This window comes from Melanerpes formicivorus, unplaced genomic scaffold, assembly GCF_026170545.1.
Source record: "Melanerpes formicivorus ecotype bairdi unplaced genomic scaffold, bMelFor1.0.p_v2 SCAF_26, whole genome shotgun sequence".
In the NCBI taxonomy this organism is placed as follows: domain Eukaryota; kingdom Metazoa; phylum Chordata; class Aves; order Piciformes; family Picidae; genus Melanerpes; species Melanerpes formicivorus.
The window spans coordinates 8,379,374-8,489,108 of record NW_027142378.1 but is presented as its reverse complement, the minus strand read 5'-3'; the positions used below and the strand labels follow the sequence as shown (position 1 = coordinate 8,489,108).

Below are 109,735 nucleotides of genomic sequence, written 5' to 3'. Positions count from 1 at the left end.
CCAGAGCCTCAGCCAGCCTGGGCTTAAACACCTCCAGGGATGGGGCCTCAACCACCTCCCTGGACAACCCATTCCAGGGCTTCACCACTCTCATGGGGAAGAACCTCCTCCTCACCTCCAGCCTGAATCTCCCCACCTCCAGCTTCATTCCATTCCCCCTAGTCCTATCACTCCCTGAGATCCTGAGAAGTCCTTCCCCAGCCTTCCTGTAGCCCCCTTCAGATACTGGAAGGCCTTTAGGCTTTAAGGGAAGGGGTGTTACTGTTCCTCATGATGGTTGTGTGTCCAAAGGGCAGGAGTTCAGCATGATTGGCTTTCCCATATTGATTAGGATAAAGAGCTACTTTTGAATGTCCTAATCTTCTCACCTTCCCTCTCTTCTGGTGCAACTGGAGATGACATGACCTAGGTGTGACCACATCACTTCCTCAAAATCCACAACCTGTTGGAAGGGGGGGAAAAAGTGCAATTGGATTTTCCTGTTTACGGGTCTTTGACACCCCAGAGGTATCTCCTCTGCCACAGTGAATATCAAGCCCTGAAAAGGTATCACTGTGACTTCTGGAAATACCTTGGAGTGCAGCCTTCTGGGTGCCAGACCAGAGGAGGGACACATACGTTCTTCAATCAATCGTCCTTTGACCTCTGCCAAAGGATGGAGCAAAGCTTTAGTCTACAGCTGCAAATCAATCCAAGCTGGGTTAATGGTTGTGTTTCCTGCCAATGGTCCCCAGTTGGCTCCAGTCTTTCTCTGACCCTCTCAGAATCTGTAGCACCCAGCACCCCTGCAGCAGCTGGTCTTGCTCAGCAGAGGGCAGTCCTGGGGCCCTGTGCCAGCTCTGCCATCCTCCCGTGTCTGATGGTATCAGCAATGGTCCCCCCCGGTGCCACACAGCGCCCCAGCCCTCTGCCCCAGCCCCGTGTGGCTTCAAGTTGTTAAGAGTGGTTGGGGTGGGGAGGGAGGAGACACCAAACATCCCACAGCTTGGTGTGGGGGAAGAACCTGAGCTGGGAGACCTCAAATGTTCATTGCTGTGTATGTCATTGGTCGCTACCCAAATGAACTGCAGCCCCCTTGTGTCAGCTGCGTGACTCCTCCCCAGCCTCTCCACATCTCTCTCAACTCGGCTGAGAGGAAATGTCAACTCCTAAGGATTTCTGGTGACAGCTGCAGGTGGAGCTTTGTGTTGAACAAATGGTGACTTCATGGCTGGGGAGTGTGAAATACTATTTTTCCAGTTGCTTCTTTCCTTTGCAGCTTTATCTGTGAACTGTCTTTCACTGCACTACTCCCCCCCACCAGAAGCTCAATGTATTGTTTTATGCTTCAGTGATGTTCTGTCTCTTGTCTTTCCTCTAAAAAGCTAAAGCTTGATGCTTGTACTGTAAGAATGTAACACCTAGAGGGTGAGTTTCATGGCTGCTTGTCCTCTGGCAGTAAAGCTGTAATGGCATTGCAGGAGGGTTTTTTATTAGTCCTCATTTCCCCCTCTTTCTTTCACTTGTCTACAGAGAGCTTTTGGACAACCTTTGTGTCCAGGTAGGAGGCCTGCTCTGCCAGATGCTCTGTGCTAGCAGTTGCCCTCAGACTTCCCTGAGCACCTACAAGTGGAGGGGCGCTTACAACGCTCCCTGCTGGCTTGTGCCTGCAATTGAAGTTGAAGCAATACTGGTTCCTAGGGAACACACACCCCTCCTCTGCTTAGGGACATGACAAAGGTCACAATGCAGCTTCCTTCTTGCTGAGGAAGCTAGATCAGTCTTCAAGGCCAAGATGAACACTCAGCTCTCAAACCTTATTTCATGTTACAAGCCAGTCTGGGAAGCAGAAACTGATTATGAAATGTCTTAGATTTCAGATTCCAAATGCATTCACCTCCTTTTCTAAGCACTTCTCAAAGGTTGCCTTCTGCTGGGGGCGGGCTACATCCCTCCACATCATCCTCCTGCTGTGAAGCAAGCCCACACTCTGCTGCTCCAGCAGGAAGGTAACCCAGTCACTCTTGCACAGTATCATAGTATCACTAAGGTTGGAAGAGACCTTGAGGATTGAGTCCAACCTGTCACCACAGACCCCATGACTAGACCATGGCACCAAGTGCCACATCCAATCCCCTCTTGAACAGCTCCAGGGACGGTGACTCCACCACCTCCCTGGGCAGCACATTCCAATGACGAACGACTCTCTCAGGGAAGAACTTCCTCCTCACCTCCAGTCTGAACCTCCCCTGGCACAGCTTGAGACTGTGTCCTCTTGTTCTGGCGCTGGTTGCCTGGAAGAAGAGACCAACCCCTTCCTGGCTACAACCACCTTCCAGGTAGTTGTACAGGGCAGTGAGGTCACCCCTGCAGCAGTTACTCAGCCTCAATTCACTTCCTCACCCTGGCCCTGCTCTCTCTCTCTCTCTCTGATTCAGTCACCAAACAAAAAATGGCACTGAAGCAAAGCCTTCATGGTTCAGCAAAAGGAGTTTTGCTTTTTATTGTAGTTCTCCTTTCAGTACAGTGTCCTTTGTGCTTCTGATCTCTGACCAGACATCTTCCTTTAAAAAAACAACCAAACCCAACCCACCCCTACCTCCCAGTCCTCATGTAAACCCCTGGCCTACAGTAACTGCAGCTCAATGATGTGATGGAGAAGGCAGGTAAGATAGCATTTTACTTAAAAATTATTTCCACAGGAAATGATTTGATTTACATTTGTCACAAAAATCAGTTCATTCACCAACCAGTTACAGAGGCTACACTTAATCCAAACTAGCCACACAGGTACTTCCTTGCTATTGCACGTGTAGAGGAGGTTCAAGTCCAGCACAAGGAGGAGGTTCTTGCAGCCCAAGAGGATGGATGAGTTGAAGGTGATCATAAATGCACATGTCTGTAGCAATTGGATAAAAATTGATCCTGCAAAAGCTGAAACAGACTGAAATGAGACAAGTGGCTGCAAGGAGAGAGCCACTTCCTAAACTCCTGACCGCAGGAAGTGCGCTGGGGTCCATTCCCTTGAGCTGCTGACCGGAGGCTGCAGTTAGGGTTTCTGCACTGGTGGTTGTGTGTAGTCCTTTGAGCCTGGCAGCGGTGGTGGAGGGCCTGCAGGGTAGTCTCTAGGTCCTGATGGAGGCAAGTCTCTGTTAGGAGAAGGTGTATAGTCTCTGGAGCCAGGTGGGGGGAGCTGTGGGCCTGGAGGATAATCTCTTGGGCCAGGAGGACCTAGGGGTTGAAAAGGAGGGTGCCCACGTCCATAGCCTCTTGGATCTGGAGGAGGTGGCAGTGGGCCAGGAGGCAGATCTCTCATTCCTAAGGGTGGGCCAGGTAAGAAATCTCTTCCAGCTGGAGGTGGCAGAGGAGCACCACGAACTAGAAGGAAAGGAAAACACAGAGAATTAAATGAAATCTTGCTTCAGAGTAAATGGTGAAGAAGGGCCTGCTGTGTTCTTGATTTTTTTGGAGCAGCTCTGGTGTGGGTCACTGTCACATGCACACCTCTCCAGCCATGAATTATGTTCTAGTGACATGTGGCTGCTGGTTTCCAGTTTCCATGAGGTAAAATGCCTCCTTAATAGCTTGGCACGAAAGAGGCTTGAAAAACCCCACCTGTCCAAGCTCACTGAGCAAGACAGCTCCACCCCAGGAAGCAGGGGGAAGCATCTGCCATGCTAACAGGTGGCACATCTCAGTTCTGCAGCAGGCTGCTGAGAAGCACAGTGGGGCAGGTTCAGCACATGGCAATGCAACTGTACCTAGGGGCACAGGAAGAGGTCGAGGCCCAAAGTGCCCACGGAGAGCAGCCGGCGGCGGACCATAGCGAACCGGTGGTGGAAGCGGAGGGCCCATTGCTGGGGGGGTCATGATAGGTGTCCCAGGGAACGAAGGTGGGCCTTTGGGAACAGCATTAGCCTGTGGGAGATTAGGTTATTTTCAGTGGTACTGCATCACAGAAGCACTGACACTGCTGAACACCACAACCATTTGCCCAAAGACCACGAGGTGGAAAAGTAAGAACCAAACCCACACGACCAAGATGCAACACACCTCAAAACACCTTAACCAGGAGAAAAGAGGGAAAGGTACTGCCCTGTCCCTTCACCCAGAGCACCACTTGCAGTACCTAGGAGTGAATGCTTGGTGCACCTTCTGAGACAACAAATTTCCTTCAGCTAGAGCAGTACTGAAGAAACATTCAACCCCTTTTGAAGTGGCACCTTCAATTACAGGTGGAATCGTGCTGCAACACCACAGGTAAGTCAGCCTCCTGGGATTAGTGGTGTAGTCACTCAAAGCTCTTTGCCTGCAGGCCTTCACCTAAAAGATCTTGTTGCCTTAGTTCCACAACACCCAGAGAGCAACTGTTAGATAACCCTTGTGAGGCAGAGGTACCAGCCCTTGGTTAGCGTTGCAGGTTGTTACGTGGCAGCTCAGAGCACCCAGCCTGTTACTCCTCTCCATCAAAGCAGACTACCACCATATGCAGCCTCTGAATACTCACTGTAGCTGGTTCAACAGAAGGTGAAGCAGCAGTGGTTACACAAGGGGCTTCAGACTCTTGGGGAGAGGGCTGCTTTGTTTGGATTATTTTGGTTTTGGACAGCAAATAAGGGCAGTGACAGAATGTGGACAAGACAGAACATGATACAGTTAAAGAATCAGCAGGAAGTACAGTGAATCATCTACTCAATGATTCCTTGAGGTTGGGGGGTGTCCAGCTTACCACTCCATCCACTGCTGTGGAAGGGGAGGAGGTTCTTGGCACAATCATGGATGCTACAGCAGGCCCAAGGTCTGTAAAGAGAGCCACAAATACCAAGTCTTAGCAGGCTGGGGTAAGGAACATGGCTGGAGCCCCTGCTACAAGAGGGATGTGGAGGTGCTGGAACGTGTCCAGAGAAGGGCCACAAGGATGAGCAGAGGGCTGGAGCACCTCTCCTATGAGGACAGACTGAAGGAGTTGGGGCTGTTCAGTCTGCAGAAGAGAAGGCTCTGAGGTGACCTCATTGTGGTCTTCCAGTGTCTGAAGGGGGCCTACAGGAAGGCTGGGGAAGGACTTCTCAGGATCTCAGGTAGTGATAGGACTAGGGGGAATGGAATGAAGCTGGAGGTGGGGAGATTCAGGCTGGAGGTGAGGAGGAAGTTCTTCCCCATGAGAGTGGTGAAGCCCTGGAATGGGTTGTCCAGGGAGGTGGTCAAGGCCCCATCCCTGGAAGTGTTTAAGCCCAGGCCGGATGAGGCTCTGGCCAGCCTGATCTAGTGTGGGGTGTCCCTGCCCATGGCAGGGGGGTTGGAACTAGATGATCCTTGTGGTCCCTCCCAACCCTGACTGATACTATGATACTATGAAATAGCATTTCTGAACTGAAAGCAAGACTGAGTAAGTTGCAGGAGGCTGCAGCCCACATAACTTACCAGGAAGAGACATCCTTCCAGGTAACTCTGGTGGCCTTCGTGGAGCAGGGGGACCATCTACCACTGAGCCTTGAGGGGAAACAAGAACCCCAGAGACTCCAATCAACGGCTGCCTGAGCTATTTCTTGTTCTCTTACAAAACAATGACTCACCTGTGTATTAATAAAGTGGTTATCAATACTGAACACTCTCCCTAGAACCAAGACCAGACCCTAGTGCTCCTGTGGTGGTAGCAGCATTAGAGATGGTTATGACAGAAAGGAAGCTTCACTGCTTACCAAATTCACCCCTGGAGCCTTCCCTTCGAGGGGCAGAAAGGGGCCGAGCAGGAACTTCTATCATCTGCGTGGGTGATGGATTGCCTCCACTCACAGGTGATGGGCCAAAAGAGCCATCCCTGCTCAAGGGCCCTAGGCCAAGGAGAAGAAAAAAAAACCAAGAATGCTTGATTTACTGTTCTACAATTTATCAGAGCCTTATTGGTTTAGGAGTTACTGCCTCAAAGAGCAAACACTGGGGAGGAACAGCAGCATTTACCTTGGCGTGGGGGGACCTGGCGATTGGGTCTGCCTGGAGTTGGCTTTACAATGAGTGGTCTTTGAAGCATGGTGAGCTTTAGGTTTACATCTATTAGTCTAATTTGAAACAAAAAGACACACATATCTATATTTGGTTTGAATTATTCAAACAATACATGTCACTTATATTTGTTATAAAATGCAACAAGGCAAACTGCAGAAGCTTTCACCGAGAAGTCTTCTTTTTACCATCAACGCTGTTTAATACTGGTTTCAAATTCCTAACTCAGACATGTCCTGCATTACATGAGAGGAAATGCCCCAAAAATGGGCCAGGGGAGGTGGAGGTTGGATATCAGGAAGAATTTCTTTACTGGAAGAGTGGTCAGGCTTTGCAAGGGGCTGCCCAGGGAGGTGGTGGAGTCACCATTCCTGGAGGCGTCCAAGAAATGTGTGGACAGGGCACTTTGGTACATGGTTTGATTAGGCCATGGGGTTGATGGTTGGATTCACTGATCTTTGAGGTCTTTCCCAACCCAAACAATCTATGATTTGAAGCACACACAGTTGCCCTGCTTGAGCTCCTCCTGAGGGGAAGAGAGGGAAGAGAGGGAAGAGAGGGAAGAGAGGGAAGAGAGGGAAGAGAGGGAAGAGAGGGAAGAGAGGGAAGAGAGGGAAGAGAGGGAAGAGAGGGAAGAGAGGGAAGAGAGGGAAGAGAGGGAAGAGAGGGAAGAGAGGGAAGAGAGGGAAGAGAGGGAAGAGAGGGAAGAGAGGGAAGAGAGGGAAGAGAGGGAAGAGAGGGAAGAGAGGGAAGAGAGGGAAGAGAGGGAAGAGAGGGAAGAGAGGGAAGAGAGGGAAGAGAGGGAAGAGAGGGAAGAGAGGGAAGAGAGGGAGAAGACCAGACCAGGTTGGAAGAGACCTTCAAGATCATCGTGTCCAACCTATCATCCAACACCACCTAATCACCTAACCCGTGCAGTCATCATGCAGCATGTTCAAAGAGCAATGCAAGTGGTCTGCTCTGCACTCACTTTTGTCTCAGGCTGGCTGCTTCTCTTTTTTCTTTAGACAGAGCTCTCTCAGCAGCGCGGGCAAGGATCTGTTAGGGAGAATTTTGCCAACTGCATTAGCTGCACCAACCTGAGGTCAAACCCAAATTCTTTGCCTCAGCAAATGGCAAGCATCCTTACCCAATTGTCATGTGCCTTTTTCTCATGAGCAGCAATCTGAGAAGAAAAGAAGGGTTTTAGTATGATCTGTGTCAGCCCTCTCCAGTAACTCCCTACAGGGCACTGGAATGGTGCAGTAAAAGGTGACACAACCACCAGCAAGCAAGAGCTGTACCTGGTTTTTGTAAGACCTCTCTGTTTTTTGTAATTCATCTTCCATTTCTTGGATCCTTTGCCTGTACCAAACAAAAGAAAAAGAGGGGAAAGAGAAGTTTCAATGACTGCTGTTCCAGAGCTGAAACAAAGGAAAACAACAGACTTCAGCAACTGAGCTTACTTGTAAACTTTCACTTCCTCGATGGCCAGCACAGCCTTTTCATCTGCAGCAGACAACTTCTGCTCCTTCTCCTGGCGCTCATATTCCTCCTGGGTTAGTTTCCTGCATCAGGGAAAAAAGCAGCACCATGTATTCCACCCTTCTCCACCTACAACTCAGATACAAGGTGTTCCTCTGCTACCAGCAGTGACATCAAGATCTATGCTACTGTGTAAGAATACAGAGAACAAAGAGATTACTTTTGAAACCAGCCAGACAAATACTGTCTCTTGAAACCAACAAACCATGTATCAAACAGACTCCTCTCTCTATTAAACCTGAAAAATAAGGACTGGGAAGTTCTGAGAGTACCTAAAAGATCTAAACCCACTGATTCTGACTGAGGTCAGCATAACTCAAATCTTAATGGCCACAATCTTCTCCTTGACATTTCTGAACAATAGAATAGAATAAACCAGGTTGGAAGAGACCTTCAAGATTATTGTGTCCAACCTATCATCCAACATCACCTAATCAATGTGGCATAGCAACCACAGAATCTGCAGACAAAGCCATCCATCAGCAGCACTCTGAGCTGGGTTAGGAACTGGCTGGATGGCCGAACCCAGAGAGTGGTGGTGAATGGTGTCACATCCAGCTGGTGGCCAGTCAGTAGTGGAGTCCCCCAGGGATCAGTGCTGGGCCCCATCCTCTTTAACATCTTTATTGATGATCTGGATGAGGGCATTGAGTCCATCATCAGTAAATTTGCTGATGACACCAAGCTGGGGGCAGGAGTTGATCTGCTGGAGGGTAGAGAGGCTCTGCAGAGAGACCTTGACAGGCTGGACAGATGGGCAGAGTCCAACGGCAGGAGATTGAACACATCCAAGTGCCAGGTTCTGCACATCAGCCACAACAACCCCAGGCAGTGCTACAGGCTGGGGGCAGAGTGGCTGGAGAGCAGCCAGGCAGAGAGGGACCTGGGGGTGCTGGTTGATGGTAGGATGAACATGAGCCTGCAGTGTGCCCAGGCAGCCAGGAGGGCCAATGGCATCCTGGCCTGCATCAAGAACAGTGTGGCCAGCAGGAGCAGGGAGGTCATTGTGCCCCTGTACACTGCACTGGTTAGGCCACACCTCGAGTCCTGTGTCCAGTTCTGGGCCCCTCAGTTTAGGAAGGAGGTTGACTTGCTGGAACGAGTCCAGAGAAGGGCAACAAAGTTAGTGAGGGGCTTGGAACACAGCCCTGTGAGGAGAGACTGAGGGAGCTGGGGTTGCTCAGCCTGGAGAGGAGGAGACTCAGGGGTGACCTTATTGCTCTCTACAACTACCTGAAGGGAGGTTGTAGACAGGCAGAGGTTGGTCTCTTCTCCCAGGCAGCCAGCACCAGAACAAGAGGACACAGTCTCAGGCTGCGCCAGGGGAGGTTCAGGCTGGAGGTCAGGAGGAAGTTTTACACAGAGAGAGTGATTGCCCATTGGAATGGGCTGCCCGGGGAGGTGATGGAGTCACCACCACTGGAGGTGTTCAGGAGGAGACTTGACAGGGTGCTTGGTTACATGGGTTAGTTGATTAGGTGGTGTTGGGTGATAAGTTGGACATGATGATCTTGAAGGTCTCTTCCAGTCTGGTCTGGTCTGGTCTATTCTATTCTATTCTCTTTCATCCATCTTCCTCTTCTTGGGGTTTTTACTCTAATGTTGGAAGGCAACATTGTGCATGGTTAAGTGAGAGTCTCTTTAGGGTCACTAAGTGGTGGAAAAACCTCACCAGCTTTCATTCCAAATACACCTTCAAATGATTTGATCCTTCTGAGCAAAGAGCAGGTGGAGAGTAGCTATGATAGAGGATGCTAAGTTGTCAAAAAGCAATGAAAGGAAGGCTTACTTCTGGAGTGCCATCTCCTTCTGCTGGTAAAGTTCACCAAGGATCTCCACTTTCTGCTGCAGGGTTTTGCACTCATTCTCCAGTCGAGCTTTGGCCGACTGCAGCGAGGAGGAGTCGTGCTCTAATTTTTTGATTTGCTCTGTTGGAGGAACAAAGGTAGGTGAGGAAGTTGAAAGAAGCTGCAATGCAAACTGCTATGACCTTTCAAATGCTGTTTTCAAACTGCAAACAGCATTTCATCCTAACCATTCTTCTTTATGGCTAAGCTCACCTTCCAGCTCGTGTCGTGCCGCCACCTCATCGCTCAGTTTGGACTGCAGAAGGTTTCTGTCTTCCTCAACCAAGGATAACATGGTTTTCACCTGAAAAGGCAAGCAGGAAGTTTATGGTCTGAGGCACAGCAGTCATGTGGTGGCATCTATTAGATTATCTTGTGCAGCATACCCTGGAGACATCCATCATCTGCTTAATCTGCGTCTTCATCTTCTCGCTCTCATTGTCTAGAAGAGAAAAAGACATTTTGTTTTCCCTGTCTCCCAACCCCACTGCCCTGAAATGTAGAACTGCTATAAACAATGCTCCCTACACTTCAATCTGGGATAGATCTCTTACACAGTAAAAAAAAGACCCAAACAACAAACCAACAACACACCAAGGATACCCCAAAACAACAACAAAAATACTCCAACCAACCAAAGCCACAAAAAACAAACCCCAGGCCAAAACCAAACCAGACCAACCCCCCCCCCCCCAGCAGACTAATAAAAACAACAACAAACCCTCACACAACAGAATCATAGAATCAGTAAGGTTGGAAAAGACCTCAGGGATTATCAAGTCCAACCTGTCACCCAACACCTCCTGATAACTAAACCATGGCTCCAAGGGCCACAGCCAAGCCTTTTCTGAACACCTGGAAGACCAAGGCTGGGTCACCTGCCAACTGGCAGCAGAGGCAAGGTGCAGAAAGTCACCTGCCCTGTCCACCCCAGGCAGCAGCTTTGGAGGGAGCAGCCCAAAATGAAGCCACAACTGTCCTGAGCTTCAGCTTGACCCAAACCCTCCTCTCATCTCCTCCTTGGCCAAAACCCTCCTGAGCTCCTCCCTGGCCCAAAGCCTCTTCAGCCATCCTCACTGAAGTTGTGTTCTGAAGAAAGCTGGGGCCACTGATGAAGAGGACACCTCCAGGTGAGACAGAGAGGGGCCACAGCAGGCACTCAGTATCACACAGTATCACTTAGGTTGGAAAGGACCTCGAGGATCATCGAGTCCAACCTATCAACACAGACCCCATGACTAGACCATGGCACCAAGTGCCACGTCCAATCTCCCCTTGAACGCCTCCAGGGTCGATGACTCAACCACCTCCCTGGGCAACCCGTTCCAATGCCGAATGACTCGCTCAGTGAAGAACTTCCTCCTCACCTCCTCTAAACCTCCCCTGGTGCAGCTTGAGACTGTGTCCCCTTGTTCTGGTTCTGGTTGCCTGGGAGAAGAGGCCAACCCCTTCCTGGCTACAACCACCTTTCAGGGAGTTGTAGAGGGCAATGAGGTCACCCCTGAGCCTCCTCTTCTCCAGGCTAAACAATCCCAGCTCCCTCAGCCTCTCCTCATAGGGCTTGTGTTCAAGGCCTCTCCCCAGCCTTGTTGCCCTTCTCTGGACACGCTCAAGTGTTTCGATGTCCTTCTTAAACTGAGGGGCCCAGAACTGGACACAGTACTCAAGGTGCAGCCTAACCAAAGCAGAGTACAGGGGCACTATGACCTCCCTGCTCCTGCTGGCCACACCATTCCTAATGCAGGCCAGGATGCCATTGGCCCTCCTGGCCACCTGGGCACACTGTTGACTCATATTCAGGTGGCTGTCAATCAGCACCCCCAGGTCCCTCTCTGTTTGGGAGCTCTCCAGCCACTCCGACCCCAGCCTGTAGCTCTGCATGGGATTGCCGTAGCCAAAGTGCAGCACTCGGCACTTGGACTTGTTGAATGCCATCCCAGCACAGCTGGGGGGCAAAAACCCACCACAGCAATTCCATGACAAGCACAACTATTAGATTGAATCCAAAAGGCATTCAGGAGAGTCTTTCATGTCAGTTCTCCTAGCCACCACACTAACATCAACGTGAGCACTACCTAGTATTAATGTGAATAGAGCTGGACATAGCATCTGACAAACCAAAAGGTGGAAGCTTCCAGCCCACACATACCATATGGCTGGAAAAAAGGGGGGAAAAAATACATGAAGGAAAATAAAAGCTACAAGAGGACTTCCAAAAGCAGAGATGTAGCAAAGCCCTGTGCAACAGCAGGCATGGCAAACTGCCTGAGTGCTTTTGAAAAGGTCCATTTCAGTCTCTCAGATTTAAACTATGTGATCACCTGAACTAGTTACCTGCCTAGAGGTAAGCACAATGCTCACTAAGGATTCATACTAAACATAAATGTGGCATAAGAACAAAGCAGATTCTCAGCTTTCAGAACATGCTTAGTTACCAACCTTTATAGCCCCCAGCTTTAAAACTGTGTCATTGCACTTAGAGCATTCCTAAAAGCAAAGCTACAAGCAGTTATTGGGCTTTTTAATGGTTCCTCCCTTCAGTCAGGAGCTATTTTTGGTCTCACAGGGAGCTACATGCAAGGCCTCCCCCTGTGCCCCATCGCACCACACACGCCTCAGCCACTGGCCGAGCAGCAGGAGGTGGCATCACTGTACCTGGCAACTCTCCATTGGCCAGATCTTCTCCTGTGCTCCACTCACGCCCTTCCTCATCCTTCCTGGCCTCAGCTGCTGAATCCATGTCAAGCTGTTTCAGCTGCATAATGCAGTTAGTTAAAACCTGGGGATAAAAGAAAAGGTTCACTGAGGAAGAATGGCTCTGCATTTTTCAAGCCTTTCTAAGTACTTTCTGATGTGTAACATTTAAAAGCAAGCTTGTAGTAGTGTGAACCTACTTCAATTTCATTCTCCTTGTAGGCAAGGGCTTCTTCTATGTCCTTCTGAGATTTCTGATACAGTTTGATCTGCTCACTGAGCTCAGCATGCCTCTCACTCCAACCTTCAGCTTCTTTCAGCAGCTGTACAAAACACCAAAGGCAAGATGAGAATTTGTTGTTAGTACAGGGTAAATGGAATGAAAATCTGCTTCACTGCCAGCTCTGGTGATCACCAATCACCACAGGCTCCAGACACAGAGGGCAAGCTTCACAGTCACCACACTCAGCCCTGGTCCATTGGTAGAACTGGATGCTGGGAATCTTTCTGTACTATTAAAGGGGTTTACTAATTTGGTATTTTCTCAGCCAATATCCCAACATTTGCCCAGGGAGGTGGTGGGGTCACCATCCCTGGAGGCGTTCAAGAGGAGACTGGACGTGGCACTTGGTGCCGTGGTCTAGTCATGGGGTCTGTGTTGATAGGTTGGACTCGATGATCCTTGAGGTCTCTTCCAGCCTTAGCTATACTGTGATACTGTAACATCACAACCTAACTGCTCATACACTTCAAAATATGAGGAATTAATTGCAGTCCAGGGGTCATCAAGCCCCATTCCTTTAAAGGCCATCTAGGAAGGAAATCACACAGATATTTACAATCATTTGTAAAATAACTTGTCCTTTCAGGGCTGAAGGCCCTCCCCATTCAGCCTAGCTTCAGAATGGCTTTGTGGCAACTCTTCCCTCAGTGCTGATTATGCAATGACTGCCACATCTGCACAGACTTGCTGTGAAGTTCTTCACCATGAGAGTGGTGAAGCACTGGAATGTGTTGTCCAGGGAGGTGGTCGAGGCCCCGTCCCTGGAGGTGTTTAAGCCCAGGCTGGATGAGGCTCTGGCCAGCCTGATCTAGTGTAATAGGGTGTCCAGTTACAAGAGGGATGTGGAAGTGCTGGAACGTGTCCAGAGAAGGGCCACAAGGATGATCAGAGGGCTGGAGCACCTCTCCTGTGAGGACAGACTGAAGGAGTTGGGGCTGTTCAGTCTGCAGAAGAGAAGGCTCCGAGGTGACCTCATTGTGGTCTTCCAGTATCTGAAGGGGGCCTACAGGAAGGCTGGGGAAGGACTTCTCAGGATCTCAGGTAGTGATAGGACTAGGGGGAATGGAATGAAGCTGGAGGTGGGGAGATTCTGGCTAGATGTGAGGAGGAGGTTCTTCACCATGAGAGTGGTGAGGCCCTGGAATGGGTTGTCCAGGGAGGTGGTCTAGGTCCCATCCCTGGGGGTGTTCAAGCCCAGGCTGGATGAGGCTCTGGGCAGCCTGATCTAGTGTGGGGTGTCCCTGCCCATGGCAGGGGGGTTGGAACTAGATGATCCTTGTGGTCCTTTCCAACCCTGACTGATACTATGATACTAAGTTGCTGACAACACACTCGAATCACTGGAAGTGGCAAAGCCTTCCTGCTGCAAAGATGTGGCTCAAAAAAGCCTGTGCAGGCAGGTGCAAGGGGGTTAAATTCTATCTTGATAACATGAAATGTGAAATTCTGACATGTTAACAAAACAGAGACATGCTGAAGTTATACTCAAGAAAACTAGGAATAGAGCCATCATGTTCCCTTCACCTGAGAACCAGAGTCGCACAGCCTGGGCATCACTTACTTGCTCCTTGCTCTTTTTCAGCCGGGCATTCTCTTCCTGCACATGCTGGAGCTCAGACTTCACCTTTTTCTCACTTAGTTTAGCTTCATTAAGGGCTATCTGCACCTACACAGGAAGCAAAAAGGAACAAAAAGACATCAAGTCAAACGGTAATGGAGTAAGAGCTACAGATTACCTCATAAAATGGCAAAGAAAAAGGTCTATGTGCACAAGCTGCTGTCTTCTATTACATCCTAGGTACAAGAAGTGTGACTGTTGAGAGGGTGTAGGTAATGCTTTACCTCTGAAAGCTCTGCAGAATGCATACTGATAGCCTCTTGGAGTTTCTCCAAGGACTTCTGGGTTTCAGAGATCTGTGTAAGGAAAAAAGATGAGCTGTGACTTGGCAGTAGCCTGGTACATGGCTCAGGCTGATGAATCATTTTACCTGTGTGACTGAACTTCCCCTTTATGCTTTCAAAACACCAGCAAGCTTCCCCTTAAAGCAGCCATTGAACTAGGAGCAACACAGTGCTGCCTTATCAGCAAGGTGAGAAATGGAAACACACAGCACACTGGAATCAGCATCTCCCATGGCTGCCCATTTGTGGCTAAGAAGTTTCCCCTGTACACCTGCAACAGTCTAGAAGGAAAGCAACACGTGCTGCTGCCCTTAGCAACAACCTTTGACCAAAACTACACCAAAGGCCTTGCTGGAGCTTACCATTAATAAAGAACCATCAGGTTTTTAAAAGAAAGGGAAAAAAAAAAGGGGGGGGGGGGAAGAAAACCCTTAAGTATCTCAAGAATTAAAGATCCTCACACTTAATCCAGAACTAAATGCTTCCTTCAAGTACAAGGAAACAACTCTTGTTAACCCAAAACCTTCAGCTCATACTGTTAAGGAGCTTCCTGGCTCCATCTAGGACACAGTAGACCAGTCCTTGACTTGGATACATTGGTTTGTGTGTGAAAGCACATAACCATGCAAGTCCATCAAAACAACCTACCATCAACAACAAAAAAAAACCCACAAACAACAGATCCTCCCTCTTCAAGCCTGGGATGAACCTGGAATTTCATTTCAGTTCTCTTTTGGAGGAGGCTCATCTCATTTGTTCTGCCCCTATCTGGTTACCCAGCAGGTCATGGCCAGCTTTCAGGGTGATGTTAAGAACATGACAGCACACAAGTGTGGCTGCTCTTACCTTGTTCTGCTTCTTCTCGTTCTTTTTTCTCTCTGTTTCAAGCATTTTCTGCAGATTTTTCACTTTGTCATCCAGCTGATGATTTGCTTCTTCCAATTCTTTGACAGTGTCCTTGAAAACAAAACCAAAACAGAACACCAAATATGAAAGATGCACAGAATGGCTTAGGTTGGAAGGGACCTTGAAGATCATCTAGCTCCAAGCCCCTTGCCACGGGCAGGGATGCCACCCACTAGACCAGGCTGCTCAAAAGCCTCATCATGAGCTGGCCAAGCTGCTCTCCATCATTTCCCTCCAGTCCTGGCTCACTGGAGAGGTCCCAGGTGACTGGAAGCTGGCCAACGTGGTCCCCATCCACAAGAAGGGTCGGATGGAGGAACCTGGAAACTCCAGGCCAGTCAGCCTGACCTCAGTGCCAGGGAAAGTGATGGAGCAGATTATCCTGGTGGCAATAACTGCACCTGAAGGATGGCCAAGGGCTCAGGTCCAGCCAGCATGGATTTAGGAGGGGCAGGTCCTGCCTCTCCAACCTGATCTCCTTCTATGATCAGGTGACCCGTCTGGTGGACGTGGAGGCCTGTGGATGTGGTCTACCTGGACTTCAGCAAGGCCTTTGACACCGTCCCCCACAGCAAACTGCTATCTAAGCTGTCAGCTCGTGGCTTGGAGCACAACACTCTGTGCTGGGTTAGAAACTGGCTGGAGGCTGAGCCCAGAGAGTGGTGGTGAATGGTGCCACAGCCAGCTGGCAGCCAGTCACCAGTGGCGTCCCCCAGGGATCAGTGCTGGGCCCCATCCTCTTAAACATCTTCACTGATGATCTGGATGAGGGGGGCGAGACAGTCATCAGCAAGTTTGCAGATGACACAAAGTTAGGGGCAGATGTTAGTCAGTTAGAGGGTAGAAAGCTCTGCAGAGGGACCTCGACTGACTGGACAGATGGGCAGAGTCCAATGGGATGGCTTTCAACAAGTCCAAGTGCCGAGTGCTGCACTTTGGCCACAGCAATCCCGTGCAGAGCTATAGGCTGGGGTCACAGTGGCTGAGAGCTGCCAAACAGAGAGGGACCTGGGGGTGCTGATCGACAGCCACCTGAATATGAGCCAGCAGTGTGCCCAGGTGGCCAAGAAGGCAAATGGCATCCTGGCCTGCATTAGGAATAGTGTGGCCAGCAGGAGCAGAGAAGTCATTGTGCCCCTGTACACTGCACTGGTTAGGCCACACCTTGAGTACTGTGTCCAGTTCTGGGCCCCTCAGTTTAAGAAGGACATTGAGACACTTGAACGTGTCCAGAGAAGGGCAACAAGGCTGGGGAGAGGCCTTGAGCGCAGCCCTGTGAGGAGAGGCTGAGGGAGCTGGGATTGTTTAGCCTGGAGAAGAGGAGGCTCAGGGGTGACCTCATTGCCCTCTACAACTACCTGAAGGGAGGTTGTAGCCAGGAAGGGGCTGGCCTCTTCTCCCAGGCAACCAGCACCAGAACAAGGGGACACAGTCTCAAGCTGCGCCAGGGGAGGTTTAGACTGGAGGTGAGGAGAAAGTTCTTCCCAGAGAGAGTCATTTGTCATTGGAATGTGCTGCCCAGGGAGGTGGTGGAGTCCCCATCCCTGGAGGCGTTCAAGAGGGGATTGGATGTGGCACTAGGTGCCGTGGTTTAGTCATGAGGTCTGTGGTGACAGGTTGGACTCGATGATCCTCGAGGTCTCTTCCAACCTTAGTTATACTGTGATCTAGGCCAGAAGGCTCAAGGCCTCAAGATCAGCTCAAGCAAATGAGTTTGTTGATGGTTTTGCTTTCATTAGAGACAACTAACTGTTTCTTACCTTAAGCCCTGCAGTTTCATCAGAGAGAATGTCTTTTTGTTCTTGGGCCACTTTCACAGATTCCTTTGCTTCCTTTATCTAAGCACAGAAACAACCAAACAGAACTGAGGAAAAAACAAAAACCTGTCCCCATGATATTCAGTAAGAGTAGAAAACACAAATAGCAGCTGAGGAAAAAAAAATCTGTCCCCATGATACTCAGTAAGAGTAGAAGACACAAATAGCAGCTGCTGCAGTGACTGTGCCATTAAATGAGAACCAGGAAATCAGGAAGCAAAAGCTACAACGATACCTTGTGATCATACTCTGAGATCTTCTCTAAGATTTCTGTTTTTTCTTGCAGGAGGTTTTTAATCTTCTCAGCAAGCTGCTTTTCAGTCACTAGGGGGTAAAAAAAAAGCAAAATCAAAAAGGCAAGCTTCCAGTAACTGTAGTTCATATCCAGGGGGGTGGTGGGGAGTCAGAGCTATGGTTACTACAGCTCCAGGGAACATTTTCCAGGACTAAAGCATAAATCAGGACAGTGCCAATTCCATGGCAGCCAGCCCTTCTTGCAGGAGTCTAAGTATCTCCAGGTTTCATTGAAAGCTGGACACTGACACAAGGCATACAGCTCTTGCATCCATGGCACAGAAGCTCATCACACAATGCACAGTGGAGCAGAGTAAGCTGCTGGCTACACACAGATTAAGATGCATTCAAGGGAAGAAGTGGCAGCAAGGATGTCAGAGCAGACTGACTGCTGCTTTAACAACTGGGGGGAAATGCAACACCTTCCTTAACCACCATTTTCTACTGTGTTGAAACCACATGTTTAGTTAGCAAAGGTAAGAGGATGAAAGCTCTGGAAGACCTACTGGGAACAGAAAGGAGACTGGCAGCTAGCAGACAGCATCAGAAAGCCTCAGGGAGCTGCACTGCTTTCTAACAGACCTCCAAAGGGCTGTGACCAAGCAACAGTTCTTTAGGCATGCATTTGTTTCTCAACCTGAACAGGTTGCCAACCAACTCCTAGGATTCCACCAAGATCATTAACATACTTCCTCTATTGCAAATGAAAGAATGTCCAACTGCCCTTCTTTTTCAAATCCCAAACCACCTCAAGTCCCATTTGCCCCACAGCAAATCCTGAGGCACAAACAGGAAGCACTGGTTGTTCCATCTGCATCCCACAGGGTGCAATGGCAACTGCTGCTCCTCCTTCCCCACCCACACGCAGGATTCCGGGCCAGAGGGCCCTGCTCTGTTGAGCACCAACACGGACTGCTGAGGCATAAGACAACTCTCAGCAGTCTAAGGAGGGCAAGAATCCCTGCATTAGCTGGCTCTCCCAATTTTACCACTGCCATGAAGAGGAGGGATTCCAAATTCCTTTGGGATTCCAAATGTAATCTATCTTTAAACCATCTTGGTCACTCTTATTGTTCCTCTATTTTGGATAAAGAGTTTAAGATCAGCATGACCTTTATCATGCTTGAAGAATCTCTCTTGCTCTCAGCTTTACTAGTTTCTATACACTGCCACCCAAAACCATATATTTGGGGTGGGGAGGAGGAGAAAGGAAGATTAGATCTACAGTCCTGTTTGTTTTTAGAGTGGGAGGATATTCCTACCCCTCCAATTACTGTAATTGTTTGGCAGTATAAAAATCACCTTACAGGTCTAAGATAGATTTTTACTCAGCTCACCAATTCTGCATTAATTCTATAGAAGGAAACTGCAGTGCAACTACAAAGAAACTAAGAGAGGAATGATTGGAAAGTGGTAGTTTGAGAAAGAAAGAGGTAGAGAGCTCGTGTGAAGCCAGTTACTTTTTGTGTTGTATTCAATTATTCATCTCATCTATCACCTCTATTCCTTTTATTTCATATACTTGAAGCTGGAGAAATGCTCTTGTGAAAAAGCAAGGTGCTGGCCACAGGAGTTTCTTTTCTGCATGATTAGCTCTACATATAGAAAGTCTCTCTGAGACTCCTCAGGAGATTCAGGCTCCCCTCAATCCAAACAGGCAAGAGGAACTAGCTGCTGCTTGTTGTGAGACGTGACAAGCCAAAGAAGGTTCACTGCTAGTAAGAAGACAAAACCACACTGCCCCACCACCATCTCACCAGCAAGCCAATGGATCACATTTATGCTGAACAAAGTGAACCTTTTCTTTACCCTTTCATTTGCAGGTGCCAACTGCAGTGTTTCTCCTGATCAAATCACCACAAGGAAACCCCAAATCCTCAGGTTCAAGTAAACATCACCTACTGGCCAAGCTTACACCATAACCTCTGTGTTCTCATTCAAAAGAAGTGAAGATGAGTAACAAACACTTGGCCCTCTGAAGAAATCTTCCAAACTTTTAAATGCCTAAGTCTTAAGTACACTGAAAAGCACAGAGAAGCTTACCTTGATATATTCTACTCTTTACCTATAGGAGAGGGGGGGAAAAAAAAAAGCCATTAAAAAAGTGTGAAGTGAAAAATGTCATTCATTTCCCCTTAAGAAAAAAAGCCACCACTTAGATGCAGATTAAAGAAGCATATGGAAAGTACATCTATCACTGCCAAGAAGAGTGTTGAATAACACTACAAACAAGCTTAAGCTGTTTTCTAATAAAAGCTTCTAGGCTAATGCCCTGGTCCTAGAGCCTTAGTAAATGCCTGTTTACTCAGGCACTAGGATCCATCCTAGGGTGCTGAGAGAGCTGTCAGAGGAGCTGGCCAAGCTGCTCTCCATCATTTTTCAGCAGTCCTGGCTCACTGGAGATGTCCCAGAGGACTGGAAGCTGGCCAGCGTGGTGCCCATCCACAAGAAGGGCTGGTTGGATGAGCCAGGGAATTATAGGCCTGTCAGCCTGACCTCAGTGCCAGGCAAGATCATGGAACAGGTCATCCTGAGTGCAATCACACAGCACTTAGAAGATCATAGTATCATAGTATCATTCAGGGTTGGAAGGGACCACAAGGATCATCTAGTTCCAACCCCCCTGCCAGGGGCACACTAGATCAGGCTGGCCAGAGCCTCATCCAGCCTGGTCTTGAACACCTCCAGGGACGGGGCCTCGACCACCTCCCTGGACAAGCCATTCCAGGGCTTCACCACACTCATGGTGAAGAACCTCCTCCTCACATCCAGAGATGGCCAAGGGATCAGGCCCAGCCACCATGGATTTAGGAAGGGCAGGTCTTGAAGGTCTCTTCCAACCTGGTCTGGTCTATTCTATTCTATTCAGAGAGCAGAAGCTGCCCACATCCAATTGGCAACAAAGAAACGAAGCCAGTTTGCATCTAAGGACTGTCATGAACTTGCAAACACACAGGAAATATTTACATCCCAGACCCTGAGCCTTATGTTTAGGTGACAGTTGCTGACTTCAAAATCAGCACCATTAAAGAAGAATTCCAGAAGCTTTCTTCTCATGCTGCTAAGACAATTTTATAGTTGAAACTGACTTAAGAGTATTCAGTACCAAAACTAAGCAAGGGGGAAAAAATACCAATATTGTTACTAATCATATGTTTAGTTGCTTTTGTCAAGGAAAGGATTCCACAGACTTCCAGAGTCTTTCATCACTGAACTAGACAGCTTTAAACAAACTGCCCTCTTTGATTTTCATCTCTCTATTCCCAAGGAGCTGCACTGGGATACTTGAGAGCACTTTTCTTGCACGGACAACTGTCCACGCAGAAAAAGGGGAGGACAAATGAGAAGAAAAGTGAGGAAAGGGCTCTCCAGTGAGAATTAAGATCAGGTGTTTAGGTTTCTAAATGCAGTGCCTGCAAGCCACTGGACAACATGAAGGGGAAGGGATTAACTGCTTGCTTTGGAAATAGCCAGCAACAGGCTCAAGCACATGGAAAGCTTCTCACTTCAAAGATATGCTGACCCTTTCCTCAGCCTTCTTGATTTACATAATTCTCCCCCTATTTTGGTTTTGAAACTGCCAGCTGCTAAAAAAACAACCCCAACCACCTCAATTAACAGCTTAAAAGAAACACTTCTTAGCTTGAAGAACAGTACAACTTACTTTGATTTATTCTAAATAAATCTTTGGCTCAAATAATTCTTTGATTTATTCTAAATAAAGGTTTATCTTAAATAAAGGTTTATCCTAAATAAAGGTTTATTCTAAATAAAGGTTTATTCTACTTTAGCTACCAAGCCTTCATGTTAATGCTCTAAATGGAAAAAGTAAGGACACAAAAGACTACATATTAGGAAGAAATTCTTCCCCATGAGGGTGGTGAGACACTGGAACAGGTCGTCCAGGGAGGTGGTGGAAGCCTCATCCCTGGAGGTTTTTAAGGCCAGGCTGGATGTGACTCTGAGCAACCTGATCTAGTGTGAGGTGTCCCTGCCCATACCAGGGGAGTTGGAACTGAATGATCCTTGAGATCCCTTCCAACCCTAACAATTCTATGATTCTCTGACAAAGCTTTATGGTCTCCCACTGGTGAGGACTCCTTGCACCAGGCAGTGCCCACCAGCATGAGTAAAACTGGTAAGGCATTCAAAAATTAATGGGAGGACAGAGTCTGGCAGGCTGGATTCAGTGTTCAGTATTCAGTATGTGGCTCTGTGCAACCTGATCTAGTGTGAGGTGTCCCTGCCCATGACAGCAGAGTTGGAACTAAATGATCCTTGAGGTCCCTTCCAGCTCCTGACAGTTCTATGATGTTGCTTCGATCTCAGTTACCGCTGAAAGTGTTTCACCATACAAGAGACTGAGCAGTAAGTGCAACAGCAGCAGGCTTGCAAGCATGAAGTATACTCACTGAAAGGCAGGTTCTCCAGAAAATTATAGTAAGTGTGGCAATTCCCACTAAGGCAGTGATAATAACAGGCTCCCATGGAAGTCCATGGAAATCAGGCCCAGGACGAATCTCCTCAGGCAGCGTAGCAACCAGCTGAAAACCGACAGCATTGACAATAATGAATATGTCACCATTAAACACTTGGGCAAAACAAGCAATCTGCCAAATGCTTTTTACTCCTCTCATAAAGCCAGAGAACCATCTAGAGCTTTCTTGCAGTTTTTTTCTGCCAACTGAAAAGCGAAACCCAAGAAAACCACAAAGCAGTTTGATGGTTGCATTTCAGCTCAGAAGTCCAAGTATCTGGAAGGCACCTGACATGACAACCGGCTGGCAAAAAGCAGCTACTCCAGAATAAGCTGACAGGCATACTTTGCATTACACAGTGCTGGTAGCTATTCGATGCGTTTCCAAAGTGCTGTAAGGATGGAAAAATGTAGGAAACCCCCTAGCTGTACATCTGGATGTTTGTCACAATCCAACCGCAGCAGCTCAGACCTCTTCCCTACTATCACCCCGGTCACAGGGTCATGTGTCTCGTCATACGACTATCTCGAAGGCCAGAGAGCACCAGCTGCCTGGGAAAGGTGTGAGTACCTGGCACAGCTCTGTACGGGGCTGGCACAGCCATGGCGCTCGGAACATAACCCGTCCCAGCCACAGGGAAATCGCTGCCACCTCCCTGTCCCCAGCTGACACAAGTGTGGGATTCAGAAGCAGCTACACACTTGGCCCTGCCCAGCCCAACCTGGGGGCGAGCTGGCCTCTTCGCAGGCACCCTCTCCCCCCCCACAAGCGTCGGAGTGCGGCGGGAGGCAGGCAGCGGTCCCTGCTCGTCTTGACGCCGGCAGCGATCCCTGCTCGTCTTGACGCCGGCAGACGCCTCCGCTCCCTCCCGCAGGCTTGCCCCGCATGGCAAGGCAGGGGCGAGGGAAAACAGCTCCTTCACGCAGGGAGCGGGGCAGGTGTACACAGAGGTGACCCCCTTGGGGACGCAGAACATCTCCCTCAGCCCATCTCCCCCGGCAGGGCAGGCGATCCCTCGAAGCGCCGAGCCCCCGCCCCTCCCGGCGGTTTGGACCGGCAGAGCCCCTCCGCCGCTGGGCGCGCGCCCGCCCGCCGCCCGCCAACGGCTCCCGCCGCCCGGAGCGGCTTGCACGGGGCGGCCATGGCCGGCGCGCGCCACACCACCACCCCTCCGTCCTCCTCCTCCAACCTCGCGCACCTGCAGCAGCGGCCGCGCGGGGGGCTCCGCGAGGCGCGCACCGGCGCCGCCGCCCGCGGGATCCATGGCGGCGCGAGCCCAATTTCCCGGCACACGTCAGCCCTCCGTGACCCCGCCCCGCCCCCCGGCGCGCGCCCGCCCGTCCGTTGACGTCATCGCCGAGCGCCGCCGCGCTCCGCCCGCCCGTCGCCCCGCCCGCGCAGGCGCCATCTCCGCCACTCACCTGCCGCAGGAACTCCCGGGCTGCGGGCACCGCTTCCCTGAGGGTTCCCTGTGGGGAGGCGGCAGTGCCTGCCTCAGGCCGGCGTCCTTCGGGCCACCTGGCGCCTTCATCGGGGTCTGGAGGAAGCAGAGAGAGCCGTTACCTCACGGAGCGGCCGTGCCGTCCTCAGCCGTCGCCAGCAGACACGGAAGGGCTGCTACGGAGAACACCCCCACCCCCCGGGTTCTGCAGTACCTCAATGCTTTAAGAGGCAGAAGTCCTTTAAAAGGACGCTGATGCTTCAGAAAGCGAGAAGAGTCCTTAGACAAGATGCTGATACTTTAGGAAGAGGCTAAAGTCCTTAAGAAAGGCCACTGATGTTAGAGAAAGGCCTGTAGATACACCAAGCCACCTTGCCAAGCCTGCCTCAGCCAGCCCGCAGGGAACTGCAGCAGCAAATCAACAACACAGCACGCTCCCTTCGATTCCTAATCAATAAATCTGCATCTTACAACAATTGTACAGCAGTAGCACCAAGGGGGCATAAGCTTTAAACCATCTTTACCCTATCTGAAGCCTGCCACCTCCTCTCACTGCTACTGTCTACATGAATTCAAGGTCAGCATATTCACATAACCTCCTGCCCAGCCTGTTGTTAACACCCCAGAACAGCTCTTGGGACTAGTGGTTCTACAAGCATCTCCCCTGCTTCTTCTCAGCACTTCTAGCAGTCCTCATAGGAATTCCTGGCAGACAGTATCAATCCATCATTAAGGAAGGAATGGGAGATGGTCTAAAGCACAACTGAACTGCTTAACCATGTAAGTAATCCACCAGCCATTTAAAATCCATTAGATGTCTGCATTCAACTTAAAAGAGTTTTCCTCAAAGCCTAGAAGCTACTCATAAGTGCTTGGCTATGGGGACAGTAAGCAAGATTTATTAAGTAGTATCAGAGGTGGAAAAAAAGCTAAGCTTAGCTCTGAGAATGGAGTCAAAGGCAGTTCTGGGCAAAACCAAAGCTGGTGAACATGATGGTAACAGGATTGCTCCTTGGCACAACCAGCAGTCAGCGTAGCTCAGCACGCTTGCCCTGGAGGGAGAAGGGCTCTGCAGAGCCCAGTCATACATTTTTCCTACCCCAACACACACCTTAGGCAGAAATTAGTGAACTGCTCGAGAGAAACTATGCTCCATCTTTTCTGGGAAGTAATACAGCCCCAAGTCACAGGTTAAAAAGGGCAAGAAGAGAGAGCTCATGATTCTTATTTCTATAGAGTGCAAAGAGGTAGTGGAAAAACCACTCTGCTGAGGCGAGTGGTAGTGAGACAATGCTGCCACTAGAGGGACTGCCGCGGATGAGTGAAAGCCATTAGGACTACAGCAACATAACAATGGACATGTTAGTGAAAAACCTTGACATTCAAGCCTGCTCCCCTGTAAGAGAGCAAAACAACCCAATTTCAGAAGGTTACCTGCAGCAGTAGTGTCGCTGGCACTCTGTCCTGAATTAAGTGTCCCAGGGGCAGTGTCTCCCAGCAGCGATCCTCTGTCACTATCATGCTGTTCTTCAGCTTCTCTGTTGTCTGAGAAGTTGGCCTTTTCATGTTCAGGTGAAACGTTATCAGCCCTTTCCTCCTCTTCCTCCTCCTCAATGGGCTGTTCTGTCCTCTTATCTTCAAGCTGCTGAAGTTCCTGATTGCTTTCACCAATGGCACTTGGATTTCTGATGGATACTCTGTCATGCTCAGCTCCTTTTGCACCATCTGTGACAGACAGGGATGTGTGAATTAAACCCTGAGCTAAGGTGTGTTTCTTACTCACAGCTGTTCACTGGTGAGATACTGCATGTGATGCAACTTCCTTGATACTCTTTTAAACACTTCTGTATTGCTTTCCAATATATATTCTCACATCAACTTGTAGTAACATCTAATGAAGTGTTTATGCAGAATTCATGCAAAGTAGCAACAGCTGACCCTGCAGTGAAATATTGTGAAGTATTTTCATCTCTCACAACCATCCAAAAAAGTCACATATTTAACATTTCCTGCTGTAAAAGGAGCCTTGGCAAGACTGCATCTTACCACCCTGCACATTAATTAGGGGAAAAAAACTAGGAAGCTTTTAGCAGACTCTACCACTGGTTGTTCCCCCACCAAAAGATCTGTCAGTTCAGTATTTCTACTCATGCACTGCTGTGAATGTGGGCAAAAATATGACAGGGGCATCTGAGGCTTTAGGTATCTGGATTTAGTGCCTGAATTCTGCATTTATCGTTGGATCTCTCATAGCTAGTTCAGAAAAGACCACTCTGAACCCTCCAGGAAATTCAGCACATCAGTGTACCTGAATCCCCATTTCTTGAGAGAAAGAAGTATGACATGACCTGAATATGGCTCTTTCTAGGCACATCCATGCACAGATCCCACTTAGCTTACACACAGCATGGCCTGTGAGAACACACGTGCCGAGCTCAACATTTTCTCTCAGGATTTGTCCCAGGGCCACCCATCACACTGCCCCAAACATGCCTTGAAGCTAGGTAAACCCCCCCCCCCCCAACAGATTCCACAGGACCTCTTTCAATACAGCTTCTCTGGGTTACATGGTATTGTATCATAGTATCATTTAGGGTTGGAAGGGACCACAAGGATCATCTAGTTCCAACACCCCTGCCATGGGCAGGGACACCCCACACTAGATCAGCCTGCCCAGAGCCTCATCCAGCCTGGGCTTAAACACCTCCAGGGATGGGGCCTCAACCACCTCCCTGGACAACCCATTCCAGGGTCTCACCACTCTCATGGTGAAGAACCTCCTCCTCACATCTAGCCTGAATCTCCCCACCTCCAGCTTCATTCCATTCCCCCTAGTCCTGTCACTACCTGAGATCCTGAGAAGTCCTTCCCCAGTCCTCCTGTAGGCCCCCTTCAGATACTGGAAGGCCACAATGAGGTCACCTCGGAGCCTTCTCTTCTCCAGACCGAACAGCCCCAACTCCTTCAGTCTGTCCTCACAGGAGAGGTGCTCCAGCCCTCTGATCATCCTTGTGGCCCTTCTCTGGACACCTTCCAGCACCTCCACATCCCTCTTGTAATAGGGGCTGCAGAACTGGACACAGTACTCCAGGTGGGGTCTCACCAGGGCTGAGTAGAGGGGGAGAATCACCTCCCTCGACCTGCTGGCCACACTTCTCCTGATGCAGCCCAGGATCTGATTGGCTTTGCGGGCTGCAAGTGCACATTGAGAGCTCATGTTGAGCTTTTTGTCCACCAGCACCCCCAAGTCTCTCTCCTCAGGGCTACAATCCAGCCAGTCGCTGCCCAGCCTGTATTTGTCCCTGGGATTGCCTCGACCCAGATGCAGGACCCTGCACTTGCTGTTATTGAACTTCATGAGGTTGGCTTGTGCCCACCTCTCCAGCCTGTCAAGGTCCCTCTGGATGGCCTCCCTTCCCTCCAGCATGTCTGCTGTCCCACACAGCTTGGTGTCATCAGCATTACTTCCACTTCATCTTTTTATTAATGGGTTTAATGTCCTACCTTGAACATGCAGCTCATCATCTTCCTCTTCTGGAAGAGATGCCAGTGGGACACTCTCACTTGCAGCTAAATATTTACTCCTTAGAGAATACATCAATTCTTGAATGTCATCCATCAGGGCACTCTCCTCATCATACAAATCCATTTCTTTCACCACCTCCTCTTTGTTTTCTGCCACTCTGGAATCCAGCACTTTCCCTACCACATCCAGAATGCTGGATTCGGAGAATTCAAGTATCTGGTCCAAAGATTTTTCTACGTCTTCGTTGTCGTGGCTTGCCTTCCGAGCAAGCTCCATCTCTACCTTCATGTCATGAAACATGGCTTCTATCCTCTGTGCCTGCTGAAGCCCAAGGTACTTCTGCAGGCGCATCACACGCTTCTCATCCAGGAAATCTCTCATGATTGTGAGCCGCTTCACAGACTCGCTGAAGTCTGTCACAGTCTCACCGGTGGCTGCCGAGCTGTCTGCAGGACCTGGGGAATGGGCAGATTGCTGGTGGTCATTTCTTGTGTGCCCCAATTGTTGCACCTCTTTTAAGTCTTTCTGTGAAATCCCCTCTAGATGGTCCTTCCTTTGGTTAAAGTCACTGTCTTCTCTGTCAGGAGACTGGGAATCACGGTCTTCCACAGCTGGTGGTTCCTCAGCTTCAGAAGGCTCATCATCATCATCATCATCATCATCATCTTCCATGACATCTTCCATCTCATCCACTTCAGCATCTTCACTCACTGGTACCTCTGCTTCTTCGCTCTCAGTTTCATCTGCATCTTGCACGCTGATGTTTTGTTTAGCCTCCCTGGGAAATGAGTTTGTTTCCTCTCTTGTTCCAGAAGTAGGATTCGCAGCTCCCGAAACAGCTTCACGTAGTACTTCTAATTCAGGGTTAGATCTTTTATCATTTAGTGTGTCACCTTCTACATTTGCAGCCCCTGCTTGTGACAGCTTTGCACTAGCAGCATTCTCATCTTCCAGGAGCTCTTCCTCTGCTTGTTTCAGGCCAGGCTCATCTTCAGCATCTGGCTCTTCAGCTGGCAATTCCGTTCTTAATGTTCTTCCTTTCGGTAAATCTGTGCCAAGGTTTCTGTCTGGATCTACATCCTCAGTGGGATCAGTTCCTTGCTGAGTAAGATTCTCTGTGTTAGTATTCTGTGCAGTGCTTTTTGGTTTTTCTGCTGGGGAACTTTTCTCCATGCTTTCTTCAAATGCTGTCACCTTGCCAAGAGTTCCTGAAAGCTCTTCTTTCACATCTGCCTCTGAATACTCAGTCTCATTTTCCCATGGCCCAGGTTGCTGAACAGCTCCTCTAGGGCTTGAGTCTCCATCCCCTGTGGGGGTTTCTTTCATGTTTTTCATTTCAGGTTCTTTGCTGAGAGAGGTAGGGTTTGGATTTTCATGATCGGTCTCCTCTGTTTGTTTCAAATCTTCTTCATGCCTTACAAGTTCAGCAGGCATTCCATGCTCCAGTTTCTCTTTCAAGAGGTCATGATCTCCTAAGCCACTCTGAGATGCATTTTTGACCTCTTGCACTGGTTTGGCTGTAACATCAACAGAAGGCTTGTTCTCAGCTCTTCCTTTCTCCTTTGTTTTCTCCCATAATTTTTCGTGCCTTAAACCATCTTGTGAGACCTCTTCCGAGGTGTCATCCTCCAGCTTCTTCTCCTCTTTCTCTGTTTGAGAAGGTGGCACTTTTTCTGGACTCTTGTTGATATCACCAGCAGACGGTCTTAAAGCACCTTGCTTGCTGTGAACAAATGATTTGGACTCCAGATCATCTCCTGGACTAGGCAAAGTGTGAGGATCAGGCACAGCTGTGTTCTGCTCTTCAGTAGGGGATTCAGTTCCATCAGCTGTGAGCTGCTCTTCAAACTGTTCAGTTTTGTTTGTTTTCACTTTTGAACCCAGATCTCCTGTACCTACAGGTTCCTTTCCAAGGAGTTCTTTGGAGAGATCCTCAGGTTGAGTTGTTGCTATTGCTTCTCTTTTGCTAATTAGCTTCACATCATCCTGTATCTCTTTTGTTTGTTTAGGTTCTGACCTGTCCATACTTAAACTGTCAGTGGACTTCTTGCTCTTACTGAAGGCATCCTTAAGAATGAATGCATCTGAGTCATGTTCTTCCTCGTTGTCTCTTTGGTTAGTTAGCTCTGTAGCACCCTTTGCATATTCATCAGGTTCATAATTTTGTGACTCAGGGTCATCGTTCTTGTCAACATCTAAACCCACTGGGGATGTAACATCTTCCTCTGCTGTAAAAGACAGCAAAGGAATTTCTGCAGACTGATCTGCAAAGTCTGGCTCCTCCTCTGCATCATGAGCATCAGTGCTCAAATCTTCATTCAGATCATCTTCCAGAGATGTAACAAGGCGAGTCACTTCATCATCTGATACAACAGCATCAGCAGTTGAGCCAAATTGTGTTTTCAAGTTCACAGAGAGCTCTCTGTTCAAAAGTGTATAGGCATTGACTTCTTCATTCTCTTGGTCAAGTTGACTGGTTTCACCCTGAGGAACACTAGTGTTTTTGGTATTTTCACTTTCTAGCCCTTTTAGTTTCCCATGTAGCATTCCTTTCAAGTGCTCATGTGCAATTTGATCTCCCTGAGTGTGTTCTTCGTGGCTATTAACACTGGAGCCTCTCCCAGTATTTTCAGTCCCTTTTTGAAGGGAACTGTCTGCTTCCTCTGTCATGGTGAGGGCATCCTTGTCCTCTGTGCTTAGCTCAAGACTGTCTGTCTCCAAAGCATCAAAGGACTTTACTGTGTCAGCCTGTTCAATCTCCTCATTCCTTTCCATTCCTCCAGCTGGTTTTGTCCCTGGATCACTTGACTCAGTTTCCCCTTCGTTTGCTGTTGTCTCTTGCAATGGTTTCAAAAGGTCATCCACATTGTAGTTATCAAAATCATCCCTTCCACCATCAAAGCAAACAAAGTCTGTTTCCTGAAATAAAAAACAGCATGCAGTCACAAATACTGTTCTCTTGATTGTAGTGATGAGACCAAATCCATTGAGCTGGTCAGAGAGGGATGGAGCAGCAAAATAAATGATGTTAATTGTGCAGCATTAAACCTCTGGAGTCCCCAACCAAAACTCTTTAAGTGGAAGTTTTGCCCAATGCCTCTTAGAAACCCAAATAAAAAGGTAATGACTTAGCCCTATCAAAGACCTCCTAGTGGGGAACAAACTGGAAGTCAGCACCGTTGGAGTTGACAGTATTACACTTCACTCATCACATATATCCTGAGTTAAGAGCAAGTCTATTGCTTAATGCCAGTGAGAAGGAAACCATCGTTAAGCTTCTCTGTCACAATCTCTTGTGGCTGTCTCTCCTCAAATGACCAAGTCTGCCAAGCAGGAGGTGCCTGTCAAAAAATTCCCAAAGAATAAACAGCAGTGCAAGCCATTTCAGTGTCCTCATGACTCAATAGTGGGGCCAGTTCTCTTCAGTATCTTTATCTGATATTGATATCATCTCATATGATCTGGACTAGAAGATTGAATGCACACTGAGTTTGCAGGTGACATTAAGCTGGGAGGAAGTGTTGAGGGTAAGAAGGCTCTAGAGAGGGACTTGGACAGGATGGATCAATAGGCCGAGGCCAGTTGTATGAGGTTTAACAAGGCCAAGTGCTGGGTGATATGCTTGGGTCACAACAACCCCATGCAATGCTCCAGGCCTGGGGCAGAGTAGCTGGAAAACTGCCCAGCAGAAAAGGACCTGGGGGTGCTGGTTGACAGCCACCTGAACACAAGCCAGCAGTGTGCTCAGGTGGCCAAGAAAGCCAGCAGCACCCTGGCTTGTATCAGTGTGGCCAGCAGGTGGAGGGAAGTGATTGTCCCCCTGTACTCAGCACTGGTGAGGCCACACCTTGAGTACTGTGTTCACTTTTGGGCCCCTCACTACAAGAAAGACACTGAGGTCCTTGAGCAGGTCTGGAGAAAGGTAATGAAGCTGGGGTGAAGGGTTCATTAGTCTAGAGAAAAAGAAGCTGAGAGGAGACCTTCTCAGCCTCTGTGAGGTTGTAGCAAGACGGGTGTTGGTCTCTTCTCCTTAGTAACAAATGATACAACAAGAGGAAATGGCCTCAGGTTGCACAAGAGGAGATACAGGTTGGCTATTAGAAGAAATTTTTCACTGAAAGGGTTCTCAAACACTGCAATAGGCTCCTCAGAGAGGTAGCTGAATTCCTTGGAGGTGTTTTAAAGTCACAGAGGTGCTGATGGGCATGGTATAGCACCAGACTTGGTTGTTAGGGAATGGTTGGACTCAATGATCTTAAAGGTCTTTCCCAATTGAAAATTCTATAGGGTTCTGAAGCTGTGTCCACAAAGAGGCCTCACTCACACTGCTGAGGTTACCAGCTACTAGTGCATGTTAAAGCCATGTATGTGTGTAAGGGCTGAAGGGCTAGTTCTATAATCAAAGGGCTGAATGTATCAGGTTTTGTTTGCTTCTGACAGTACTTGAAACCTCTGAAGTTTGGGAAAAGAACCAATTCTGAATGCATACCAAACAGTTCATGTGCAAACCAGCCAGCAGCATTTCTAGAGCTCAATCCAAACAGGATTTGTTAGGAGAAAACCAGAATGGTCAAGAAAAGGAAAAAACAGATGCTCCCACTTTGGGCTGACGCTTGCACACCCATCAAGATACACAGCTGTACAAACACTCCACTCCCCAACATACACATGGATCTCTGCACATAGGTAGCTGCTTACTAACAAAAGGTAACTCAGGATCCATGACAAAGGGTAACTAAGGATCCATGACAAAGGGTAACTAAGGATCCCTGACAGTCCCATTCTCCCCCTCAGGGATTTCTCTGAATGCTGAGGTAAGAGTCACTAAGGAGCCCAATTAAAAAACAACAAGTGAGACTTACATCTGTTGGTAATTCTAGCTCCTCGTTGGAGTAATTATGATTTATTTCAAGTAAATCCTTTGGAAAATATCCAAAATCACTTCCAACCTGCCAGAAAACAAAGAAAAAGACAGTAAATAAGCTTTCAAAATCCTGTGGCTGTTAAAATCCTAACTACAGACGCCAGAAACAAAGAATTTCTTAATTAACAATGTGGGGGGGGAAAAAAAAGAGAAGGATTAGCAGTGCCTCGTTTATGCAGGAGTTTTCATGGAGGTTTTATACTGAAGACTTCACAACACTCCTGTGAAGTTCCTAAGCTCTACTCTTCATGTTTTAAAGCCTGGCTTACAAGGAATTATCAGGAAAGTTGGGAGTGAAGCCCAGGTATTCTGGCTCATCTGCTTAACTATTGTGCACTCTCACTGGCACCACTTAGGCTTCAAGTATTTTCTCAAGGAGTAAGCAGAAGAGGATCTTTGATTAATAAGATTTACATAGTATCATAGTATCAGTCAGGGTTGGAAGGGACCACAAGGATCATCTAGTTCCAACTCCCCTGCCATGGGGGGGCAGGAAGGCTGGGGAGGGACTGCTCAGGATCTCAGGTAGTGATAGGACAAGGGGGAATGGAATGAAGCTGGAGGTGGGGAGATTCAGGCTGGTTGTGAGGAGGAAGTTCTTCACCATGAGTGGTGAAGCCCTGGCATGGGATATTATGATACTTTGTTATTTACTGCATACAACTTTCATCTTTTTTACTGTGCCATTGTAAATCCAGAAGACTTCTGCCCAAGTTAACCTGTTGCAGTGGTATCAGTACAGCAACACATATTTATATGTCATAGTATCAGTCAGGGTTGGAAGGGACCACAAGGATCATCTAGTTCCAACCCCCCTGCCATGGGCAGGGACACCCCACACTAGATCAGGCTGGACAGAGCCTCATACAGCCTGGGCTTAAACACCTCCAGGGACGGGGCCCGAACCACCTCCCTGGACAGCCCATTCCAGGGTTTCACCACTCTCATGGTGAAGAACCTCCTCCTCACATCCAGCCTGAATCTCCCCACCTCCAGCTTCATTCCATTCCCCCTAGTCCTATCACTACCTGAGATCCTGAGAAGCCCTTCCCCAGCCGTCTTGTAGCCCCCTTCAGATACTGGAAGGCCACAATGAGGTCACCTCGGAGCCTTCTCTTCTCCAGCCTGAACAGCCCCAACTCCTTCAGTCCCCACCCAAGGTTTGTAGCCTGAAATGTGCACACTTTGTACTTGAGGGGAAATAAAAGAAAATATATATTCTTCAAGCAGATTTTAGGAAAGAGCAAAATTGTACCTGAGGTAATCATCTATTTTAAAACCTGTGTGGAAAATATACCCCCTTTGCAAATGCACTGCTGCTCTTCAGCAACTGGTACCAGCAAAGAAATCAGTTGCAGATGGCTGTTTTCAAGCAAGTCAATGTGCTAAGCCAAGCCAAGGAGCAGAAGACAAGAATCTCCTCTCACTCACCAGATAAGATCTACATAGTAGTGCTCTCTCTCAAGAATTCTGACAGCAGCTGCCAAAAAGCCAATATTAATAGCATGCTATCACTATGCAGATTAGATATTCCAGGCAATTAGACCTGGTGGACACACCTAGAAAGGTACAGGCTTCCTAGACAACCAAAACAACAACAAAAGGTATCTGTCATTTCCTCAATGTTTTGCTAACAGGAGGAAGATGACAGTTGCCAATTTCCTTGAAGAGTTTGTTTGGGAAGAGCACTCAAAGAACAAACTAAAAAGGAAACCAGTTATGTCAAAACAATTAAGGACATCAAGGCAGGTGATCCTCCCCCTCTACTCAGCTCTGGTGAGACCCCACCTGGATTACCGTGTCCAGTTCTGGAGCCCCTGTTACAAGAGGGATGTGGAGGTGCTGGAAGGTGTCCAGAGAAGGGCCACAAGGATGAGCAGAGGGCTGGAGCACCTCTCCTGTGAGGACAGACTGAAGGAGTTGGGGCTGTTCAGTCTGCAGAAGAGAAGGCTCTGAGGTGACCTCTTTGTGGCCTTCCAGTATCTGAAGGGGGCTACAGGAAGGCTGGGGAGGGACTGCTCAGGATCTCAGGTAGTGATAGGACTAGGGGGAATGGAATGAAGCTGGAGGTGGGGAGATTCAGGCTGGATGCGAGGAGGAGGTTCTTCACCATGAGAGTGGTGAAACCCTGGAATGTGTTGTCCAGGGAGGTGGTCGAGGCCCTGTCCTTGGAGGTGTTTAAGCCCAGGCCAGATGAGGCTCTGGCCAGGCTGATCTAGTGTGGGGTGTCCCTGCCCATGGCAGGGGGGTTGGAACTAGATGATCCTTGTGGTCCCTTCCAACCCTGACTGATACTGTGATACCATGACATATAAATGTGTGTTGCTGTACTGATACCACTGCAATAGGTTAACTTGGGCAGAAGTCTTCTGGATTTACAATGGTACAGTAAAAAAGAAGAAAGTTGTATGCAGTAAATAACAAAATATCATAGTATCAGTCAGGGTTGGAAGGGACCACAAGGATCATCTAGTTCCAACCCCCCCCTGCCATAGGCAGGGACACCCCACACTAGATCAGGCTGGCCAGAGCCTCATCCAGCCTGGGCTTAAACACCTCCAGGGATGGTGCCTCGACCACCTCCCTGGACAACCCATTCCAGGGCTTCACCACTCTCATGGTGAAGAACTTCCTCCTCACATCCAGCCTCCTCACCTCCAGCTTCATTCCATTCCCCCTAGTCCTATCACTACCTGAGATCCTGAGCAGTCCCTCCCCAGCCTTCCTGTAGCCCCCTTCAGATACTGGAAGGCCACAATGAGGTCACCTCAGAGCCTTCTCTTCTGCAGACTGAACAGCCCCAACTCCTTCAGTCTGTCCTCATAGGAGAGGTGCTCCAGCCCTCTGTACTAGTACTTTTTTGGAGGGTCTATTTTTGTAATGCAAGTGAATTAAGCACTGATCCATCATAGGCTTTCCTTTTTAAACCATTTCTTGTTCAAATCTTACCTCCCATAGTTGACATTTCTGAAGTTCATTGCACATAAAAAAAAATCATCCATTACCTCCTCACCTTTTGTAAACACAGAGTCATAAGGAGAGGAGATATGTATGCAGCTGTATTGTTAGGAATCACTGGGAATGGAAAAATCAACTAGACAAGTCAAATTCACAGCTTGACCTTGTGCTGTACACCACAGTTTTATTCTAAACCAGCCTGTTTCTCTCTACAAACTTCAGTCTCAGTTTTAAATGATCTTCCTGAAAGCAACAGCCAAAGTTTCCATGTAGCATCCTTCCAGGCTGATCTCTGTGACTCCTATTATAATTAGACATCACAACTTGAAATTCACTCAGTGCAATGCAGGCTGCTGACCACACAAGTCCTCTGCAGTGACCCAGTTTGCCACTTCTGGGGTTTATGAGCCATATGGGAGCTGCAGGCCCAAAATTTCATCTACTCCTCTTCCTACAATTCCTCTCTTGTAAGGGACAAAAAATGCCTCATTGTGCAAATAAAGGAAACATTCTTCATTCTCTACAGACAGGACAGAGGAAAGGCACTACAAATGCCAAGTAAATAAGAGAGAAAAAAGTGCATCCTTCATTTTCCCTCCCTCCCTAGCTAAAATGCCGTGGGTGGATGAAACATGTAGCCATGTGTACAGCATCTCTCCCCACCAGTGCCACAGCCAGCTGAGGCAGACTCACCAACCACCACTGACTATACAACCTAGTTCAGTGACAGAAAACTGACAGCTGGGAAAGACATTCAAATGTTTTGGATCTTAAAGACCACATCCACAGGTACCTAAAACTGCAGAACAAAGAATGCAGCCTGTGTCCTGAGCTGTACCAAAGCATGACCAACAGAAGGAGACAGGCTATTCTGCCCCTCTACTGTGCTCTCCTGAGACCCCACCTGGAGTACTGTGTCCAGTCCTGGGGCCCCAAGCACAAGAAGGACATGGAACTGCCACAGCAGGTCCAGAGGAGGACCACAAAGATGATCAGAGGGCTGGAGCACCTCCCCTGTTGGGACAGACTGAGAGAGTTGGGGCTGTTCAGCCTGGAGAAGAGAAAACAGCCTTCCAGTACTTGAAGGAGGCCTACAGGAAAGCTGGGGAAGGAGGGCTTGGAGTGATAGCATGAGGGGGAATGGATTTAAGTTTGAGAAGGGGAGATTTAGACTGGATCTTAGGAAGAAATTCTTTCCAGTGAGGGTGGTAAGACTCTGAACAGGTTGCAGGATGCTCCCTCCCTGGAGGTGTTCAATGCCAGGTTGAATGAGGCCTTGATCAACCTAGTTTAGTGGAGAGTGTCTCTGCTCATGGCAGGGGTATTGGAACTAGGTGATCTTTACAGTCCCTTCCAACCTAACCCATTCTATGAATCTATGATCAAAGAAGAGTTGGTTTGGTCTGTCTTTGCTGAAAGCACTGCTAAGACAAACCAGGAAAAAATTCCTTGATCTTCTGGGTCTTCCAGACAGACTCTATCTTACTCCTTAAATTTACCCTTCATATCCTCTCTGTTATTACCTTATGTGCAAGATCATTTGTTTTAAAACACCCCAGAACAAAACAACAAACACAGCCCAAACAGCCATGATCAGCAGCCAAGTCCATCTCTTGTAATGTGAGGCCGGGAAGAGAGGGAAGAGAGGGAAGAGAGGGAAGAGAGGGAAGAGAGGGAAGAGAGGGAAGAGAGGGAAGAGAGGGAAGAGAGGGAAGAGAGGGAAGAGAGGGAAGAGAGGGAAGAGAGGGAAGAGAGGGAAGAGAGGGAAGAGAGGGAAGAGAGGGAAGAGAGGGAAGAGAGGGAAGAGAGGGAAGAGAGGGAAGAGAGGGAAGAGAGGGAAGGAGTTTTCTCAACCTCAAATCAAAGGAATTAAGTTCAGCTCTTTGCCATACAATAAAGCAGCAGTTTTCTGCAGCAGTAATTTAAACAGACTTTGCTGAAACATTATGTTAAAACACAGTGGGTTTTCTCCTGAATTATCTGAAGCAGTTTTAAGAGTTCTGGATCCTGCTAAAGATGAAGGCAGGAGAAGTGCACAGCAAGTCTACAGAACACAGCTTGATGGTGTAACGTTTCAGGCGGATGCTGAAGAAGAGGCTGAAGTACAGGACACAGTGCAGTGGACAATGATAGTACCAGGTCTGCTGCACTTTTTGGTTTGTGGGGAAAACAAAGAATGATCCAGTACTTTCCTGAAACTGATGTATTTGTGAAATTCACACAACAGAAAATCCCTACTAAATAATCATCACAGCGTTTGGCTTTGCTTTATTACTGAGGTTTAGACAGCTCTGCTAAAAATTGCATGCCAGGTTAATATATAAGATATATATTATCACTCAATCCTAGGATTTTTTTCCCCATGCAAAACACCCACTGAGCTCCATGGGAATTCTGCAAGCAATGAAGTATACAAGACTGGGATCATAAAAAACCCAATCTGTTTTTTTTTCCTTTAATACAGCATGTTTGCTGGCACAGGGCAATAAAAATCAACAATAGCTTGGAAAGGGTGGAGTGAATTAGAAAAGCAAAGGCAAATAGAAAGAGGACCCAACTGCTCTAGACTTCTCTAAGCTCCTTTCCTATCAGATCATCTCCCTTCAGGTCAGAAATACTATTGTATTTCTCCTGGCTCCTCAAAATTGATTTCTGGATTAGAGCCTGTATTTACAACTCGTTTGCAAAAAGCCCCAGGCTGCCATATTTGAAGCTTCTCGTAGACAGAACCACATAGCATGGTAGGGGCTGGAAGGGACCTCTGCAGATCATCAAGTCCAAACCTTCTGCCAAAGCAGGTTCATCTAAAGGTCACATGGGAACACATCCAGGTGGGTTTTGAATGTCTCCAGAGATGAGACTGTACCACCTCTTTGGGCAGCCTGTCTGTCACCCTTAAATTAGAGATGTCCTCCTCAAGTTTGAATGGAGCTTCTTATGTTTGAGTTTGTGCCCATTACCCTTTGTCCTGTCACTGGGCACCACTGATAAAAGGCTGGTCCCATCCTCCTGACATCCATCCTTTAAGTATCCATGAGATCCACACCCTCCCCCCAGCCAGTCTTCTTATTCCCCTAACCTCTGCCCCTGCCTGTTGAATAGAAGAATGGAGTGGAAGGGAATGGAGTGGAGTGGAAGGGAATGGAGTGGAGTGGAAGGGAATGGAGTGGAGTGGAAGGGAATGGAGTGGAGTGGAAGGGAATGGAATAGAACCAGACCAGACCAGGTTGGAAGAGACCTTTGAAATCATCACATCCAACCCATTATCCAACGCCACCTAATCAACTAAACCATGGCACCAAGCACCCTATCAAGTCTCTTCCTAAACACCTCCAGTGATGGTGACTCCACCACCTCCCTGGGCAGCACATTCCAATCAAGTTGTTAGTTTTCATTCCCCCAAAACTTTGGGGAATGTAAGTAAAAAGCCTGTTGGGTAGATGCACAGGATCAAATGCTACACGTGAGCATACCAACCACGCAGTGAGGTCCCCAAAGGGCTGGGGCAGAAGGTACCATGCCTTCCACTGGAATCTGCTTGCTCGCAGCCCTCACTAGGTAGCCTGTTTTTAATTAGCAAGCAGCAGCCTCCCGCTAGCTCCACGGCTGCACGCAGCAGGCACGGCTGCTCTGCATAAATCAAGTCACTGGCATGGGAAGTTATGCTGCAGGAGAGACCCCAGCACAGACAGGGTCAGACGTGCCGGTGCCCTACTCGACACACAAGGGTGGGCACCTCTGACCCTGCTTCCGCATTGGCATGCTAGCTGTTGGAGTGTTGTCATTTACTGCAGAAGCAGTAGATCAAACTGGGGGGGAAAAAAGGAAACATAGGCACCAATCAGTGTGTCATCACTGCCTTAAAAAGGAGACAGAAACCAGTGTCACACAGTTTTAAAATGACAACAAATAGAATGGGAGTTTTGCAGTTCTTTTTAGACCTGCCAACTTCAGCTCTTACTTGTTAAACTCATCCTTTTAACTTGGAGACACACCTCTCTGTTGCATGAGCTTCCTATTAAAAGGATATACTGAATATTAACTCAGCAATTATCTCAGACCTGCTGTCTGATCTTGCAGCCTGCAATACACCTTGTTAGAAGATGCAGAATTGGCCCCACGTTGCTACTCCGTGTCCCAACAACTCACAGCCCTGGAAACCTGTACTGGCTAGCTAACCAGATTATTTCTGGCACAGCACATGTCAGAAGGGAATTACCAGCATGACATAATTATAAACTGCTCTTTAACCACGTGCCACAATTTTCTGCTCTGTTCTGTATCATTCTAATTGGATTCAGCTCCTGCTGAGAGCTTGGCTGTCCACACCCAGGCTGAACAGGTTAGAGAAAGTGATGCATCCTGCTTTTCATTTAAACCACTAGTCCCACAGTCAACACCCAGGTGTTGCTTCAAAGCAGCCTAGAGCACTGGGGAAGGCAAGAGTCAGAAATTCTGTTCAAATAGATTATTTGGACATAAAAAGGTAGGCAGGAGAAGCATGGGCCACAGGGATGGGATCTAAGCAATCTTCATCCTGCCAGCACTTTCCAGGGAAGTCCACAAAACCTGCTCATCCTCCAGGGTACCTGAGTTCTGCTACTGTCAGGCAAACAAGGGGTTTGTCATGAAAACCAAGAGGAGTCTTCTGTGAAACAACTGCACATATGGGAACCCTCTTTTCTCATTAACCCTCTCTTGATTGCCCAAAGTGGACAACCACTTGGATGAGGCCACAGCTACAGCAAGTTACTAAAGCTCAAAGAGAGCTTTTTTTCACTTGTTTTCCCCCCCTTCAAGTCTGCATGCAGCTTAGATCAAAAGGGGAAGACAGCAACTGAATATTAGGCAAAGAAATGCACTTAAAATGTGTACACCCATCAACCTTCAGCAGGATTACACGGAGTGCAGGAGGAGACCATGTCAGCGGTAAACCTAAGGGCACATAAAGGGTAAACTTAAGCCTGCCTAGATGGGAAAGGAGGCTCAGCTTCCAGGCAGGCTCACGGGCCAGCCCTCCCGGTGCTGCAACGGGAGGTTGCCAAGACAAAGGCAGTTTTCTAACAGTTTCAGCCCACATTAGCATTGCCGGTTTTGCACAGCACTTAATAATGCCTTCGGTTTGATCGAACCACATCCCATTTCACGCTGATCTCAGGAGGACAAAATGGCATTCAGCACGTTACTTAGCTATGTTCAAACGCTTAAGCGTTCTCCTAGGAGGCAAAAGGGAGGAGAACAGCTTACCAACAGAAAGCACTAAGGAGAGCAAGCAGAAGAAATGCTTCGCAGTACTTACACTTCCAGCCCAGAGCTCAGTCGATTTTCCTATTAGTTTGTAATATACGTACACCGCTTCTCCCTTCTTAAAATTCACAAAGCGACAGTCAGGACCCTTAAAATCCTGCATCGCCTTCCCCCGGCACATCAACACTGTCCAAACAAAACAAAAATATTATTGCTATTTTAAAAATATATATATATATGATAATAAAACTGCTTCATGGAAGGCGTCCTTGCTGACTGGCTGCAAAATAACCACCTTCACCCCCGCTGCGCACCAGCTTATTTTCCAGATTGAGTCAAGAGATAGGAACTTAAGTGAAAGTATAACTAAGAAATCATTAAAAACAAACAAACAAACAAACAAACCAACAAAACCAACCCCCAAGCTCACCGAGCACACCAAGCGTTTGACAAAGCCCTGGCGGAATTACATTTCAGAAGTATGCTACGAAGCTAATTATCAGTATTAAGCGAGCCGGGGAGATGACACCGTGTCCTAACGAATAAACAGCGCCCGGAGAGCGGGTGGATTACGGGGAAGGTTTTTGGAGGACAGAAAATTCCGAAGGAGCTGTGGGAAGCTCTGAAAACTTGGTGGAGGTAGCTGGGAGCGAGGCGCGCCGGCGCCGCGTTCCCATTTTCCCGATTCGCCCCCGGTTTCCGTGCCAGAGCACGGGGTGCGGGGAGGACTTTGGGAAATGCACCCGGGAGACATGCGACGGCTGCATCTCTTCCAGCGGCAACTTCCAGCAGCAGCCAGGCGGCCTGCCGGCTCTGCCGAGCGCCAGAGAACGGGCAGGATTCCCCCGTCACCCCGACGAAGTCCCCGGGCAGGGGTCTCCCGCCACCCCCAGCTCCCCGGGCGGGGCTCGGCACGTCCCCGCCGCCCCCCACTCACTGCTGCACTCGGGGTCGGCGCAGCGCTTGCGCTCGGCGAAGCGGCGGCCCAGGTCGGGCCCGGCGGCGGCGGCGGCTAGGAGGGAGGGCGGCGGGGGCAAAAGCAGCATCAGGGCAAGGAGCAGCCGGGGGTCCGGCGGCGGGGCTGCGGCCATGTTGGCGGGCGCCGGCGGCGGGGAGGGAGCAGACACGTCAGCAGCGCCGGCGGGAGGGCGATGTGGCGGGGGAGGGACCGGCCCGGCCCGGCCCCGCCGCTACGGCGGGAGGAGAGCAGCGCACAGACCCTCCCTCTCTCCCGGCGGCATCCCGGTCCTGAACCTGATTCCCCATCCCGACCCCGCGCAGTGGAGACCCCCGGCCGGCTGCGGATCCGGCTCTTTTCAGGCTCCCTCTTACAAAAGGGCTCTCTCTGTCCTGGAGGAGTGAGAGGGGAGGTCTCTGTCCCTTATTTCATAGAATCATAGAACGTCTTTGGTTGGAAGGGAGCTATAAAGGTCATCTAGTCCAATTCCCCTGCATTGTGCAGGGACATCTTCAACTAAATCGGATTGCTCAAAGCCCTGTCCCGTCTGACCTTGAATGTTTCCAAGGATGGGGCCTCCACCACCTCTCTGGGCAACCCGTCCCAGTGTTTCACCACCCTCACTGTAAACAAACAAACAAACAATATATCTAAATCTGCCTTCTTTTAGTTTAAAACCTTTACCCCTTGTCTTGTTGCAACAGGCCCTGCCTGAAAGTCTGTCCCCATCTTTCTTAGAGGCCCCTTTAAGTACTGAAAAGTCACAATAAGGTCTCCCCAGAGTCTTCTTTTCTCTAGGCTAAACCTCAACACTATCAGCCCATCTCCATATTCCAGCCTTCTAATGATTTTTGTGGCCTTCTGTACCAGCTCCAACAGGTTAATGTCTTTCTTGTGCTGATAACTCCAGAGCTGGACACACTACTCAGTGATTATGAATTGTGTTTTTCCCTAGCAAAGGATCATTACCACAGCGCATAAAAGGTGTAATACCAACCCCCCCAACCTGGGTAAGGATGTACCAAATCCAAGCATCCACCTTGCTGCTCCTGCCTCACTAAGTTCACATCTGTGCTTGGGAGAAGTGAATGTTACCATCTCTCCCCGTGACCTCCTGAGAGTCTGAGGTTACACCTGTGGTAAGCTCGCTTACCCGTGGTCTCGCTGAGGAAAGCATAGGCAAATGAAGGCTTTCACACCAAACTACTGAAAATCCAGGGCTCACAACAAGGCCATTCTTGCCCTTCACTAGCTTCAGCTTTCACTTGCTGCTACGTTTTAACTACAGATGCTTGTGAAACAAAGTATGTCCGGCTCAGAAGTGTGCCTTGCACTTAGGATTGCCCCTTCTTTGCATCCATCATGGTTATAGTTTTGGAGACCTAACATGGCAAAATAACAACAGAAGTCAAAATGGTCACGTACAGGAGAAACACAAACAGAACTTTTCTCTCTTCTGCTTTTCACACCCATGTTTTTTCTTCAGCACAGCTTCTCAGTGGATAAAGAGAACAAAAAATGCAGCCAAGAAGAGAGAGGTAATAGTATCATAGTATCAGTCAGGGTTGGGAGGGACCACAAGGATCATCTAGTTCCAACCCCCCTGCCATGGGCAGGAACACCCCACACTAGATCAGCCTGGCCAGAGCCTCGTCCAGCCTGGGCTTAAACACCTCCAGGGACGGGGCCTCGACCACCTCCCTGGACAACCCATTCCAGGGTTTCACCACTTTCATGGTGAAGAACCTCCTCCTCACCTCTAGCCTGAATCTCCTCACCTCCAGCTTCATTCCATCCCCCCTAGTCCTATCACTACCTGAGATCCTGAGCAGTCCTTCCCCAGCCTTCTTGTAGGCCCCCTTCAGATACTGGAAGGCCACAATGAGGTCACCTCGGGTCCTTCTCTTCTCCAGACTGAACAGCCCCAACTCCTTCAGTCTGTTCTCATAGGAGAGGTGCTCCAGCCCTGTGATCATCCTTGTGGCCCTTCTCTGGACACGTTCCAGCACCTCCCCATCCCTCTTGTAATAGGGGCTCCAGAACTGGACACAGTACTCCAGGTGGGGTCTCACCAGAGCCTTCTTGCTGGTTTATCAAATGGCCACAATTTTTTACTTTTGAGTTTCTAAAGAGGAAAATACTGAAGCTGCTTCCAAAATGAATAGGTGCTCTCCAGAAGCAACAATCAAAGTGAAGGATTCAGCTTTTTTGTGCATGTCAAAGCACAACTCTGGACAGCTTTTTAAGACCTCTTTTAAATACAAGAGTTAGCAATCATCACTGCTAGCTCCATTAGAGGCACTGCTTATATTATCCTCATGATTACTGATTTTTGCTCTCCATACTCTCATTTCCACATAGTATCATAGTATCAGTCAGGGTTGGAAGGGACCACAAGGATCATCTAGTTCCAACCCCCCTGCCATGGGCAGGGACACCCCACACTAGATCAGGATGGCCACAGCCTCATCCAGCCTGGCCTTAAACACCTCCAGGGATGGGGTCTCAACCACCTCCATGGACAACCCATTCCAGGGCTTCACCACTCTCATGGTGAAGAACCTCCTCCTCACCTCCAGCCTGAATCTCCCCACCTCCAGCTTCATTCCATTTCCCCTAGTCCTATCACTACCTAAGATCCTGAGAAGTCCCTCCCCAGCTTTCTTTTAGGCCCCCTTCAGATACTGGAAGGCCACAATGAGGTCACCTTGGAGCCTTCTCTTCTGCAGACTGAACAGCCCCAACTCCTTCAGTCTGGAGAAGAGAAGGCTCTGAGGTGATCTAATTGTGGCACAGTCTTCATCATACAGGGCCTGAGATCCAAGCTACTGCTTGGATTACTGCTGAGTAATCTCTGGAAAATATGCAAGCCTTTCACTTTCAGCCCCCATCTAGAGCAGTCCAATATTCTCATCACATTGTGAAAGGACACGAAGGCAGAAACAGGTTTCTTCCAGAGTACTGCGATGAATAACATTGGCGCCTCTTTGCCCAACATACCTTGGACATCCTGCCACTTCTTATGGTCCAGTCCATCCTGAGGTTGAGGAAACATTCACACACTAGGGCAATGCACTGAATCATCCCACCAGTGCCACACACATTCTCCAGGCCCAGTGTAGTGGCTGTAGCATGCAGCATCGCATTGACGTTTTTGTATTTCACATCCTATAAAATGAGGCCATACCCATTTGCCACTGCTGATGTTGGCTGATAAAAAGCTCTAAGAAAGCCCAAGTCATACAGTTGAGAGGTGAATTTGATCTCAATTTGCAATGTGGAAGTAAATACATTCAAGCATGCTTTATGATGACTGTAGGAATGACAGACAACTGATTTTCCCTTTGACATTAATATTTCATATGGCTTAATGCCCAGCCTGATTTTTTGGTCCAATTGCTTGTGAAGACAGAGCTGCTTGGTAATTTACCATCACTACAAGGTTATCAAGCTTATTTTCACTAAAAGGACAATATAAAAAGTAACAGTGACTGTGGTCATAAAGACAAAGGCAAGAGAGGGAGATGTGAAGAGAAATAAGATCACATCCTTCTTGCATGACATTGCCTTTATTGGTCCATAACGAGTAGCCTGCAGTCAATATGTATACACGTTTATCACTGCCACTGCCCAGCATTCCCTACAGTTTCAAGTATTTCATAGTTGATAATCTACCCACTTAGTAACATACACAGCTTTCCCCAGTGTTTGACATAAAAGAGAACTATTTCACCTAGCTGGGGTTAAAGACTGGGGGATATTTTGGAGGTATTAAAAAGAGTAGAGGTGGCACTTTGGAGCGTAGTCTAGTGGTCATGAAAATGTTTGGTAGAAGGTTGGGCTTGATCTTGAGAGGTCTTTTCCATTCTAAATACCTAAACTGAACTGTAAGAGTAGTCCTGTACATGAAGAATCTTAACTGTGTGTCTACAGTTGATCTTGAGAGGTCTTTTCCATTCTAAATACCTAAACTGAACTGTGAGAGTAGTCCTGTACATGAAGAATCTTAACTGTGTGTCTACAGTTACAAAGCAATTCTCCCACCTCTCCTGCACTGAAGTACTACTGAAAGAACTAATACCAATTAACAGGATCAGTTGGTTAAGTTTACATAAGAATCAGCAAAGACTCTTACTCATGTGTAACACAGGAAGTTAAAAGTAACAAGCAAAATGTGAACATGCTGTTAACATAAGAACTTAAAGTGGAGGTTTGTAACAAAAATAAAGTGGAGCAAGCGGGACAGGGAAATTAAGGCACTGACATAATAGAAGATCAGAAGTGTTGCAGAAAGTGACACACTTGGGGAACACAAATGATCAGAGATGTTCACACAAGGTACATATAAAAGATGGACAAAGAAGTAGACACTGTTAAAGACATGGTGCTAAGTAACAGTTTATTGTCAAGCTCGTCAAGCGAGTTAACTCTTAGCAACACAGAATACTTAGGAACTGAAATGCTGCTCCTACACGGGATTCAAAAAGAAGGGGAGAATTCTGATATCCTCACATAGGTTTATTAAATGCCATATTAAGGTATGATAATGAGGTTTAATGTTCAAATGCTACAAACAACTGTTCTGCCTTGTACTATCACCTTGACACTTTGTTACTGACCACACTTGAACCAGGGTACTGGAGGACAGGAATCTGAACCAGTTTATTATTTACTCACCCTCACATGGCAGAGCCCTTCTGAAAAAGGCCTGTAAATTCTTACTCAGAAAACTGGACTTTACACACATCAAAACACTCCATGGCAATGCCAGTTGCCAAAAGTGATATGAAGAAACAAGGTCCAGTACAAATTCGTACAAAGGAGATTCTGTGGTTGAGGCAGGAAGGTTTCTAGAATCCAGGTACTCTGGCAGGAGCACAGACAATATTATTGCTCTACAATACAAAAGATTTTGAACTGGAATCCTTTTCTTCTGCACAACATGGCATTTCAAATTGCAAACTAACAGAAAAGTATCAATCCAGCTAATGGACAAAGTGACACAGCATCTAGTCAATTACAATGTTTAGAGTAAGCGCTGAGTTAGTTGCAGCTGCAGTAATGATCTGATTGTACTAACTGTAGATTTAAACATCTCTGTGCTACACCACTGAACACATCCGGGCAGCTTCTGATGCTCCTGCTCCACTCTTTGCTAGCAGGTTTCATTTCCTCTCTGCCCCAAGCACAAGGAAGGCAGCATGCTCTGCTTGGGCTGCTGCACAGCCTGCGGAGCCGGCTGCCAGCCTGCCTGCTGCCCTTTCTTGGCAGGCCCTTGGGAGGCAGAATAGAATAGGAATAGAATAGGAATAGAATAGAATTAACCAGGTTGGAAAAGACCTTGGAGATCATCAAGTCCAACCTATCACCCAGCACCATCTTATCAACTAAACCCTGGCACCAAGTGCCTCAGCCAGGCTCTTCCTAAACACCTCCAGGGATGGGGACTCCACCACCTCCCTGGGCAGCACATTCCCATGGCCAATCTCTCTTGCTGGGAAGAACTTCTTCCTCTCTGCAGGGATGGGGATGCCAACACACCCTTGGGCAGCCTGAGCCAGGCCTTGCCAACCCCTTCAGGGAAGAAACTGTTCCTCATGTCCACCTTGAGCCTCCCCTGGTATAACTGCAGGTCATTTCCTCTTGTCCTAGCACTTGTTCCTCAGGAGAAGAGACCAACTCCCACCTGGCTCCAACCTCCTTTCAGGGAGTTGTAGAGAGCAATGAGGTCTCCCCTCAGCCTCCTCTTCTGCAGATGAAGCAATCTCCCCTGCTCCATGCTGTCACTCATTCTTGCTACCCTCGCAGAGCTGTGATCGCTGTATCTCCACGCTTTACATCATCCGTACACCCCCCTGCTCCAGCCGATGGACCCGTATTCTCTATCTATTTCGGGTGGAAGCAAACCCCAGCCTTGCCAGCCGCTCGGCCCACCGACGAACCTGGCAGCACCCGACCAGCCAGTCGGTTTGGGCGCCAGGGCCTCCCCCGAGGCCTGCACCGCTTTGTAGCCAGCCCCCCTAACCGAGGGAAGCACCGAGGAAAAAGGACACTTTTTACAAGCCAAAGTCAAAGCAAAGAAGTGGAGGCACCGCCTGGCCGGGCGTGACCAACACGCCCGCCGCCAAGCCAGCCACCTGGCTCACTGCGCAGGCGCACGAAGAACGTTGCCTTAGCCATGATGGCGAGCCGGCGGCGTCCAACCTCCCTCACTCCGCATGCGCACAGGGGTCCTCCCTCCCGCGCCAACCCGCGCATGACGGCGGCGGCGCCACGGTTGCCAGGACGCATGCGCCCCCTGGCACGCTGCAGGAGGCGGTCCTTGTTGAACGCGTCTCCCGCCAAGCCGTCTGGAGACCGTCTGGCGGCCGTGCTTCGCGGTTTGGCTGGGTTAGCTAGGAGCGGCCGGAGGGTTGTGAGGTCTCCTTACAGCGGAGTCGTCTCCCAGGGCCGAAGATGGGCGCTGCTCGCTGCAGCCGGGCGGTGAGGCACCATTAGTGCGGGCGTGGGGGTCTGCCTGCGGAGCCATGGACAGCTTTCTGGAGGAGGAGGAGGAGGAACTGGTGGCAGCTGCGGCGGCGAAGAGTTTCGCTGCGCAGAAGACGAGCGCCCTGCTGCCTGCCCTGCACCTGCCGTTCCTCCCGCCGCACTACTACCAGCCGGGTAAGCGCGGATCTGCCCGGCCGCGGCTCGGGCTCTTCCTGCTTGTTCGCGCCCGACGACGCGGCTCCCTGGGCTACGCCGTGCCTCTGTTCCTGGCCTCTGCGTGCCCGGCCTCCTCTCTCCGCGTTTCGCCGCCGAGCTGGGCCAGTTGGGGTTCCTGATGCCCCTCCCCTGTAGCGTAGGGGCTGCCCGGCAGCATGCGAGGGGCCTGGAGGTGGCTGCTGCGCATCAAGTAACGGTCGGTGAGGGACTGACAATGAAGGTGGTGTGGGGGCAGGTGACTGGAAAGCCTCGGGAGATGTTGTTTGAAAACAGCTTTGTAGCGAAACGCCTTGTCCATGTCAGATGACTTCTCAGTAACTTGCTTTTAACTACAGTAGCCATGCCCCTTGTGTATCACAGTATCAGTCAGGGTTGGAAGGGACCACAAGGATCATCTAGTTGCAACCCCCCTGCCATGGCCAGGGACACCCCACACTAGATCAGCCTGGCCAGAGCCTCATCCAGCCTGGGCTTAAAGGAGAATAGTTCCTTACGTTTATCCTTGTTCATAGTACGAACTGCTTTGATACTTGAGTAGTCTCTCTGTGCAGCTCTTCAACACAGCAGTCCCAAAAAGTTGGGTAATGATTAGTAAGGCAAAAGAGTTGTCCCCAGAATGTACACTGAAGTGATCAAAGCACTGTGGCCTAGTTCTGGTAGAGCAATAGTGTGTACTGTGATTACTGTGATTATATTGTAACTCGATGATCTTTGAGGTCCCTTCCAGCCTTAGGAATACTGCATCTAATGTTTGGCTTTTCACTCTTTCAGATGTCTGCAGCTGTATGCTTCTTGTGGAAAATGCTACTTCATGTTGTATTTCCAACTGTTGACATACCCTTGCCTCCCTGCAGGCTATTAGGGTGTGTTTAACTTCAGACCCATGTAGCTTGAAATCTCTTTATTGCCTGAGGAAGAGCCATGTGAGAGAGGGACTGAAATGGTGCCTGCCTAGGGGCTGTGATAGTTGTGGCCTTTGTTGATTTGTTTGTTTTGTTTCTATTGTTTAGTGTCTTGGCATGAACATAAATCAGACTTCAGGAAGAGCAAGGAAGCGTGTTTAAGATACATTCAGGATGCCATGCTACGACAGCAGTGGAAGAGGGCTGCCGAGTTTCTGACCTACTACATTGAGGCACTAGAGAAAGACTTTTCTAGAGAATCTGTGGGTCCATCAGAGGTAAGCCAGTGTCCCTTAACAGAATTATTTTGTAGTTGAAAAAGTTGCTTCTAAAAAGGTATAATGCTTCATGTGGTTGCATGGAGTGTGTGAAGTTCCAAAAGGGATTGGATGTGGCACTTGGAGCCATGGTTTAGTAGTCAGGAGGTGTTGGGTGACAGGTTGGACTTGATGATCTCTGAGGTCTTTTCCAACCTTATTGATTCTATGATTCTATTTAGAATAAACCTTTAGAATAAACCAAACCAGGTTGGAAGAGACCTTCAAGATATCGTGCCCAACCCACCTAATGAACTAACCCATGGCACCAAGCACCCCATCAAGTCTCCTCCTGAACACCTCCAATGACGGTGACTCCACCACCTCCTTGGGCAGCCCATTCCAATGGACAATCACTCTCTCTGTATAGAACTTCTTCTTAATATCCAACCTGAACCTCCCCTGGTGCAGCCTGAGACTGTGTCCTCTTGTTCTGGTGCTGGCTGCCTGGGAGAAGAGACCAACCTCTGTCTGTCTACAACCTCCCTTCAGGTAGTTGTAGAGAGTGATAAGGTCACCCCTGAGTCTCCTCTTCTCCAGGCTGAGCAACCCCAGCTCCCTCAGTCTTTCCTCATAGGGCTTGTGCTCCAAACCCCTCACCAACTTTGTTGCCCTTCTCTGGACTTGTTCCAGCAAGTCAACCTCCTTCCTAAACTGAGGGGCCCAGAACTGGACACAGGACTTGAGGTGTGGCCTAACCAGTGCAGTGTACAGGGGCACAATGACCTCCCTGCTCCTGCTGGCCACACTGTTCCTGATGCAGGCCAGGATGCCATTGGCCCTCCTGGCTGCCTGGGCACACTGCAGGCTCATGTTCAGCCTACCATCAACCAGTACCCCCAGGTCCCTCTCTGCCTGGCTGCTCTCCAGCCACTCTGACCCCAGCCTGTAGCACTGCATGGGGTTGTTGTGGCCAATGTGCAGAACCTGGCACTTGGATGTGTTCAATCTCCTGCCCTTGGACTCTGCCCATCTGTCCAGCCTGTCGAAGTCCCTCTGCAGAGCCTCTCTACCCTCTATGACCAACATTCATCCTAGATAATTACAGGCTTGACTTACTACTTTTCCCCAGTTATAGAAAAAAAAATCAGAGGTAAGACCTGAAAGGTTAAGTTAGTTTCATAAACTGTTTTCATTAAAAACAAAAGAGATTGATGCTTCCAAAAGCAAATAAGCAGCCACTCAGATTCTGATGTAAAAACCCTGGATTGGCAGGCTGCAGAAAATACACCAGACCTCACAACTGGTAATGCTTAAGGCAGCACGCTGTCCAATTGCTCAACAAAAGTCTGCCTCTCCTAACCAGTCCTCACAGAGCTTGGATTCTGCTGAGATCTTGCTTTCAGGGGTGCTGAGAAACTGCACTGTTGCCTGCTGTTTCTCCTGACAGAGTGTTCAGTGCTCCTGAAAGGTTCTCTGGGCTTGCAGGCTGTCCCTTTTTTGGCAGGGGGTTGTTTTGCTTGATTGTCTTCTTTGGTTTTTGTTTTGTTTTGTGTTTTTTTACCTAGGCTCTTGTCACAGCAGAGGGACACTTGGCTTAGTGTAAAGGTTGTATCTATGAAAAGCCATGGTAAAGTAATTTACTAACAATGGAAAAGCAGTCATAGTTTGCTGGTGGTCTCACATCAGTCAGAACCCAGTTGAAAGTCAGAGGCCTATTTGATCTTTTTTATCAGCTCCTTTAGTACTTGCAAGAACTCCTGGCAGAAGCAGGAGGAAAGAATCAGAGCTGTTAAATCATCATAGTATCAGTCAGGGTTGGAAGGGACCACAAGGATCATCTAGTTCCTACCCCCCTGCCATGGGCAGGGACACCCCACACTAGATTAGGCTGGCCAGAGCCTCATCCAGCCTGGGCTTAAACACCTCCAGGGACGGGGCCTCGACCACCTCCCTGGACAACCCATTCCAGGGCTTCACCACTCTCATGGGGAAGAACCTCCTCCTCACCTCCAGCCTGAATCTCCCCACCTCCAGCTTCATTCCATTCCCCCTAGTCCTATCATACCTGAGATCCTGAGAAGTCCTTCCCCAGCCTTCCTGTAGGCCCCCTTCAGATACTGGAAGGCCACAATGGAGTGTTTGAATACAGATTAACCTGCTGGAATGTTTATTTAGGTTGTGTAGGCAGATCTTGTGGATCTAATTGGAAACAATCTTCATTACCAGTTAATTCTTCAAAGAGAATTGCGTCCCTTATGTCTCAGCAAGGTTATATCAAAGGGGAACATCATTTTTTCAGCAGCAGGAGGAGGGACCTTTTGACAAATGCAGTTCTTACAAGCTTTGCTGGAGTACTGCATTCATAATGAGCAGCTCTGAAGCACCCACTGACCGTACAAGTCTTGATGCTTATGTTGATTACCATAGCAGTAGGTAACACTTAGTGTTCATTTTTAATTTGCACTTCAAATGTAAAACTTTTTTCATATCTTAAAGTGAGTTTGATAGGACTGTATGTGTGGTGACTTGCCCCTTCTGTACTGAGGTGGCTTTTGAATGTTTCTCCCCTTCAATAGATGATTTGGAGAATGGGAGCTGAGATTTTGTGGCACCACTCTGACAGCAACGTTAAAGAATTCAACTCTTTCATAGAACAGATGAAAACTACAGGATTAAAGAGGTATTTGAAGGTAAGTGTGCTTTAGAATTAGAATAAACCAGGTTGGAAGAGACCTTCAAGTTCATTGTGTCCAACCTATCATCCAACACCACCTAATCAACTAAACCATGCAGCCAAGCACCCCATCAAGTCTCCTCCTGAACACATCCAGTGATGGTGACTCCACCACCTCCCTGGGCAGCACATTCCAATGGGCAATCTCTCTCTCACTGTAGAACTTCCTCCTAACCTCCAGCCTAAACCTCCCCTGGTGCAGCTTGAGACTGTGTCCTCTTGTTCTGGTGCTGGTTGCCTGGGAGAAGAGACCAACCTCTGCCTGTCTATGACCTCCCTTAAGATAGTTGTAGAGAGCAATAAGGTCACCCCTGAGTCTCCTCCAGGCTAAGCAGCCCCAGCTCCCTCAGCCTCTCCTCATAGGACTGTGTTCCAAACCCCTCACCAACTTCATTGCCCTTCTCTGGACTTGTTCCAGCAAGTCAACATCCTTCCTAAACTGAGGGGCCCAGAACTGGACACAGTACTCGAGGTGTGGCCTAACCAGTGCAGTGTACAGGGGCAGAATGACCTCCCTGCTCCTGCTTAGTGCAGTCTTGATGATTTCCCATGTTTACCTAAATGCTTGCTTAAAGGTTAGCTTCTGATTCTCTCCTGAAATGTTTTACTGACAGGAGTGTCAAAACCAATACACCTGAGTTAGCCATTGCATGATATTTTAAAGGTTTTTCTCTGCCTAACTGTAGCTGTGGCTGTTCAGGCTGGGTGCCTCCTGTTACTGCCACATAAGCTGCACCTCTGGTGTCCTGAGCATCCAACCCAGTAGGTGGACACAGGAAACAGCTTATTTCTACCCATAACTCCTGCACCTTATCCATCTGCAAAGTCATTCTCTTCCTCTGTCTTCCCTCTCTGCTCCTGTGGGAGATGCTCCCTATTGGGTAATGCTGGGGGAGTATCTCAAGGCCTCTTAGGCCTGGCTAGGCCTAATGCCAGGAGGAGAAAGGGGTGGTGACACTCTCAGACCTGGCCAGCTGCTAGGCCTAATGCCAGGAGGAGAAAGGGACACTCTCAAACCTGGCCAGCTGAGACTAGCCCAGCAGTGGGCAGGGAAGAAAGAGCCCTGGGAGTTTTTGGGTAGACCCTCAGGTGGGGAGAAGGGAAGTGTTGGGGAGCCCTTAGGGTGTGCTGTAAGGGACTCTGTACAGCTTGGGATTCTTTTGTCACTATGCTTTGTAGCTTCTGTATAACACTAATTGCTTTTCCATTTAATCTTCCCATCACTTGGCAATCCATTTGTGTGTCATTCTTTTGCCCCTTCTTGGGGCAACAGAGGATCTGTCTGGCCTCAAACCAGGACAATATCACATTTGGTCTGTGTATTGGATCACAGATGCAGGTTGTCAGTCCTTGGAAGAGCTTAGGTCCTTTAATCTTCTAATTTGAAGCAGTTGAATTATTTTCATGCATGCTCCAGGAACACCTTATTATACATGAACATCTGCCAAGTTTTTTCTTGCCAGTCCTTAATTTGGCCACTGTGCAGAGTCCTGTTTAAATATTGTCATCATTATCTGCTCACTTTTCCAGTAGCTAACCTGTATATGCAGGGGAGGGTCTTATACTGTGGCCCTCTTTGTCACCCAGCTGTAGTTATTTGCTGTGGTGGCTTGGTCAAACCTTTTTTGTTTGTTTCTTTGGCTGTTTCTCACTTGTGATGATGCTTTTGTCTTGAATTCTGTTGTCCTTATTCAAAGCCTTTGACAGAAGCTCTGTGAGAGTTTACCAGAGCTAACTGAAGGTTTAGTCTTTCATCCAACGCCAAACTGACAGGATAAGCTGGTAGGACATCCCTCCAAGTGTTCTGCAGCTGGGTGGTGAAATGAAAAAGCAGCAGATGTGCCCCAACTGGATTTCATCAGCTCACTCCTTCATCTTCTTAAATAGATACACCTGTTACTGACAAGCAGGTTTCTGAGACAGCTGCTTTCTGTTGCCTGGATAAATGCCACTGAGAGTCTACCACCTGATGTGTGACTTTCTGCTCCATGTATTCCAAGGGCCCCTTTTCTTTCCCAGGGATACATCTTTGTGTATGTCTCCAAGATCTTCACACAGGAAAAATTATTAGGTTCTTGGCTCATCTCCCTGCCACCAGTGACACTTGTATTCTCCCAGTCATAGAATCATTTCAATTGTAAGAGGCCTTCAAGATTGTTGGGTCCAATCTTCAACCTAAGACTACCATGTCCCAAAGTCCATGCATTTCTTGAACACTTCCAGGGATGGTGACTCCACCACCTCCCTGGACATTCCTCCCATTTTTCTCCAAAATTCCTTGTAAAGATAACTGTTTGGACAAAAAAAACCCTTCTAATTAAAATACTTTAACTGTTTGCTACATTTCATGTGCCTGTGAGTAGTGAATCTCTTCACTGCTGTATTGATGAGAATCTCTCCATTTGTGATCTGAAACATTGTGGTCTGGACTATCTGAATTGCAGATTTGCCTAGAGCACACCTTTTACCTCCTGTGTAATGGACTAGTAGATGAAGCTTACCAAGTCCTGTCCCTGGCAGAAAGTTGGAGGTTTGGAGACCAAACAGCCATTCAGGATAAGGAAAAGAAACTGATTACGGCCTACAGGGGACTGTTGGACTACTACAGGTGGTGTAAGCAGAAGAACATCCTTTTAGAGCATGGTAAGTGATTTGTGTTGAGCTGTGAACTCCCAGCTTGCCCCTGCAGGCACCACTGTTTGCAGAGACACATTTCCTTTCAGAATTTGATGTGGATGCAGCAGTGGTGGTGCCAAAAGAGCACACTGCTCAGCAGCTCTCCAAAGTGTCCTGAGATGCTCTTCTGAAGCATTTCTTAAACCCAGTATGCAACACCTAAAATAATGGTCACTGCTGCAAGTGAACACATTCCTTTGGCACAGTAGGTGTACAAGTGCTTGACTGCTGCCAGAATTTGGGGGGCTGGCAAAAGCCCCCCCCCCTCCCCCCAGCTTGTTTCAGCTTCTTGAAAGATAGTGCCTTGGATTCAGTTAAACCTGCTGCTGTCCTTTGTACACCCAATAGTGATTGGTTTACATTTTACTGCTTTTCTGCTCAAGATCTGTGAAACATTGTAAAGGCACAGCCTAAAACTCTGCCACATTACCCCACACACAAAAGGAAGGAACTTCCTGGGGACTTTAGGAATATATCAAATACTCACAATCCTGTTTGCTGATGGTGCACATTCCTCTTTTCATCCCTTTTTATTGGAGAACCCTCCTGAGCTGCTGCAGCTGCTTAGTCCACATGTGTGGTGGGGGAAGACCCAAGAGAAAGGGCTCTGTCAGTCTGCAACTGACCCATTTTCATGGGAACCACCTGATTATTGTCAGATGTCACCATGGAGAGCATGTCCAAAGCCAGGCAAAAGAAGTAGGCATCAGGAGCAGCTAAAGATCTGTTCCTTTGCCCACACTTGTCCCAGCATGGGGTCTGTCTTCCTGTGCCTGTCAGGGCATGTGGCCTGGGAGAAGGGCTTATGTGAGTCTTGTTGACCCACAACCCTGGGCTGGAGGGAGGTGTCTTCCCCTGGCTCCCTCTGTCCCAGCTTCTCTGCTTCCCCCATCCTGTTTTCACGAGGGGGACAGGAGGGGCTTTGGATGTACTGCCACACTGAGATAAGAATTCAATGAACAAATGAGTTAACATCTGTTCATTAAACCCCAATGCACACTTACATGAGCCTGTTTGCAGAAAAAGCACAGCAGAAAGCAGCAGCAAGAGAGCTAAAAACCCAAGCCAGGGAGGCCTTCCAGTATCTGAAGGGGGCCTACAGGAAGGTTGGGGAGGGACTGCTCAGGATCTCAGGTAGTGATAGGACTAGGGGGAATGGAATGAAGCTGGAGGTGGGGAGATTCAGGCTGGAGGTGAGGAGGAGGTTCTTCACCATGAGAGTGGTGAAGCCCTGGAATGGGTTGTCCAGGGAGGAGGTCAAGGCCCTGTCCCTGGAGGTGTTTAAGCCCAGGCTGGATGAGGCTCTGGCCAGGCTGATCTAGTGTGGGGTGTCCCTGCCCATGGCAGGGGGGTTGGAACTAGATGATCCTTGTGGTCCCTTCCAACCCTGACTGATGCTATGATACATCCCTCCCTGTCCTGCTGCCATCTCAGCAGAAGAGAGCCAACAGCCAAAATCCCAGAACCCAAAAGCAGGAACAGGAAGCCTCCCGTGTTAGAATCTCACCTTCAAGCCTCCTGGTGTTTTGCTCCAGCCAGCATTTTCATTCTGAAGCTGGCATGAGGCTGAATGGTGTGAATAGCAGCAGATTAAAACTCAGCCTTGTGCTGGTAGCATCTTCTGTTGGAGTGCTGCCCATCATGCCCTGTAAGTTGGAACTGGGTGGCGATAAATTTGAACAGGAGTGGTACAAACTTGTTTCAATACTGAGGAAACCAAGGCCTCTCTTCTTACAGGCTTGCCCTCTGAGGTCCTGGTGTAGTAAAATGTGATCATCTCTTGGGTGCACCACTTTGAACTGATTTTTGTGTCTTTTCTTCCATGTTTTGGTAGGGCAGGATGGCTTTGAAGACTTGGCTGTTGAACAGGAAATGCACGATTGCTTTCGGAAGGCAGCAGTGAGCTTACAGGAGATCATTAAAATACCTGGAGTCTGGGATCTCTTTGTGAAGTGCTATGTGGATGTAAGGGCATGGTTTACAGACACCTTCTTCTTCTGTTTACCTGTCTGACTCTCATTCAAATGTCTGTCTGCAGGGTTGTTTTTCTTGCCTGTGTGGGTGACAGCAAAGCATTGTTAAAGCACACATCTGTACGTGTGTCTCACAGGCTGTGATTTAGAGCACACTTTACTCCTGCTAGAGCCTGCACAGAGTACAAAAAAAGACTTCTCTGTGCATTGCCAAGAAAAAGAAATAGACAAACAGCCTGCATGTTTGGTTTGCATGGAGATAGGGCAGAAATTGGAGCACAGCTGCTTTGTTTGAATTCCTGGAAACTATTTCTCTCTTTTTTTGGCAGGGCACTGGTTTTCTGGGTACATGAAATGTGAAAGACACCAAATGTGCAGCCCCCTCTGTTCTGATAGAGGCTTTTGTTCTGTTGTTTGTATTATTTTGGGTTAATTTTTTTCATTTTATTTTACTTCTCATAGTACCAGTCAGGGTTGGAAGGGACCACAAGGATCATCTAGTTCCAACCCCCCTGCCATGGGCAGGGACACCCCACACTAGATCAGGCTGCCCAGAGCCTCATCCAGCCTGGGCTTAAACACCTCCAGGGTCGGGGCCTCGACCACCTCCCTGGACAACCCATTCCAGGGCCTCACCACTCTCATGGTGAAGAACCTCCTCCTCACCTCCAGCCTGAATCTCCCCACCTCCAGCTTCATTCCATTCCCCCTAGTCCTATCACTGCCTGATATCCTAAGAAGTCCTTCCCCAGCCTTCTGTAGGCCCCCTAACCTGCTTAGAATGTGCAATTAACTTCAGGCTAAGAAATGGGTATTTCTTAATCTTAAGATATTTAAGAAATGCTTTACTTTCTGCCAGTGACTGACTTCCCTAAGCACCCTTTATGGAGTTGTGGTGCTAACAGCTGCCAAGCTCTTTCATTGAGCTTTTCTCTGTAAAGAGCTGATGGTGTCTCTTTCCAGTGAGCAGGCACTGGTAGCTCTTTGCCAATTACTTGTTAAAGGAATCTTCTCCTGTAGCAGCTTCTGTGTGTGAATTTTGTCCATCTGTGATGAGAGTAACCACTCACATGAAAATATGCTGGACTTAGTCTTGCCCAATATGCTGCACTCTAAGATACAGCCTGTGCTCTTGGGTAGTTCTGTGGCAGCCCAAAATTGATTTAGGATTTAGGAAGGGCAGGTCCTGCCTGACCAACCTGATCTCCTTCTACGAGCAGGTGACCCGCCTGCTGGATGTGGGGAGGCCTGTGGATGTAGTCTGCCTGGACCTCAGCAAGGCCTTTGACACTGTCCCCCATGGCAAACTCCTGGCCAAGCTGTCAGCCCATGGCTTGGACAGGAGCACACTGTGATGGGTTAGGAACTGGCTGGAGGCTGAGCCCAGAGAGTGGTGGTGAATGGTGCCACAGCCAGCTGGCAGCCAGGCACCAGTGGTGTGCCCCAAGGATCAGTGCTGGGCCCTGTGCTCTTTAACATCTTTATTGATGATCTGGATGAGGGCATTGAGTCCATCATCAGTAAATTTGCAGATGACACCAAGCTGGGGGCAGGAGTTGATCTGCTGGAGGGTAGAGAAGCTCTGCAGAGGGACCTCGACAGGCTGGGCAGATGGGCAGAGTCCAAGGGCAGGAGATTGAACACATCCAAGTGCCAGGTTCTGCACATTGGCCACAACAACCCCATGCAGAGCTACAGGCTGGGGTCAGAGTGGCTGGAGAGCAGCCAGGCAGAGAGGGACCTGGGGGTGCTGGTTGATGGTAGGATGAACATGAGCCTGCAGTGTGCCCAGGTGGCCAGGAGGGCCAATGGCATCCTGGCCTGCATCAGGAGCAGTGTGGCCAGCAGGAGCAGGGAGGTCATTGTGCCCCTGTACACTGCACTGGTTAGGCCACACCTCGAGTCCTGTGTCCAGTTCTGGGCCCCTCAGTTTAGGAAGGATGTTGACTTGCTGGAACGAGTCCAGAGAAGGGCAACAAAGTTGGTGAGGGGCTTGGAACACAGCCCTGTGAGGAGAGACTGAGGGAGCTGGGGCTGCTTAGCCTGGAGAGGAGGAGACTCAGGTGTGACCTTATTGCTCTCTACAACTACCTGAAGGGAGGTTGTAGACAGGCAGAGGTTGGTCTCTTCTCCCAGGCAGCCAGTACCAGAACAAGAGGACACAGTCTCAGGCTGCACCAGGGGAGGTTCAGGCTGGAGGTCAGGAGGAAGTTTTACACAGAGAGAGTGATTGCCCATTGGAATGGGCTGCCCGGGGAGGTGGTGGAGTCACCATCACTGGAGGTGTTCAGGAGGAGCCTTGACAGGGTGCTTGGTGCCATGGGTTAGTTGATTAGGTGGTGTTGGATGATAGGTTGGACAGGATGATCTTGAAGGTCTCTTCCAACCTGGTTTATTCTATTCTAATTGTGAGACACTGTTGCTGATATGTGACAATCTAATGGCAGACTTGACTTCTTTCTTTTAGTTGTTGGAATTCTATGGAGACTACAGTGAAGCTCACCAAGTGCTAAATGAATATGCCTACAACTCCAAGTTTCCTGCTAACCCCAACGCTCACGTTTACCTCTATCAGTTCCTGAAGAGACATGGTGAATCAAAGAAATCACTCATATCTGCACTGAAGGTACACACTGTGTAGTAGGTACAATCTGTGGTCATTCATGTTGTATTCTGCTCTGATAATTTGGCTCAATTGAGCTCTTTAATATTATTCACCCTGTTGTATTCCTTGTGGAAAGCAGAGGGTTAGAGGAAAGTTAATGGGAGGGACACAGATGGGGGGCAAATAGTATCCTTTTCTGTCACAGAACAATAGGGCTTGGAAGGGATCTTTGATCATTATGTGGCCAGCAGCAGCAGGGAAGTCATTGTGCCCCTGTATTCAGCACTGGTTAGGCTACACCTTGAGTCCTGTGTCCAGTTCTGGGCCCCTCAGTTTAAGAAGGACATTGAGACTCTTGAACGTGTCCAGAGAAGGGCAGTGAGGCTGGGGAGAGGCCTCGAGCACAAGCCCTACGAAGAGAGGCTGAGGGAGCTGGGGTTGTTTAGCCTGGAGAAGAGGAGGCTCAGGGGTGACCTCATTGCCCTCTACAACTACCTGAAGGGAGGTTGTAGCCAGGAAGGGATTGGTCTCCCAGGCAAGCAGCACCAGAACAAGGGGACACAGTCTCAAGCTGTGCCAGGGGAAGTTTAGGCTGGAGGTGAGGAGAAAGTTCTTCCCAGAGAGAGTTGTTAGTCATTGGAATGTGCTGCCCAGGGAGGTGGTGGAGTCACCATCCCTGGAGGTGTTCAAGAGGGGATTGGATGTAGCACTTGGTGCCATGGTCTAGCCATGAGGTCTGTGGTGCCAGGTTGGACTCGATGATCCTCGAGGTCTCTTCCAACCTTGGCGATACTGTGATACTGTGAAAGGCCTTGCTGAAGCACCTTAGTACCAGATTGCTTCATCTTCCAAACTAAAGCTCCAAATCCTCTGGAGCCTGTGCTGCTCTTGATCAGGTAGAAGTCTTCAAAAAGTTTTCAAATCCAACTGCTGTATCTGGGGTTTGTTTTTATCTCTATTGCTTTTCAGATCTTGCATGATATTGTTCCTTCTCACGAGCTGATGATAGATTTCAATACTATGCTTCAAAAATCAAGTAAGTCCTTGAGTACCTTTGCTCTTCATATTATTCTAGAACAGTAGTCTCAAATTAGTCTTCAGGAGAGTTCATGCTTTTAAAAGTAATTTGGTTAAGGAAAAAGCCCAACAACCCCCCATCACAGGAGCCTTTAAATTGGATGTGTGAGCAGGGATTTACAAACTGCTGTACACAAATCCCTTTTGCATTTTAAAGGCTGATCAAACCACACTGGCCCAAGGCACAGTCAGGATCTCAGAAATAATATAGAATAGAATAGACCAGATTGGAAGAGACCTTCAAGATCATTGCGTCCAACACCAAGCTGGGGGCAGGAGTTGATCTGCTGGTGGGTAGAGAGGCTCTGCAGAGGGACCTCGACAGGCTGGACAGATGGGCAGAGTCCAACGGCATGAGATTGAACACATCCAAGTGCCAGGTTCTGCACATTGGCCACAACAACCCCATGCAGTGCTACAGGCTGGGGTCAGAGTGGCTGGAGAGCAGCCAGGCAGAGAGAGACCTGGGGGTGCTGGTTGATGGTAGGATGAACATGAGCCTGCAGTGTGCCCAGGCAGACAGGAGGGCCAATGGCATCCTGGCCTGCATCAAGAACAGTGTGGCCAGCAGGAGCAGGGAGGTCATTCTGCCCCTGTACACTGCACTGGTTAGGCCACACCTCGAGTCCTGTGTCCAGTTCTGTGCCCCTCAGTTTAGGAAGGAGGTTGACTTGCTGGAAGGAGTCCAGAGAAGGGCAACAAAGTTGGTGAGGGGTTTGGAACACAGCCCTATGAGGAGAGACTGAGGGAGCTGGGGCTGCTTAGCCTGGAGAAGAGGTGGCTCAGGGGTGACCTTATCACTCTCTACAACTACCTGAAGGGAGGTTGTAGACAGGCGGATGGTGGTCTCTTCTCCCAGGCAGCCAGCACCAGAACAAGAGGACACAGTTTGAGGCTGCGCCAGGGGAAGTTCAGGCTGGAGGTCAGGAGGAAGTTTTACACAGAGAGATTGCCCGCCCACTGGAATGGGCTGCCTGGGGAGGTGGTGGAGTCACCATCATTGGAGGTGTTCAGAAGGAGACTTGATGGGGTGCTTGGTGCCATGGGTTAGCTGTTTGGGTGGGTTGGATTGGTTGATGGGTTGGATGTGATGATCTGGAAGGTCTCTTCCAACCTGGTTTGGTTTATTCTATTCTAAATGGTTTATTCTATTTTTATGTGCCTCTTGAGCTAGCAGTTATTGAGCAGAATGGGAGCAGGGACAATGTTTCTTGTATGAGTTCTGCTCTAGAGCCAGGAAACCTTATCTCTTTGGAAGAGGCAGGAGGCAACGAGGGGAACCCTCAGCAACAGGGAAAAGAGCAGTGTTTAGGGAAGCAGGATGGAAACTCTCTTGTTGCTTACTCCTGAGTTCAGCCCCATCTAAGGAATTTATTCAGCTGCCTCATCTTCTTCTAGAGAAAAGGAAAAAACGTCAGCTGGGACTGGAAGTTATTTTTGCAGCCTTGGATTATGCTGGCTGGAAGGAAAACCTGAAAGCCTGGAGCTGTTTGGCAAGGCAGATGAAACAAATCGTCATGTAAGTATCTCTGATGCACTGTGCTACAAACAAATGTGTCAAGTCTCCCCCTTTAGGCAATTGACAAGAGACACTCCATAGCCTTTTCCTTCCTGCTGGGCAAAGGAAGAATGGCCTGACCTATCCTGTGGCTGTGCTTGTCTGGGGTGTGCTTTCATTGGGGGGAAAGGAGAAACTGAGGAGAACTCCAATTTTCCATTGTTGTAGTAGTCTGAAAAAGTTGTTTATTGTTTTGAGGAGGATGTGTTTGGGTTGTCTTGGGGGATTTGTTGTGGTGTGGATGTTGTGGGGGTTTTGTTTGTTTCATTGGGGTTTTTTTGTGTGTGTGTGTGTGTGTGTTTGGTTTTTATTAACTAAGTTTATGTACTTGTGCAGGAAGAGTTACTCAGATGTTTGAATAGCATGTACTGCCTATCACTAATCCAACTCTTGGAGGGGAGGCAGAGGAAACAAAAGTTGTTGGGTCTTCTGCTCTGTCACTAGGCATGCATTACCTGAATTGCTGGGCTGTGCTAGAGGCATAGTTGGTACTCTATGGACTGGTGTGTTGTGCAATGTTGGAGAATGCAGCAAGTGTATTCTTAAAAGCTTGAGCCAAAACACCTGGGGATTGTGTCCTCACCAGCACTGACAGACATGGCCTCTGATTTCACAAGTAGTAATCCCAGGCAATCTGTGCCCAGGAGGTCTAATGTCTAGACTTGCCTTCACCCAACAAACAGGGTGCTGTTTAAGCCCTCTATGTTTACAGTAAGTTAGCTCAGTACTTAGTGTGACCCACTTTGCTGTTGTATTGCCACCTTCACAGCATCTGCTGTTAAGGACTAGAAGTTAGTGGGTTAAACCTGGGAGTGTGGTTGCATAGTTAGTAAAAATGGTATGATACTCCTAAGGTCTAGAGAGGTTCTCCTCCCCCCTCTACTCTACCACACCTGTAATACTGTGCCCAGATTAGGGCTCCCCAATTCAAGAGGCAGGGATCTGCTGGAGGGAGTCCAACAGAGAGCTGTGAGGGTGATTGTAGGACTTGAACATCTCTCCTGTGAAGAGAAGTTGAGAGACCTGGGGCTGTTCAGTCTCAAAGAGAAGGCTGAGAGGGGATCTTAATGTCTATAAATACCTAAGGGATGGGTGTCAAGATGAAGGGGCCAGTCTCTTTCCAGTGGTACCCAGTGATAGGACAAGGAACAGTGGGTACAAGGCAGAACACAGGAAGTTCCACCTCAGCATGAGGAGATGCTTCTTTACAGTGAGGGTGACAGAGCACTGGAACAGGCTGCCCAGAGAGGTGGTGGAGTTTGTTTCTCTGGGGACTTTCAAAACCCCCTGGGATGTGATCCTGTGTGACCTGCCCCAGCTTTGGCTGGGGAGTTGGACTCAATTTCTGGAGGTCCCTTCCAACCCCTACCATTCTGTTTCTCATCTGCATTTCTGTATTGGAAGACCACTCCAGAATAGCTTGGAAAAACACTGGGCATCTTGGTGGTGTTATGGGAATATCACTTCCTAGTGTGAGATAGTTTGGGTGTCTGAAGTGCTTGCTTTGAGGTCTCTATCACATAACAGTGTTTGAGTATGCACAAAGGAACACAAACCTTCTCTAAAACCAAACCAATCCTTTCATGCTACTAATTTATTGAGAAGCTTGATGAAACTTTCTTATTACTGTTAACAAACTGGCACAAGTCAAAGGCTTGCTTCATTTCACAGCATAATTCCAAGTCTAAGTAAGACTGCTGGAGTTCACCTCTGCTTTACTAGTGTTGCCAGGGATTAAAAATAGAGGTTATTTCTATTTAGTGTGTCAGTCTGCAGTGTAAGGTCAGTCTGCAGTGTAGGGTCAGCCTGCCCATGCTAGCAATATGAGACCTGTAGCAAGATCATAGTATCAGACAGGGTTGGAAGGGACCACAAGGATCATCTAGTTCCAACCCCCCTGCCATGGGCAGGGACACCCCACACTAGATCAGGCTGGCCAGAGCTTCATCCAGCCTGGGCTTAAACACCTCCAGGGATGGGGCCTCTACCACCTCCCTGGACAACCCATTCCAGGGCTTCACCACTCTCATGGTGAAGAACTTCCTCCTCACATCCAGCCTGAATCTCCCCACCTCCAGCTTCATTCCATTCCCCCTAGTCCTATCACTACCTGAGATCCTGAGAAGTCCTTCCCCAGCCTTCCTGTAGGCCCCCTTCAGATGCTGGAAGGCCACAATGAGGTCACCTCGGAGCCTTCTCTTCTCCAGACTGAGCAGCCCCAACTCCCTCAGTCTGTCCTCATAGGAGAGATGAAAAGATGACTTCAAAATCGTCTCCTGATCCTCTTTTTGTGGTAACTTAAGCTTTTCTGTAACTTCTTTTGCAGCTCTGAGAAGCATCTTGACTGGATCAAACAAGAGTGGAGCTCCAGAAAGGACTGGTGGCCAGCCTTCCACTTCAGCCGTTACTTAGCGAAGAGGAATTGGCAGGACAATGAAAGCCTTTCCTATGAAAAAGCTGTGGTGGCTGGCATCTTGCTGGGAAAGGGTAATACTAAATGTTCTTTCCTTTTCACTGTATAGAACAGAAATTATGCCTAGTTCTAGCCTGAACTAAACAGGATCCAGCTGATCTACACTTTGGAACAAGAGCAGTTTCTTTCTTCTGTGAAGGATTGTCTTTGAAGCTGAACAGCAGGAAAATGCTTACATTTGTTTGCTCTTTGACAGAGGAGAGTATTTTTCATAGCTTGTCTTATCCTGGTTTAGAATTCTGTTTTATCCTGCCTGGTTGAGCAGTCACAGTACTGTTTCCCTTGTGTGAAGGTTAAAGTCTTAGCTCCAAAAACACACAGCGTGCTCCTGAGTGAATGTTGTGAGGACTACAGGGAATTTGCTTGCTGGATGCCAGCCTAGGCAGTGCTGCTGCAAATAACTGGGGAGCAGCTGGTCCTTAAAGTTGTAATGCAAGGCTCTGGGCAACTTCTCACAGTATCTCACAGTATAACTAAGGTTGGAAATGACCTCGAGGATCATCGAGTCCAACCGATCAACACAGACCCCATGACTAGACCAAGTGCCACGTCCAATCCCCTCTTGAACAGGATGCCCCTTCTTAGTGCAGAGAGGTTTGGACTAGATGACCTTTGGAGGTCCCTTACAACCCAGACTGTGCTGTGATTCTGTGTGAAAAGAGGAGGAGGGGAGTGGGTCTTGAGTGGAAACCACCAGTTTTGTAAGGATATGAAGGTTGTGACCTCTTTAGTAGCATTCTTTGAAATGCTACCAAAGCTAAGGGCAATATCAGGCCAAGGAGCAGCTGCTAAATTGAGAATGGGAATATAGAATAGAATAGACCAGGGTGGAAGAGACCTTCAAGATCATTGTGTCCAACCTATCATCCAACACCACCTAATCAACTAAACCATGATGTGGAGGTCATGGTTTGGGCTACTAGTTGCTAGGCAGCTTGTCTGTCCTCAGCTTTTCTTGGAAGTTTATCTTCTGGGCTTCATAAAACAATTGATCTTTTTCTCTTTCAGTCAGATGTTGTCAGATGTCTTCCAGCTCTTATTTCCACATGGCTAATACAATTGTTCCAGCTCTGTTTTTCTTTAATGATGTTTGTATGATTGTTGCTGTCAGCATCACAGAAACATTCAGGTTAGAAAAGACCCTCAGGGTAATGAAGTCCACCTGATAACCCTGCTCTACAAGGTTCACCCCTAAACCATATCCCCAAGCACCACATCAGAACATGAGCATCTCTTTCTCTGCTTTATGCTCTAAAAGTTTTACTTCCTGGTGGTCTATTTGAAGAGTGAAAACAATAGAGAAAAGTGTTTTGCAAGACACAGCATGATAGAATAGAATAGACCAGGTTGGAAGAGACCTTCAAGATCGTGTCCAGCCTATCATCCAGCACCACCTAATCAACTAACCCATGCAACCAAGCACCCTGTCAAGTCTCCTCCTGAACACCTCCAGTGATGGTGACTCCACCACCTCCCCAGGCAGCCCATTCCAATGGGCAATCACTCTCTCTGTGTAAAACTTCCTCCTGACCTCCAGCCTGAACCTCCCCTGGCACAGCCTGAGACTGTGTCCTCTTGTTCTGGTGCTGGCTGCCTGGGAGAAGAGACCAACCTCTGCCTGTCTACAACCCCCCTTAAGGTGGTTGTAGAGAGCAATAGGGTCACGCCTCAGTCTCCTCCTCTCCAGGCTAAGCAGCCCCAGCTCCCTCAGCCTCTCCTCATAGGGCTGTGTTCCAAGCCCCTCACCAACTTTGTTGCCCTCCTCTGGACTCATTCCAGCAAGCCAACGTCCTTCCTAAACTGAGGGGCCCAGAACTGGACACAGGACTCGAGGTGTGGCCTAACCAGTGCAGTGCCCAGGGGCAGAATGACCTCCCTGCTCCTGCTGGCCATAATATCATGCAGAATGTTTGCTGGGTCAGATGAAGGTCGATTTAATGCTGAAGTCAGTCTCTAATGTGTGTGTGTCTTGAATGAGTTTATTACCTTTCCTCACTGAATGCTTTCTTAGATGTTGCATGTTCCTTAAAGCTTTTTGTATTTGCTGCTTTCATTGCCTGACTCAATGTTTTGTGTTTGTTTTCCCTTGTTTCTTTGCTTAGATTGCAAGTACTTCAAGCATGTGTCACGCCAAGGCTGCAAAGCTCAGGTGAAAAGGTTTCGGATGCTGAAGAGATTTGTGAGTAAACACAGTTCTGTCTGCCTGAGAATATCTGGCCTTGCAGATTCCTCTGTACAGCCTTGCTAGAGAAGACATCCTTAAGGTCCTTGCTGTACTTCCTCTCTGTGAAATTGACTCCTGTGTTGGTCCTATCCTAAAGCTTCCAGGCAGACCCAGTCAACTCAGAACTACACATTTCTGTGAGGATGCTTTGGTTTGTATATATTTTCTAATAAAATGAATAAAAATCAACTGATGAGGCTGAAGAATTTCTTTACTGCTCTACCAGTCCTACATTTCTGTGTGACATGCCAACAGCTTTCAGGTACCTCTTGAAAAATACTCAGTGTTACAGTGTGGAAGTTCTGTATCGATGGTGGTGTAGGCTTGACTCTCCTCATGTTTAGATGTGTAAGTAGTGATAGAAATGACTAGTGGGAGTTGGTTGAGGACTAGCAGTGGCATTCATGATAGGTGTTGTCTCTTAACAGGCCTAGCCAGCATGGATTTAGGAGGGGCAGGTCCTGCCTGACCAACCTGATCTCCTTCTATGATCAGGTGACCCGCCTGGTGGATGTGGGGAGGCCTGTGGATGTAGTCTACCTGGACCTCAGCAAGGCCTTTGACACTGTCCCCCATAGCAAATTCCTGGCCAGGCTGTCAGCCCCTGGCTTGGACGGGAGCACACTGCGATGGGTTAGGAACTGGCTGGAGGGCCGAGCCCAGAGAGTGGTGGTGAATGGTGCCACATCCAGCTGGCAGCCAGTCACTAGTGGTGTGCCCCAAGGATCAGTGCTGGGCCCTGTGCTCTTTAACATCTTTATTGATGATCTGGATGAGGGCATTGAGTCCATCATCAGTAAATTTGCAGATGACACCAAGCTGGGGGCAGGAGTTGATCTGCTAGAGGGTAGAGAGGCTCTGCAGAGAGACCTCGACAGGCTGGACAGATGGGCAGAGTCCAAGGGCATGAGATTGAACACATCCAAGTGCCAGGTTCTGCACATTGGCCACAACAACCCCATGCAGTGCTACAGGCTGGGGTCAGAGTGGCTGGAGAGCAGCCAGGCAGAGAGGGACCTGGGGGTACTGGTCGATGGTAGGCTGAACATGAGCCTGCAGTGTGCCCAGGCGGCCAAGAGGGCCAATGGCATCCTGGCCTGGATCAGGAACAGTGTGGCCAGCAGGAGCAGGGAGGTCATTCTGCCCCTGTACACTGCACTGGTTAGGCCACACCTCGAGTCCTGTGTCCAGTTCTGGGCCCCTCAGTTTAGGAAGGAGGTTGAGTTGCTGGAACGAGTCCAGAGAAGGGCAACAAAGTTAGTGAGGGATTTGGAACACAGCCCTGTGAGGAGAGGCTGAGGGAGCTGGGGTTGCTTAGCCTGGAGAAGAGGAGGCTCAGGGGTGACCTTATCACTCTCCACAACTACCTGAAGGGAGATTGTAGACAGGCAGAGGTTGGTCTCTTCTCCCAGGCACCCAGTACCAGAACAAGAGGACACAGTCTCAGGCTGTGCCAGGGGAGGTTCAGGTTGGATGTTAGGAAGAAGTTCTACACAGAGAGAGTGATTGCCCATTGGAATGGGCTGCCCAGGGAGGTGGTGGAGTCACCATCATTGGAGGTGTTCAGGAGGAGACTTGATGGGGTGCTTGGTGCCATGGGTTAGCTGTTTGGGTGGGTTGGATTGGTTGGTGGGTTGGACACGATGATCTTGAAGGTCTCTTCCAACCTGGTTTGGTTTTATTCTAATAAAGGTTTAACCTAGGAACAGTTGTGGTGCATTGTGAAGGTGCATTCTCAACCTGTAAAGGGTACACAGCTTGCTGCTTGTAACTGGAAGATGTAAGAGGGAGAGGTATGTGCCATGGTTTTATGTTGTGTGTTGAGAAGAGTTATAAGCTGTGAAGATCTACTGCAGCTTGTTCAAATAGGTGATGCACTTCAATGTAATCCAAAGGCAATTTTCTCCCACATGTCATACTTGGTGGTTGTCCCCCCCATTCAGGGGTTGTTTTCACATTGCTGGTAGGGGAGCTAGTGGAAGGTTGCTGTAGCTGTGTGGTTGCAGAAGGAAACCAATACTGCAGGGCTTTGAAAGAGCAGAAGCACACAACTACCAAGAACTTCTGTCTGGTGGAAGAGACTTTCTAGGATCATTTTGCAGTCTTGCCTGAGAGTTGAAATCTGCTTCTAGGGACATGAGAAATGTCTGGAGGTTCAGCTATACTATGTGTGAAATGCTGAAGAGGCAACCCAGAGGGCTTCTCTCCTGCCAAGCATTAAACAGCAGAGAGAAAAAAGGAGAGAGAATGTAAGCAAAGCTGAGTGAAGGGTGAGCTCTGTGGCTGGCAAGTAATAAAACAGGGAGGATGAATGAACCACACTATGAAGTGGTCCAGGATTTCTGTACATCTGGCCTCAAGAATCTTCCACTGAAGGAAGTGAACATTTGGCCATGTGCTGGAAGGAGCAGCAGCAGCAACTACAGAATTTCCTTGCCCTCATGCTTCTTTGCCTCTCTTTGTTGTGCCTGAGGGACAGTCTGCTGGGACATCTTTCCAGCCCCCTTTTCACTTGGAGTCCTGCTCTGCCTGTGAAAGTTAAACCCAAATAAAATCAAAACAACACAAACCAGCCCTCAAAAAATCCTAGTTACAGCTGAGAACTGGCTTGAACCATCACCTGGCTTCTCAGTGCCCAGAGGCTGGATTCTGTCCAGCTGGTGAGCACCTCTTGACCTGCAGGTAAAGGCTGAGTGTTGCAAATTTCCCTGGCTGAGCTTCTTTCCCCATGGCACAGAATTGAACTGTAGAGAGTTGTTGGTGCCCCGCCAGCCCAGCTGGAGAACAGCTCCTGTGACATTCAGGTGGGGAAATTCATGTTGGGACAGTGAGGACTTTGGGGCTGCGTTTTCCGCGGTGGAAGCGGGGCAGTAACAAACGTCGAAGGTTCCTTTCGAGAGGAGCCTATTTAGTTGCATCCCTGATGTGAGTGTGAAGCGACGGCAAATAAAGACGTCATTTGGCAGTCGTTCCACCCCACCCCCGCCCCCGTAATCTGTCCCCTACCGCCATCTTGTGGGGGCAATGCAAAAAGCGGCAGCTGAACAGGGACCTCCATGATCTCCCTTTCTACCCTCCTTGTGCTGGTCAGGGGAGGGGGGAAGCAAAGAAAAAAAAACGCGGGGGGGAGTGGGGAAGAAAGAACAAGGGAAAATAGACAAAAATATAGAATGACCACAGAAAAACGAAAAAGCAGAGGAGGCCCCAGCGAGGATCGAACTCGCGACCCCTGGTTTACAAGACCAGTGCTCTAACCACTGAGCTATGGAGCCACCTATCAGTTCCATTCCTGCCGACGCCTCCTGTGCCCCTCTCCGCAGCGGCACCTGCTGAGGCCTCTGACAGTGTTAGTGGAAGAAGAGGCAAAGATGTGGAAGATCCTCACGGATTTCATAGAATCACAGAATCGTTTCGGTTGGAAAATACCTTTAGGATCATCAAATCCCACCCTTCTTTAGCTCTGCAAAGCCTGGTGCTAAACCATACCCCTCAGCGCTACATCTCTGCATCTTTTAAACACCTCCAGGGAGAGGGATTCAGTCACCTCCCTAGGGAGCCTGTTTCAAGTGTTTGAGGACACCTTCAGCGAAAGAAGTGTTCCTAATACCCAACCCCAGCCTTCCCCTGCAGCTTGAAGACCATTTCCTCTCATCCTATCACTTACTACTAGGGAGAAGGGACCAACCCCTGTCACACAACAACCTCCTGTCAGGGAGGTGTAGAGAGCAATGAACTCTCTCTTCAGCCTCCTCTTCTCCAGACTAAATTACCCCAGTTCCCTCAGCCACCCCTCATAAGGCTTGTTCTCCAGACCCTTCACCAGCTTTTTTTGCCTTTCTCTGGACACACTCCAGCACCTCCATCACTTTCTTACAGTGAGGGCCTCAAAAATCAGCTCAGTACTCAAGGTGTGGCCCCACCAGTGCTGAGCGCAGGGGTACAAGCCCTGCCCTGACCTTGCTGGTCTCCCTGTTGCTGATACAGGCCAGAATACTGTTGGTCTTCTCGGTCACCTGGGCACGCTGCTGCCTATCTCTCACCATCCTCCAGGGGGCAGCACCACTGGGCCTCTTGCCCATTGTCCACATGTGTTTCACCTGTGACAAGCTCACGACATTTCCCTTGCACCTGTTTCATAGCATCAGCTGGGTTGGAAAAGACCTCAGAGATCACCAAGCTGAACCTATTCCCTGCCTCACAACAGAAGCTCATAAAGAGCTGCCCAAAGCCCTCCCCTCCCCAGGATTAGATTCTACTTTCATCTATATTCTCTATATGAAAATAATTAACTCCACTCAGCTAGCACATAACAGCTTTTTTATGAATTAAACTTCTACTCTTTCTGGTTTTGCTAGCAGCCATGCACTCATCTGCTCAGGATGGCTCTCCAATTATCACACCTGTCCTTCCTGGCAGAGCTGTGTGCAAATGCAAACCACGCTTCACCTGTGTGGCGTCTGCTGAGGGTAACAAGGGGGTGGGTGGGTGGGTATTCCCCTCCCTTCATCAACAGGTGGACACACCTGCTGCCAGTTTAGAGTGAAATTGTCCTTGCTCTGGAGAGTATTTCAGTGGCAAACCAAAGCTTGTAAGGCTTCCACGTCGTCTAGGAGTATTTTCTCTGTTGTGAAGGAGGAAGCAGTTCCCTGTGGTGGAAGCTGAGAGGAGATTTTGGAGGTAAGGCTTTACTCCATTTGGTCTTGTTCAAAGTGTGTGTGTGTGAGTTTAACTGGAGAAATTGTAATCAGCTTGGCCTTGTAGATCCTCCTGGGTTTTGTGAAGCAACTACTAGAGGGGGGGGAAAATAGGTTTAATTATTTTGCAAGTAAGACACAAGGGTAGGTTGACTATGACACAAACCTAAAGCAAGATAGGGGTTGTGTGAGTGCAGTTTCTCTTGTTTTTACAGGTCAGGGAAGTTTGAAACAATGAAAGGTTTTTGTCTTTTGCATAGTATCAGTCAGGGTTGGAAGGGACCACAAGGATCATCTAGTTCCAACCCCCCTGCCATGGGCAGGGACACCCCACACTAGATCAGGCTGGTCAGAGCCTCATCCAGCCTGATTTTTACCTTTTGCATAAAAGAGCCAGTCTGCCATAGGCAGGCCTCCCCCATGAAAGTTTAGGTGAAGGTGAAAAGTTAAGCTGTGGAGAGGAAGTTGAGAGACACTGCCATGGAGTAATAAATCCAAGCAGCTCCGCTGCGTGCTGGGGTCACAGGCTAGAAAGCAGACATGATTTGCTGGGTGCCAGCCTCAAACTGCTTGTGACCAGAAGTAAAGCTCCTTGAAATGGGAATAGACAGAAAAAGCTGCATCAAGGACTTAAAGACCTTTCATCTTGTCCCACACTCCACAAATCATGAACTGGCAAAACTTCCTTCTTAATTTTCTTCTTTTCACTTCACTTTCTCTTTGAATGGATATGATCTCTGTGGACAAGCTACACCAGCTCTGGTGAGCTCTGTCTTTGCCTTTTATGTGAGATACCAAAATTACTTTACAATATCTGCTCTCCACCTCTAATGTGGCAGCTGATAAATTTGTGAAGCTTCACATTTCTTTGATGGTTGCTTTTTTCCCCCCCCCTTTCCCTTTGAAGATAGTGATTGATTTTTTTTAGAGTTGGTAAAGCTCTGCTAATGCCTCAGGGAACAGAAATATAAGCATAGCTTGAAGTAGGTAGGAGCAGAACTGTTAGCTGCTTGTCCTGTTCCAAGACAAACCTGTTGTAAGACAGGAATCAGTGGTTGAGAGGCAGGGTGAGTTGTACTCTGAGAACTCAACAGTGCTGAAGTTGAGTTTTCTGTGCTGTCACTACTGGGTTTTTTCAGCTTAAGAGCAAAGTCTCTGTGGATGGCCTGCTTCCAGAGTCCTTTTGTTTCCTGCTTAGAGCTCACTGCAAAGAGGGCTACACTTCAGATGCTGTGCAGCAATCTTGGTATCACAGTATAACTAAGGTTGGAAGAGACCTTGAGGATCATCGAGTCCAACCTATAAACACAGACCCCATGACTAGACCATGGCACCAAGTGCCACGTCCAGTCTCCTCTTGAACGCCTCCAGGAACGGTGACCCCACCACAGTACCACAACACCCTGGGTGGGATTCAAGATGTGTAATGGAGCAGACCAGCAAACTCCACACTTGAGCCCCTTAATTTCTCTTTGTAATGGGAATGAGGCATTTCTAGGATTCAATTCATCTCACCTGGAGGTACACCTCTGAAATAAGTAATCTGAGCCATGGTCTGGAAATGCTTTCTTCTCAGTTGACTGTGAAAGGAGTCCCTGCTGCAAATGTGAACAGTTAAATGAGACACATCTCACTGGGTGTGACAGCTTTGCACCAGCTCAGCTCTGCTAGTGAGGAGACACTGTGCTGAGACCTGGCTCAGGGGGAGGGACACGGCAACAAGGCATAGCTCTTGTCTGCAAGCTGCTAATGCTTTCAGCCAGCCCACCCACAGTCCTTTCTGCACAGGAATAAGCCTTCATTTAACACCCTTTTGCTGTTGATGTTTGAACCTGAGTAACTGTAGCTGGAAAATTCCTGACAGAGAACCGAGGTCATTTTTAGGAAGATGGCAAGGTAAATTGTATTCCTAGAGAAGGCTTTGAATATTTCTGCAACCAGTCACAGAGGTACCTGGAGGGGACCTACAAGAAAGAGGGAGAGAGACTGTTTGCAAAGGCCTGTAGTATTAGGACAAGGGGCAATGGTTTCAAACTAGAGAAAAGTAGATTTAGATTGGATGTTAGGAACAAGTTCTTCACCATGAAGGTAGTGGAACACTGAAACAGGTTGCCCAGGGGGGTAGTTGAGGCTCTACTCTTAGAGATATTCAAATTGAGGCTCAAAAGGGGCTCTGGGCAGCCTGATCTAGTTGAAGATGTCCCTGCTTACCGCAGAGGGGGTTGGTCTAGATGACCTTTGGAGGTCCCTTCCAACTCAAACATGATTTTTGACAGGTAAGCATTTGGGCAATAAAACGCCTGTCCAGTCTTCTGCTTAGTGCCGCTGAAAGCCACTAGGTGGAACCTAAGTACTGTGTGAAAGGATGCAGGGAATGTTTTGACGGGCTTCAAGTGTCGAAGAGTGAGTTTTTACCACTTTGTTTTGTAAAGAAAAACACAAGCACAATAAAACCACAACCAAACTAACCACACCTAACAACACTCCCCCAAACCCAAACAAAACCCCAACGCTGTATGACAATTTACCTTCAAAGATGTACCAAACATGTGGAGACCCACGTTTATACCTATCCTGTAAAAAGTCTGCTGATTTGCAGGTTAAAGACCACACTTGTGTCCCCCTCTTGGGAAATCAGTGCCTTCCCCAGCATCCTTTCTCTTCTGGTTCAGTGAATTAATGCTGGTGAAAGTAAGTGGAGGGTTAACAACGGCTATGGGGTACAGAGCCTATGAAAGCAAGCAGTCAGGCCCTTTGCAAGCTGCCTTGCTGGTGTGACACATTTCGTAGTATCATAGTAGTATCAGTCAGGGTTGGAAGGGACCACAAGGATCATCTAGTTGCAACCCCCCTGCCATGGGCAGGGACACCCCACACTAGATCAGGCTGGCCAGAGCCTCAGCCAGCCTGGGCTTAAAGACCTCCAGGGATGGGGCTTCAACCACCTCCCTGGACAACCCATTCCAGGACTTCACCACTCTCATGGGGAAGAACTTCCTCCTCACATCCAGCCTGAATCTCCCCACCTCCAGCTTCATTTGGCTGCTTCTTTCTTGTTCTGGATGTTTTAATTGTTCAACAGGATTGGTGCTGTTGATTTTGTTTCTTGAACTCTGTAATTAACCTAAAGGTTCTCAAGTGAAATGTTTAATTGATACATGCTGATCAATTGCTTTGTCTTTTACCCCTTTGCAAGGGGTATTTCAAGTGAAATGATTCTGCCCCTTTGGTCTGCTGAGGCTCCACCTGGAGTTCTGTTTCCAGGTCTGCAGCTCCCAACACAATAAGGACATGGAATGGTTAGAGCAGGTCCAGAGGAGGCCATGAAGATGATCTTAGGGCTAGAGCACTTCTGTTTGAGAGAGTTGGGGTTGTTCACCCTGGAGAAGAGTAGGCTCCAGGGAGGCCTTAGAACAGCCTTCCAGGATTTGAACTGGGCCCTCAGGAGAGCTACTTCTGACAAAGGACAAGGGGTAATGTCTTGAAACTGGAAGAAGCTTGATCAAAGTTAAGACATTAGGAAGAAATTAATTCCTCTGACAGTGCTGGAACAGGTTGCACAGAGAAGCTGTGGAGGCTCCAAGCCTGGAAGTGTTCAAAGGCAGGTTGGCAGGGCTTTGAGGCAGCTGGTCTGGTAGGAAGTGTCCCACCCCAAGGCAGGGAGTTGGAACTAGATGGTATTTAAGGTCCCTTCCAAGCCATATCATTCTATAAGTAAAATCAGGGGAACACTTTCTGCTGAGTTTGGGTGGCTATTCTATTCTATTCTATTCTATTCTATTCTATTCTATTCTATTCTATTCTATTCTATTCTATTCTATTCTATTCTATTCTATTCTATTCTATTCTATTCTATTCTATTCTATTCTATTCCTCTCTTTGCTCATAGTCCTGCTCATGCAATGGGTTTTGTGGTGCTCTTTGCTCATATCTGAGCATCACAGAAAAGACCTCAGAGATCATCAAGCCCAACCATACTGTCTTGTGGAGAAGCCATCACCATTCTCAAGCCATATTCCAGAGTAAGGGCTCTGTCTCTTCCTCATTGTGCTCTCCTGATGTGGAAGATGAAAACAATACACAACAGTAACTGTATCTTGAAGTTAACATCTACCTTATGCATTCTTCCTAATGTGGGGGATCCAAGCAGAAGAGATGTTGTCTTCAAATGCTTTCTGATTTTCATCCTGATACGAGAGAGAATTAATCTGATTTTGTGTTCTTCACAATTATTTCAGCAATCCAAACCAAGTTTGAGGATACTTTACTATAATGAAACGATTTCTGATTGTGATAATAAGGTAGCTGGTGATCCTCAGCCTCTTTGGAAAAACCAAGCTCTTCAAGCTAACCTGCTTGCAAATGAGTAATGCTTTCATGACAGTTACATAATTTGAGAAAGAACTGGAATGCTTCTCTTTTCCTGCCCTGGATTAAGAAGAAGTTGTGTCTATTTATGTTACTATCAGAAAGATCTCCTCCTTGTCAAAAATATTCGGGAGGCCTGCATCTTAGCCAAAGGACACAGCGTTCTTCAAAGTGCAGAAAAGGACTTGACCATGCCTGACCTTTGTCTTTTAAGACAGAAGCGCTCCTGGAGCCCAGCCAGGGAGGGGACAGAGATCATGCAGTATGTCACCTCTGGGAGAGCATGAGGGCTGCCCCTCCTGGAGCTACCAAAGGGATTGGGGGACAAACATGTCTTACTTGGCTCTGACCAGTGAAGCTGTGTGTGGTGTCCTTTGGCTGCTTCTGCTTTTCACCCCCTGAACCATACTGAACCTGCCCAGAGCCCCCTGCAGAGGAAACGCAGCCACATGGTGCCCCTCAGCTGCGGTCCACGTGCCAGCTCTGCCAGCTGCCCGAAGGAGACAGCACATTGGAAGCTGTATGCCACCGCTGCTCAGCTTCTTGTCCTCAAGTGTCCCTTTGCAGAAGTCCACAAGGCAGGAAATAGCTGAGCTACAGCAGTGCATGTGCTGATCAGTCTGTCACTGAAGACACACGTTGGTGTATGTGTATGCACATGTATGTATCTGTGCTGCCAAGCACAAGAGGGTCATGCAGCTGTGTGCTCGCTCTCTGGAGAGACACTAACCTGAAGCCATCTGCTCAGCTGTTGGTTGCCAAAAACTGCAGGAATGTAGGACCACCTGCAAGGCCTTTAATCCCCTCACATTTGATTGAAACCAGTTAGCAGATTTGGAAGCTGCTTGGGAGTGGGCCTTGGCAACTAGTGGGGTTACGTGAACCATTTTCCAAGGAAAACCAAGCTAAAAATGTACCAATTGCATTTTCCAAGAAAGCTTTTAAAGTTCTTTGGAAAACAGGCAATTTAGGAATGAGTTTGAGGCAGCTGAACCAGGAGAGCCAGTCTCTATCCTTACTCCAATATGGACATTGCTGCTTAACCCTGTGCCCTGTTTCCCCAGCTGTCCAGCGCTTCTCTCCTGGGGGATTCTGAATGCGTGTGTTTGTGGCATGCTTTATAAAGGCAAACTCTTAGTAATATCAGCATAAAAATAGAAGCTTTCAAGGAGGCTGTCATGGAATAAAAATGTAGTAACAGGATAGTCCAGAACTCCCTGCCTCTCAAAAGAAAATGATTAAAAAGAACAGATTAATTTTTCCTGTTGCTGTTTTTAGATGCAGGGAATAAAGATGCTCAATAGGCATCAGAATCCCTGCTTTAAATAGGCTTCTGGTGATGATTTCTTCCAAGCAGCTGTAGAGCTATAGGTACTTTTTGCCACTCAGTGGGAGGTAGGAAAATGGGAATGTGTCCCAGTGTGGTCAGCACTGCTGCAGATGGGAGGCTGTTGTCTCAGCCATGGTCTTTGTTTTTTTTTTTGCAAGGCTTTGAATATTTGGCTCAACAGAGGATGCAGCTACCCAAGTGAGAGACAAACGTGTGGCTCTGCTCTGGGTTTCAATTACTGGGAAAGGGGAAATAGAAGACCTGCCACAACCATCAGGCACCTTCCTCAAGTGATCACATTCCCTTTCCTGTGAAACACATCTGAGGCCAAAAAGGCAGAGAGTCTCTATGCTAATCAAGGAATAAATTGTTCTTTGTTCTGGAGCTCTCTTAAGGTAGATGGAAGAAAGCTTTTGAAATTTATTGTGCATGAATCTAAATTTTGCTTAAGTGCTGGACATGATACCTGGAGCTAGGTCATTTCCCACCTCCCAACCCTGGAGAAAAGTAATTGAAGTGAAAGTACTGTTGTTCTCAGCTCAGATTTTGCTATGTGTTTGCTGCTGGAGACAGGAGTTTGTGGGTTGGAATCCCAAAGCTGCACGTGGTTCTTCTGTGCAACACAGAAGGTCTTTTCCAACCCAAGGCATTCTACGACCCTGTTTCAGAGTATCTTGCCCCCATTTCCTTGTGTGCCTGGGGAGAGTCATGTTCTGAGCTCCAGATGTTTGTAGGCCTATCCTCACTGACCTAGGGTGGCCAGCCTAGGACATTCCTGCTGGAGAAGAAACGTGTTCTGGAGGAGTGACTGAGACAAGGTGTGTCCACCCACGCGTAGGGCTGATTGTCACAAGACACCAAAGGAGGATGGGAATTTACTGATTAGGAAGGATGGGGGCATACTTGAATAGTGTTGCTTGTGAACAGGCTTATCACTTGTTCTTTGGATGAGATGTATACATCAGAAGCTCTGTTCTTCTGTCCCAGGAGAGTATGTTCATCTTCCCTGGACTGGACCATCACTTCCCTGGACTGGACATCACAGAACAAACTGAAATGAAAAGGTGTTGAAGGTTTCTGTATGATTATAGAATCATAGAATTGTTTTGGTTGGAAAAGACTTCCAGGATCATAGAGTCCAACCTTCAACCTAAGACCTCCATGGCCGTTAAACCGTGTCCTGAAGTGCCACATTCACATGTTTCTTGAACACCTCCAGAGATGGTGGCTCCATCACCTCCCTAGGCAGCCTGTTCCAATGCCTGACCACTCTTTCAGTGAGGAAATGTTTCCTAATATCCAATCTAAACCTCCCCTGGCACAGTTTCAGGCCACAGTAAATAGTACACAGGTCTGCTCCAGGCTTACTGCACAAAATCTAACAACAGAGTTGTTTTAAGCTAGTAAACCGACTGAGTTATCCTTTCCTCATAAGCCTGTGTGCTAAGTGTGGCAAATCTCACCCTCTTCACTTTTTATGCCAGTGCTACTGGTTCAGAGTATGCTTCTGATGCTGAGGTGTTGTCAGGTTTTCAAAGTGGGGAAGAAAACATCATTTCTTAGAATGGTTTGAACTGGAGAGGACCTTAAAAATCATCCAGCTCCAACCCCCCTGCCATGGGTAGAGACACCTTCCACTAGAGCAGGTTGCTCAAGACCTTGCCCAGCCTGGCCTTGAACCCCTCCAGGAAGGGGGCATCTGCAGCTTCCTTGGGCAGCCTGTTCCAGTGTCCCACCACCCTGCCTTGTAATTTTGTTTTTCCCTAATATCCAGTCTAAATTTGCTCTCCTCATCTTTAAATCCATTCTCTCTCATCCTATCACAACAAGCCCTTGTACAAAGTGCCTCCCCACTGTTTGGCTGTTTCCAAGTCCCTCCTCTGCTTTTGGAGGACTGAAGTGTCTGCAGCCCCCCGAACCTCTCTTCAGTAACCTTGGGCCCACAGTTGAGGTTTGTGGTTGGGTTTTGCCTCCTTTGCCATTTTTTCCTACTTTCAGGTGGTCTTGAAATACTGAGAGTATAGCCTTCCTCAGGGTTACTAAGCTGTTTTCTTTGCCTTTTCCAAGTGCAGTGCATCATGCAGAGCTCAAAATGACCAGGACAAGCGTGAATGGAAATGTTTTGAATCTTGAGGATTTGGATTAAGCTTTCTGTAAAGCTTTTGGTTTGAGGCTTGCCTCTCTTAAATTAGCTCACTCTATAATAGTGTAGATATATCTACCACAGAGGTCCTGGCTAGCTAATGAAGGCTAATGCAGGTGATTCCACATCCTTCAGACACTGGCAGCCAATCTGCACTGTAATGGCTTTGACAAATCCCCTCAAGCAGCATTGTCAAGCTGACTTCATGATCAAATGTGCCCAAAAGCTTTAAAAGCATCACTGAGAATGTCAAACAGGACTGATGAGGTTAGATCTCATCTGCAGAAGGGGATTAAATTGTTCTTGAGTGTAATTCAGAAATCAGAACATGAGACCATTGTAATCAAACTCCAAGTGAGCCTCTCTGTAGGGCATAAATACCAGCAGCTGCTCTTCATACATGACAGATCTCTTTCCAAGCTTATCCATGTCTGGTAGTTCTGCTGAATAAAACTTGTTTCAAATAGGTCTCAACCTGCCACAGGGTAGAGAGGATGACTTAAGCAACTTCATTCACTTAGCTAACAGATGTAGAATAGAATAGAATAAACCAGGTTGGAAGAGACCTTCAAGATCATGTAGTAATGCTTTTGGTGTGTTGGGAAATGCTTGACCCAAGTTACTTTTGCTCTTCTGTGAGTAAACCTAGAGGTGACTCCTTTGTAGCCTCCAGCCAGGACCAGCTGAAGGCAGTGGATTCATCAAGCCCACAGTTTGTAGCATGTGGAATGGAATTGATTCAACTCCCATGGAAAGAGTGGGGGTCAGTATTTGTGGGCAGTCAGAAGCTGGATGTGATAAGGGTCAGAATGCAGAGATACTTCTGCCAAATAAACGAAAGTCACCTTGGTCTGCAAGTCATATTGGTACATACAAGACTCACTGGGACTGAAAGGAGGTGATGAGGAGTTTGTAGATGTGAATCTGAGCATATTTATATCTGAGGCCAACAAAATGTTTGTGGGGTCAATTTTGATGGTATTCAGAAGTGTGCTGCCTTGTACCAGCCTGTAGTCCTCTTCTGTGCCTTCTAGGATGTCTTCACTTGACAAGTGTAATGTCTTGCTGCTCTTCAGGAAGCTTTGTTTATTGTACTGGTTGGTTGGTGGTGCTTGGTTTCATTTTTTTCCCCCTTTTCTTTTCAAACCTCCAGTTATTCCTATTGAGAATGTGGGGAGGAACAGGGTCTCATTCTGTCCACTCAAATACAGGCTGGGTCATCTGCTGCAATCCAGAACATGCGATCCAGTGTGTTAAGACCCCATTCCTTAGCAGGACAATTCAAATACAGATTGCATGGAAGATCTCCTGCTTAGTATTTCTTAGGTCTTGTAGTGGCTTTATACTTTCTGGCCTATCAAGCCTGTCTCACCTTACAAAGCAGGGAGTAATTTAGCACTCTGTCTATGAAATGCTCTTAGTCTTCCAGTTAAGACATTACTGGGCTGTCTGATTGTATTGTGGGGGTGTTTATGGGGCACTCCTCTTTTTCTGCTGGCACTTCCCCTGTATGGAAGAAAAAAATTTGTATCATTGTTCCAGGGGGGAGAAAAAAATCCCTGCTAAAAGAAAGGATGGGATGAGTCTTACCTACAGCTGACCCAGCTCTGGTGACCTTTCTACTAGGGCAACCCTAGGCAATATCTTACTGAATATGGCACTTACCTTTAGATTAATTTGCTCTTCTGGTGGAAGCAATTCTGGCAGTGGGATAAATCTGACCAGTGGTGGACTGTTGCTTTGCTGTAAAACACCACCCTTCATTACCTTTTTATTTAGTCCTACAGTTGGAGCAGAATTGCTTTGAGGTTGAAAGCACTGGTGCCTATTAACATGGTAGAAGAGACTGTGGTGGGGAAATGTTCCTTTCAAACAGTTCTGTAAATAAAGATTGATTTGTTCCTATTCATGTTAAATAAGTACTGTAAGAAGGTAACAGCAGTAAAAAAAGAGGAAGAACTCTTCATATCTGACTCACCTATTGGGATTTTAGAGGCCAAGCAAATGAAACTTGTTTGGATTCTTCCCAGAATAAATCTACACAGTTTTGAAGTCCCCTGGAGAATAGGAAAAGAATCAGCAGTGATGCAGGAGCACTGCTTTCATCTCCAGAATCCACCAGATGCTTTGATGTTAGTGTGGAGTGTGCCTGATCAATCCTAAACCATTCTTTTATATCTCATGTTCATGTTCAGGATCTCAGGTAGAGATAAGACTAGGGCGAATGGAATGAAGCTGGAGGTGAGGAGGAGGTTCTTCACCATGAGAGTGGTGAAGCCCTGGAATGGGTTGGCCAGGAAAGTGGTTGGGGCTCTGTCCCTGGAGGTGTTTAAGCCCAGGCTGGATGAGGCTCTGGCCAGCCTGGTCTAGTGTGGGGTGTCCCTGCCCATGGCATGGGGGCTGGAACTAGATGATCCTTGTGGTCCCTTCCAACCCTGACTGATACTATGATATCCCTCCCTGTCCTGCTGCCATCTCAGCAGAAGAGAGCCAACAGCCAAAATCCCAGAACCCAAAAGCAGGAACAGGAATCCTCCCGTGTTAGAATCTCACCTTCAAGCCCCCTGGTGTTTTGCTCCAGCCAGCACTTTCATTCTGAAGCTATATTTACTATGTTTAACATTTGGAGTCCTTGCACATGTCTATGAAGCAAGGGTAGAGAGACTCAAGTTTTTCTCTCAGTGCACTAAGCTGAGAAAGAAAGGCAAAGAAGTGTGGATGTGCTTGCACCCTTAAACATGTCCTTGGACTGAGAGTTCTCTCTAAGAAGAATCCTTGGTATATATTGTGGGATGTCTGTAAAATACATAGTAATAAATACATCACCTTACATGGAAGATGGATAGCTCAGTGCCTAAGAATGTGAGCTGGAGAATAAATCAACGCAGAGGTTTTCTCTTCTTTGGTGTTCATTTCTCCATTTTCTTTCCCCAGTGAATGTTCCTCAGCAGTCCCAGCAGAGGGATGTTTTTACAGACACCTTGCTGAAAATCTTGGATCCTCTGTCTTTCCTCGTGGGAACTGAGTACTGCAGACCAGAAGATGGATTGTCACAGCTCACGTTCAAAGCAGCACCTCAAGGTAAATTTCAAGACTGAGTTGTTGTTTCTAGCTGTACTGGTGGCCACTTGTTCTAAATCACTCTGATGTGCTCAGTGAGAAGTAACAGCACATTGCTGCCTCCTCTGAGCTCTTGAATTTACAGTGATAATTGTGCAGCATGCATCTAGATTTAAGCTAATCTCCAGTTACCTCTTCAGTTTTCATTTTATGCCTGCTTGCTCTCCAATGATCCCCTTCAGACTGCTGATTCAATAGATCTTTATCATAGAAAGTCACTGGGTTGGAGGGGAAGGAGAAGAAACTGTGGGAAAAGGAAACCTCTTCTATACAGCATGCCAGAGGTGGTTGTGCTTGCTCCACTCTGATTTAGCTGGTGGAGATGCCACTGCTAAATATGTGAACTAAGTATGGTCTGGTGGGGGTTTGTTCAGTTATTCTGGTTGCAGAGACACTTACAGAAACAATTTGGTTCAGCAAGAGCTGAGCCATCAAACTTCACCTGAAGAAACCCCAGAGTGACACTTTCTTCCTGATCTGCTGGGGGGGCAGGTTTTAAACTATTGGTAAGAGCAGCTATTGGCTGCTGCAGTGCACATTTAGTGTCATCTCTGTGTGTTTGGGGGAAGCAGGGAGGGACTTTTTTTCCACCTCAGCTGCAACATTTCTCCTTTTGCCTTTGCCAGAAGGGGTGGAAAAAAAACCTCTGAAAACTTGCCAGTCTGTAATAAACTCGAAGGTCATGTAGATGAAAATCCCAAAGCTCCTGGACCCTGACCACAGCATTGTTTAGAGGAATTGGCAGAGACTGAAAACCTTTATCTCATCCCCCTGACCTAAGGTTATTCCTTTAAATGCTTTTTTCAGGCTCATTCTCCCAGTTCCCATTTTAACATCTCTCTTGTGGTGCAACAGAAGGAAGCTCAAAGCTCATGTTCCCTAAAAGGGCTGCTTGCAACAGGTGCATCAGTGAGGCTGACACTCTGAGGATCAGTGTGTTGAGGCCCAGGCTGGGTGCAGAGGTAGATGTTGTTCTGATGTGTGGTACCCAAATGGAAGCTGGAAGAATGTTTGCCAGACTCTGTCCTCCCATTCATTTTTGAATGCCTTACCAGTTTTACTCATGCTGGTGGGCACTGCCTGGTGCAAGGAGTCCTCACCAGTGGGAGACCATAAAGCTTTGTCAGAGAATCATAGAATTGTTAGGGTTGGAAGGGATCTCAAGGATCATTCAGTTCCAACTCCCCTGGTATGGGCAGGGACACCTCACACTATATCAGATTGCTCAGAGCCACATCCAGCCTGGCCTTAAAAACCTCCAAGGATGAGGCTTCTAGCACCTCCCTGGGCAACCTGTGCCAGGCTCTCACCACCCTCATGGGGAAGAACTTCTCCTTAACACCCAATCTGAATCTACCCATTTCTAGTTCTGTTCCATTCCCCCTAGTCCTATCACTCCCTGACACCCTAAAACATCCCTCCCCAGCTTTCTTGTAGCCCCCTTAAGATACTGGAAAGCCACAAGAAGGTCTCCTTGGAGCCTTCTCTTCTCCAGACTGAACAGCCCCAACTCCCTAGCCTCAGGGAGCATCCTTGAGGAAACATCTTTCTTAAGAGCTCCTTGTGCTCAGAGGTAGGTATGAGACTTTAGATGCTCACCTCATCTCAGTGTGACTACCCTGCAGGTCCCTGTGGATGTACCCAAGATTCTGGGTGCTCTTGTGCCAGGCACAGGACTTTGTACTTATGGCAGCATGAGTTATGTGATGCCATGTGGAATCACTTATTCAATTAACATGACAGATTGAGCTTCACACAGCTCTTCTGGCTGATGATGAGTCCCACTAGTCTCTGTGTTAGAGGCAGACCTATGGTACATCCAATTGAAGGGGAGGATGAACAATTTACAGAGGAGGCATAGCAGGGCAGAGTAGAGGTGAGGGACAGAGTTGCTTTCTTCTAGGAATGAACCAGAGCAAACTGTGTAGCATGTTTACATTGTAAAGCCCAGATCCTTCCTTATACCATGATGTTCTAATCTATGCTAGATGGCATTCTGAGCCAATGACCATCTGAGATAACAATCCTAGCCATGTGATTCAGGATCTGGGCATCCTTGTGAGGTGGTTGCATTTCAAACTGGGTTGTGTATGTTTAATTCCATCTAAACATGAGAAGGAGCTTCTTACTTTGAGGGTTGCAGAGCACCAGAACAGGCTGCCCAGAGAAGTGGTGGAGTCTCAGTCTCTGGAGACTTCCAAAGCCCACCTGGATGTGTTCATGTGTGATGTGTTTTGGGTGATGCTTCTCTGGCAGGGGGTTTGGACTGAATGATCAATGATCTTCTGAGGTCTCTTCCAACCCTTGCCATTCTGTGAAACTGAGATTTGAATCACAGGCTGAGGCTGGAAATGTCCCTGCTGTGCAGGAAAGGACATAATCTGAAGCTGCCAGGGTTGGAATATATAAAACTGTAGATGAGATAATTCATCCAAAGTTAACTATCAGAAATCAAATAAGGTAGATGCCTTTGTTGGCCAAAATGTCACATCTCACAGATTTAGAGCAGGAGGAAGGGATTTATTGATCTCCATACTACCCACAGGGGCCAAATAAGTCTCCTCCCTCTCTAATCCCACCTGCCTTTTTCTGACAGTCCAGCCAGGGCCAGCCAGTTGATAATGTATGGTGTCACTAATCCACTGGGTAGCATACAGTACGAGGCTCAGCATTTTACCAGTTGCTAGCTGTGTTTGAAAGAGAGACCATGACACAATGCATGAAGACTTAATTTGCCTTTTGCTATTTCTCTTTGTCATCCCATGGACTTTCATCATAGTTCTGTTGAATAATGGCAATAAGAAAGCATTAAATAAGTGTATCAAGGGACCCTATCTCAGAATTACCTTTCCTACTACCTAGTAGAGACATCCTTCTGGGAACACAGGCTGTTTATCAAAGCATCTGCAGCCATGAATTTCTTTGGAGCAGCTGCCTAGGGAAGGTGATTTTCATTTTCTTGGGGGGAGAGAAAGTATATGGGGTTGAGAAATAGACCTAGAGCTGTCTGTAGGGTTTTTTTGGCAGATGTTATATGCAGGATGAGATCTTGGGAGGTGAGAATGTGGAGCACAGGGAGCTGGTGAGCAACATGTGAGAAGATTACATGCATGTGTTGGAAAAACTTACCTCAGGTTCTGCCAAGCTTTATGCAACTGCCTATGCAACACAAAAGGAAGCTTCAGAATCTATTGATCTTCTGAAGGTCAAATCTGATGGGGCCCTGAGCAAGCTGATGGAGTTGAAGATCTCACTGCTGGGGATTTGGACAAGATGACCTTCGAGGGTCCCTTCCAACCCAAATCGTTCTATGATTCTGTGAGCAGGTTTGCTTCTGAAAGCTTTAGAGAAATCTGCAGACAAATTGTCTGAGTCCAGGGCATTTCCAGATTGCATATTCTTAATTGTATTGAATGCTTCAGAGCCATCTGACTGATTGTCTCTCAGTTCAGCCATCTGGCCTGCAAATTTAGGCAAGCCTGAAGTTGTGGAGAAACTCTGAGTCACACACGCTGGAGTGTCGTTAGATGGCCCCTGGGCTGCTCTTGTGTGGAGAAAAGCTACTAGAGTGTCACTGCTGAGAGTGTGCTGATTGAGAGAAACATAAGGTTTCAGGGGCTCATTAGTTTTGATTAATAGGGCTGAAAATAGAGATTTCTTTCCCTGACAAAAAGACTACTTACCAAGCCCCAGCCCAAACCATGAGAAATGGTGCTGTTGCTTTCGTTGCTTTGTATTTGTTGTTAGAGATCTACAAAGCCTACTCTGTCCAACCTAATATCTAGCACCTCATGACTAACTAAACCATGGCTTCAAGTGCCACATCCAATCCTTTTTTGAACACCTACAGGGATGGTGACTCCATCACCTCCCTGGGCAGCATATTGCAATGGCCAATTACTCTTTCTGGGAAGAACTTTCACCTCACCTCAAGCCTGAACTTCCCCTGGCACAGTTTGAGGAAGTTTAGGCTTGAGGTGATGATGTTCATCACAGCTCTAGCACTGAACAGTGTCATTGCCCTTCCACAGCCTACTCTGTACTCAAAACAGGTTGTTTGTCTTCTAAGGTAGTTAGGACTTGTTTACTTGATTGCCACAGGGCTTAGAATTGTTGGTTAGCTTCCTCTTGTAACACCTGTGTGAGGTAAGCAATCTGGTTACCCTCATAGTTACAATGAGAGGATGTACAGAGAAATAAAGTCAGGTATGAGAAGGTGACTTTCACTGAGGTATTAGGTAATAGGTTGGACTTGATGATCTCTTTCCAGTCATGCTGATTCTGTGATTCAACATGTGCCTATAGAAGCTGACCCATTTCCTTCTTCCTCATCCTATCATCCTCCCTCCTCATCGATGTTAGCTTGCAGCAGGGCTGTGGTTTTTGGGTGTCATTGGTGCTTGGGTAAAAGAGACTTTGTTCTGCCCAGCTTCATTCCTGTCTCTCTTGCAAGCTGCTGTTATTTTCTGCTGTACTTCAGAAGGAGGTGCAGTTTCAGGAAGAGAGTACAGCAGTGGCTTGAGGCCATCTCTGCTTCTATTCCTCAGCTTCTCAGCTGCACAGGGGCTGGTTTAAATTGGAACAGCCCCCCTGGGTGCTCTTGCAGACACTTTACCCAGCTGCTTCAGTTTCTGGAGCGCAGCATGCCTCAACCACATCCCCATCCCTGACGTTGCCCCCGTGCCAAGGACAGATATGGTGGCACTGTACAAATACATGCAGGCTCTGTGCTGCTCTGTATTGATAGGGCAGCATGTGAAGGCCAAAACGGGTCTCAACTCTGTAATATGCTTATCTTGCTTTGGAATGTGTCAAACTACAAACTCTGCTGTTACAGAACCCAAATCTTCCTATACTGCAGGCAAGTTTTGTTGTCTGGCTGGTGGTGGCAAAAATCAGAGTGGAGATATTCCAGCTGCACTTGAATTTTCTGTGAGGTTGTCTAGCTAAGCATGCAACTAAGGTTTTGCTCTGTGTCTCAGTACAGCAACACCAGTAGTGAGCAGCTGGAGAGAGGAAGCAATAGATCCATTGCTGAGCTACTGACCTGTTCTGTAAGTGAATGAGCTGGAGAGCAAACAGGTTCTTCACATGTCCAGCCAGAAGTTGTTTATATGGACAAATGAATTCAAAACATGGAGTGTTTTCCCTGATTAAGAAAACTTGGCTGTCAGTAGTTTTTCAGGAGGTCTTTTGACCCAGTGTGGCATTGCTTTGGAATAAAGAAAAGGCAGTTGCAAAGAAAAAAGGAGATCTTTTTCATGACAGAACTGCACATGATGTGTTCTACTCTGGTTTCAGGATTGCTTCACATTATTTGGGTGAATTATGTATAACTGGGCTTTCCTTCACTCAAGCCTGTATAGTTTTGTGTAGTAGAAGGACTTTTCCACTGTGGAGGCTTGTCACAAGGGTTTTTTCACTTAATATTCATGCAGTGTGGTGTGGGTCTCTGAGTAAAACATCTTGTCTGAACATGAAGTATCAGCCCTGACCTGGTGAAGCTGTGCCTTGAGCCACTCTCATTGTATAAGTCAAGCTGCCTGCTGTGTGTCACAGGCATGAGGGAGTGGCAACAAATCTGTTCAAAGTCCCACAGTGAAGGGGTACCATTTAAAAGGCACAAGGAGGAGCTGATGCTTCAGACTACTTTTTGGTTTAGTAGCCTCATTGCCTCAGTGAGGCAGTTATCTGCCATACCCAAAGGCTGGTTTCCCCTCCTAATGAAGATTGAGATAGCTGTGTCTTCCCTTTGCCCCACGTAATTAAGACAGATTTTACCAGCAAGCTAAGGACTGAGGTCTTTCCTGTGGCCTGCAACTGTATTGCTTGTGTTCTCCTCCATGGTAAAGCTGCTTTTCCAAGGTGGAAATTCAACAGCAAAGGTTTCCAGTGAAACAGCTTTCCAGCAGCTACTGTGCTACTCCAGTAGCCTCTCTACACAAAGTTATACAAAGCAAGTGAAAAATACAGTAAGCAGATGGATATATTGCTGGACTGGAAGGATAAAAACCTCTCTCTTTCCACTTAGACTCACAAACAATTTTATTTTTAGCCTTTTCCTGTCTTCCCCCCTCCCCCAGTACTGAATTTTGTAGTTTAGTTTATTTTCTCTTATCCTGAAAGATGGAGGAAATGGCTTGCTGACCTAAATATCAAGGGTCTAATTGTTTTCTCCCCCAGAAATGACATGCAAGGGACTGAGGAGGGGTTCATTTAGAAATATTCCTCCCCCTGCTCTTTGTCCAGCATGAGGAGAGTATGTTCCTTCAAACTGAAAGGGGGAATTTCCTTCCAAAACTCTAATGCACCTCCCCCAGGACTCTCAGCTGGCTTGATGTGAGCTTTGGATGTATTGCTGGATTCTTTGCTCAGGTTCTGCTGAAGCCAGTGGCAATGCCTTACAGAGGTGTGCCTTTACAGCATCACAGAATCAACCAGGTTGGAAAAGACCTCAAAGATCCTCAAGTCCAACCTGTTACCTAATACCTAGCATCTCCTGACGACTAAATCGTGGCTCCAAGTGCCACATCCAATCCTTTTCTGAACACCTCCAGGGACAGTGACTCCAGCACCCCCCTGGGCAGCACATTCCAATGGCAAATTTCTCAGAAAGAGAAGAACTTTCTCCTCACCTTGAGCCTAAACTTCCCCTGGCACAGCCTGAAACTGTCCTCTTGCTCTGCCACTGGTTGCCTGTGAGATTAGATAATGGTTGGGGATGAACCAGCCAGGTCTTCTCTATTGCCGTCTGCAGATGTGTGTTTTCTATGAACCCATGGAAGTCCAGGGAAGACAATTCTAGTTTCTTTCAAGATAATCACAGGCTCACAAAATCACAGAATGGTAGGGGTTGCAAATGACCTCTGGGTAGAAAGGGAGATTGTGATATCCAACCCCCATGCCAAGGCAGGGTCACCTAGAGAATGTCACAGGGCCATGTCCAAGTGGGTTTTGAGTGTCTCCAGAGATGAAGGCTCCCTCACTTCTGGGCAGTCTGTTCCAGTGTGTCACCACCTTTAAATTAAAGTAGTTCCTCCTCATGTTTACATGAAACTTCTTATGTTTGAGTTTGTGTCTGTTACCCCTTGTCCTGTCACTGAAAAAAGAGTGGCCTCATCCTTCTGCCAATCCACCCTTTAAAGGTTCATGAGCATTTATGAGCTCTCGTCTCAGTCTTTTCTCTTCCAGACTGAACAACAGAATTGTCAGGGTTGGAAGGGACCCCAAGGATCATCTACTTCCAGCCCCACTGCTGTGAGCAGGGACACCCTCCACTAGATCAGGCTGCCCAATTCTCCCAGTCTTTCCTCATAAGAGAGATGTTCTACTCCCCTAATCATCTTTGTAGCCCTTTTTTATATCCTCACCAGTGAGTCCTTGTTCTTCTTGAACTAGGGAGTCCAGAACTGGACACAGTATCACAGACATGGCCTCATCAGGGCAGAGAACCTTCCTCAACCTGCTGGCCACACTCTTCTTCATAGTTTCATAGTTTCATTCAGGGTTGGAAGGGACCACAAGGATCATCCAGTTCCAACCCCCCTGCCATGGGCAGGGACACCCCACACTAGATCAGCCTGCCCAGAGCCTCATCCAGCCTGGGCTTAAACACCCCCAGGGACGGGGCCTCGACCACCTCCCTGGACAACCCATTCCAGGGTTTCACCACTCTCATGGTGAAGAACCTCCTCCTCACATCCAGCCTGAATCTCTCCACCTCCAGCTTCATTCCATTCCCCCTAGTCCTATCACTACCTGAGATCCTGAGAAGTCCTTCCCCAGCCTTCCTGTAGGCCCCCTTCAGATACTGGAAGGCCACAATGAGGTCATCTCGGAGCCTTCTCTTCTGCAGACTGAACAGCCCTCCAGGGTGCCATTGACCTTGGCCACAAGAGCACATTCCTGGCTCATAGTCATTCTAGCACACAACCACACATAAGATGTGCTCTGGACTTTAAGAATCCCATGAATACTTTGTAAAGCCAATATTTGTCCTGTCCTGACTCCCTCTGCCTTTTGCTCCTCTCTGGTGCAATGCAGAAGTTGGTGTGCTGTTTACCTGGCTGGGTTTTAGTGTTGTACACTTAGTATAAATCCCTGGATTGGGCATTGTTAGAGAAGGAATTAAAAGTAGTGATAGACACAGCTCTCAGTCCTGGCAGCCTACTCCGTAGGGCAGGCATCCATGAGAGGTTTACTCTCAAGGAGGAGTGGATAGCTTGAAGTACAGATAGTTATAGGAAACCAGCTCTTTCTTTCTCCATTAAAGCAGAACCAATGAGCAGAAAGCTCTGTCCCAGAGGAAGCCTGGGTGTTCACCATGCTGCCAGAGCACTCCTGAGCTCTAGGTCCATATCCAACTGCAAATGGGGTGTAAACAGGCATCTTGTCACCTAACCAGTGCATGTGCAACTTCAGGATGTGGTCTAGTGGTCATAGAGGCATTGAGCAGAAGGCTGGACTTGATCATAGAGGCCTTTTCCAACCTTTATGATTCTATGTCTGTCTAAAAAAAACCCACTGAGAAGTCTGATAGAGATCAATGTGGATATCTCTTTAACCATGGAGTTGTTTGTACTTGCTTGAAGCACCAAAGCTCTTATTTTGCTTAGCAAGCCTGAAGAATTTATCAGCAAGGAAGTAAGGGCTTAAGACAGACATAATTCAGCTCATTGTGGAGGGACTCAAACAGTTTATAAGCCAAAAATTGAAAAGGTTGATCAAGAGCAGGCTGTAAAACCAGCTCAGTCTTGAGCTGTGGTGCTAGAAGGATTAGTTTTCTTCTGGTTGCCTAGGTAACAATCTTTGGGGCCAACTTTCAACCAGTATTAGGCAGCAGAGCTTTTATGCTGACTTGTATCAGTGTTTATGTTTTCCTGCAGCTTGTGTAGCACCATGAACACTGCCAGCTCCTGACAAATAAGCTGGGTATTAAGTCTTGTGCTCTGCACCAATCCTAGTTGTCAGACCATTCTTTCCTCTCCAGATCCTTCTAGCCAGGTGGGGCTTGGTCTCTTCTCCCAGGCAACCAGCACCAGAACAAGAGGACACAGCCTCAAGCTGTGCCAGGAGAGGTTTACACTGGATGTTAGGATGAAGTTCTTCCTTGAAAGAGAGATTGGCCATTGGAATGTGCTGCCCAGGGAGGTGGTGGAGTCACCACGCCTGGAGGTGTTCAAGAAAGGCTTGGATGTGGCACTTGGAGCCATGGTTTAGTTGTCAGGTGTTAGGTATTAGGTAACAGGTTGGACTTAATGATCTCTGAGGTCTTTTCCAACCTGGTTGATTCTATGGTGGTTCTTAGTCCTTGCCAGCTAGACACCATTCTGGTGGATGTGAAGGATCTCAGTGAGAAGAGATGAGTGGCTGCTGCATATCATGAGACACATGGTTGCTTTAGCCTCTAAGCTGTTCATGCCTCCAGTGCAGGTAGGGGTCTAGTGAGAGAGAGAACTTTGAAAAGTGAGAGATTTTCCTCTTCTGTTTTGTACAGTGTGTCCTCCTGGTTCCTTAAAATGGATGCTAATGGGCTACTGATGTCACCTTGCTCTAAAACTGCTCATCTGTTATGAAAATGAGATGTGAAAATGATGTGCTTGAGGTTTGGGTTTTGTTTGTTGCTTTTTAGTCCTTAAAGCATAGAGTTGTCTTAATGCCACCAGGGAAATGGCAGAAGTCTGGGATGTTCTTACTGAATGTCTTTGTCAGCTGTGCTTATGGCTCTCTAAGGTACTCAGTTGTTAAGAGAACCTATTAAGCACTATTCTAGACAGCAATGGAGAGATTTTCCAGCTCTAGATCTCAGTCCAGTGGTAATTTAGGTGAATACAGGGTCTGACATCTTAATTTCCAATAGCTGTAGTCTTCCTTCTTTGCCATTATGTGGAGAGAGAGTGAATCCCTGGGAAAATAATGGATGAAAAGAAGACTGAGCTATACTGCTGTTATGGTGAGATCCTGTCAGACTTGGCATGTTGTATGGGATTAGCTGGAGTTACAGCTCTGGTGGAAAGCCATGAGGCTACCATGCAGGCCCATGAGCAATGCCAGTGAGCAGCAGGGGCAGAGGAGGCATGCCTACAAGGCTGGGTGATGCAAAGATCCTAAGCAGCAAGAATGTAGCCCTGAAATGCTGGGGTGGTGCAAGGTGAGAGGCAAGCAAGGTCAGGCAAGAGCCCAGTCTGGTGGATGTATGCATTCATCAGGGAAGTCTGTGTGTCAAGCTGAGGAGTGAACCAGTGAGTGAGGGTCAGGTCAGGACAGTGACTGTGGTCAGACACAGTGCAGTGACAGCTGGGCAAGCCTCTAGTGGCAAGGCATGTCCAAGGTCAACCTGGGAAACAGAGTCTGCAGGGTAGCTTCAGAGTTCAGATTGATGGGGTATGTGGCCAGACATGGGCATGGCTGTGATGCTGCTGTGGCACAGCTCTGGCAGGGATAATGGTGAAACCCCTAAATGAAAAGGGGCTCCTATATGAGGGATATTTTTTACTTCATGAGGAAGTACACAAAACTCCTGAGGAGGGGGGGGGGGGGGGGGGAAAAGGGCCTGGTTCTAAAGAACCTTTTGGTTTTCTAACCAAAACTAAAGAAAGGGTGGAAGAGAGGGAAAAGGAAAGGAGAGAAAGAACCTTTCCTGGAAGTATTTATCAAACTACAAGAAAAACTTGAAGCCTATTTTCCTTACCCTCTCATCTGTCTTCTCCATTTGGCAGTGCGTGGATTCTCCCCGTGTCAGGCACCTCGTACTTAGTTGCCCACGAAACAAATAGGGGTGGGCAGAAGTGGCAAGGCTACAGGAAGGCTTTTGTTCCCTTGTCCAGCTTCTGAAAATAGATCTGTGTTTGAGCACTGAGTGCTTGTTTTATATTAGAAGTGCAAAATCTCCTGACAGCTCAGTGTTAAGCCTGCATGCCTAAAATAGCTCTGGGTCCGGAAGTACAAAATTTGGGTTCCAGTTGCAGCTCTGACTCACAGCCCTGCTGCACATTGCAGAGAGGAGTGTTTTCCCTTCCTGTTGAAGTGTATAAATGGATGGTGCAGGGTATGCCTGTCTCAGGATTTCTTCTCCCAGTTCCCAGCAGAAGCAGAACAGAAGTTAGAAATAATTGTATTAAAATTAGAATGGAGATGGAGGGGGGAAAAAAAGTCACCCTGATGATGTCTAACCTTTGGCATGTTTGGAGCCCAAATCTGCAGCTGAGTTTGGCAAAAATACAAGGAGAGTGTGGTGGAGTCATTGTCCCTTCAGGTGTTCAAGAAATGTGTGGATGTGGCACTTTGGGACATGGTTTAATGACCATGGTTGTCTTAGGTTGAAGGTTGGACTCATTGATCTTAAAGGTCTCTTCCAACCCAAACAATTCCATGAAGAAAATACAGGAAGAAGCATAGCACAGGGCAGCTTCACAGCCAGTTTTGACACTATTTGTATTGCAGTTGGATGTGGCCTTCCCACCTGCACTGGGACTCCTTTGAAAGTTGCTGTGTAAAGGAGGAGGAAAGCTTTGATTTCAAAGAGCAGTGAGAACTACTTTGTTTCAAACTATGTTTTGTCTACCTCCTACCGAAGAAATGGTTTGCAACATTAGAAGGTTTGTCATGTTTATATTACCTTGAGTAGCTTGTTTCAAAACAAACATGGGATTTAGGGTCTGTCTTTCTGACAGATTGCAGGCAACAAGCAAGCCTTGTAGTGGATCAGAGAGGATCCACCCAGACTCTTTGCCTACCTGCACATTTGCTTATGGGAGGTTCTTGAGAGCTGCCTGTTGTGTAGTCATCATGCCTGCACATGCCTGCTGGGTTCCTGGGACTTCAGCCTATCTTTGACTGCAGACCTCTGTTGAGAGCAGTTCAGCCATTGTCTATTTGAAAGGAGCAAACCACAAAATATGTCCTCCTCCTCCTCAAGCTGCAGCTCCCACTGTCGTGGGATGTCTCAAAAGGATGAATATGAGCTTTAGACTGAGTTTGACTGGATTTACAAGTGCTAACCCAGCCGAGTGCAGAGGTGATGGCCCTGTGTAACATCAGGTTGTGCTCCAGACAAGTGCTGTTCCCTGTCCTTTTTCATCTCAGTGCTGTATCAGAGCAGTGGGGCTGCAATTATTGGCCCAATTTTTTAAAATGCTAATAAGAGCTGCCTACTCTGTGGAAGAATTGGGCAGGATCTGGAAAATGTCTCACAAAGAGCCATTACAGATCCCAGGGCATGCATAGGGTATTAGCAAGCACTTAACTGCACTCAGCTGCTCACATGGCTGCACCATCTGAGCTGTGCTTAGCTCGGTGGAGTAGGAGCATGTGTCTGCACTAGCACTTGGGTATTCATCTATCATCATGGCTTGTCCAAGTTCTCCACAGGAAAGACAGTGCTCAGAGTGAACTCTGAGTGTGTAGTGTACCTCATACTGTCTGGCTGGCCTTGCCCTGCATTTCACAGGTCTGTCCTAACTGTGCAGCTGATGATAGCTCTGATCTTCTGCATAACTCTTATAAATCAGCCTGCTTCCTACTCCAACATAAATTCCTTGACTTATAAATATCCATGGCAAGGGGCACATAAAAAAAAAATCCAAGGCCATTAGCTCTGATGACTGATTGTTTAAAAGTGAGCCTGACATTGCTTACCTTAGGATAAGATGTCTCAGAATGAGGAATGGATGAAGTTATGCTAATACTGTCTACCTTAAGATAACCCTGAGACAACTGGTTCCAGGGGAATCTTATCTGTGATGAAAGGCTGGGCATTCCCAAAACACTGAACCTGTATCCTTGAGGATTAACATTGCTTGGTAAAGTCAAAGTTCCCCAAACTGGTGCCCTGATGTTGAGCTTGCCTCATTATAATATCACTTTAACAGGAGAAACAACGCCTCCTAGCTGGGGAAGCCCCTCACCCTCTGAGCATGTGCAATGAATTTAAAAGGAACTGTATCATTAAGATGGAGCAAGGAAGAAACTAACCAGGAGCTAGTTAGTAGGTGTTGGTATTGGGTGTAGCTGCCTCATCTTACTGTAGAAATACCTGCCTTGAATTTGAACTGGGGTGCTAGCTCTGCAGCCTTTGCCCACCACCCTTTTCTGTGCAGAACTGCAGTAAAGTATCTTGACCCTTGTCTGTCAGTTGGCATTTGCACACCAGGTAAGGAATGCAGATTGGAGGTCACAGGGGAGGGACTTCTCAGAATGTCAGGGAGCGATAAGACTAGGGGGAATGGAATGAAGCTGGAGGTGGGGAGATTCAGGCTGGATGTGAGGAGGAGGTTCTTCCCCATGAGAGTGGTGAAACCTTGGAATGGGTTGTCCAGGGAGGTGGTCAAGGCCCTGTCCCTGGAGGTGTTTAAGCCCAGGCTGGACGAGGCTCTGGCCAGCCTGATCTAGTGTGGGGTGTTCCTGCCTGTGGCAGGGGGGTTGGAACTAGATGATCCTTGTGGTCCCTTCCAACCCTGAATGATTCTATGATACAAAAGCAAAGCCACCTCCTGTATTGTGATTCTTCCTGGGACAGGATGGAAGAACAAACCACAGGAGGGAGAAGTGACTAGTGAGAAGGGGCTGAGACACTGCAGTGGTGACAGTAGCCTTAACAGAACTTCTATGCTCTTGCCCTTCTGTAACCAAGTTCTGCCATGGGGTAGTTAAACCAGTGGAGCCAGCAGACTGAGAGTGCTGTGAGTGTCTCAGTAAACCTGTGGGAAAGGTATCTTGAATTCTTTAGGTACAGTTTTTTGGTAACTCTTAGGCCAGTCCACTGGTGTTTTAGGAAGGACTCAAGAAGCTGAGAGCATCTTTTTCTTTAGCTGAAGCATAAGCATAGAGCAGGTGGGAGGGAAGATTCTTGTGGGGAAGGCTTTTGAGAGGCAGGCACTGATTGTGTCCCTCAGTATCTGGCATCAATGATTCTTCTGGGACTTAGAGGAGTCTACTCCCCTTTCATTACAAGGTTCTCAGAAGGCAGAATAATTCATGGTGTTTAGAGACTGACAACCTGGAGGCTATCTTTCTACCTGTGGTAGCTTCTTACAGAGCTTCCTCCAGGGTAGTTACACCCTGTCTCGGCTTGGAGAGCACATAATTTGTCACAACAGTGAAAGACTGAAATGGCCCAAATACATTAACAGCAGAAATGAGCCATGTGGTGCATTAGTAATACAAATGTAATGCTCAGAAGGCTTAGAATTGCATCCAACAACTCCTCATTGAAAAAGAGTGGTGTTTAGGAGTAATGGAATCAGAGAAAGGAAAGGAGAACTTGGGCAGAGCAAGTAGGAAATTTGCATAGCTGTGAGATTCATTACATCAACAGATGCTTTCCCAGGACATGAGGTAGAAGAATTCATTGCTTGAGTAATCAGAAACTGATGGCTGGTTAAGCCCAGAGGAATGATCCTTCTTGTTAGAGTGGGAGATGCACTTGGACTCCCCCATCTCTCATTTCAAGGACTGTGTGCTTGAGTTGAGAAGAGCAACAGGGCTCCCTTTCTCGGTGCCAAAGGGACTGGGCTGTCTTCTGTGGTTCTCTCATGCACAGAACACCAGGCTCTTGCATGTGGCTGCTTTTACCTTTTTTCCTCCCCAACTTTGAGGACAGTGTCACAGTATCACTTAGGTTGGAAAGGACCTTGAGGATCATCGAGTCCAACCTATCAACACAGACCCCATGACTAGACCATGGCACCAAGTGCCACGTCCAATCTTCTCTTGAACGCCTCCAGGGACGGTGACTCAACCACAGTATAAATCACCTGTGTGGGTCACTGCATGGGGTATTTAAAGCAAGTTTAGGGGTTGCTCTGAGCACCCATGCTACTGAAGATAAGACTTTCATGCACAGTGAGAAGCTTTACCTCAGGTGGTTGGTTGAAGGGGAGGGATTCAGCATTCTGAGCAGCTTTCCTTGTGTGAGCTATGGCATGTTTTCTACAGGGGAGAGAGATGGAACATTTTATGTGTGTGTGTATATATATGGGATTTATCTATCTATATTTGCAAGCCTGTTTAATCTGGGATGAGTAACAGAGGAGCCTGGGCTCGGTTACTGTCTCAGACGCTGCCTTATGGATGTAATCAGGGCAGAACACGGTGGCTTCTGATCATTTTGTTTTGGGGAGGGCAAAGGGGGCAGAGGAAGAGGGTTTTAGCCTCAGCCAGTCTGTGACTGGTGATTTCAGATCAGGATGGACCTTTTGAGATGTCTCAAACAACACACATGGTCTCTAGTGTAGATTCTCAGGAAACATAGAAAGGAAAAAAAACTTTAGAGGAAGAATGAAAACAGATTAGGGGAGATGGTGAGGAAAGTGTCTATTAACATGTGCTTACCCCTGTGAAAATGCTACTATGGGTTCATCTGTTTCTTCTCCTGAAGTCTAGAATCAGAAATTTGGGCTCTAGAGTGAATTCTGTTTTAGCTAGGATTTCTTATGCAGGAGAGCAGCTCAGACAACTTGAGAGGCAAAAACAAGAGAGGGATTGCCACCAAGCCAGGCTTCTAGATTTCGCATCTGAACAGAAAATTGGTAATCCCTTTGGAAGTGATAGTTTTGTGCTTTGCTTTTTGTAAAGTACTGTGTAAAAGGTAAAGGGTCTGTGGGCTGGCTTGCAGGGGCAAAGTTGTATTCCAGTCTGTGAAGGCTGTTTGACATGCCTGTGTGATGGGCATGAGTGATGCCAAAGATGTCTACCTAGACTTCTTTACCTATCTCTTCACAAAGCAAACACCTATTCAACAAGTTGAGCGTTCCCCCAGCATGATAAAAACATTAAACTATTGGAGCAGGTCATGGGCCAAGAAAATATCAGAGGGCTGGAGCACACAAGCTAGGGCGGCAGGCTGTGAGAGTTGGGGCTGTTCAGCCTGGGGAAGAGAAGGCTCTGGGGAGACCTTTTAGTGCCCTTGCAGTACCTAAAGGGGGCCTGCAGAAAAGCTGGGGAGGGACTTTTTACAAGGCCTTGTAGTGATAGGATGAGGGAGAATGGCTTTGAGCTGGAAAAGTAGAGACTTTGGCTGTATATTGGAAAGACATTGTTGACAGTAAAGCTGGTGAGATACTGGAACAGGTTGCCCAGCAAAGTTGCGGATGCCCCCTCCCTGGAAGTGTTCAGGGCCAGATTGGACAGGGCCTTGAGGAGCCTGGTCTAGTGGGAGGTGTCCCTGCCAATGGTGTGGGGGAGCTGGAACTGGATGATTTTTGAGATCCCTTCCAACCCCCATAGTTCTATGAATCTATGGGTTTGTGGTTTTGTGGAAGCAAGGCATTCATCTGCACGCCTTGACGCACTTTCTTCTGCAGTTTTACCTACTTGAATTTGTCATGCGTGCCTCTAAGTTTTCCTGACAAGAGGCAACATTCCATACTTGCATTTAGGGTACCATTAGCTTGAGCCATCTCTGTCTGGGCAGGAGTGTACAAGTGGAGTCATTTTCAGAGCTTAGCTGCAGAATGGGGAGAGCTGCTATAAACTTCAGCCGTCTGGCTTTTGCCGCAGATCAAGCTGAGCGCCGGAACTGCGCAGGCATGGCAGTTATATTTCAGTGGAGATATATTATTTATGAATTCCCAGTTGTCACCATATTCAAAAACATCTGAAATCTGTTGGTGTGCAGAAAATAAGCCTGGGAGAGGTCAGCCAAGATAGCAAAGTGTGCGAAAATCATGGCAGACATCCACTTAGTGCTGTAAATCAAGTGCTTTCCCTAGGTTGCAGGCAGATACTTGGTTCTGCTGGATTTGTCTCATGATGGTCTCTTAATCAGATAGGAATTTGAGGGCCATCTTATTTGGTTCATTCTTATCAGAACCACATGTGCTGTCTTTTAATAATAGTAATAATTATTGTTGTTGCTTGAGGGCAACAAATACTTCTTAACAAGCTGCTGAGGCAGTTTGGATTGCTGTGCGCAGTGGAGGAATCTTGGATCCCTGTAAATGAGCGGAGGTTGAGAGTTCATTCTGCTGAACAAGCAGGCAGGTTTGTCTGAGGCTATTAAATTGAAATCACAGTTTATTACATGTCTTCATGTAATAAATTGATCATGAACTGAACTTTTGGTATGTGGTCATGCACTCACTGGAGGGTAGCAATCAGTTGGCCAAATACAGGTTCAGATGGAAACAAATTCCAGAGTTCAGAGGTGCTCAGATGAAGGGGATGGATTTGGCTCATCATATTAGCAGTTGTATAGCTGCCTGTAGTTTTGGTGAAGGAATGTGGCTCCCAGCTAAATGCAATGTTTTGCATGTGCTTATTTTTAACACTCTGAGGAGCTCTGATGCAACTTTCAAAGTATTTCAGTAAATATTAGTTTTTAATGTGGAACATCTGTGCATGATTATGACAAGGAATGTGACAGCCTTTATCTTGCTTAGTTCTCTTTCACCTCATGCAAAACTGTTGTCTAAGCTGAGCAGCGTGGTTTCTTTTCAGTCCATGCATGCATGAGAGGGGAAAAAATGAGGGTGATCTGGATTCACCTTCTCTGATTGTAAGCAGTAAATGAACACTGGGGTTTCAGGAATGCTTTAACCAGGGAGGAAGTCAGCACACTTACTGAAAGAAATGGCTGGATGTCTCCACATCATTCCTGCCCATACTGCCTGCCTTGTGAAAGTGCAAACATGATGCTCAGGTTTGTTTTAACCTAGCTGCTTCCTCTGGCTCCCCACATTCAGACACAGTCTCTTCTGTCAGCCCAAAGGAAGGGACATCAGGGCAGTGAGGATGGGTAGCTGAGGCAAGGGAGCACAGAGCTGTAAATATTGCCAGCTGAAAGCTTGAAGATTGCTTTGGAGCTTTCTCCATAATCAACAGGCTGTCTCATGCCTGGTGTCTTCCACATTGCTTTTTAACTGGGGCTGGTCCTCAGAAGCTGAGAAACCAGCATGCACTAACCAGGTATCAGCTAAGCTGAATCCTGTTGCACATCTAATTGCTGATAAGACCACGGGGCAGTTTAAGATAAACATGCTCAAAACCAGCACTATCGATCCAGTACCTTTCACCAGTCCTGAACTTCCCTGAAAATGAAATGCAAACACAACCCAAACCTAAACCATTAATGCATTTAGCTAGTATATTATCCTCTGAAGTGTTAGCAGCCTGAGCTAAAACTGTCAAGTAAGCCTGTTTCTCGCTGTGGAGGCCACAGATTACTTTAACAGGCATTTATTTATGCTTCTTTTTGTTACATTAGGCTTTGTGAGACGGAATTGATTAATAAACTGTCACATTAATGTTTCCACTTAGCCCACTGCTGGCAACAGCTGCCTTTCATCAGCAGTGTTAATGTTATAATGACATTAAACAGGCAGACAAAACACCCCCTGCGTGTGTAAATTGGGCTCTTTATAACTTACTGCTGATGTAGGATGGACTGGAGGTGAGCATGTTGTGCCAAGGCAGAACTTTAAACCTTGGTCTGCCTTGGAGCTGAATCACATGGAATTAAAGCTCTTTAAAAGGCAGGACTTTGAAGATCCCAAGGAAAAGTTTCTGGCAGTATGACACATGCTAGGAATAACGCCTAGAAAAATGGGCTCTTAGGTGAAGACTGCAGTGAAGTGAGGCAATAAGTGAAAGGAACTGGAAGTTTTTATAAGTGATAAGCAACATGACCTACCTGAGACCTTCTGGGAGAACTCTCTGTGAATGGGCATAAAAGGGAACATCACTTGCTCAGAGAAGTGAGGTGTGATAGAAGAGGAGGATTTTCCTCTCTTATCAGCAGTGTGTATACTTGCTTTGAAATCTGAAGTATGAAAGGAGTTAGGCTCATGGATGTGCAAGGGGGAAGAACATGAACTTTGTGATGACCTACTCCAGTTTACCACCATAGGTGGATCAGACAGAGGAAGATTTGTAGGGGGAGTTTAAATAGTGAGGAGAACACCATCCAAAGCACAAGGTTGGATGGTAAGAGAATTTGAGCTATTTAGACATCTGTTGAGAAAGGGATAAAGAGTGTGAGCCATCCATGTCATGAGGAAATAACAACACTCTTGGAAAAGAATAATCTCTTTAAACCACTGAGGTTCATCTATAAAAAGAAAGACTTAGACCAGGTACTAGATAACCAAGAAAAGGGAGCAAACAGAGCTGTTGCATGAAGAGGCACTTGGGACCACTGGAAAAGAACAATAAAGGTTTATTAGACAAACATTTGTCAGAAAGGATAAAGGTACAGCTAATTCTTCTTTGGGGCCCAATGCGGATTAGGTGACCTCTTGAGGTTGCTCTTAGCTGCATTTTTTTGGGGGTGATTTTGTTACTACTGTAGGAATCTGCTGTAAAATGAATGCCTGTTTGCAAATACTGCCTTCCTTCTATGCTTTAAAGGTTGCTTTCCCAAGCAGTGCATTTTGCTCTGGATGGTTCTTTCTCTGGGAAGTGGAGGAGGGTAAAAGCCAGCACATGATAACCATCATACTAACACTCAGTGGTACTCTGGGGCACTTGGGCATTGGCTGTTAGGTATAAGAACCCCCACATGAGTACCAAAAAGAGTCAAGATATCATCCTGCTGGAATAGGTAATTCTTTGTAACAGTGAAAGAAACTAAATCAGACAATTCAGTTCAGCAGTGAATCCGTGTCTGAAGCTTTTCACAGGTGTTTTGGGTCCATCTGCCATGGAGGGAAAAAAGAGGAGTCTTGACATTTACAGGAATAATATTTTGATGCATAAATATAGATAGCTTCAAGGCTCTCAATGTAGACAGCTTCAGGGCTCTCATGCCTCTGTGAATTCCTTTCAGGAGCTGGATCTTGAAGTCTCTTCACTGTGGCCATCTAGTGAAGAAAACAACAAGCCTGTTGGCCCTGCAGGATACTAGATAAGAAGATAAAGACAGCTCTGTAGAAAACCTATTCACTGCTTGAGTGGTGAGCAGAATTAGCTGAGAAAATTGAGTAACATATTGTTTGTCCACTTCCAGCTAGGTCTCGTGTATCGCCCTGAGAGCAGTCAGCTTACCCATGTAGAACACATTTATTTTCATGTGCAGTCTGCTTGGACAACATAGTGTGGTGGTTTTTTCTTTTCTCCCATTAGTATTGTTAGACAAATAGTTCTTTTCTGCTGAGGTGGTTCCTGGTATGCTTTATGGTCTGCAATATATATATATGTATGTGTGTGTGTATATATATATGTGTGTGTGTGTGTGTAAAAAGATTGTAGATATGTATTCCTTGAGATGATTGGGAGAATTTGGTGACTCAGGATTCTGAGTAAGAAATAGGCTGGATGTTAGGAAGAAGCTCCTCATAGAAAGAGTGCTGCCTGAAGGGTGGTTGTAGCCAGGAGGGAGTTGGTCTCTTCTCTCAAGCAACCAGAGGACACAGGCTCAAGCTGCACCAGGGGAAGTTTAGGCTGGAGGTGAGGAGAAAGTTCTTCACTGAGAGAGTCATTGGTCATTGGAATGTGCTGCCTGGGGAGGTGGTGGAGTCACCATCCCTGGAGGTGTTCAAGAGTGGATTGGATGTGGCACTTGGTGCCATGGTCTAGTCATGAGGTCTGTGGTGCCAGGTTGGACTCGATGATCCTCGAGGTCTCTTCCAACCTTGGCGATACTGTGAAAAGATGTGGCAGGAACAGACACAGATGTGATGAGAGATGAACTGCAAGATCAAGTCTGCTTTTCTAGAGCCATTCCTACACAGTTCTGGAGAGGCTGTCAGGAGGCACCTTCATGTAGCACTGGATTTTTGGAGTATTTGTTTTCTGGAGGAGGAGCTGGAGATGGTTTTGCAGCAATCACCAGTTGATGTGTTGTATGACATCAGCCCTGGAAGCAGAGACTGGTGAAGTGCTTGTGGAAGCTAGAAATGTTCCTGACAGCAGGAGCTGCTGGGCACATAGGATTGGTTATTACAGAAATTGAATTCACATGTTCTCTGTGTATCACTGAAAACCTGCACAGATTTTGTTTCCTTTGGAGGCAGTTGCAGAGCCTCATAACTGAGATGTCTGTAAGCAGTACATAAATCCATAGGCTTTATCTAGAGACCTGCAGGCTGGGTATCACTGTAGCTGTATCTTGCTCTTTTATCTTTCATGATTTGAGTAATTTTGGGCTGTGATGAACTGCACACAAAAATTCCTCATTTACTGATCCTGGAGTATTTTGTTTTAAGTCCAGACAAGATGTCAATGAACGCTGACATTTTTGTTCTCAGCCCAAAACGATGATGAAACCGAGTACAGGGTTGTCAGCTGAGGGCATTTGTGTCTTCAACAGCTGTGGTCAACGAGCCAAGCTTGTGCAAACCCAGTGGTTAATCAGTTGGGGAATGTGCACATCTTGTTTGCCTGAGTCAGCTACCTAAAGGATTTGCTAATAGCTAAACGTTTGCCTGAATCATTGGGCTGCTGGGTGCAGTAAGCATCTGTTCACGTCCTGCCTGCTGCAATTAGAGGCAAAGATGTGCCATTTGAAACAAAGAAAAGAGGAGACAATAGTGCATTGCTGGAGCGAGAATTGTTGCTTCCCTCCTCCCTTCCCCCCAACATTATGAACACCGTCTCATCTCTCCCCGTGTCAAGGCCACTAGTTGTGGCTGTCCACGATGTACACAGCTGTTTGGGGGATTTTCAGCACTGAAGAGCTGAGGACTGCTTCTGCTGCTCTTAGTGAACAGAGCACTAACAGGGTGATGAAAAATAGCTCTGTCAGCAGCGCAGGAAAAGGGCTTGCTAAAGTGAACTGCAGAGCATAATGGCCATCCCCCAGGAGGTACAGTTCAATACTGAGCACCATCAGCTTGGGGTACAGGTAAATGAAATTCCAATCACAGCAGTTCTGTAGAGCTGGTGGTTGGGGTTTTTTTTTTAGGTTGATCTGTTATCTTTCTCTGCCTGAATGCCTTACCTACAAACCAGGGCTGATGGTGTATCCCCAACATCAGGGAGGTGAGCTACACTCTCAGCAGCTTGGATGTTGCAGTGCTGGCAGTGTGGGTTGACAGATGGGAGCTGCAGGGTAAAGTGACCTCTTTTCTGAATACATATAATATGCAGTTGATAGTTAACTAAAACTTCTGCCACTGATAAACTCAACAGATAGTCCCTTAATCTACTGGGGAAAAAGCAGTTAAACCAGCTATAATATCCATCTGAAAACTTGGTAAATGCCCTTAGAATCAGGGAATGATGGGGGTTGGAAAGGATCTCTAGAGGTCATCTAAATCCAATCCCAGCTGCCAATGGAGGATCACCTAGGGAAGGCCACATGGGAATGCATTCAGACAGGCTTTAAAGTCTCCAGAGGAGGAGACTCCACAGCCTCTCTGAGCAGCCTGTTCCAGTGCTCCAGCACTCTCACAGCAAAGAATTTTTAATGCCTGTTGAGGTGGAACCTCCTGTGTTCCATCTTGTGCCCTCTGTTCCTTGTCTTATTACTGGGCACCACTGAAAAGAGACTGGCACCTTCATCTTGACCCCCACACCCCTCAGATATTTATAGTAAGATCCCCTCTTAGCCTTCTCAAGACTAAACAGCCCCAAGTCTCTCAGTCTTTTTTCATAGGAGAGATGTTCAAGTCCTTTAATCATCCTCGTTGCCTTCCATTGTGCTCTCTGCAGTAGATCTCTCCCATTTAACTCATAAACTTAATAGAGTTGGATAGCTCCGAGTTCCCAGGTAAAGCAAGTACTTTTCCTTGAAGTATAAATGGCACCTTAAGCCTTAAAGAGTGTGGTTTCTTCTGTTTGTGTCCTTTTCTAAAAGGAGGCATGGTCCTGAAGTCAGATCCTCAGTGTTGTTGGGATGCTAAGATATTCAGAAGATGGTGTTCCTGTAGCTTTGACAGCCTCAGGCTGCGCCAGGGGAGGTTTAGGCTGGAGGTTAGGAGGAAGTTTTACACAGAGAGGGTGATTGCCCATTGGAATGTGCTGCCTGGGGAGGTGGTGGAGTCACCATCACTGGAGGTGTTCAGGAAGAGACTTGATGGGGTGCTTGGTGCCATGGGTTAGTTGATTAGGTGGTGTTGGGTGATAGGTTGGATGTGATGATCTTGAAGGTCTCTTCCAACCTGCTCTGGTCTATTCTATAGAGTAGAGGCAGGTAAATTTTTATTAGGTCCACTGCTCTAACTAGAACAAAACAGATCCTGTGGAAGGCTTAAAGCTTGTCTGGCTTTACTGATTGCCATTTGGCCTCATGTAAGCTGTTAAATCTTCCTCACCTGAGCTGGCAAGAATAACCACTGTCAGCTTTGGGGAAAAAAGGCATTTAAGCAGCCTCAAGACTTTAAAACATCCACTCTGGAATCTTCTTACAGTATCTTTAATTGCTTCTTTCCTATTGAGATATGAAAAATTAAAGCACATGGAAGCTCCTGGTGCTGTGCTGCTTTGCCAATGTTTTGCTGCAGCTACATGTCCAGGAGGCTAGACAAAAGCAGGAGCAGTGTGGCAGAGTGAGACTGGGGCCTGATCCAGTTGTTCTCAGTAGAGAAATCCATCCCCAGACTTCAGTGCATTCTGGATGAAGGCAATTTGCTTTCTTTTGAACTGATTCCAGAGCACGTGTGGGGAGTTAACTGAGACTAGGGGATGACACATAAGCTAATCCAGTTTCCATGTTGGTCTCTTGGGAGAAATGGCTCTTGTGTGGAAATGATCTGCAGATTTCAGTGTGTCTCAACATGACTAACACATCTGTCTGTGTCTTAGGTGAAAAAAAATAGCTTCAACTGTGAGCACATACAGCTGGCAGAGAGTTGGGGGGTGTGTGTGTGATAATGTCTGAAACTGAACTTCTGAACTCTCAGGCAGAAGCCTGCTACTTGCTAGCTGCTATTGGTATGGGCCCATTGTAAATGTTGGTAACGTAGGAGCTAAAGCCAAACCAGGCCTGCGATAGAACTAACAGTGAGGAGGGTGATCATAGGCTGTGCTTCTGCTTTAGTCTGTTTAGATGGGGAAAATCAGAGGCTTGGGGTGCTGTAAAGGAGAGAAAGCCAAAAATGTCTTCCCCAGATGAAGTGGTCTTGAAAAGAAGGGGACATAGACAGCAAGTGGTGAAGGTCCTGGCTAGAGTACAGCTCATGAAGACAATTGCTTGGGGGTGCACAGGGACCCTAGCCAGCTGTGCCTGAGACTGGTGACTGCAAACAGCTGTGCAGCAGGAGCTAAAAGAATTTCTTGCCTAACTTTCTCAGCCTAGCATCTTCCTCTGGGGAGGGGCAGATGAGACTTAGTCATTGTGTAAAGCTTGGAGGAGAGCAAATGAATGCATGTGAGCTGGCACTGTGCACTTGCAGCCCCAAAGGCCAACTGTACCCTGGGCTGCATCAAAAGAAGTGTGACCAGCAGGGTGAGGGAAGTGATTCTCCCCTTCCACGATGATCTGGTGAGTCTCTACATGGAATACTGTGCCCAGTTCTGGTGCTTCCATCACAAGGACATTGCACTGCTGGAGCAGATCCAAAGGAGGACCATAAAGACGGTCAGAGGGCTGGAGCACCTCAGTGGAAACAGACTGTGTTAGCTGGATCTGTTGAGCTTGGAGAAGGGAAGGCTCTAGGGAGATCATGTAGTGGCCTTCTGGTACCTGGAAGTACCTGAAGGGGGCCTACAAGAAAGCTGGAGAGGACTTTCTACAAGGGTTTGTAGTTACAGGATGAAGGTGAATGGCTTTAAGCTGGAAGAGGAGGGATTTAGTCCAGCTATTAGGAAGAAATTCTTCACAGTGAGGGTGGTGAGACACTGAGACAATGAGGTTGTGGATTCCTCCTCCCTGATGGTATTCAAGGCTAGGTTGGATGAAGTCTTGAACAACCTAATCTAGTGGAAGATGTCCCTGCCTATGCCGGGGGGTTGGAATTAGATGATCTTTAAGGTCCCTTCCAACACAGCCCGTTCTATGGTATGATATAACCAGGCAGGGTAAGAGCCCTAATCACTTTGGTTCTCAAATAACCCCCAGCATCCAGTTCCACTACTCATTGTTTACTGTGTTTTGCCTGGGATAGTCTGCCCCACTCCATCTCCAGTGGGAAAGAAGTGGTCATTTCTCATGGACTGAGGAATAAGAACAAGAACCATTCAGGCTTGCTGTTTTTCCTTCTCATTGCAATGCTTTTAAGGAAGAAATAGATGCAGTTTATTGTGTCTGGGCAAGATGATGGACAGTCCAGAGCAGAACAGCCTCTGGTTTTTTAATAGGTGCCACTGTAATTATGTCTTAGTTAAAGCCTACCAAGCTTTTTGGATGATCTGATTGAGCATTCTCAGTGGTGTGCTAACCTGTCAACTCAAGGCAACCTTGCTTCTAGCTCTGTGTTCACGTAGCAGGTGGGTTTGTTTTCAACCCTGAACTCATGACAGCTTTCAGAAGACATTGGAGATGTAAATTTCTGTTTTCCTGTTAACCTGAACTTTGACTTTCTAGACAAAAGAAATGAAGGAGCAGGAATCCACCTGTTCTGAAAGAGAGCATTTGAATTGATGCCTCTCTCCAAACTGTAAGGGAACAGGCAGAACAGAAAGAGAAACAGAAAAATAGCTGCAGTGAGCAAGCATTAGGATCAAGAGAACGTTACAAAATCATAGAATCAATAAGGTAGGAAGAGACCTCAAAGATCATCATGTCCAATTTGTCACCCAACATCTCATGACTACTAAACCATGGCACCAAGTGCCACATCCAATCCCCTCTTGAACACCCCCAGGGATGGCGACTCCACCACCTCCCTGGGCAGCATATTCCAACAGCTAACAACTGTCTCTGTCAGTGAAGAACTTTCTCCTCACCTCAAGCCTGGACTTCCCCTGGTGCAGCTAGAGACTGTGTCCTCTTGTTCTGGTGGTGGTTGCCCGGGAGGAGAGACCAGCCCCCCCATGCAGCACTTCAAAGAGGAACATCAGCCTAGCTGGAGTTTATTGGGGGGTGGTGTGTGTGTGTTTCATTAAGGATCAGTTTATTTCTGAACTTGTTTATCACTTTCATTAACAACCTTGGCTGGAAAATAGGCTGTGTTAATGAATTTTCCTGATGACACTCGAGTGGGACACAAGTCAGAAGGCCAATCCATCTCTGGGGTGTAATTAGCAGCTCACCTGTCCTCTCTGAACACTGCGCCGCTGTTAATTCCAGCGGTAACAAACCCATTCCTTGCATGCCTCTTCTTTAGGTGGTTTTGTTTTTCATTGGACCTATTAGAAGTTTAGGTTGGCCCTGACTACTTGAAAAATTTAGCACAGTTTTTTTTTCAACTGTCTGTCAGGTTGGTATTCACTAATTTCCCCTGCCAAAACCCAAATGAATAATGCAACTTGACGCAGAAGCTCCGAACGAGGGTTACAGGTAATTATTCATGCTGAAGACTTTGGCTGTGAATCATTTCTGCTGTGCAGTCTCACTGCTTGTGTAGCACCACTAGATTCATATTTCGCTGTTTCTGCTGTAAATAATTTTCACTGGTGGAAAACAGGAGAGGGGAAGGTGGTTGTGTCGAACACAGGTAGCTCTGGTTAATAGAAAAACCCTTTAAAGCAAGAGGTGTAGGGGCAGCTAAGTGGAAATTAGAGTCCCTTAAAAATTCATTCAGGTTTAGGGAAATGTTGCTGGTAGTCATTCACAGAGGTAATTGCCCTGTGCACATGAAAAATTTAAATGTGGTAATTTAGTAATGAATCTGAGCTGTCAGAAGGCATTTTATGGATAATCAGGCATTCCTGCAGGCACAGCAGTGGCTGAGGAAAATGGAAGAATGACTTTGTGGAGGCAAGATTATCCAAAGTAAGTGTTTTCTCTGCAGGCAAAAAAACCAAACCAACAACAACAAAAAATCAACCCAAAAATCCTTATGATTTTTAGAAGTGCAGTTAGCATCATAGTATCATTCAAAGTGATTGTAGCAATAAGGGTTGCAAGGCATTACCCACCCAGAGGCAGGCAAAGAAAGCTGAGAGCCCTGCACTCCATACGAAATTTCGTAGTTTCATAGTTTCATTCAGGGTTGGAAGGGACCACAAGGATCATCTAGGTCCAACCCCCCTGCTGTGGGCAGGGACACCCCACACTAGATCAGCCTGGCCAGAGCCTCATCCAGCCTGATCTTAAACACCTCCAGGGACGGGGCCTCAACCACCTCCCTGAAGAACCCATTCCAGGGTTTCACCACTCTCATGGTGAAGAACCTCCTCCTCACCTCCAGCCTGAATCTCCCCACCTCCAGCTTCATTCCATTCCCCCTAGTCCTATCACTACCTGAGATCCTGAGAAGTCCTTCCCCAGCCTTCCTGTAGGCCCCCTTCAGATACTGGACAGTTAAGTCGACAAAGGCAGCCACTGGAAGCAAAGGAAGAATGAGTTGTCCTTATTATTGATTCAAATTAGTAATTTTAAGTAATGGTCTTTGAGAATTGAGTCCTTATAGACTGCCAGATACTCTGTGTGCAGAGCATTTTCCAACCCCCCCAGGACTGGGAAGCAGGAATTCTCCATTACAGCTTGCAAATCACATTGTCAGCTTTGAAAGGAGAAGCTGAGTTGGATGAAACTTCTGACTGAGGTTCAGGCTGGAGGTTAGGAGGAAGTTTTACACAGAGAGAGTGATTGCCCATTGGAATGGGCTGCTTGAGGAGGTGGTGGAGTCACCATCACTGCAGGTGTTCAGGAGGAGACTTGACAGGGTGCTTGGTTGCATGGGTTAGTTGGTTGGGTGGTGTTGGATCATAGGTTGGATGTGATGATCTTGAAGGTCTCTCCCAACCTGGTTTGTTCTATTCTATTTCCCTTAGAAGTAAGGGAGGGTATAGCTGGCTGTGTGTTGTTGCAGGACACACGGGGGACAGGCAAATTTGAGACACTTTGGAAGTCTACTTGGAGCCACTGATGCATAAGGAAGGTTGATGGAAGCCGTGGCCTTTGGATGCGGTAGCAGTTCACTCCCACTCTGTGCAGGTGTTAATGATTTGAATATGGATAAGAGCACTGGGAAATCTCCTTCACCCTAAGTCTCTAAATCACTCTGGGGAGAAGATCTTATGAAGTTTGTCTCAGTTGTGTTAGTGCTGCTGCTTTTGCTCCAATCTAGGTATTTCTGAGGAGTTTTGAGACTGCAAGGCTATTTGGGAAGGGAAGTCCCAAGGATCAGATGCAA

General features: G+C 47.6%; 2 protein-coding genes and 1 non-coding gene across 6 annotated transcripts; 1 reads left to right on the top strand and 2 right to left on the bottom strand.

Moving 5' to 3' along the window:
• Window positions 1–2,457: 2,457 nt before the first annotated feature.
• MIA3 (MIA SH3 domain ER export factor 3) lies at window positions 2,458–40,922 on the bottom strand. Of its 4 annotated transcripts, XM_068153526.1 has the most exons (30): window positions 40,758–40,922; window positions 39,873–40,006; window positions 31,554–31,640; window positions 26,670–29,610; window positions 24,600–24,890; window positions 23,146–23,261; window positions 21,659–21,790; window positions 19,290–19,311; window positions 17,188–17,276; window positions 16,896–16,973; window positions 15,076–15,186; window positions 14,170–14,241; window positions 13,889–13,993; window positions 12,245–12,367; window positions 12,006–12,129; window positions 9,737–9,792; window positions 9,564–9,654; window positions 9,293–9,431; window positions 7,425–7,526; window positions 7,263–7,323; window positions 7,109–7,144; window positions 6,950–7,017; window positions 5,938–6,035; window positions 5,679–5,810; window positions 5,401–5,469; window positions 4,709–4,779; window positions 4,487–4,558; window positions 3,741–3,897; window positions 3,017–3,357; window positions 2,458–2,913 (listed from the first exon to the last, which is right to left on the bottom strand). In XM_068153526.1, the coding sequence occupies exons 1-29, from the start codon at window positions 40,909–40,911 to the stop codon at window positions 3,029–3,031; spliced, it is 6,060 nt and encodes a 2,019-aa protein (XP_068009627.1). In that variant the 5' UTR covers window positions 40,912–40,922; the 3' UTR covers window positions 2,458–2,913; window positions 3,017–3,028. The 4 variants fall into 4 exon arrangements, with proteins under 4 accessions (XP_068009627.1, XP_068009626.1, XP_068009628.1 ...); XM_068153525.1 differs by having other exon boundaries at window positions 2,458–3,357; XM_068153527.1 differs by having other exon boundaries at window positions 2,458–3,357; window positions 4,487–4,555.
• Window positions 40,923–47,100: 6,178 nt separating this feature from the next.
• TAF1A (TATA-box binding protein associated factor, RNA polymerase I subunit A) lies at window positions 47,101–66,158 on the top strand. Its single transcript, XM_068153741.1, has 10 exons — window positions 47,101–47,441; window positions 48,494–48,663; window positions 51,222–51,335; window positions 53,824–54,022; window positions 55,890–56,020; window positions 58,496–58,654; window positions 59,603–59,669; window positions 61,109–61,229; window positions 63,595–63,755; window positions 65,844–66,158. Exons 1-10 carry the CDS (start codon window positions 47,306–47,308, stop codon window positions 65,987–65,989), a joined length of 1,404 nt encoding a protein of 467 aa, XP_068009842.1. The 5' UTR covers window positions 47,101–47,305; the 3' UTR covers window positions 65,990–66,158.
• Window positions 66,159–69,164: 3,006 nt separating this feature from the next.
• On the bottom strand, window positions 69,165–69,237 carry TRNAT-UGU (transfer RNA threonine (anticodon UGU)). The gene has a single exon. It is a non-coding gene; the product is annotated as a tRNA-Thr (tRNA).
• Window positions 69,238–109,735: the final 40,498 nt, after the last annotated feature.

Excerpts from the sequence above, each read along its gene's own strand:
- MIA3 (XM_068153525.1), bottom strand. The coding sequence starts at position 40,911 with ATGGCCGCAGCCCCGCCGCCGGACCCCCGGCTGCTCCTTGCCCTGATG. Across the intron at positions 40,007-40,757 it reads CGCCGACCCCGAGTGCAGCA|TGTTGATGTGCCGGGGGAAG; the intron begins GTGAGTGGGGGG and ends TTGTTTGGACAG. Across the intron at positions 3,898-4,486 it reads CTTCTGTTGAACCAGCTACA|GCTAATGCTGTTCCCAAAGG; the intron begins GTGAGTATTCAG and ends AATCTCCCACAG.
- TAF1A (XM_068153741.1), top strand. The coding sequence starts at position 47,306 with ATGGACAGCTTTCTGGAGGAGGAGGAGGAGGAACTGGTGGCAGCTGCG. Across the intron at positions 48,664-51,221 it reads AATCTGTGGGTCCATCAGAG|ATGATTTGGAGAATGGGAGC; the intron begins GTAAGCCAGTGT and ends CCCCTTCAATAG. Across the intron at positions 56,021-58,495 it reads TTGTGAAGTGCTATGTGGAT|TTGTTGGAATTCTATGGAGA; the intron begins GTAAGGGCATGG and ends TCTTTCTTTTAG.